This window comes from Xiphias gladius, chromosome 12, assembly GCF_016859285.1.
Source record: "Xiphias gladius isolate SHS-SW01 ecotype Sanya breed wild chromosome 12, ASM1685928v1, whole genome shotgun sequence".
Taxonomy (NCBI): domain Eukaryota; kingdom Metazoa; phylum Chordata; class Actinopteri; order Istiophoriformes; family Xiphiidae; genus Xiphias; species Xiphias gladius.
In genome coordinates, this window is record NC_053411.1 from 19,399,978 (window position 1) to 19,544,156 (window position 144,179).

General features: G+C 43.7%; 5 protein-coding genes and 1 long non-coding RNA gene across 12 annotated transcripts in view; 2 read left to right on the plus strand and 4 right to left on the minus strand.

Moving 5' to 3' along the window:
* ephb4b (eph receptor B4b) overlaps nt 1-21,100 on the plus strand; it is a 30,893-nt gene extending 9,793 nt beyond the window's left edge. The window contains exons 2-21 of one of the 2 annotated variants that reach the window (XM_040140691.1): nt 2,280-2,350; nt 2,473-2,615; nt 2,732-3,095; nt 3,480-3,642; nt 5,770-5,925; nt 6,922-7,070; nt 7,359-7,563; nt 8,835-8,962; nt 9,049-9,214; nt 9,544-9,640; nt 10,083-10,141; nt 10,233-10,346; nt 11,951-12,198; nt 12,297-12,443; nt 12,551-12,619; nt 13,255-13,304; nt 13,429-13,528; nt 14,055-14,248; nt 16,694-16,852; nt 17,119-21,100. In XM_040140691.1, coding sequence (XP_039996625.1) covers nt 2,280-2,350; nt 2,473-2,615; nt 2,732-3,095; nt 3,480-3,642; nt 5,770-5,925; nt 6,922-7,070; nt 7,359-7,563; nt 8,835-8,962; nt 9,049-9,214; nt 9,544-9,640; nt 10,083-10,141; nt 10,233-10,346; nt 11,951-12,198; nt 12,297-12,443; nt 12,551-12,619; nt 13,255-13,304; nt 13,429-13,528; nt 14,055-14,248; nt 16,694-16,852; nt 17,119-17,224 — 2,888 coding nt within the window. In that variant the 3' untranslated portion in view covers nt 17,225-21,100. The remainder of the gene's footprint in view (nt 1-2,279; nt 2,351-2,472; nt 2,616-2,731; nt 3,096-3,479; nt 3,643-5,769; nt 5,926-6,921; nt 7,071-7,358; nt 7,564-8,834; nt 8,963-9,048; nt 9,215-9,543; nt 9,641-10,082; nt 10,142-10,232; nt 10,347-11,950; nt 12,199-12,296; nt 12,444-12,550; nt 12,620-13,254; nt 13,305-13,428; nt 13,529-14,054; nt 14,249-16,693; nt 16,853-17,118) is intronic. The other variant, XM_040140692.1, reaches the window with a different exon arrangement.
* Nucleotides 21,101-40,381: 19,281 nt separating this feature from the next.
* On the minus strand, nt 40,382-77,696 carry mepceb (methylphosphate capping enzyme b). Of its 5 annotated transcripts, XR_005708480.1 has the most exons (10): nt 77,189-77,689; nt 74,857-75,266; nt 72,372-72,703; nt 71,372-71,669; nt 70,640-71,288; nt 68,578-68,790; nt 68,361-68,469; nt 67,448-67,538; nt 49,140-49,455; nt 40,382-40,770 (listed from the first exon to the last, which is right to left on the minus strand). XR_005708480.1 is itself a non-coding variant. In XM_040140739.1 (9 exons), the coding sequence occupies exons 2-8, from the start codon at nt 75,228-75,230 to the stop codon at nt 67,486-67,488; spliced, it is 2,028 nt and encodes a 675-aa protein (XP_039996673.1). In that variant the 5' UTR covers nt 75,231-75,266; nt 77,189-77,689; the 3' UTR covers nt 40,383-40,770; nt 67,448-67,485. The 5 variants fall into 5 exon arrangements, 4 of the variants coding, with proteins under 4 accessions (XP_039996673.1, XP_039996674.1, XP_039996675.1 ...); XM_040140739.1 differs by lacking the exon at nt 49,140-49,455 and having other exon boundaries at nt 40,383-40,770; XM_040140740.1 differs by lacking the exons at nt 40,382-40,770; nt 49,140-49,455 and adding an exon at nt 64,768-64,877.
* A 4,389-nt stretch (nt 77,697-82,085) lies between these two features.
* dlg4b (discs, large homolog 4b (Drosophila)) lies at nt 82,086-114,419 on the plus strand. The gene is given in 19 exon segments (XM_040140737.1): nt 82,086-82,096; nt 82,098-82,126; nt 85,818-85,937; nt 88,329-88,402; nt 94,008-94,133; nt 103,741-103,791; nt 105,021-105,145; nt 105,236-105,405; nt 106,547-106,683; nt 106,764-106,914; nt 107,712-107,980; nt 110,149-110,251; nt 110,352-110,448; nt 110,624-110,800; nt 110,887-110,924; nt 111,017-111,064; nt 112,136-112,237; nt 112,318-112,490; nt 114,306-114,419. Coding segments are annotated over 19 exon segments (2,115 nt in total).
* LOC120797319 lies at nt 107,790-120,395 on the minus strand. 2 transcript variants are annotated; one of them, XR_005708491.1, is made up of 6 exons: nt 119,100-120,395; nt 118,658-118,884; nt 110,332-110,507; nt 110,114-110,218; nt 109,622-109,806; nt 107,790-108,028 (listed from the first exon to the last, which is right to left on the minus strand). It is a non-coding gene; the product is annotated as an uncharacterized LOC120797319 (long non-coding RNA). The 2 variants fall into 2 exon arrangements; XR_005708490.1 differs by having other exon boundaries at nt 118,658-120,395.
* A 4,567-nt stretch (nt 120,396-124,962) lies between these two features.
* On the minus strand, nt 124,963-132,056 carry tfr2 (transferrin receptor 2). Its single transcript, XM_040141619.1, has 14 exons — nt 131,927-132,056; nt 131,433-131,573; nt 130,850-130,958; nt 130,518-130,760; nt 130,286-130,425; nt 130,040-130,215; nt 129,827-129,946; nt 128,977-129,059; nt 128,758-128,821; nt 128,056-128,123; nt 126,992-127,062; nt 126,809-126,893; nt 125,686-125,910; nt 124,963-125,401 (listed from the first exon to the last, which is right to left on the minus strand). Exons 1-14 carry the CDS (start codon nt 131,971-131,973, stop codon nt 125,027-125,029), a joined length of 1,947 nt encoding a protein of 648 aa, XP_039997553.1. The 5' UTR covers nt 131,974-132,056; the 3' UTR covers nt 124,963-125,026.
* Nucleotides 132,057-138,805: 6,749 nt separating this feature from the next.
* LOC120797412 (high mobility group protein B2-like) overlaps nt 138,806-144,179 on the minus strand; it is a 10,046-nt gene continuing 4,672 nt past the window's right edge. The window contains exons 3-5 of the mRNA XM_040141059.1: nt 143,381-143,532; nt 141,406-141,580; nt 138,806-140,744 (exon numbers count right to left, since the gene is read on the minus strand). Coding sequence (XP_039996993.1) covers nt 140,619-140,744; nt 141,406-141,580; nt 143,381-143,532 — 453 coding nt within the window. The 3' untranslated portion in view covers nt 138,806-140,618. The remainder of the gene's footprint in view (nt 140,745-141,405; nt 141,581-143,380; nt 143,533-144,179) is intronic.

A 144,179-nucleotide genomic window follows, 5' to 3' on the forward strand; every position in this document is an offset into this window, starting at 1 on the left:
TGTGAAATGCAAAGGACTATGTATTTAGGTTTGCATTTTTTTATTTGTTTTGCTTTTCTTATGCACGTGAAGAAACTTACCAGCCCAACAACATGAAGGCTACAAACATTCTATGATACAACTCTCTGTCCGTTCAAAACAATATGTAATTTTCACATCCCCAAATATAAGATGACCCCACTTTTGCAAACATAATTTCCACCCGAGAAATTTGAGTCTAAAAAGACACACACCTTCCCCCATGTCGCTAAAACCCCCAAGGTTTATATGAATAGTATGGGACAAAAACACGGAAATTCTACAATTAATTATAGAAATATTGCAGTGAATCAGTGGGCTCAACGTAGCAACTAACGTGAACTTCATCATCATCAATTAATCTGCTGATTACATCCTTTGGTTTGTCAATAAAATGTGAGAAAATAGTGAAAGATCCCCTCGTCCAAGATGATGCGTTCAGATTATTTGTTTTATTCAACGAAAAACACAGAATGCAAAATTATCCACTTTACAATCAGTCATGACAAAGAAAAGCGGCAAACCCCTCACATTTTAGAAGCAGCGAATGTTTGGAGGTTTGCTTGAAAAGTGGTTAAAACGATTGATTGATTATCAGAATAGTTGCAGATCCATTTGTCGAGACTGAGTAATCAATGAATTGACACATTTTGCAGCTGTGGCTCAGTGGAAGCCAAGGCCCTGCAGTAATATGAGTCTTTACTACTAGACCAGTCGATTAGGCTGGAACAGTGTGTTAAATAAGAAATAAAGCAGCACGTTAGTATCAGTAGGACGGGGATTATTCCTCAGCTCTTCATGACCCACCCAGACTTGGTTTTAGCTTGGCCCGACCAGCTCCTCTGTAAATCAGACATGGGGTCCTTGTTGGTGTCAAGCTCTGAGGGTCTGTGAGGCTTAAAGGGAGAAGAGTATGAGAAATGTCTGCATATCTCACTGTGTGAGTGTGTGTTAGCGTGTTCAGTATGTGTTCAGTGTGTGTCGAGGTTAAGCCTTTTTAGCCTCCCTCCTCCAGCACTGATTACAGGTCATTTTTCATGACTGATATTACAGATATGCAATACTAATTCATTTGTGTGTGTGTGTGTGTGTGTTTTCTATGTGTGTGCGTTTCTCTGTGTGTGTGTAGGTGGGTTAAGCCTGGTCTTCTTCACCTGTCCTCCCTTTCAGTAGAAAGACAGAAAGAGACTTTTGTATTGACTCTCTGTGGTTTTACTTTCCCTGTATGAAGTTCTGTGGTTTGTGTGTGTGTCTGTGTGTGTGTGTGTGTGTGTGTGTGTTTGTGTGTGTGTGTGTGTGTGTGTGTGTGTGTGTGTGCGCATGCAGAAAGTGATGTGTGTGTCTTTGACCTTCTGCTAGTTTTACTGAATTGTTGTGTGTCAACAGATACAAGTTTAAAGGAGCAGTCCAGCATTTTAGTAGAGCCTTGAGGACTTTAATAGAGAACCGTGCAGAGGTTCCCAAGATCATTCAGGATGTTCCAGAGCTCACTGAGGAGAACTCAGAGGGTTTATCAGAGCTTCAACTTGTCCTTCAGGATGGTCAACAGTTCTTAAGGAGGTTTCAAAGATTACTAAGACAGTTCCAACGGTTCTTGAGGAGTTTGTAGAGATTCTTGAGCGGGTTCCAGTGGTCCATGGGCTGGTTTTAGAGGTTCTTGGGAGGTTTCAAAGGTTCCAGTGATTCATGCATATGTTTTAAAGGTTCTTCAAGAGGTTCCACAGTTTCTTGAGGGGATTGAAGGGACCTTTAAAGAAGTTGTAACAGGCCTGTAGGAGGTTCCACAGGTTGTAGAGAACATGTGTGTGTGTGGGGGGGGGGTTGCAAAGGCCACTGGGAAATTTCAGAGGTCACCAAGAAGGTTGTAGAGCTTCTTGTGGAAGTCTCAGTGCTCTTTAGGGAGGTTTTAGAGGACCATGAAGAGCCTCCAAAGAACCTTCAGGAAATTCCTTTGGTCACTGAGGAGTTCTAGACAGTCTACAAGAGGTTCCAGTGGTCCTTGAGGAGGTTTCAGGTGTTCTTGTGGAGATTCTAGTTGTTCTGGAGGACGATGGAGAGGATCTTTAGGAGGATGGAGAGAACTTTTAGGATTTTGGATCCAGAACATGTTTAACCTAGCTCAGCACAAAGAGTGGAAGCGGGTGGAAAATGGCTTCAAACCACCAAAAGCCGTCATATTTATTCCTTTATTTGCTGCATCTTGTTAACTTAATGTTTTTCTCTGGACCCGCTCAGACTGACTCTACCTGTCTGTCTTTCAGAGGTGTTGATGAACACCAAGTTTGAAACATCCGACCTTCGGTGGACGCACCATCCTGCTGACGACCCACAGGTACACACAGCCACTGAAAGTGAACCTGTTAGCTTTCAGCTAAGAATTTACTATTGATTTCAATGAAGGATGCTAATCCATAACCACTCAGTTTCCCTCCCTGCCTGTCTTTCTGTCTGCAGTGGGAGGAAGTGAGCGGATTGGATGACGAGTCTAATAGTGTGCGGACCTATCAGATCTGCACACCAGACAGTCCATCCTCCTATTGGCTGAGGACACGCTGGATCCCCCGCAAGGCGGCGACCACCCTCTACGTCGAGATCCGGTTGGTCACCTTAATTCAGACTTACTGAGAAATGAGTATTATTATTGATTAAACTTGGATCAGACATAAATAATAAAAACATATTGATCCAATAATGACTTAACATGTTCCTTCAGGTTCACCATGATGGAGTGTTCTGGTCTGAACCAGCGTCACTGTAAAGAAACCTTCAACCTTTATTACTACCAGTCTGACAGTGACGAGGCCACGCCGACTCAGCCGGCCTGGATGGAGAACCCGTACACCAAAGTCGCCACGGTCGCAGCCGACCACCTACTGCGGCGCGGCGGTGAGCGGCGCTTCAACGTCAAACTGCTGCGCCTTGAGCCGCTGCAGGGGATGGGGCTTTACCTGGCCTTTCACAGCCAGGGCGCTTGTATGGCGCTGCTGTCTGTACGCGTCTTCTACAGGAAGTGCCCGCCCCTCCGCCGCGCCTTCGCCTCCTTCCCTGAAACCATCCCCCACTCTCTGGTGGAGCAGGTAACCATGCCATAACCACGGCAAAAGCAGGGTTCAGTAGCCAGCATGCCCCAAAAAACACTCAGAGAGAATGAGATGATTTATTTTGAAAAATAAAGCCAGTTTTTTCAAAGTAAAAGCAGCATCATTTAGAGTTCAAAAAATAAAAGCACATCAGTTGTGCTGTTATTTAGTCAAATAAAAGGTCTGCCATTTATTTTCCAAATTAAAAGCACTGTCATTTTGCTTACAAAAAGGGACCATCATTCGTTAACAAGAGAAAAGCTCAATCACTAAGTTTGAAAAATAAAAGTATTGTGATTGTTACTGACAATTCAAGAGCACAGTTTCTCTTATTTTCAGGCTTTGATTTTGAAACTCTTTTCAAACCTGTGTGTGTTACAGGCTCAGGGTGCGTGTGTGGAGAATGCCGTGACGCCGCCTGGAGAGCAGTCACGACCTCCCAGCATGCTTTGTGGCGAAGATGGGCAGTGGGTGGGGCAGCCGACGTCCAGCTGCGCTTGTCGCCCCGGATACGAGACGGGCGAGACCGACGTGCGGTGTCGGGGTGAGATAGTTTAGTTTACGAAATAAAAAGAATCTTCATTTAGTTCATTTAGATTTTTAGAATTAAAAGTTTTGTCACAAAGTTAAAGACATCATAATCTCAGCGGTGATTATAGAGACTTTATTGGTTATTGGACTCGTCCTAAAGGACAAGCCATTTGGACTTAACTTGAATTTGTGCGTTAGGACCTGAGATTTAACTTGACGTTGTCTTAAAGGACCTGAGACTTAACTTGAGACCTGCTTTGATAAGAGTTTTTTGAGACATGACTTGAACAACTCTGACCATCATTTATTTAACAAAGTAAAAGCACTGTCAGTGAGTCTACAAACCAAAAGCATCTTCAGTGTGAGAGGTGAAGTGTGTTTTTTCATTATCAGCACTTAAAATTCTTTCTTTTCAGAACACACCACACACACACACACACACACACACACACACACACACACACACACACACACACACACACACACACACACACACACACACACACACACACACACAGTCAGTGTAAACAGAGGGCAGTAGTTTACACAGAGAGAGGCTGCAGACGATTAGAGAGACAGAGAGAGAGACAGATGTGTTGACAGTCCGGGAAGAAGGGTGAACAACATAGTGGTTTTACAGAGAGAGAGTCGATGTAAAACTTTACAGAAGCAGGAAGAAAGAGAAGATTAATCCTCCTCTATTATAATTCTTGTTTTGTTTTCTGTTCTCACAAAATGTTCTTTTGTTACTTTGATGCTTTAAAAAATACACAGTCCTGTGCACTCAAAGTAAAGTGAGGATTCTTTCTAAGCTAAAGCCATGAAGAGTTTTTTATTTCTCAGTGAATTTCATCCAAAGTGCAGTAAAGAGAAGAGAGAGAAGAAAAAATGTGTTTTTTCTGATCCTGGAAGTTCAGCCTGAGTAATCGATTTTTGAGCTTTATATTCCTCACAGACAGGATTTTACATCTTTGGTAAGTTATCAGAGAGAGAACCATTTCATCTTTCATTACAACTGTCGGGAGATAAACAGTAGAAACACACTGCTCCCCGTAGAGACTAATCTACCAGGAATGTGCCCTTCCATGTGTTTGACTGGCCTGGCTCAGATGCGTGAGGCGGCAGCGTTTTTTTCACACTGGGCTGAACACTGCCTCACAGGTTCGCTGTGGATAAAAGCGCAGAGGCGACAGACGGTTTGGTTGTCGAAGCTTCCTGTTTTTCTCTGTGAGGTCTGAGGTCAGCTGACTGCAACCAGGATGCGTTGCAGTGGTGACACCGGCCGGGGGTCGCTTCTGCTTCTGGTTATCCCCGCGGACATACACTCACACAGCGGAGGGGGCTGAAGTAAAAGCCTGGCTGAGTGAAAAGTTCAAAGGTTAACTTCTGCTGCTTAAGCTGCCCGGGACAGCGTGTGTGTGTTTGCGCGCGCTCACACACACTTGCTTGTCAGGGCTTGGCAGTCATGACATCATGGCAGCACTTTCCACATCCTGTTGAAGCCAAGGTCGCTTCCTGTCTCTGATTGTCTCTGTGAGGCTGCACTCTTCCCTCTCTCTCTGTGATGTTCCTCATCCGGACTCCATCAAATGATTGTTCAGAAACAAAGAGACGTCTGCCGTTATTCTATATTTTCTCTTACTCTCAACAAAGCTCATGTGTCCATCTCGTCATACTTTCTGACTTCCCTCCTCTGTCCGTGGCTTTGATTGGTTCCAACTGAAGACATAAATCTTTAAAAACTAAAAACCAAAAATCTTTTATCAAACAAACAGAGGGAAACCGGTGACTTTGTTGGGGACTATTTTCAGTGGCGGATTAATCCGCATCTGGTGCCGTAGTGAGTATATGTGGCAGCGGGACGGCGTGTGTGTTTGAGTCTAAATAAACTAAAGTGTGATGAAGGAACATGTCACCCAGTGCGACAGTGTGACTCACTGATGTGTTTCAATAGTCTTTGGTAACAGTGGAGCTCTGAGGCTCAGAGGAACCAGGTACGTCAGAGACTCAGTGTTGGTCTGAGTCTGAGATCTGATGATGAGAAGAGAAATAAAACCAGATGTATCCTTTAAAATCCAGCTTTGTGATAAGATCAGTTTGAGATGCTAATGCTAATGCTAACCTGTTTCTTTTTCTTCAGCCTGTCCAACAGGTCAGTTTAAGGCGGGGTCAGGACCTGGCGGGTGTAGCCCTTGTCCAGCCAATAGCAACACACATGTCCCAGGCTCCGCCTACTGCCCGTGTTGCTCCGGTTACCATCGAGCTGACTCTGACTCTCCACACGCCGCCTGCACCCGTAAGGCTGACCTTTCTTTCTTTCTTTCTTTGGAGGTTTGAGATATTCTGACTTTTTGTTTGTCCCATACACGAGAATAAAACACTGGACCCTACATTTCCCATGATGCATGTGGATAGCCACGTCTTTAAACTCCACACCCTCCAGGCCTGATGACATCACTAAGACATCATCAGGCCACAGACAACATCATAGTCTAATTGTAAAATTGGGTCTCTTTAATGATCTGCACATATGTTGTAATATTTTCAAACTCTTAAATAGGTCCTGAAAAGTTACCACATTTACACACACACACACACACACACACACACACACACACACACCAACCACTCCACATGCCCCTTTAACTACATCGCCCCAGGCAACGACAATTAGGCCAAATTAATAGGCTCATTACCTCTGTGTGTGTGTCTGTGTGTGTGTGTGCGTGTGTGTTTGCGTGTGTGTGTGTGCTATAATTTTAGGGCCGCACAGGTAAGAAACGACTGCGCACGCACGCAAACACACACACGGGTTTTAGGTTTCAGTGATGTGTGTGTGTGTTTGTGTGTGTGTGTGGAAGCGGAAACTTCTTATCTATCAGGTCCTCCATCAGTCAGCTCCAAACAAAGAAAGCAAATAAAAGGTAAAGAAAGAAAGAAAGAAAGAAGGAAAGACTAAAAGAAAGAAAGAAAGAAAGAAGGAAAGAAAGAAAGAAGGAAAGACAGAAAGAAGGAAAGAAAGAAAGAAAGAAAGAAGGAAAAAGGAAGGAAGAAAGAAAAAAGGAAAGAAGGAAAGACAGAAAGAAAGACTAATTATAAAGGAATGAAAATTGCAGAGTTCATCAAATTAGATTTTTCAGAAAGTAGAGCAGTTACTTTTATATTCTTCCAGGCCGGCTCTGATTTCCCTGCAAGTCTAAACTCTGAGCCAAGACCTTGTCTTAGCCAGTGCTAAACGTCCCCTGGTCTTATTGGACTTTGGGTGAACTCTGACCTCTGACCCCTCCCCCAGGCCCCCCCTCAGCTCCCCGCTCCATCGTGAGTCAGATCAACGACACCACGGTGACTCTGGAGTGGAGCGAGCCGCTGGACCGAGGAGGACGAGGAGACCTGACCTACAGAGTCCTGTGCTCCAGCTGTGGGACCGTCACCACCACCAAGGTACGCCACCAAGACCAGAAACATCAAAACAAGGTAGATCACCTAGAACAACGACAAACGGACCAGAATCACCGCGACTATTTAGACCAGGTACAATAAGACCAGATAGTCCAGTTAGACCAAAAATACCAAGTCCAGTTAGTTCGTGAACTAGTATACCAGTTGGATTAGAGCCACGAAAACCGGTTAGACCAGTGAGAATAAGAGCAGGTAGTCCAGTCAGACCAGTATCAGAAGTCAGTCAAATCTCATCTCCCCTGACTCTGCCCCCTCCCGTCACCCCTTCAGGGATTGGTCGGTTCCTGCTCTCCGTGTGATGACAGCGTCCTGTACCGTCCGGCGCAGCGCGGTCTGACTCAGCGCCGAGTCGTCATCTGGGGTCTCCGCCCACACACCAAATACACCTTCACCATCCAATCACTGAACGGCATCTCTGCTCTCAGCCAATCGGAGCCAGCTTCTGAGAGAGTCAACGTCACCACCAGCAGAGACGGTACATAAACACATACACTACATTACCCAGAATGCCTTCCATACCAACTTGTGTCCGCTGACCTGAAATAACTCTACATTCATATAAATATGTTAAAAGAAGATAAATTCCTATTTCAAAGAGGATTTATTGATTGACTGATTGATCCCCTCAGTAATTGAGTGATTGTTTTGGTCTTTTATTCAGGTTTACGGAGTTTTTAATAGTTAATTAATGAAAATGTGAAAAGGCCTATTCAACTCAATATGACCATTAAATTCAGTGATGGTTGTAAATTAATTCAATTAACTAAATTCAACCATTTTTTCCAAATATTCTCAGAGTGGTAAAAACACAAAAGCAAATGTCTGTGTTTCTTTTTATCTTCCACTTCCAAATATTTATATGACACTTCCTGATATGGTTCCAGATTTATGGTGGGAATTTTCAAACTCTCTATTCAGCTCAATATATATTAATTTTTACGCATTATTTATATCACTATGAATGTGTCACCGTCAACTGTTGTCCCATGGTGGTTGCTGAACCAGACATTAGCATAACAACGCAACAGACGACATGTAAAACAGAGGTTGGTCAGGCAGAAACGCGGGTGAAAGAAATGATTTGTAGCTAAAAAATAAGAAATCCAGCACGTATGTGATTAACTATCTAATGAGTTTGTTAGTTACTACTAAAGGGCCTAATTTTCATCGGAAGAAATAACTGAAAGTTTAGGTCCCGCCCAGAGTCCTTAGCCCCTCCCGCGAGATGCTGATTGGACAAGAAGTTTCCACCAATCAGAAACTTGTAGTTCTAAATGTGTAGTTTTCATAAACTGATTTCATTCCCTCCATTAGGATCCTGATTAACTTCATCAACATCAAATCCACCACAGCTCAGAAAAACAGCGGCTTATCACACAATCCAAGTGAAAAATGCAAAAAATTATAATAATAAAATAAAAATAAAAAATAAAACGAACAACACAGCACAAACTGTAGCTCCAACAATAAGTCGATTTACAGGCAAGTAACAAACATTGCTATAAATACATACTATAAATATAAATATCTATATATCTAAATGTGATATAACATTACAAACATCATCTATATGTAAAAGAATAGGATGAAGAGGGAGACTGAGCTAATAGATGCTGTTTTAGGAGGAATTACACCAGCAGAGAGAGAGAGTCCCGCGAAACCACAATTCAGGATTTTCAGTGTGATTGATTGTGGTTTTGGTATTATAGATTTATTGACTGAGGATCGGTTGGTTTGTGTGTGTAGTTCCTCCTCCAGTGTCCAGTTTGAGGAGGGCAGCAGCCTCAGAGACCAGTCTGACTTTAGAGTGGAACGTTCCGGTTCTGCAGAACCAGTACCAAATCCTGGACTACCAGCTCCGCTACAGCCCGAAGGTACACACGCACACACTCGCACACAGTCGCACACACGGGACCAATCTGATGGACTGTGACGTAACTGCTGGTGTCATTATCATCAGGACGGCGAGGAGGCGGGTCAGTGGCAGTACGTGTCCACCAGGTCTTCTTCGGCGGTGCTGACGGGGCTTCAGCGCGCGGCGCAGTATCAGGTGCAGGTCCGCGCTCGCTCGCAGGCCGGCTACGGATCGTTCAGCGCCTTGAGCAGCTTCTACACGCAGCCCGAAGGTGCGGGTACAGACGTTGACGGGATGCTCTTGATTCTCTCTGCTGGTGTCCTGTTGGGTTTCTGGTTGTGTCAGCGCCGCCTGTGTCGTATTCGTTGTTGTAACAATCTTCACATGCCGCCCTTTCTCTTGGATTTCTGCTTTACCTGGTGAAATAACAGAAAAAGAAGAGAAAGAACGTTTCTAATGAAGATCGCTGCGCTGCTGTTGAGTTCCCGACCTGATTCCTGCACCAATAAAAAAGGAAAAAGAGAATATAAATAAAAATGGTTGAAAGATGAAAACCCCCCATAGATTATTGTTTATTGATCTGTTTGTTTGCTCCTGTAGGTGCGAGTAACTCTCAGCTGGTGGTGACGGGAGTTCTGGCCTCTATGGGGATACTGCTGCTCATCGCCGTGGTGATGGTCGCTGTGTACTGTTACCGGTGAGAGAGAGAGAGAGAGAGACAGAGTGTGTGTGTGTGTGTGTGTGTGTGTGTGTGTGTGTGTGTGTGTGTGTGTGTGTGTGTGTGTGTGTGTCTGTGTGTGTGTGTGTTCAGGATGCTCCCTCCCTGCCTACCTCAGCAGAACAATGGAACACTGACCTCAGGTTCACACACACACACACACACACACACACACACACACACACACACGCACACACAGAGCAGGGCGGGACACATCGACTATATTAAGACGGAGAAACACGACACTCTGAGAGAGATGGAGAGATAGGGAGAGATAACATTCCTGAGAGAGAGAGGGAGAAGAAAGTGTGTGCGTGTGTGTTTGTCTTCTGGGAAATGAAGAATCCCACAGCTGCTGAAAAACTGAAGACCTGTCTCCCTCTCCACCTGTCTCTCTGTTTTCTGCCTGTCTCTCCATCAGCAGGAGAAAGAAGGATTCAGAAATGAGCGATAAGAGCGGACACTACCCGATGGGACAGAGTGAGTAGCGCTTGATTCGTTTTTTAAGTCGTCTGTGTATCCAGCCGAATGATGACAGTGATGGTGATGGTGTGGTGTCCTCACTGTCTAGCGATGAAGGTGTACATCGACCCGTTTACCTACGAGGACCCCAACGAAGCGGTGAGGGAGTTCGCCAAAGAGATCGACGCCTCCTTTGTTAAGATAGAGGAAGTGATCGGAGCAGGTAACCCACCTGTCTTTCTGCTGTAAACACAGTTGGTTCAAACCCCCCCCCCTTCCCTCTGCAGTTAAAACTTTAGTGAAGCGCTACACCAGCATAGGGGTGTTAAAGAACCTCATAGGAACCCAACCTAATTTTTAAAAACCCCCTGATCATCCAATAGCCATTTTGGGACATTGTCAACCCTTTCAGTGAATCCAGGAATCTGGTAACATTTTAACTCAGTAACTTTTAGTAACTTTTTTTCGGAACGTTAGAAACTTTTTAGTGCCAAAGATACTTTGATTTTAGGACTCAAGGAACCTTTTGAAGAACTTTTTCCAGAATCCAGAAAGTCTAGTATTTTACTTTAGTAATTGGGGTAGCTTTTTTTTGGGGTTGGCCTTCTATGAATCTATGAGACGGAACTTTTGAGGTATCTGTGAATTCATTAAGTAACTTCTTCGGAACTTATGAGCAGCCCAGCAACCTTTTTTAGAAACTACACTATCACTGAAACTGAAATTAAGACACTGGCGCTCAAACCCTGGAGGAACAGAGCAAAAATGTTGTTGTTGTTTCTGTAGAGCCAAAACACACTGCTGGGTGTTACGAAGACTTACACAGACTTTTATTTTGTAATGTCTGCCAGAAGAGTTTGTGATCTTTGACCCCCAAAAAGAGAACGTTAAGTTTCCCATCATCAGGAGAACCTGGGTTCACGCTGTGAAAACATCAAATCTGATTTGTTCTCCAAGATGAATCCTGTTTTATTAAAAGTAAACATGTGTGTGTGTGTGTGTGTGTGTGTGTGTGTGTGTGTGTGTGTGTGTAGCCACTGTAACAGTAGTAGTCTCTGGTGATGACATTAGTGAGATGTAACTGGATAGCAGTTACTGCGGAAACAAGGGTGCAAGGTTTTCACCACCGGCTAGCAAACACACACACACACACACACACACTCTCACACACACACAGACCACATGTATGTGAGTGCTGTATGAGGTGTAGACGTGTTGGTATGTGCTAATGAGCCTTAAAGGAACATTACACCTCTTCAGTATTAAAACATTAATCCAGTTTATTGAGTAGATTCAGGACTGGGTCAGGGTTTGTGGTTCAGCTCTGCTGTGACTGGCTCCTTTGGTTTTTCGATGGAGACTGAGAGACCTCATTAACTGCTCTAGTACATGGAGTCCCTCAGGGTTAGATTCTTGGTTCTCTAATGTTCTCCCTTTAAAGAACTGAAAGACTCTCCTCCCCTTTAAGTTCCATGACTTTGACAGCTTCCATCTTCTTTTGATTAGATCTGCTCAGTCCAGTTCTCATTTTAAGGGGCTTTTAAAAACTCATCTTAACATATCAGAATTGATCTTCTTTTAGTTCAACTGGTATTTATTGTTTATGTAAAAGTTCCTCTTGTATAACACATTACAAAACCTTTGGCTACTTTTTACTTCTTAAAATAACTATAATAATGACAACAACAAATAATGTAATTTGATGGACAGTGCCATTAAAAAAAGACATCCTTACTGAACAGGTGCAACAGACAGTTTCATTATAATTACAATTTCCAAAATCTCATCGAAATAACCTTTGTGAAACCCACCGATGTACTTGTCCAGGTGAGTTTGGTGAGGTGTGTCGCGGTCGTCTGAGGATCCCAGGCAGGAAGGAGAACTACGTGGCAATCAAGACGCTGAAGGGCGGCTACACTGAGAAGCAGAGGCGGGACTTCCTGTCGGAGGCGTCCATCATGGGTCAGTTCCAACACCCCAACATCATCCACCTGGAAGGTGTCATCACCACTTCCTGTCCCGTCATGATCCTCACTGAGTTCATGGAGAACGGCGCGCTCGACAGCTTCTTGAGGGTGAGACGGGCAGAAATAACAGTTCGGTCTTTTCCTCTGCTGTACTCTGTTTAACCACATCTTTACCTGTCTGCCTGTCCACCTGTCTCTCTCTGCAGATGAATGACGGACAGTTCACCACCATCCAGCTGGTGGGGATGTTGCGTGGGATCGCAGCAGGGATGAAGTATCTGTCAGACATGAGCTTCGTCCACAGAGACCTGGCTGCCCGCAACATCCTGGTCAACTCAAACCTGGTCTGTAAGGTGAGACAGTCTGCCTACCTGTCTGCCGGACCACCTGTCTGTCCATAGGTGAGTTTGATAAATCCTCGTCAGTGGCTGTAACAGTTATAAATTTTCTTTGTTTTCAGGTGTCAGATTTTGGTCTCAGCAGGTTCCTGACTGAAAACTCTTCTGACCCAACGTACACCAGCTCTCTGGTAAGTCAGCTCCTAAAAAAGTAAACAAGGTTGCACCCAATCACATGTGAACCTCTTTGTTGACATGGAAATACTAAAAATAATTGTTAAACTGGATTTAAATGTTCTAAAAACAACCATCTCACAGATGCAGTCCAAAGCTGTATGAAAGAGGGTTAATCTGTATTATTATTATTTTTTTATTCATACCGATGACAACCGTGCAAGTGACTCAGTACTTTTCCTTTAATATTAAAAGTCTTACTGCCTTTTTGTGGAACTATAAACGTTAGTCAAAAACTATTCATTTTATTTTACTTTTTGGACAGAAAAGCCCTAAAGGAACATTACGCCTCTCCAGTATTGATAACATTAATCCAGTTTATTGAGGAGACTCAGAGACTGGGCTGGTGTGGTCGGTTCAGCTCTAGTTCAGGGTTCTGTAATTGGTCCTCTGTTGTTTTATGCAAATGCAGTCCATCTACCATTCTGTCATTCTCTCTTCAAATTACTCAGTCAACTTTGTCCACATTATAGAACATTTACCCCAATGTTTTCTAGCTCTGGCAGTCCAAACCATTCCATTATGCTTTTATTTTGAAAGAATTGCTACCAGCATCTTTCCATCAAGTAACTGACTCTACCTCATGTCTCAGGGAGGGAAGATTCCTATTCGATGGACGGCTCCTGAAGCCATCGCCTACAGGTGAGTATCGGTACTGCAGGTTGTACTTCTGCCACTGTAGCAGCTGCAGAATTGCAAAAGTATTCGTTTTTTGTCATGCTACAGTAATCAATTTGTGATTATTTAATTGACCGACTCATTGCAGGAAGTTCACGTCAGCCAGTGATGCATGGAGTTACGGCATCGTCATGTGGGAAGTGATGTCATACGGAGAACGACCATACTGGGACATGAGCAATCAGGACGTAAGGCGGAAAAAAAACACAACTTTCTGTTCAGCCCCTTATTCTACGACAGGTTGTGGCAGTTAAAAAAAAGCATTCATCCTGAAACGGCGTAACCATTACAAAATGCTGGACCGCAGCACATGTACCTGCTGTGGAAACCAAACAATTAAATTAGTGGTAATAACAAAACAAGCGGAAAACAAAAAAAATGATTGAGTTGTCTTTAGGAATTAAAACAAGTCATTTGATAACTTTAGAATTATTGGATCATTTTATTCACTAAACCTAAATAACTCAGTCAAAGCAGCTGAGTCTGATGAGAAACACGATGTGTGTGAATATATTATGTGGCCAAAATAAATAACTAATCAACATTTCTAGTTTTTAAAACTTCTGAAACTCCGATTTTTACATCGTAGTTATTTAAAACAGATGAACGAAGCGCATCGTCAGATCAAAAACAAATGCAGAAGTAAGAACCTCTCGGAAGAACCACAACCGTCGGTCTGCACCTGTCTCACTCTCCCGTCTCTCTCCGTGTCAGGTGATCAACGCCATCGAGCAGGACTACCGGCTGCCCCCGCCGCCGGAGTGTCCCGCCTCCCTGCACGCACTGATGCTGGATTGCTGGCAGAAGGAACGAGCCAACCGGCCGCGGTTCTGTGACGTGGTGGCGGCGCTCGATAGGCTGATCCGAAACCCCGCCTCCCTGAAGGTGACGCACCCGGATGGACCGAGGTGAGGCTTGGTAACGCACCTCAGTAAGGAGGGAGAGGAGGGTGGGGGTTTGATTGGCGGCTGTGGAATGCCATTCTTGCACCAGCTGGTGGCTTCGGGGGTCAAAGGTCAGAGTCTGCCATGGAGACACGGGCAGTGGGCGGGGCTTGTGGGCCGTGTGATTGACAGCTGTTTATACAGACAGAGTTGTTTACATGAGCAGGTGCAGAGCGGTTCACATTCCTGGATTAAAGCTCAGAATGAAGCAATATCCCGTCTGTCTGTCTGCTGTCTGTCTCTCCCAGCGTTTCTCCATCCACGTTTTCCTTTTCAGTTTGTGCTTAAAATGACCTGGAGTGAAGAAGAGCAGAAGTAAAAAAAATAATCCTGGAATCGGGTTAAAGAATGTCAATGTATAACTGAGCAAAGTTGTTTTTTCCGCCCACCTACAGTGTGACGGTCCACAGTTGGATGTGGATTTCACATTAGCAGCGTACAGCATCTCCTCTGAGGAAAGCAGCAGACCCTCATACATAAGTTAAACCTCTACCATGTTTTCTGGGATTGCCCCGTTATCAAAGACCATTGAAGTAGATACACAATGCCCCACGAGACTTTTTTAAATGTGAAATGACCCTTCAAAGTAAGACCACATATTTTGGGTATATACCTCAGAATGGTGGAAAAGAGATAAATATTTAACGAATGTACTGCCGGTAGCTGGTAAAAGGACTCTTACCAGGAAATGGTTATCACAGGAGGGTCCGACTTTAAATGCATGGCTAGGAATTACAACGGACATTAACAAAATGGAGAAGATAAGAGATTAAAGCATCTGTCAATCAGAAATTGGGACAACTTTGCTTCGCTCTGGGAAAAATGGGTGAACTATGTAATGCCCCAGAGGCCTGATTTTATTTTCACGAACCAGGGATTATGTTATAGAAGATGTGTCTTTCCCACTACGTTGTAGAGAAAAGATCACTGCCTATCTGCGCATAGTTTCTTCTCATTGTCTGTCTCTTTGCTAAGCACTATTTTGAGACTTATCGCAAACATGATGTATGATGTATACACACAGTATGTGAAAAAGATCCTATGGAATGTTTGTTTAATGCCGACGGTCGATAACAAATCAATTAAAAGAATAACTCGCATAAACTGCCAATGTCAATACAATAACATTAAGACTCATTCTGAAAAATAAAAGTCCCGTGGTATGTTTATCCCCTTGTAGACTTGACACGCTGACGGTGAACATGACTCGGTACATATAGGCTAAGACCAGACTTAAAATCATTAAGTCTGTGTTTTTGTGCACATTTCATTTTGCCAGCAAAAGAAATTGAGTGGAAACGCCTGACATACAAAAAACGTGTAACATCATCTGTGGACAAAACACACTGAGCGGATAAACGCCGACGTACGTGAAGCGTGAAGAGAGGAAACCATCAGACCCGTGAGGAGGCTGGAACCTTCCTCACATCAACACACGAACACATGAAACTAAAAAAACTGGCCCAAAACTTGACTCAGACAGCGTATCCCTCCTTTCTGCAGGTTAAGACCTACAGTTCTGGATGTGCGTCAAGGAAAATTTTGACATTTAGATAAATTCTCTGTCCGTCCCCTCTGTTTCCAGGCTTTATGCTAAGCTAAGCTACCAGCTGCTGGCTGCAGCTTCATATTTAACTACAGACACGAGAGTGGACTCGATCTGAGCATCAGACTCAGGGAGAAAGAAAATAAATGGATTTCCTAAATTTGTCAAACTTTTCCTTAAACAGTGTGACATTTTTAGATGGATTTTACGTCATGCGTGGTGTTAGCAGCTACTACTTTAATAGCTACGACAGTGAAATATCGCTATGTCGTCATTATGTGTCTGTCCACTGTCTTCACACGTGATGAAGATCAGTTCATTGGTGTCATGAGTCCTTAGGGGACTAATGAGGGAGGGGTGGAGTTTGAAAGATGTGGCCGTTTACCAGGCAGGGAAGCTTTACTGAAAGACACTATCTACTGCATTATGGGAAATGTAGGATTCAGCGTTGTTGGATTTTTGTTTTTTTTTGTTTGACCCATACAGGAGACTAAAAGTCAGGATACCTCAACCTCTGCTTCACAGATTTTGATCATTCCAACAATTTTGTGGAAGTGCAATATTAAGTCAAACAGTACTCCTTTAAATCTTAAATCTTCAGACACGATAAACAACAGAACATTAGTGGCGTACATTTCAGTGCATAAATGGATGGAAATGCACCATAAACTCACCGCCAGACTTACAGAAGTCTGGAAGTCTCCCAGGCAGTCAACATCTGTTTGTGTGATCAAGCTTTCACATATTTACAGTCTCGAGCTGCAGGTCTGAACCTGCTGCTGAGCTGATACTGGATGACTCCCTCCTCCTCTGTCTGGTTCAGTCACATTAATCCTGTTGATCTGTCTCCGTCTGTCTCTCAGCTCGTCCCAGCCTCTGTTGGACCAGCGTGTCCCCCCTCCTCTCTCGGCCTGTGGTTCAGTCTCCGAGTGGCTTCGAGCCATAAAGATGGAGCGATACGAGCAGAGCTTCCTGCAGGCCGGATTCACCAGCCTGGACATCGTCTCACAGCTCAACACTGAGTAAGATGCATATATACTCACCGATACTTGTATATTTGTAAAGCATGGTGCACATATGACTGTTTTTTAAACGTTTAGAATAAAATATAAATTGTTTGAGTCATTAAAGTGTGAATAAATTGGATTTCTCTTTAAATCCCCTTTGTAGAGTCAAATTAATCTAATTTCGACATAAACCCTTTCATAAATATTTAACGGTGAGGAGTTTTTTTTGGTGTTTTTCTGGCTCTAATCTCTTTCCATACCCTCTGTCTCTGTTTCCGTAGAGACCTGCTCAGAGTGGGCGTGACCCTCGCCGGCCACCAGAAGAAAATCCTCTCCTCCATCCAGACGCTCAGAGTACACAAAACCCCGTCCACCCTTCTCTACTGACCAGTCAAAGCCCCGCCCTGCCGTACTGTCCAATACCACAACACTCAGGATGTCGAGCCCCGCCAGCTCTTTTGTATGACCACTTAACTCCGATCCATCTTTCTGACCAATCAGAAAGCCCCTAGGACCACCAAGACTCGGCATCCTGATGGTTGGACCAATGACAGGTTGTTGTGAAATTTAAAAAGCACAAAGAATCAGAACACTAAACATTTAGCGAGAGTTAATGCTCTTTAAGCTTCATACTCTTTGACTCAGGTGCAAAAAGACTCCACCTACCTTGTTACTCTGACCAATCGGAACAAAAGAGAGTTGACCACCAGCAGCAGTAAGACTTCTAAAGTTAAGCGAGCACTTGGCTGGTCAACACTCAGGACATACGAAGCCCTGCCTTACCAAACCCGTCCGGCCGACCCAATGCTCAGGAAACCCAAAGGTCCTTTCTGAAACGACCAGTCAGGTCAAGGTTAACCTCGCCTCAAACCCTGGACTGCCAGCAGTCACCGGCTAATTAGCATACAACACAGAAAGGACATAGGAGGACATTTCTCATGCAGATTTAGTTAAACAGACGTTTCTTAGTGGACGCAGATTATTGCAGTTCTTGGTGTAACTGCTCGCTCTGGCCCTGCTGTTATCACTGTGCCCCACCCACTGCAATAAAGAACAGCTGGGATTGGTTCCCAGCCCTGTCCATCCCCACAGCAATAGCAGGATGGTGGTTGGCCAGCTGGATTGCCAAAGACTTGAGATTTGGGATCTTCCCGTGCTGCAACATTGACGCACCTATTAACTGCAAAAATGGAAATACAGAACCGGATGAATGCCTTCGATTTGTTTTCTCAATGTTCTACTGGTGTTCAAACAAAGAAAACCCTTTAATGGATGAGCTGATGGTCAAAAGTAAAGCTGCCACTACGACTGCCGAGGACAGAAAGACGTTTAGTAAGAACCGAAGGGGATTGAGTCGTGAACTGGGTTGTGTTGGAGTGAAATTTCAGCACTGTGGATCTCTCTAAATACTCCATTGGGAATATTCTGGGATTTTATCAGGCCATTTTTGAGGAATTTTAAAGAATGTTGTGGAATTTGGACAACACTGTGGAGGAATGTTTTTGAGTCCAAGGAATTCCCAACAGACTGGTCGGTAGTGTCCATCAGTTTGGGAATATTTACCTGAGGGACATCAGGACATTCTGAGGGGATTTCCGTTGTGTCACGTCAACATGTTCCGGTAAAGTTCTACAGAGTTTCTTACTCTCCATAACCTGTGAGAAATCTTCTGGGATTGCCTCAGAACACACTGGTGAACGTCCTGAGGAAATCTTCACGAATCTTCGAGAACAGTGCCCAAGCTCTCATGGAAATCCTTCAGGAACTGTTATAGAACGTCTCTAAGGTTTTTTTTTCGAGATTACTGTGATTCTTCAGGTGCTGAAATTCCCTAGAATACTGGGAGACTTTTAGGATGCCTTTCAGAAATATTAACATTACAATACAGGTCTCTTGAAAGGACGGCAAGTTTTTTATACTCCTGTTCGGCTCCTATAAATAGTTGTCCAGAGTATTGTGGATTTCAAACTTGTAAAAGTAATTAAATGTACTTTACTGAGGCTGGGTTCCCATACTGAGTGATCTACAACTATTTTCAAACCTTAAAGTGATACTACACCCAAAATCTTTGCTTTTAATATCAAACACGAATTGTTGCAGACTTGAAAGGTTTGCAGTTTGGTCTGGTTGGTGGTCAGCCGTTATTCGTTCATGTGAGATACAGTGGATTCCGATGTGAGTATCAGTTTGAAGCGTTTCAGTTTCAAGCCTCTGAAACAAAACCACCTCTGAGAAATATATCAGTCTCCAGGGACTTTAGCTGGTTTTTCAAGAAGTAAGGGGCTGGTTTATTGATGTCCCAGGTCCCTGAGTGTGGGAACCGTTGCAGGTTTGACTGCTACACCAGAAATATTAAAACTATTTGGATTGTAGAACTGTTGATGGTTTTGTATTTTAGCACTTTTTGTACCTGATATTTGATCATGATCATGTTTTTAAGCAGAGCAGGAGATCAGTGTTTTTTATACTAAACGTACGAGTCAGGAAATTCTGTCATTTTCATTTAGTATTGAAAGGAAAAACACAAAAATGTTCAGGACCAAAGATCACATCTGAAGTCAGTCAGTTGTTTTTTTTCCCCACAGGAACAAGAGTATCTGTCTTACTCACTACATAAATAGTTCAGTAATGCCCCAGTAACCATCCCGACCACTTCTGAAACACCAGGAAAAAACACTGAACACGTCCCAAACATTTGGCAGCTCAAAACCCTCATTTTTGCTCAGTTTCAGCGCTTCCGCAGTGTTGTATCTGTTCAGTCTCGTCTGTCCGGCAGCCAAACATTCATTAGTGTGATAAGAGAAGCCATGAGATGAGCTGGAAAAGCTTCTAATGACATTGCACAGAGTTGGCAAAGGGTCTTCTGTCTTCATTTTAACTAAGGAAAGAAAAGCGGACCACTGCTGATGCTTTTCCGTTACAACAGGTCTAATCAAAGCGGTGTTTCAATTGTTCAGATTTTTAATTCGATTGATCTTTCTCCGAGGGGGTACACGGCCGTCGGTGAGCACAACACCAGACCCGTTTGAATCACTGAGCAAGTCAGAGATGCAGGTGATGATTCAGGGTTCTGGAAACAGGCTGCTCTTGCACCGTCCTGGCTAAAAATCCAGGTAATGAAAACCATCAGCCCGTTGTTAGATGCTGATGAAGAACTCAGCCTATTATTTTCAGCTGTCTTCCAGGTTTCTGTTACCACAATAACTCGGCTTTGGCCGCAGGACCAAAGAGCCGAGCGGATAAATCGGGGCAACATCTGGAAATCAGGTTAAGCTGAACCTGGTTAAATCAGCAAGATTTTCCTACTTTGATTCGGTCTGCAGACTAACTAAAAACTGACTGACTTCAGGACTCCTCACTGTCACCCATTGGTCCACTGACTTGTCATTTAAACCACTAACTAGCCGATGACAGCGCTACGGGGAGTGTTTCCACGACAACTCCCAACTTTTTTATAGTGTACGGTTGCATGATGAGGGTTTGCGTCAGTGGCCTTCACATTGAAGGCCGCTGCAGTGATGTCATGGTTGTTGATTCTGTTGATTGGCTGATTCAGGAGCTGAAGGTTCCTACTGGAAATCATGTGACCAAGCCTTAATAGTGCATCCAGACTGAGGTCAGCTGCGGCCCTTTCACTTTCAATGGGCGCAGAGTAACGTAAACATTATATCTTGGAAAAGATATGTCATCAAGTCCGTCCTCCGCTGTAGATTGACCCTGAACGGAGCTGAGGAGGACCTGGTCTGGATTCTGGTTTCATATTGTGGTGGGAAACACAGCAGCTGAACCTGGATCAGCAGCAGCTCTCTGTCTTTTATAAAAAATGAAAATAAATTACTATTATTATTATTATTACTATTGTTATATAGGAGATTGTCCACTGGCCGTGGGTAGTGTCTGTCAGCCAATCACAATAAAGATGAATCGTCCTGCTAATGAAATGTCCTGCTGTCAGTTTGTTTGTGTAACAGGAAGAGCTGATTTTAAGTGTTTCGAACCAAGTCCATCCCCGCTTGGTCACATTAAACCCAGGATCGGTTCAGATCCAGCAGAAGCTACTGTACAATGATTAGGCAGCCTAGTCCACGTGGGCTTGGACTGGAAACGGCTTTACTGGCGGCAAAATGAGCCTTACTGGAAGTATTTTAGTTCAAGTCTCTTTTTCTTGTAGTTCAGTTGACTCACTATGTTTCACATTACAAGTAAGGAACACATTTACAAAGTATTTAGTGCTAATTCAGTAAACTTACAATTTTAAGGCAGTGGCCACTGAATTTTATGTTCAAACAACCTCGTGGTTTTTTTTGCTTGTTTTTTTTTTTTTTTTACACTGCATTAATATTTCAACGGTGTAAATTGGTTTGGTTAATTTGTCCTGAACGGGCACAACTGAACCATGAACCAATGAAATGTGAGCAGGATTCGGATTTACGGGAGGACAGAAAGTAACTTTGGTGATTTGTTACTAACTTGACAAAGATTAGATCAACTGATGGGCCCATCAACAGGCTTGAAGGTTTGTGTCTTGATGGACAGAAAACTCTTAAAGACAAATTGGAACCAGACACGCACACGGGCACACGCACGCACACACACACACACACACACACACACACACACACACACACACACACACACATTGCGCTGCATTCAACTTAACTAGGAAGGTAAGATCGCTCTCTGGGGGTTATGAAGCTCAGTGTCCTGACTGTGGTTGCAAGACCCTTGAAGTTAAGTCTCACAGTCCAACTCGAGTCCACAGCTCTGGTAAGAGGTCTCAGGTTTGACCCCCTCAGTGGTCTTGACGGCGTCTACGTTAACACCACATTTCATTGTTATGGCTGCGTGTGTTCCTGGTTCTCTCTCTGTCCCTTTTCCTCTCCTGTCTTCTCTGTAGCTCTGCCCAGGAGCTACCTGATCAGTCATCAGTGAGGTGAACCTGGCCTGGGAGCAAAGCGCTTAAAGGTCCTTGCCAGCATCGGAGGGGAGAGGCCTCTCAGCCTGGGACTTTATTTTGTGTTGTTGTTGTGTTTTGATTTTGTGTCTTTTGTAGTCTTGATTTGGTGTCTTGGTTGTTTTGTGTACTTGTGTTAATAAATTCCACGGATTTGGTCGCTTTAAAGGTGTTTTCTGTGGTGGATTTGCGTCAGTGGTGGAGTGTTGTACGCCCCCTAGGGCCGCCCAGGGGTGAGGCACACCATTCATTCATTCACCTATTAAGACCACATGTAAACAGGGACAAACAGCTGTGTCGCAGAACAGGCCTCATGAAGTCATCCAATAAAATCTAAACTGGAGCGTGAGGATTTAATGAAGGTTGATTATTTTCGTGGCCGGTGGATTTTACTTTGTGGTCTTTCCCAAAGTAGAAGCTTATTATTGGAGCAGCTGGTAACAGCTCTACCCATGAAAGACGCTGAGTTGTCTGTAAAAAACTAGATTATAACCCTTGTTTCAGTGGCATTTGATGACCATATTTCCAACATGATCCAGTTTGTTAAGAACTCTGCGTTTTACTGTTTTTACTGGCAAAAGTGGTTAAAAAGCGAACTCCTTTAGAGACCTCACAGTGCCACTACACAGGTGCGCTCGGTTGCTTCCGCCTTCAACAAGGATTAGCCTGTCGGAGATTTGAAAAAAAATTTCAAAATTCAAAAGGTCGTTATAGTGAGCTCAGGTTTGCTTGGTGAACGGCCCCAAACAGTCACTGTGCCAATGGATCTGGGGGTTTACTGACCCAGTTTGTGCTTTTTGTGGATTCTTATGACATTCAAGTCAGAGATAAACATCTTTGAAAAACACTCAAACACACTTCATGCTGCTCTGAAAATATGTCCAGAATCTTTAAAGACTCTACAGCCTGGATGAAAAAAATATTCTTTCTGCTGCAGCATGAAAAAACAGTTTGGTAAATCTTTATTTTAGAGGTGTGGTCTCTGGAATGAAGAAATGTTGCTGAGAGTGTAACAGCTCGGTCTGGAGAGTGAGTTTTATTTTTGATCATCATCAGTGTGAAATGCAAAACTAAGGAATTTCCACCGCAGCTGTAACAGGTGAACAAGCAGTTCAACCGACCTGCGGCACCAACATCGGTGAGATGAATATTCACTGATCTGTAACGTACGGCAGCTCAGAGTCATGAAGAATCCACGTGAAGAGGTTTTGTTCCCACAACTCTGAAGGATACAACGAGCTATTTTTCACTTCCCTGCTACATCTTCTCCATTTCCCTCAGAATTAGCACCAAACTTTGGCGGCATTTTTTGGAAATGTGCCTGTAATTTACAGCCAAAAACCAGCTCAGTTTTGGGAAATTATCAGGAAAGATTCCAGGAAATTCGTTGGAAAATACAGGACCTGTAAAATTAAGTGTTACCAACATTTTTACAATCTTTTTCCAAAGCTGTGACTTGCTGGAAAAGACGTGTATGTCCCTGCTGTTTTTCATTGACCAAAGAAACAAGTGTTATTTTTGTATTGGAAAACACAGGATAATAGAAAGCAAGGACACAGGTGTGTAGTTGTTTAGCTCTGTGACTGTTAATACATGAGAGGCCAAATTCACCTGACTATACAGAGAAAACTCACCGGAGAGTTTTCTCCCTCTACTACAACCTGCAATATCGGAGCGAAGCAGTGACGACAGTGTGTCCGTTACCTTGCACGCGAAGACTCGTCGTCTCCACGTGACGTTCACCAGATTCGTTTACACTCGCAGGAACAAACAGTTCGGCCTCCGACCCGCAGGTACCGCACAGACCACCACGACTCCTTCTGCGTGTGGGACGATAGAGGGATGAGTGTGTGAAAGACAGACAGAGGACCCGATGGAGGGGAGCTGAGAGACGTAAGTAGTTGCCACGGTGACGGCGGCCTGTCCTCGGTGTAATGATCGGGTAGTTTTGGTGTCGTCGACCGCGGTAAACTTTATCTGAAGCTCAGGTGGGTTGAGAGATCGAACGGGAGTGAAGATTGGTGTCTCGCAGCTGGTCACGTTGGACATATCTCGCTCGATTGGCTAATGGGGGACGGCCACTGAAGCTTTCTGAACATTAAAACAAGAGAATACACACTGTAGTTTCTGTCAGGCAGGTGTTTCACTTCAGCAACAACAAACACACAGTGACTGCCACATGTTTAAGGTCAAAGGTCAGGGGTAGCGTGAGCAGGCGCATGTGTGTGTGTGTTTGTGTGATTGACAGTCAGTGTAACCTGAGTCTGTACAAACATTTGGTTGAAGAGAGAGAGAGAGAGAGAGAGACAGATTCTAACCACAGCAGCCAAGTTGACGCTTTCGTTTCGTCAGTTTAAAGCTTCAGAGAGTCATTTATTTATCCGAGCCCGGAGTGAAATGATTCTCCAGCGAGAACCAGCGGGACCACCTTCTTTAACATGGAAGTAAGTCAGCGGTGTGGTCGACGCGAGAGGCCCCGTGGAACCTGACGTGCATATATTCATTTTCAAAAAAGAGAGATCCGACTTGAAAAGACTCGGGGAGGATTAGACCCGATCCGAAATTTTGATTTCTAAATTTCTTTTCTGCTCCTTCTATGTAACAACACTTATCGGAAACTAATTGACCTAAATTCTACAAATGAAACCAGCAGTTTATTTATTTTGACTTTACCTTTGTGCGGGGACCTGAGAAAGAGCAAGCTGTCCACCTTGGACGGCTTTCCGAGAACCCGGAAATCTGTGATTTTTAGGATGCTATAAAACCTCACACGGTAATTACGGTCTCACTGTGCAGACTTTATGCTAAATCCTTTATAAACGCTTTATTTCTGATCACCGTGATAACCACTACGGACGGATGTGTTTACTTGCTGATTTAATTATTTGGACCTTTGTGACAGTGGATGTGTGGAAGGGTCCCGCATGGACCGGTACTTGGTCCCGGCCCAGTTGGTGAGAATCACAGCTGTAGTTGACACACGTCTTGTCTCGCCACTATGAGTTTGTTGCCCTTTAATGTCCCCCTGACTCCTCCTCAAGATTTCCTGTGAAGATGTCTCCTGAAAGTTCTGCTGATTCCAGTGTTACGTGTTTGAGGTCTTTGTGTTCTGGTCTGGCTGAGCTGTCACTCTGAGAAGGAGAGAAGAGTTTTAACTCAGAATGTGCACTACGTTGTTGACTGATCACAGTCCCGCACGAGTATCCGGGCTGCAAGGCTGCCTCTGGTCATTGCATCGTCCCCCGGAGATCTTCCCTCTGCACCTCCTCACCCAGCTCCTGAAACCTCCTCCTCAGTGAAACCCTGCAGTCTGCCGCCGCTTCTTGTCTCCCTCAGCTCGTTTGAGCGAAATGACTTCCAGACGTTCTGCTGCGACGGCACCGTTTGTGGGACGTGAATGACTCTTTATTTTATAAATACCAGCTGCTGAATCTGATGTGATGCTTTGCGGCGTCCACCACAGGAGTTTACAGTCCTGTACGAGTTTTACAGTGCAGATACTCTGTGCGTGTGTTTTTGTGTGTGCGTGTGTGTGTATGTGTGTGTGTGTGTGTGTGTGATGTATAGGAAGGAACATGTCGACATGTTATTTCACTTTAATGAGCACATTGTTGGCAGAGAGAGGCAGAGAAATGAAAAAACAGAAGGTTTGTGTTTCATCTGTGAATGCTGGGGAGTGTGTGTGTCTATGTCTGCCTGTGTGTGTGTGTGTGTGTGTGTGTGTGTGTGTGTGTGTGTGTGTTATCCAGAGATTTTGGCTGCCCTTCTGCTCTGTCTCTCTCTCTCTCCAAGACGATCAATACTGACAGCTCTGAAGGGCCTGAATACATGTGTGCTTAGTGTGTGTTGAACAGTCATGCATGTGATTTTTTCCAGTTTAAGATTTTTCCAATTTTTGACAAACCTCCTGACCTCCAACATACCAAAGCACCCTGGAAACTTTTCAAGGACCTCTGGAACCACCCTTAGGACCACTGGGACCCCCTTAAGGAGACTTGGAAAACTCCCCAATATCCCTTGAAATTTCCTGAAGCCTCATAGAACCTCCTTATAGACATCTGGCATCCTGCACACATCTGGCAGCTCCTACATGATGCCTGGTTCCTCCTTTACAGCCTCTGAAAGTCCTGGAATCTGACCAAGGGGTCTTGAACCTCTCGAAGAACTGAAAGTCCTGGAGTTTCAGCAATTCTTCATAAAACCTCCCTTAGAACCTTCCAACGACCCTCCATAGCCCCAGAAAGCGCACCAATGACTATTATAAACTTCCTTGAGAACCTCTGAAACTCTTGGAACCTCAACCACGACAGTTAGAGCTGCCCCAAGAATCTTAAAAGCTCATAAACAAACTCCTGGAATGGCACCCGTTACTCTTAGGACCCTCTAAGGAACCTCAGCAACAACTCTTAGAACCTCCTGAAGAACCTCTAAAAACTTCTGGAACCTCAACAACAAGCCTTTCAACCCCCTCCAGAACCGACCAGTGATTTTTAGAAACTCCCAGGAAACTGTGAAACTCCTGGAACCTTGCAACATCTCCTAGAACCTCCTTAAAAACCTCTGAAACTCAGTAAACTCACCAATGACGCAGAATCTACCTGAGGACATATGAGAAAATCCTGAAACCTCCCCAATGACTCATAGATCCTCCCGAAGAACTTCAAAAATGCCTGGAACTTACCAACAGCTCTCATAACCTTATGAAGAACCTACAAAACCAGTGTTTCTTAGAACTTCCTTAAGAACCTGTGAATGTCCTATAATTTCTTCAAAAACTCTTAGAACCTCATCCTCAGATACCTCCAAAGCTCACGGAACTTCACCATGACTTGTAGAATCTCATTAAGAACCTGTGAAAATCCTTGAGTTTCATCTTAGACTGTTTAGGCTTCCCAAAGAACTTCTGGAACATCTAGAACTTCAACACTGATACTTAGAAGCTTTTCCAAGAACATCTCAGACTTCTGAAAACAACTCCTGGAACCAAATCATGACCTACTGGAACTCTCTCTAGGACTCCTGGTTTTCTTGGAACACAGTTTGGGAATCAGTTAACCTTCCGCAGGTATCAAGAACCTTTTGTACCATCCAATCCAGACTGTCTCACATTTTCTGTCACATGGAAAAGTAAAGCATCAATATACAGTAATAGTAGCTACTACTACTGCTGCTACTACTACTGCTACTGCTACTGCTACTACTACTGCTACTGCTACTGCTACTACTACTGCTACTGCTACTACTACTGCTACTGCTACTACTACTACTACTACTACTGCTACTGCTACTACTGCTAGTACTACTACTGCTACTACTACTACGACTACTGCTGCTATTGCTGCTGCTACTACTACTGCTACTGCTACTACTGCTAATGCTACTACTACTGCTGCTGCTACTACTACTGCTACTAGTATTAGTACTACTACTATTATTAATAATAATAATATAAACAGCTTACAAAGTAAGAGGAAATGAAAATTGTTTCAGTCTAGACGAGTGATATTGTGTGTGTGTGTGTGTGTGTGTGTGGGCTTCTTTATATTCATGGGGTCCGAACTGGGAGCCAACTAGTGGGGTTTGACGGCTTTGTTGGGACCAAAATGTTGGACCCCACAAGCGGAAATGGCTGTTTGAGGGTCCAGACCTGGTTTTAGGGTTTACGTCAGTATTGACAGGTCCCCATGAATATAGTAAGACAAGGATGTGTGTGCTAGTGTGTGTGTGTGTGTACTAATTGAGCTTTTAGCTTAATTAGTAGAATAATATTGAGACAGGCTGAGTGACTAATGGGCCCTTCACACACACACACACACACACACACACACACACACACACACACACACACACACTGACGTTATCTGATCTGCTGTGAGTTCAGCTCTCAACGCTTTTATTTGTTCTCTACAATGAGCCCCTCCCCAGCGGCCATGTTGGAGGTCTACTGTGTCCCAGTTTCACTGTACAGAAACACCACACACACACACACACAGTAACAGACGCTGTCACACACACACACACACACACACACACACACACACACACACACAGTGCCACAAACTGACCTCATGTTGTCAGTTGACAGTGAATTGATGACACAAGCTGTCAATCATTCAGACCCAAGAAACTTCCTTAAGGCCCCGTGCAGCCTCCTGATAACCCTTTAGCATCTGAAGGAAACTGTAGTGGACCCTGGTAACCTTTGACCTGTGTCAAGGGCCCCCTGCTTCTCTCTGTGGGGGTAAGAACCAACAGGATTAAGATGAGTTTGCTCCCTAAATTTCCTTATTCATTGCAATGTGTTCCTATTTCTTAACTGATTCCTTTTTCCCATTTGAACAATGAGATATCAACATTTATATGGAATAAAAAACAGCCAAGGATAAATAAAAATATACTGCAGAGGCCTCGTACAATGGGACGTATGGCAGTTCCAAATTTCTTCTGCTATTACTGGCCAGCTAATATTACAGCATCATTGTATTGGATGAGGAGTCATGTCACTAGTCCCACGTGGATGGTAATGGAGGGGACATCCATTGGAACTACTTCACTGGTAGCTTTACTGTATTCTAAATTACCATTTAAACAGCCCTTTTCAACCTTCACCTCTAATCCAGTTGTTATCCATTCAGTTAAAATCTGGAACCAGTTTAGACGCTCCTTTAATCTTACGGACGCTTCCTTGTCACTGCTGAGAAGAATTCACGTTTGCCCCGTCAGTCACGGACGAAGCTTTTGAAGTTTGGTCAAGAAATGGAGTAGGCGCATTACTTGATCTCTACATTGAAAACATGTTCGCCTCTTTGGAGCAGTTATCACAGACATTTAATATTCACAAGACACATCCCTCCAGGTGTTTACAGTTCAGTGGGTTTGTAGTATCTAAGTCAGACTGGTTCCCATTATGTGCTCCTGTATCTCTGCCGGACTGATTTTTTTAAACGTAAAACTGACACAGAAGAAATTATTAGCAGAATTTATACGTTGCTTAACACACATAACCTGACCAGTTTGGACTCTCTTAAAAATAAATGGGAAACAGACCTGGACAAAATAATCCCAGAGGCAATCTCCCAAAATACTCCTCAATATGCCTTAGGAAAACTGTAGTTCAGTTTAAAATCGTAAACCGTCTTCATCGGTCCAGAGATAGATTATCTAAAATTAAGACAGACTTTGACACTAGACGTGATCGATGCAAACAAGCTCCTTCCACATTGCTACACATGTTCTGATCATTTCCCAAGATCAATAGATTTTTGAGACCTTCTCTAGAATAAGTGGAAGGATTCTCTCCCTCCAACATATGTCCACCCAGTAAAAATCAGATATACCGTTAGAGGGTCCACCAGATACTGCATGGCAACCATTTACACCCAGCAGGAACCTGATATAACTGCCCTATGTATTGTGCTGTCTCAAGGACCATGAGATCCTCCTCAAGAACCAAAGGAACTTCTAGAACGTCCTGGAGTAGCCCTCAAAAAAACCTCCTCAATAATCTCTACAACCCCCTTGAACCCCCCCTGTGAGCTCCTTAAGCACCCTTTGTACTGTTTCAAGGACTCCAGGTGCCCTTTCAAGACCCAAGAAACTGACACTATGAAGCCTCCAAAAACAATTAGCATCTGAAGGGAACTCGTAAAGGAATCTTAGAAATATATAAAGGACCTTGAAATCCTCCCCAAAGACCCATTAAACTTTCTCAAGGGCCACTGGAGCCTCCTCGAGAACCCTTGAAATCCTAACTTGGACCACAACAACCCCTGGAACCCTGGGCCCCTCCAAGGGCACAGGAAAGTTCCTCAAGGAACTCAAGAATCCTTTTCAAAACCCAACAATAATGGAACACTAGAACCACCTGGAGTATCCACGGAACATGAGCGACCTCTACAACCTTCTCAGAATTGTTTTTTTCAAGGACCCTGGACCCTCCTGAAACACAAGAACTGTTTCAATGACACACACACACACACACACACACACACACACACACACACACACACACACAGATGTGTGTTTCAAAAGAGGAGACAGGCAGCCTGTCGCCATGGTAATGATCATACCTGTCAATCAACAGGTGATCTGTCAGCTGATAGGCTGATGGGCTGACACCTCACTTCCCCCCACCTCGACCTGGTAATGACCTCTTTCTCTCACTCACACACACACACACACACAGCATACAGTGTGTGAGTCACTGCTCATTAAATTACAACCATTACAAAACTGAAAAGATGATCCTGTTATTCTGTGTGTGTGCGCGTGTGTGTATCTGTGTGTCTGTGTGTGTGTGTGTGTGTGTGCGCATGCATCAGGTACAGTATCTCATGTTCAGTTTCGCTGTGTTGAAGTGTCTCATTGGTCAGATTTTTCTTCGCCTTCTTCTAGTGATTGGCTCAGACCCCGAATGCATCGTTGATATTAGATGGTGCGTTCGCTGTCAACTTCTTCAGAACTTCCCTCTCATCATCCTCATCCGCCTCTCCTTTTCTCTCTCTGCATATTTCCCCCGTGTCTTCAGAAACTGTGTGTAACTTTATCCACAGAGCAAACACACGCAGCCTCTGTCAGGTGTGTATCAGGTGTCTATAACGACGGAGCAGTGCAGCACAGTTTGTGTGAGACAGATGTTTGTGTGTTTGTTGGGTTTTTTTTAGAATTATATCCTGAAGAGGGAAGACGGCGAATAAGAGGAGGGGAATGTCTACTCCAGCCCTGTGAAGCCGGAAGCCGTGAACCTGAATGAGAGGGTGCATCCAGCCTCCGATAGCTTCTGCAGTGCTTGAGATGCTCTGCCCACGTCCTGGTGGGATGGTTGTACCTGGGGCTCCAGGTCCTACTAGAAAAGAAGAGGTTCGTTTGACGGGGGGGTATCGTTTAATATGGAGATAACCCCTCTCATTTTCAGTTTCAGGTTTTTGGTGACGTGTTGAATGAATGTGCCCTTTATTGTGCATCTTCTTTTCTGTTTCATTCCTTCCTTCTACTAAATTAAAGACACGGTAATGTCCCACTGGTGGTTGACATGAATCTAATCCAGTGTTAAAATTTGTGTCACAAAGACAGGTTTGAATCCAGGATTCATTTTTCTGGATTAAGGTTCAGTCCTTAAAGATCTGCATGATGGTCAGTGGTGGAAGAAACCAAACTAAAAACCAAAACCTTTACTTAAGTGAAAGTAGCAACCCGACAAAATTAAAATAGAAATTTTAATACGAAACAATTATCTTTGAAATGTACTTATAGTATCAAAAGTACAAGTATGCATTAGGCAGAAGGAATTATTATATGTATTATACTTTTGGGTTATTATCACAAAATCATTGAAGCTGGGAGTGGAGCTGCTTTTTACACACGGCTGAGTAGTTTAATCTATAACAGTGCTTCATGTCACACGACCTACGTTGTTGTGTGTTGCTTGGGTTTCATGTCACACACCTGTGGTTGGCAGAGTAGTGACGTGCCGAAGGATGACGGAGGGCGGTAAGAAAGCCACACTGTCCTCCCACCGAAATGTTCGGCGCCTTACCGATCTCTCCGAGACGCTTAATGTTCATGAGTCCGAGTCAAGTCTGGAGTCTGGTTTTGTGGGACTCAAGTGCCCACGTCCGAGATATACCCTTTTTTTTCTCTTTCTTCGGTCACAGAAAAAGACGGTTACAGTAACCTACAGGTGATTGTGTATTTATTCTGAAATGAAACATTTAGGCGACAGTATCTCATCACAGAATGTTGGTGTATGTGCTACTGTTGTATGACTTTATTGAGCTCATGCAGAACATCTGGAACACATCTACATACATGATCCACATTCATAACAGCAGCTGCTTCTGTCTCTCTGTGTGTCTCTGGTTTCTAGAAAGGAAACACACAGTAGGTTTGGACGCGTATTTGATCTCTTCTTGTCTCAGTCATGTTACAGTTTTTACTGTAACACAGTTTTTACTACACTAAACATACTATAATGCTGGATATCGTCCATTATATTCATCTATACACACACGTTAGCGTAGTGCGGCAGCTTGAGTCACACCATTTAAAGTTGATTTTTCTCTGGGGTTTTACAGTGTGTTTCCTCTGGGTTTCAGCTTTCAAAACCTCCTGACTTCCTCAGGTTTGAGCCCATATATCAAACTTTTAAAGCAGCCGCATAGCGTCACACCCAGACCCTTTCAGCCTGTACTCAGGGCGCTGGTCTCAGACCAGGACCTGTACTTATCAAACTTTTAAGTCACAAGTCACAGTGATAGAAGAAGAACTCGGATCATTTACTCAGGTAAAAGTACCAACACTATAGTGTAGAAATACTCTGTTACATTTTAGAGTCCTGCAGTGAGAATGCTACTTTGGCAAAGGTATTGCAGTAGTAGGTTAAGCTATAACACTGCCTCATCTTTAAACTATAAATATAAATGTGGTGCAGTATGACGTACAGTGTGTCCCTCTGCAATGTACTGGATCAGGAGTCGAAAGTAGCAGGACATGGAAATACTCAAGTAAAGCACAAGTACCTTAAACATACATTGAAGTACAGGACTTGAGTAAATGTACTTAGTTACTTTCCACCACGGCAGACGCTCCAAAGAACCACTAATAAAACAACTTTATCAAACAACCCAAAGGTTCTAACCTACATCTGCCGTAATTTTCTTTATAAAGTTTGCTTTTTGTGTGAAATCCGTAATATTTCCATCAACATGTGATGTTAACAACAGTCTGATGTATTTTTAATGATAAGATTATGGTGAAATAATTATGGTTGACATGGAAACGGAAAAAAAAAGCAGCTGCAGCAGGAGAGAAATTCTGCTGCTGGTCGACATCAAACATCAGAGGAAACAGAGCGTTAATAAGCGAAGACAATGGAAAAAGAGGGAAAGTTATCGTAAACAGAAAAAAGTGCAAAAAAGGTGGCGTGGCTTCCTGTCAAATGGTCAAATCGAATGTAAAACTACCCTCTGAGTTATTATTGATCATCCCCAATGACGTTTTGTACAGACGTTCTGAAGTGTGTTTCTGTGCTGCAGTCATCTCAGATCTGCTCTGAACTGACTTCACACTCCTCTGCAGCTCTCTGACATGTAGGAGCATTTTAATGTCCTATGAAAGGTTTTTAAAGTGAAGAGTTTTAGTTTTATCTTTTTTGCGGTTTGATAAATCAGTCCAAACACTCAGCCCCTTTCCAGAGCTCACAGACATACGCAGGCTTCAGCTCAGCCACTCAAACTCCTGTTCTTGCTGCTTTTCCTACTTTCTTTAGTATCATCCTGCAAACAAAAAAGCCTTGATCCCCAAACATGCAGTTACCAGCGTGTCTCCATGGAGCCTAACGCTGGTCCGCCACTTTGGTCCACAGTGAAATATATCTCAGCAACTATTGATGAAATTTGGTTCAGATTAGGGCTGAAAATAATGATTATTAGTTTTGTCAGTCGGTCAATTAAACGTCAGAAAATAGTGAAGAAATGCCAAGGTGACGTCTTCATATGTCTTGTTTTGTCCAACCGACAGATTGAAACCCGTAATGTTCAGTTTGCTGTGATATAAAACAACGGGAAGCTGAACATCACATCTGAGAAGCGGGAATCTGAGAAAATTGTGGCATTTTTTCACTACATTTGCTTGAGAAATGACTGCAGCCACAAAATAGTTGCAGATTATTTTTCAGTCGATCGACTAATCAATTAATCGTTTCAGGTCAACTTCGGACGTTCATGGTCCCCTCAGGATGAACTGTAATAACCCTGGCGACCCTCTGACTTTTCCTCCAGCGCCACCATCAGGTCGACATTCGAATTGATCCAGTACTTTGGTTTATGACGAGCTGCTAGCAGGGCTGGAGGGGTCCATAGTGTCACTGCCGGCTTCATCCTCCATCCAGATGTTCGGAAAGTTTCAGAAACCTTCTCCCCTCACGCCTCCCCAGCGTCGGATTTGGGGGGGGGGGTCCTGCGTCTGACCATTTCTGTTACTATCTAACTTACAATCTGACATCACAGCCACCTCTGGCACTGATTGGTCGGCTGTTTGTCTCAGCTGTTGTCATTCTTCACACAACCTATTCCTATCACTTTTCATGTGAACGTCTCCCGGAGAGACCGTCTGAAAGTCTCCATATTTAAACGTCAGCCCGCCACTCTGAGCCGCAGAGACCGATGATGCTGAACGCTGTGTTTGTGTTCAACACGGACGGTTATGAGCGATTCGCTCCAAATCTCTCTGGAAATGTTAGATGAACATGAATCAGTCAAATGATCAGATGTGAATCAATGAACTAAAAGTCAGAGTAACTGGTTGAAAGCAGCTGAATGAAGTGGATGAAGAATTCACATTTTAACTAATGCTAACTGGCTAATTGGACAACTTTATTTTTCGTATTCTCCATAATGAGCCAGCGTGAAATGAGAACTTCTGGGTCCTGCTCCAGAAGAAAGAAAACCTCATTCAAAACCCCGCTGAGATTTCTGGCATCAATCACAACTGAACAGAGTCTTCCTCAACAGGACGTCGTGTGACTCGCTTCGTGTCTTTGGATGAAGATGGTGGGTTTTTGTAAAACTATCCGGTATCATCGTTTATTCAGTGTTTATGTGTTCGGAACAACGTTTCCCATCAGCCCCAGACGCAGCAGCGGGACCGACGTCGCAGGTCACAGCTAGGACGAGCGACTTCCGAAGAGAGCGCTGGGGAGCTTTATGGACCGAAGCACATCACGGTGAGGGAAGTACCCATGCCGCCTTTCTTGTGGTTTTATTTCATGGGAGCTGTAGTTTTTAGGATCTTAAAAATAAATCACTGGTTACTTTTTGTTAGAATCGGGAACGTCTCAGCTTCTAGAGGCCGGTGCTGCAGTGGCTGGAAGGAGGACCGCTGAAGAAATGCTTAGTGAGAGATTGTGCCGAGTTACAGAACATCATGACTGCGAACTGTCGACCACCCCCTAGTGTCTGAACGCAGGGCTGCCCCACCCACTGTCAATAAAAGGTGAATGTAAAGAGACTGAACTGTTTCTACTGATTTTGTGCTGATGGCGTCAGCTACCCAGGTCCAACCCGCGCTCTCTGAATCCAGACTCCCCAGTCACGGGGACAGACATCAGTGAGACTGGGACTCACTCCGTCATCGTATTGTTCAGTAGCTTATCGAGGAACGTTTCCTCCCCTCAGGGTGAACTGGAACAAACGTGTAGCGCCATCATCGGGTCAACCCTGTCATTTGTCCAACTTTCCTGTTTAGCATTTAGCTCAGAGTTCAGCCTCACAGAGCTGTGACTCGCTTCATTTCCTCAGTGCAGGTCGATTTACAACTGGATGATACTGATTTTCTTTTCCTGAATCGTCCTTCATTTGAATAGAAACGTCGACCTTCCCTGATGTTTGTGTTGGAAGCGCTCCTTCAGCACAAAACCCACCTGTGTAAAATCTTCTGCAGGTGTTCAATCTCCCCTTACTCCTGTCATTTTCCCGTCTGGGCTGATTGAGAGTGAGGCTGGGGTTCGGTGCCTTGCTGCGGGGCACCGTGGCAGGAATTCAACCTTTAACTCACTCTGCTGCATCACCTCCACTCAAACCGATGTGACTGTGCTCAGTTCAAATGTTTGGATTTTTTTCATCAGAACAAGAGGAAAGAAGGTCAAAGGTCGGGGCTGATTTTGGCTCATCTGATCGGCCGGCTGAGACGGGAAACAGGGTGTGTGTGTGTGTGTGTGTGTGTGTGTTCTTGGCAGGCCATTCAGGAGCACACACACCTCAGGGAAATTCCAAAACTAACACACACGCACGCGCACACACACACACGCACACACACACACACACACACACACACATTTGTCCTTCTGTACTTTTGAGGACCGTCATTGACATAATACATTCCTAGCCCCTAACCCCTGACCCAAACCGGATCCTAACAGGGTCATTAAAACTAGTCTGAACCTTCAAACAGCCCCTGGAAATAGTGAGGACCGGCAATGTCCTCACAGTGTGGAAACGTCCTCATTACAATGGTTTAAAACTGATATTGGTTCTATCACGTGTTTGTTGGTGTGCGTGTGCGTGTGTGTGACTAATGACCATGTTGTAGATTTGAAGAACATCTGTTGAACATATGTAAAAGTTTAAAGACAGAGAAACACTGGAAATCACTTTAGCGTCTCTCTCGCTCTCTCTGAGCCGTCAGTCACAGTCTGACTCCTCCCCTCACCTGAAGGGGGCGGGGCTAGAAGCACAGTCGCACCTCTGTGCAGGTACTGCTCCCGGGAGCTGTTGGTCACCTGCAGCTGGCTCCAGGAACCTGCGTGGACGCTGGTCTGAGGTCTGCGTGAGGTGGTGCATCAGTCTCTCATTAATAACAGTCCATGTGGGGGAAAGGTCGTAAGCCTGGTTTTTGCGCGTACACATCGTTCACACACTGCAAAAAGCAAAATCTCAGTAACACGACAAACCTTAAATCAAGGTGCTAGATTTTTGTTTTTTATCGGACAAGATATTTCATTTTTTATGTTGGAGCATTTCACTTGTTGTCTTCTGTCTTATTATAACTTGCTACTGAGATTTCTTTGCTTGTTCTGAGTAACTTAATGTTTGAAACCAGAATTACAAAGCTGCTGCCAAAACTCAGCTCTCAAAAACAAGAAAAAAATGTTACTTCAAATACGAAAAATGATCTGTTTTGTTTTTAAAAATCTCAGCAGGTGAAATTTTCCCGTTCTGCTGGCAGACAGTTTTGTTCGTTTTATGCGATATTTTCCCCATTTTAACGCGTTTTTCCTTGGTTTTGCCACATCTGGGCCCTGGGGTGCAGGAAGAAATGTCGAAATATCTTTTTCACGTTGTTCAGGTTTGCTTACCAATCTCACTGATTGGTTTAAAATTTAATTTAAAAAACGGTTCATGAGCAATTATTTCCTCCTCATTGATGTTTAGATCCTGAATCTGAAGGACTTTGTAAAGTCTGTTTCAGTGTGAGCTCTATGGATCAATCATCAATGATGTAATAGTAATGACTCAGGAATCTGTTCTGCTGCTGTTGGAGAACCTCGCTCGGTGAGGCTGCGCTTTTTCTTCTTCGTCTTCTTCTTTGACGGGAGTCGATACAGCTCCACGGTGACGGAGATCTGTGAAACACAACCGGGCGTAAACCTGTGTACACACAGCCTGGACTCATGTCAATCATTGTTTATGGTGTCTACAAAGTCCACCAACATTTCTCAGGACAAAGACAGACATGACTGTTACTTTGCATGAGTGTCATTAAGAAATAACATTAACCCGAACAAACACACCAATGCTAATGCTCTTCCTTCGAATAAAAACAAGTAGGGTTCCTGTCTACACAAATGCAACAAACCGCACAACATGCTGTGCAGTAAGATTATGTTTTAGGGCTGGTTCATAGTTATTAGACTTATCACAAATATCAGTGGGATTTTGAATGAGGTTTTCTTGGAGTTTGGGTTTCACCTTCAGTCGGAAAACACACTTCAGGGAAAGGCGCACAGACAAACTGTCAGACGAAACTGAGGGAGAAACAACGGAGAAGCTCACTGCAACAAAACCCCCGACAACAACCTTTATTTAGACAGGAAACAAAGACTGTGTGTGTGGTTTCCTGACTCTCTCTTCCTCTGAACCACAGACAGACAGACAGACAGGAGGTGAGACACAGACTGTCTCTCTCTCCGTTTATTCTGACAGGAAACAAGCCGATGAAAGTCAACCAGAGTAAACACACTGGCTCCGCCGGGCTACAGGGCTGTCTCACTTTTCTAAAAACAGAAACATATGTCACCAGAATGATGTTAAAGATGCTGGAATCACATAGAAATTCTGCTGGAGGTGTCTACGGCTGTGACTATAGGCTACTCACAGTTACCAATAATCAGCTGAACCCCTGTTTGATCACAAGTTCAACGTGTCAGCTTGAAGGTGCTGACATGTCAGTGATGTGTTCATCACTTGGTTCTGCTGAAAGCTATTGGACTAGTGGATCCGTTAGTCCTGGCTCGAATCTCGAAGCTTCTCTGCTCTCTGTTGCTTTGGTGGCGTCAGGCTCAGCGCTCCTCTCCGGTTTTCTTCATCACTCGACCATCTACAGCTCTGGAAAACACAATCAACAGAGATCAGACCGATCTGACAATGTTAAGGGGAGTGATTAAAAAATCCCGATTCTTCCCCTTTAACCGGATCCAGACCTGAATGTAACGGGTTCTTCCCTGGCCCGGGCTCCGTCCCTCCACCAAGTTCGGTGCAAATCAGTTTGGTAGTTTTTGCGTAATCCTGCTGCCAACAGACGCGGGTGAAAACAGAAGGTCCCTGGTGGAGGTAACCACGAAGATGTGAGCTCGAACCCTGAACTCCAGATTTAATGTGTTCATTGATTTTGTTTGTTGTGGATTATAGTCCAGACTGCTCAGCTGATTAACGAGCACTTTTTGTTTTGAGCTTGTGGGTTTAGAAACTCAGAGAATGCAACTTAACTTTTGCAAAAAAGCACTTTTTTCTCTTTCCAAACAATGTTTGGTCACTAATAAACAACGTGCCGTATTTCCAGATGACTTACAAATATTTGGATATGATTTTTACCCGATTTATGAATTAAATTGGATAAAATCATATGTAAATTGTCCCGGCTGGAATTCAATCCTCTGTCTCCATGTCGCTGGTCAGTGACCCTCACCACTGGACCAGCTTTATCACTTATTAAAACAAGTAATAATATTAATAATAATGATTCACCTCCATCAGTTGGACGGTATCTTTACATTTTTGTGTCTGTCATTTTGATGAAGTAAAGGACCTGAGTGCCATCGCTGGGTTTGGTTTGCACATGGGATTGGTTGACTGGACAGATATAGAATAACTGTGGACTGATCCTTTAAGACCCAGTTCCCTTGTGTCTGCTGAGTAATTTTGACGTTATTGAACCTCCATATGTGTTTTCCATCCAGCAGGGTCGTCTAATTGATCCACTCTGGAAAGTATTCCTGACGAGCTTTCTGTCCGGAGGTGGAAAATCTCCCTCCGTCCGTCCTGGTGGTCTCAGCCGGCTCCACGGACGAGATGGTGAGGAGGGGAGGAGGCCCCAAAGGACTGTGGGTTGAGTCTGGATCAGAGACCAGCCTGCTGACAGTCGAGCGTGTGTGTGTGTGCGTGTGTGTCGGATGTTTACAGTGTTCATATATTTCCATGTTCAGATTACCACAAACATACATAATTGGCAGCAACACAAACGTACGCACATGTGGAGGTGATTTATACACTCTCCACCTCTGCCTCGGTGTCGTCTCATTGGTAGCGGCCTGAAAGGTGAGACCCCGATACCCTCGTGTGACCTTTGACCTCTCCCTTCAGTGGCGGTAGGAGGCTCCGCTTCCTCTTCCTGTGCGCTCCTCCCAGTCGCCACATTCCAGCTGTTGTCCAGAGAGGAAGTGATGTTGTTTTACTGTCTGTTTTACTGACCCTGCTGCTGTTCCAGGCGGTGGTTTCCTACGTTTCCCATGATGCCTTTCAGCATGGAGACATTCAGTCTGTGCTGCCTGTCGACCACATCACGAAGTGGAACCCGTGACAAAAAGATCTGCTCACTTTCTCGTATGATGCAAGATTTTTTTCTTATAACAGGATGTATGACATTATCGTTTTATAAGGACTTATTACAATCATTTTCTCGTTGTAACCAGGGGTGGAAGTGAAAGCGTTTAATGTCTTTACGGTAACAAAGTCGTTGTTTTGTGTTCTTGGTGTTTTTGGAGTACTTTTAAAAATCAGTAACTTATTGTTTGCTTAAGTATTTTTGGTCTCAAGTATTGTACTTCACTACATTTCAAGTCGCAGTGGTGGCAGAGTAAAAACAAAAGTCTCATGAGAAATTCATGATAAACCTTCATCAATCTGCAGAGAAATACTTAGAATATACAAACTGCATAATGTGGAAAAAATTAAACAAGGTTTAGAGACTTTAACAGGTTTAACCAGGCCCGCTAGCTCACCTCACCCGGACTTAGCTGCTGTCTGTCGCAATCAGTCGAACGCAGCGATTGACCTTTGATGTCACACACACACTTTTGTCATGTACATCCGGTTGTCCAAGCTGGGGTTCGTTCCCAGTCCCTGGTCGGTGTCCTTCAGCACAAACTGATTTAGTAACTAAAAAGATTCGGTTTTAAATCCCGTCTGAACTTTAACAGCTGTTACGGATGCGATTGGTCAGTAGGCGGAGCTTTTATACGCCTTGATCTGTTATCTCGAACGTAACCTGACCCAGGTGAGAAGTGAACCATCGTCCAAACCCTGAAAACCCAGGGTTAAGCCTAAAGTTACCTCACTTAACCACAGATCCTGCTTCGTAGTCCAGGTCTCTGGTCTCATCAGGTCTTCGTTTCCTCCAAAGTTTTTGCCATGGTCATCGCTGCAAATTCCAGGTTTTAGTTTGTTGTTGTACAGCTCTCGTCACAAAGCACACACACATTTCTTGTTCCCGTTGAACAGAAAGTCGAGAGCTCATCTGTTTATCACACAGGTTTTTAATGTGTGAGGCGTCTCTTGCACAAATATTCATTTTTCTTTATTAAAGTCTAAAACCAAGAAACATAAAAAGGCTCGTCTCTGAAACCACTTATAACCTGACATTAGTGCCCATCAACACTCCTGTCTTCCTGTCTTTCATTCATTCTTTCTCTTCCTCCCTCGTTCCCTCACCTCCTCTCTCAACCTCACTTATCTGTTTATCAGTGACGGATGGATGGAGAGATGAGGCTCTCCTCCCACACGCAGACAGACAGATGTGTTGCACCATGTTCAGGCGGAGGAAGGGGACAGTTTGGACTGTAGATCAGCATCACACAGACGGGACACACACATGGACACGCACACAGAAGCAGAACAGACGGACGGGATGTGTAAGATGGCTGCTGTCTACACATGTCACATCGACCTCCATTTCATGTCTCGCTTTTCCTCCTCTGATCCTCCGACATCTGGGACGAGTTAGAGAAGGAATGAAGGAATGAGGAGAGAGAGGGAGAGAGGGGTTTAGTCAAAGTTGAAGGTCTGATGCTGAGACAGACAGCTCAGTGTGTGTTTTTATTATAGAAACCAGATTGGCAGCATGTTGAGAAGCTGACCCTGCCTCTCTCTCACACACACACACACACACACACACACACCTGGAACAGTTCCAGATGTTTTTGCTGTTCGAGTCGATCGGAGGAGACTGACAAGTTCTTACATTCAGTCACACTGAAGCATCCAGGAATTAGCCTGATCCAGGCAGCAGGCGAACCGAGCAACTTTATATTTGTAGATATTATTGTAAATTTCGAGTTTTCATGTGTTTTTTTGTTATTTTTGTTTTTGTTTGTTTCATCGCTCAGTCAGAGCAGAGGGTGATGCAGCGACATTGCTCTCCATGTCCAACGGGTGGTGCTGTTAGCTCGGTGACGTAGTGCCGACTTGCAGCTCTGCTGTGACGGAGAAGCTAACCGCTAACATGCTAGCGTTTGTCCGATTCAGTCACTTTATTTATCTCTGGGGGGGCGGGAGGGGGGACTAGTTTGGTCTTACATGCGTGGTTGTGGTGGTTTTGTGTCTCTTTGTGTTCATTTCATTGAATTTCCAGTGACTTTAAATGGACGCTGGATCTACTCTAACATGTAGTACTTCCCAGACATCTTTTCCCTTTGTATGAGATTAATGTTTTGGTTGCACCTTATTTTATGGTGCAGTAATGAGACGTAACAAACCGTAATTTGAATCAAATTGGACAAACACTAGAAGTTGTATGTTCCTTGAACTCAAAAATCACGGTGAAGGGATTTGGATTGGAAACTTGTTGAAGGTTTGTTTTATATTTGTGCCATAGACTCCATTTTAATGCAGGCTTGAGAATGGTCTTGATTGTCTCTTTGTGCTGGCGATTCAAAAGTTACAGAACCTTTGAATGAAGTCCAGCGTGCGAGACGCTGGCTCCTGGTAAACCGGACTTAAGTTGTAATAGCTTGAAAAGAACACTGCCATTCCAGCCAGGAAGTTGGGACGTGGAGGCACGACCACCTGACCCTCTGTGCTCAGCATCCAAAGGGCTGCTGTGAGCACATCTCCTCAACATAAGCGAACATCTGGTTTATATCTAAATGTTTTTTCTGTTGCCGTCCACGTAAACATATCCACACGGCAAACTGTTGAACTAAAATAGATCCCTCACGTGGTCTCGGTCTTTGCAAGGCTTTACGACAGATTTTTTTTTTTAAAAGACAGTCTGGGAGAGTCGGGAAGTGGCCGTTTTCTCTCAAAGTCAGCTGCTGCTAAAGAGAAAGAAAAACTACAGTCAAAATTGACAGGTTCATTGCCCTAAGTTGATCGTACCAACACAACTTCCAAAAGTGGAGTGTGCCATAAGCAAGACGATCAAACTTCACCAGGGTACAAGCAGGTACGCCACTGGATCACTGTGATGGAAAAAAACCTGTTATACTCTCGAGGGCTCACTGTTTGCAATGATGCATTTCTGGGCTAAGAAAGCAAAAGAGAGAGAAAATAGAAAAAATTAGTTAAGGTTGTGTGTCTAAAACGACAACAACACAAAAACAATAAGCACAGCTTTAACTAACCAGGTTTGGCTGAGCCACAACCTGAAGACAAGTGTTTCAGTACCCAAACCCCAACTGCTCTGCGGCGCTCAGCAAACAGACTTTTCACGAGTAACTCACTTCCTCTGATAAGTTCAGCGTCATGCTTCACAAAGCAGGACTCTGATTTGATGGAACCACGTCGTAAAAATGGCGTCGACGTGGTGACTGGGATGTCACGTTACTCATCTCACTTTAGTTTATTTAACTTAGCTCACAGAGGAGCTGTTAAATATCAGCTGAAAAGAAAGGTCTTTCATTAGGAGTCAAAGTCATACGTTATGATCGATACGGTATCTGTTAAATTGAGCAATACGGTAACGTAGTCTGGAAGGTAGGAAGGCCAGTGGCAGTGGTCTTTTGTTTTCAGGGTAACGGGCCACCGGACCAATGGACAGTCCCCCCGTCCTGCAGGCAGCAGGGCTGATGCATGTAGCTAGCTTTAGCTTCAGTTACACTGGCTGTATTTAGCTAAAGTTTGCTAAAACAAAAAACAGAGCGGACTGAGCTGGTCTGTGTAGGTACAAAACACGACTTGGCTAAAATGATGAGAAATTACAGTCACTCACACAAATGAAACAACACTGTCCTCAGCAAAGAGGACGATGACTTCGTGGCCTTACGCCAACGCTCACTGAGGTGGTCTGAGGTGTCCGCTTCATGCCTCACGTTACAACGTAGACATTAGATTACGTCTACTGTGCTCAGTTACCGTAGTGACATTTTGAATGGGTCAGCTAACGAGATCTAGTCGCATTGGAACCTTATATCTACATTGTCTCAATAACCTGTATCATACATAGGTTACGTTAACTAACAAGTTGAATCACGTTTTAGTTTTGTGTACCGGTACTTGCCAATTATGGGCGAGTGGGACGAGTCTATTGTACTAGGATCTCCTATTTGGCTTCTAATTAGAGTATAATTCGGTAAAATGGTTTTTCAAGTGTATTATATTTCAGATCTAATAAGGAATTATATGTGGTTTTAGTGTATGGTGTCTAATTAGGGTATGACTGTGTTTTTCTACTGTTTGTTAAAAAAAGGCATTACTTCTGATTTTCGTCTAATTTGATATGAAGTACGGCTCGTTACTTGTCATTAGTGCAGCGTAAAATGACGTGCGACCGATGTTCTTGAACGTGTAAATAAATGTGATGGACTAAAGCGATAAGTTTTGAGACAATAATTTATCTTGCCTCACCGGGACTCGGAGGTCGGCGCCGTCCACCGTCCAGTGGTGTCAGTCTTCTGCCTGCTGAGGTTCGCCACACTGCAAACAGCTATAACCACACCCACCGCCGATGTCACAGTGTACTGCCCACACCCAGGGTACGTCTCTGCATCACTGCAGCAACGTGGAAACTTCAACTCATTTTTACTAGTCTTAGAAAAAATCTATGAATATTTTGAAGTAGTTAAATAAAATTCTGCTTGTCGGTTTTTTATTCTGTTCAATTCTAATCTACTCTCCACAGCTGTTCTCACTCACTCAACATTATTTTTAATCGTCCATGAAACGACCTGAGTGTGTGTGAGTGAGTGCGTGTGTGTGTATGTGTGGTTAGTTAGGCTAATATTATTTTAAACTGTTGACCGAGACTGCTGAGAGCACACACACACACACACACACACACACAGATGTTTGAACGGAGGGGTAGAGGTGTGGAGGTGTGGGGGCTCTGCAAACTGTGTGGGTCAGGGTGGTTAAAACAAGCGCTCCTCAGGTAGGGTTTTATTGGCTCGGACTGTGCCTTGGAAAAGTAAGACGGCATCCGCGATTTGGATCTGTTAGACTGAAGAAGACAGCGTTTCCACCTCCATCAGACAAATGGGCAACATGATGAAGAACAGGTTAAACTGTCAATAGGCACAAAACTGGTTCCGTCACGTCATCGTACGTACAGTCCACGACGGGACATAATAACCAACATATACAATATTAACGATTTAATGTTCAAATGCTTTGTTGTTAAAATATAAGAGAGAGATACAACATCGAACGATGAGACCATCTAGTACACTAGTCTAAACCAGGGACAGGTCTGGGGCTCTCAGCAGGATTTCTTTACAAGAACAGGTTCAAATCAAAATCCTCATGAAGACCACGAGGACACAAAGGTCAAAGAGAATACTGGGGATCCAAAGTAAATGATCAGTCCAGATCCAGGACCACCAGGTTTCTGTCCCCCTTCACTTAAGTTGAAATGACTTTAAGGAGGAGTCTCTCAGTCCTCCAACAGCAGCTGAGGTTCACTTCATATACTGACAACAAGGACTTCCTGTTAGACACACACACACACACACACACACACACACACACACACACACACACACACACACACACACACACACAGGATGTGGTGCAATTAACAATAATTGTTGGTGTCATTATCTGAAGTTTCAACCAAACGATGCCGAAAATATCTGACTGACACTGTGTGTGTGTGTGTGTGTGTGTGTGTGTGAGTGTGTGAGAGTGTGTGTCTGACAGATGACAATGAGCTTCTTTTATTGATACACATGGACACACACACTCTCTCTGATATATGAGTCGAGCCACATCCTGCTTTTGCTGCAACAAGCATGTAGACAACCAGACACACGCCTCTAGGAGTGTGTGTGTGTGTGTGTGTGTGAGAGAGAGTTTCATTCTATCTGAATGGATGTTCAGTCTCACTGACATCATCATCACATTCCTCGTACGCACGTGCGTCTATGTGTGTGTGTGTGTGTGTGTGTGTGTGTGTGTGTCTTCCTGTTTCCTTTCCTGGTCGTCGTGTGTGTGTTTTAAGATTATGATGTGTGAGCTTATTTATTTATTGAATAGTGGAGATACTGAGAGGTTTGGGGTTTTTTTTGGGGGGGGGGTCGACTCCCAGCCAGATCATAGCTGCATATTGATCAGTGTGTTGACACAGGAAACACAGCCCCCCCCCCCCCCCCTCGTGTGGATGGGTGTATTAGCAGCCACAGTCAGGACACCACGCGAAGCGAGTCAAGTAAAAACCCCACAGGATGGCTACGGCTACTACGAACCCAGTTCACCTCCACCGGTCTCAGTTCCCCAGCCCTCAGGCCGCCTCACTCGCTCAGCAGCAGTTGGTGATGAACTGACCCTTGGTTTGACTCCGAACCGTCACAGCAGCCACTCAGTCCTGTCCACAGACTGATGAAACGCAGGACGGAGTGAGGCTCTCCAGAGACTGACCGCTGACTGTGAGTGTGTGTGTGTGTGTGTGTGTGTGTGTGTCCTCAGGGCAGAACCTCTTAGTGTCAAACCGACACAGATAAGATCGACAAATGACTCTTCTTCACACACAAAGCAGGCCAACAGTTCAGACTGAGACCAGGTCCCAGACTCAAAAACCAGGACGCTGAAACTGTTCAATCCAAAAGCACTTATTGGTCAATTCAATGTGAAACAAACAAAAAAAAAAACTCAAAACAATTGTAACTTTATTTTACAGGTTCTGTATTTTCCAGCTAATTTCCAGGAAACTTTCCTCATAATTTCCAGGTTTTTAGCGGCAATTTAAAGCTAAAAACCAGCTCCTTCTTAGGAAATTATGAGGAAAGTTTCCAGGGAATTAGCTGGAAAATACAGAACCTGTAAAATAAAGTGTCACCAAAACATTCAACCAATCAGAAAAAATTAAAAGAAATGGAGGAAGAGGAGAAGCAGACATCAGGTGACCAGTCAGGTGAGTCTCTGTGACTAAGACTCTCATCTGACATCTCAACACAACGAAGGTAATTTGTGTTTTCACAGTGTGTGTGTGTGTGTGTGTGTGTGTGTGTGTGTGTTCTCACCTTTGACCCAGAGATCAAACTAAAGGTAACCAGAGGTCACTGTGGACCAGCAGCTGAGGAGAAGGAATCTGTCTTGGAAAGGAAGTAGGTTTGTTTTCAGAGGGGGTGGGACAATGACGTAAGACGGTTTTTATAACTTATAAAAAAATATAGTTTTTGTTTTTCCATGATAATGTTAGTGTAACAGCAACATAAATCTTCAAAATATAGTAAAGGTATGAAGAAGTAAAATTGCTCATTATGCAGAATCGTGTGTATTTCTGATTTGTATAATATTTCTGTATTTCTGATAATATAGTATAATATAAATACTTGAACTCGTGGTGGTAAAGGTGGAGCTGATCTGACGACTTAATGAACTTCCGGGTCTTTTAATCTGAAATTATACATCATCCTTTGTTTGTTGTGTATATTTTGTGTTAATAATCTGAACGTGTAGAGTGACTACCTCCGTCACATGAATGTAGAGAAAAAGGTCCAGTGTCTCCTCATAACATATCATACAGCGCCTAACAGTATATTCAAGTCGATCGGAAACCATCGATTGACTTATTGATTAGCTGATTGACAACCATTTTGATAATCGATTCAGTTTTTTTCTTGCAAAATAAATCTTGCTAAACGTTTCATGGTTCCAGCTTCTCAGATGATTAAAATGGGTTTGATAATCAGGAGGACGTACGAAGATCAGGACTGGCCCACCAGAGACCAGGGTCACATTCAGAGTCCCGTCGGTGGTTCAGGTTCGGGAAAGATGGTGGTTCTGGTTCAGTGTGAATAAACAGGTTGTTTCTGAAGTCACTGTGAACTTTTTCTGTATTGAACCAGACCAGGATCTTTCCTGAGCCTGAACCAGGTGCTGTGAGAGTCTGAACAGAAGCATAAAACCAGTCTAACGATGCTGGAGTCTCTGCAGGTGGATGTCGAGCTGCAGGGTCAGATATTCTGGTGGGAAACAAACACGTTGCGACTGACATGATGCTGTTGCAGTTTAATTGTGTAGAAACATAACTCCTACCAGACAGGACGGTTCAGTGTGTACAGAGAGAAGCCTGTGATGTTTCAGTACAGAGGCCGTTATGAAAAGTATCTGTGGACGCAAGTCTCAGACACACACACACACACACACACACACACACACACAGCCTGCTTCACATCTGTTGGAAAAGATCCCGACATGCCTGATAAATGTGTGTGTGTGTGCGTGTGTCTAATTCAATTATGCTGCTGTGAATTTCAGGCTTCATCAACACACACACACACACACACACACACACACACACACACACACTCGCAGCAAAAGCAGATGCTGGTGTGAAGAATCAGTTAGTGTTGAACATGTTTCCGTCTGTTTCAACTTCACACAACCTGAGAGAGAAGGAGGGAAGGAAACAAGGAAGGAGGGAAGGACAGAAGGATGGAAATTTAAATGGACGGAGGGAATAAAGGAAGAGTGAAGGACATAAACAAATGAATGCAGCGTTCTGTAGCAGAATCTAACGTTGATTGACAGAGAACAGTGTTGGACTGCAGGTTAGTGATGGGACACTGCCCTCTGCTGGATGGAGACCACATTACAACCTGCTCAACACAGGCCGACTGACAGATGGCTTGTAGTGAGACAACCAACCAACCAGAGACTCAACCAACCAACCACAGACAAACAACCAGAGAAAACCAACCAACCAGAGACATAAATCCAACCGTAGACAACCAACCAACCAGAGACAACCAACCAACCAGAGACTCAACCAACCAACCAGAGACAAACAACCAGAGAAAACCAACCAACCAGAGACATAAATCAGACAACAACCAGAGACAACCAACCAACCAGAGACATAAATCCAACCAGAGACAACCCACCAACCAGAGACATAACTCCAACCAGAGACAACCCACCAACCAGAGACAACCAACCAACCACAGACAACCCACCAACCAGAGACATAACCAACCAGAGACATAAATCCAACCAGAGACAACCAACCAACCACAGACATAAATCCAACCAGAGACAACCCACCAACCAGAGACAACTATCCAACCAGAGACAACCAACCAACTGGAGACAACCAACCAACCACAGACATAAATCCAACCAGAGACAACCCACCAACCAGAGACATAAATCCAACCAGAGACAACCAACCAACCGGAGACAACCAACCAACCAGAGACAACCAACCAACCAGAGACAACTAACCAACCAGAGACAACCAACCAACCACAGACATAAATCCAACCAGAGACAACCAACCAACCAACCAGAGACAACCAACCAACCAGAGACAACCAACCAACCACAGACATAAATCCAACCAGAGACAACCAACCAACCACAGACATAAATCCAACCAGAGACAACCAACCAACCACAGACATAAATCCAACCAGAGACAACCCACCAACCAGAGACAACCAGCTAACCAGAGACAACCCACCAACCACAGACATAAATCCAACCAGAGACAACCCACCAACCAGAGACATAAATCCAACCAGAGACAACCAACCAACCACAGACATAAATCCAACCAGAGACAACCCACCAACCAGAGACAACTATCCAACCAGAGACAACCAACCAACTGGAGACAACCAACCAACCACAGACATAAATCCAACCAGAGACAACCCACCAACCAGAGACATAAATCCAACCAGAGACAACCAACCAACCAGAGACATAAATCCAACCAGAGACAACCAACCAACCAGAGACAACCAACCAACCAGAGACAACTAACCAACCAGCGACATAAATCCAACCAGAGACAACCAACCAACCACAGACATTAATCCAACCAGAGACAACCAACCAACCAGAGACAACTAACCAACCAGCGACATAAATCCAACCAGAGACAACCAACCAACCAGAGACAAACACAAAGACTTCTGACCTTTGACCTTGAATAGCAATGTTTTCTCTCTCAGGATGTCTCCCTCCCTGTTGTAGACTCTGCAGGTGTAGGTGTACTTGTCTCCATCTGTGGGGTATTTCAGGGTTAGACTGAGGTCTCCAGTTTTCAGCAGGTCTTCCTTCATCTTTGTTTGGTGTTCGGTGTGAACCTCTTCCTGTATCAGAACTGTTCTGATACACGTGGAGCTTCCTGTTACTGTCCATCCGATCCACTTTGATGTCTTCAGGCACATGAGCTGTGGTTTTGAAGGGCAGCTGGACAGAAGCCACCCCTGAATCCACCTCCACCTGTTGGACTGAGAGGACAACAAACCACAACATGAGCAGCAGCGCTCGGCACGTTTTCTTTGACTGTATGAAGTGAAATCTTTGTAGTGAGAAAAAGGTCAAACACTGACGCTTAAATTTAATCAAACTTAACTGTGTAATTGGAAATGAAACATGTATAACATATTTAAAGAGTAAATGAATTATGAATATCGAAAGTTATCTTTTTGTTTTTTTTATTGTTCACGGCCTGAGAAGTGGACGGTGGTGCTGAAGGCAACTGACTGTTAAACAGTCATGTACAGTGAACTCAAAGCAGACAAGCTGCTGCTGCTACTGGTCAGAAACCTGCAGCTTCACCAGGTCGTATGACACATGTGGGTATGAAAAGACAAGTTCGGTGTCACGTGAGTAAAATAAATACTGCAATACACTCACAGCATGATGAATTCACGCTGACCTGATGATATGTTGAATCTGCATTTAGAAACAACACAGTTCATGCTGATTTCTCCCTGAGCTACCGTACAACAGCACAGGTGTCGTAACCAGTAAGCACCTGGCAAGGCGACTCTCTTCTACAGCTAAGGTTTGTCCAGAAAATCGCTAGATTTGTCGCTAGGTGCTTTTGTGAGGAAAAATGGCTAAAGGGTCTGAAAAGTCGGTAAATCTCGAGACAAAGGCGCTAAGTTGGCAACAACGTCCCCTGATGAAGCAACAGAAACTGTCTGAACCATTTCATCTTGAAAGAGCAACAACCAATGGGGAAACTCCAACACTCGGTGCGTCAGTCAGTCATAGGGCTGGCCCTGCTGCTGCGGTCCAGCCAAAAATAAGAGTCTCTGGAGAGTTTGAGCTCTCTAACAATGCATGCCGGGAAGCCTGCCAACATTTTTTGTTTGTTTAAAACCTCCACATAATGAGCCGAGTCCCAGCAGTCGATTCATTCAACTCATCATTTCAAGTCAGAACAGCTCATGTTTGAGTCTGAAATAAAAACTAGACATTTTAAGTTGACTTAACTTGAAACTACATATTTACATTAAGTTAACGAGTTGATTCAACCGATTTCCTGAGGTTTTACAGTGTAGGACACCTGTGACCCAGAATCTGTTTGTGTCTTTAGTTTGTGTGAATGTGCTGGTTTGATTCCTGCCTATAAGGTTAAACGGTTTTACTTCTCTGCTGCTTTGTGACAGCCTCCCTATGGAAACGCTTGTGTCAGTTATTGAATTACTGTATGTTTTAGTCCATGTTTTGCGTCTCAGTGTGTCACTGTTCGCACAGTGACTTCCATCAAAGGCTCTCACCAAGGTATTTCAGTGTTCAGCTCAGGAAGGAAAACACGTTTCAGCTCTGCAGCTTCAACACAGCTAGGGCCGTCCACATACTTCTGGCCACGTAGTGTGTCTCAAGAGGCGATGGGAAGTATGCGTGTGTGTGTGTGTGTGTGTGTGTGTGTGCGTTTGTGTGTCCAGAGTGACCACATGACTGACTAACACACTCTCAGCCTGAACATATGAAGCCTGTCATTTGTCCACAAACCTAAACATTAACATTTTTCTGTCGCCGGGCAGAACTTTGACTCCTAAAATATTCTGTTTTTTTTATTGGAAGGAGGGAGGAGGCGAGGTGGGCGTGGCCTCTGATCTGTAAGGTGAGTGTGAGAGAGAGAGGTGAAGAAGGTTTTTGTTTTCTGGACATTTCTCTTTTCTTGTAGTCCTGACTTCAGATCAGTCCGGCGTCTTTGTGTTTTTCACACCTTGTTCTGGATTAAATTTTTCCTTTTCTGGCTCCTCCCACCAGGTGAGAACTAATCAGGTCATCAGAAACAGGTTTTTATTAACTAAGCATTGGAGAGGCTGACCAACATGCTAACTGTTCCCATAGACATACAGTCATTGTGCTAAGCTAGGCTAACCTCTGTGCTCGGCATCAAACTGAACCGAGGCTGAAATCATTTTTTTCATTTTCACCGATAAAACTACTTTTTAATTTCACTGTCAGCACTGAAACTGATTTATAACTGATTAGAAACAGAAAGGGTTTTCATGGATGACACCGAAGCTGGTTCAGAGTTTCTGGACTGTGATGAACAGTGTTGATAAATGAATAAAATGATTAATTTCCTGTTAATCGATTCTGAGTCTGAGCTACTGAATGTTTTCACTTATTCATTTTAAAAACCCAATATTCACCTCGATTTACTCTGAAAAAACTGTGCTGGACATTTATCACTGTTTTCTGATATTTTCCTGTAAAGGCTTAATTGATTGATCACAAAATAAACAATCGACTTATCAATAATAAAAATAATGGTTAGTGGCAGCCCTAAGTTTTAGTATTTACTGCTTTATGTCACTGATGTTCTCAGCAGAAAATCGCTTTAAATACAGGGACTTCTTTTAATGCTCAACTTCAAGCCTCCATATTTAGCATTTATAAGCGGAATGCTAAACATTTAATAAGTTAAGTCATGTGTGACACGCTGGGATATTTTAGGCTGGAACTCACTGTTTGCAGCTTTAATATTGTAGTTTATAAGCAGATGAAGACATACAGCATGAATAAATCAGTTATTACGTCTTTATATACCGATTATACAGCTAAATGTGAGGGGTTAAAACGACGAGCCCTAAAATATGTTTATATGATATATGTGCTTCATCTCGAAGGAAAACACACCTGGAGACAGACACCTGTGGAAGATGCTGACCTCTGTGCTCCTGCTCTGCTGTTTGCTGCTGGAGGTGGTTTCTTCGGCGCCGGTGAGAAACATGAGCATCGTGTTTTTGGTGGCTGTCAGAGTTGCTTCTCCAACAGCCTGAGTTCACCTGTTCATCCCCAGGTCATTATTTCTCAGGTTCATCCACCACTGTTCTGACTCCTCTGCCTAATGAAATGCCGCCGACTCAGGCTGGCTGATTAGAGCTGTGAGAAGACGTCACAGTTTACAATCTGAACGGGACGCCTGAAGACTAAGTCAATCAAAAACCCCCCCAGTTCACCAGCTTCCAAGCCCGCCCCTGAACGGCACCACACCTTTTAGTAATGCTCCCTGTGTGTTTCTTTCCCTCCAAAACACCAAGACCACGATATGAACGCTGAAGAAAGTGCCGCTGAGCTGCCGAGTGAAAGAGGCAGGAGAAATGTCTGAGTGTGTTCACGGACATGGACACGTGTATTTTAAACCCTCTGCGGTTTCTGGCAGGCAGATAAACAGTGTTTCACATTCAACACACGGATTTAGAAACGGACCGGAAACACACACACTGAGCTGTTTTTAGAGCGCTGGGCTGATCCAGTCTGACCACATTTACTTTGACTGTGTTTCTACATGTTTGACTCTGACGAACATTGATGCTCAACTGATGTCACACTCTCCATGAATCTCCACAGACAGATCACACACAGCTCCTGCTTCCCCTCTGCTGTAAACTCATCAGCTTTAACATGAACCAAGTTATTTAGCTTTCCTACTGTGTCTTTAACATACATCCCAGTAAAACCAGTCTGATCTGGTGTTCTCTAAGTGGGACATCCCAATGTTTACTCTGATCCATTATTTAGGTATGTTTTTGTTTATTGTCTTTTAGATGATTGTCTTTTTCACTGTGTACTGTTGGCCTACAGCTGCTGTATCATGCTTTTTACTAATATTAAGATTCTCCTCTTTTTTATTTTGTCCCTCCTTGTAAGTGATCTCGGTGACTTTGCCATGTCAGTCTCATATTCTCAAATTCTGTTTTTAGGATGCGACCCGTTCAATCAATCAGTAAACAAAGGTCGTGCGTCAACGCTGCATTCTCATCATGTCGGCAGAATGCGAAGAACAAGAGAAACACTTGTTATTTTGACTATTCCACGGTGGTTAATGAGCCCTGGTGCTGACTCTGTAGTCACAGCGGATACACAGAATAATGAGCTTCTGTTGTAGTGAAACCAGATCCACACAAACGAGCTGGACGGATTCTATCAGTGTTAGAGTTGGATTTTAATTCTGGTGCAGGTGCAGCCGTTCTCCTCACCAGGTGGGAGACGTCATTTCTGTCAGATTCACCGGATGAGTCAGTGATAGTGGTGCAGGGAGAAAACAACAATAATTAAGTTCAAGAAAGGCTCAGTTATCTCCTCCTTTTAACTAACACACACCAAAGAATTACGCCGCAAACCCGCTCAGCACGACCCCGGGTCTCCATCACAGTGAACCAAACAATGTTCATATGCACAGAACATTCTGATATTCTGTCATGGCACAGGTTCTCACAGTAAAACTGAACCCTGCAAATCAGCCTCCTCTCTCGTTCTGCAGCTGAGTCCAGACAGTGGTTCTTGGTCGGCCTCTTCGTCCGACAGTGATGAAGGTCTTCAGGTAACACAAACACGACGACTACCAAATAAAAACACCACAAAAAATCAGCTCCACAAACATCTTCACTGCGTTTCCAGCCGCCGGCTGTGCATCCGGTGGTGGGAGTGGCCTCACCACGAACCCCGCCCATCGCGCCCGCAGCCCCGCCCGGTGTGGTCGTTAAGGTCGAGGACACAAAAACAAACATCTCGCTGAGCTTCGCCATCTTCATCATCGCTGAGAAGGAGGAGGAGGGGAGCGGGACTGACCAACGAGAAAGGTAAAGATCGGTCCCTTGCCGCCTCGCCTTCGTTTTTTTTCTCCTTGTTCATCTATTTCTTTTTTTTCAGCTCTGATGACAACAGCAAGAGGGATGACGTCAGCGATGATGTCAGCAGTGAAGAAACTACAAGGTCGGGCATCAAGTTAACGGCCTCGATTCTCCCCGCTAAGCTAGAAACCAGCAGCCAACCAATGACTGAAGAGTACACAGATCACATGATCATCACCAGAGACAAACACCTTTCATCAGAAGAAATGATGGGTGATCAGCCGATGTTTTCCGTTTCTGGTGCGGAAACAGATGAGTTTAGCAACACCTCATCCAGGGGGGACACCTGGAACCAAAAACCGACTCTTTCTGATGACTTTGATTGTTTTATCAACAGCTCCACTGGGTCTCATGTGCACCAAAAACTTATGGTTTCTGATGAGTCTGATGGTTTTAACAACAGCACAGAAAGCAGGGAGATCTACAGTCAGCCAGCTGTAACTATTGTAGATTGCCTTGCTGACAAAAACAACGCACGGTCTGATGATTTTACTAACACTGCAAACAGCGAGGAGACAGCTGCTCCAGGATCACCAGTTAACGATGACTTTTATGACTTTAACAACAGCACAAAAGGCAGGGAGATGAATGATCAGCCAGTTAGAACCATTTTTGATTTCTTTCATGACATAATTACCAGGTCTGGTGAGCCAGCGTTGTCTCTTTCTGATGACTTTAGCAACTCATTGTACTTGGAGGTCACTCAGCTGGACCCAAACCTCCAGGGTATCACTTTACGTCCAGATAACCAGAGGTCCAACAACACCCAACAGGGGGTGTTAGGTTTTGACACAGTGGACAAGCTTGTTCTGGATCAAGTATCACACGAGGTCACGAGTTCTAGCTCAGAGAAAATGAGCTCATTAATCCAGGATCGAGTCGGTTCTAGCAGAGGAAGCGTTATCAAGGATTTGAGTTTGGGTTCTAGACCTCAGGAGGTGTTTCCCTCCATTCAAGCTCTTGGTTCAACTTCCTTCACTGGCAGTCAGATGGATTTTCTTTCCAACCCTGATGAGAGTGATGAGAGTTCAGAATTGGTTAGCACTGATCCCAAAAATGAGAGAGGTGTTAGTTTAGATTCTGACAGCAATGAGAGCCTGGAGTCCACCATCTCCAGTTTCCAGCAAGACACTGGCTCTAAACATTCCACACAGAAAGTTATTGATTATACAACAAGCTTGATCGCTGACTTGATTAGTCCTGATCCAGACAGCAAAGACACTCAAGACATTTTTGCTGAGTCCATCCAAGAAAACAATGGTGCAAAGTTAAACCCAGTCAGTCCAGAACAGGATGTAGCACCTGTGATGCTGAGCGTATCGATGGATACTGTGTCCATGGGGGGTTCCAGGTCTGGCTCTCAGGTGAATATTACTTTAAACTCCGACAGCTCTGAGGAGAGTCAGGAATCTGTTGGTACACAGGAGGTTGAGGGTTCAACGGCTTTTGAATTGAGTCCTGTCTCTAGAGTCGGTAGTCCAGAGGTCAGCTCCAGCAGTGAGGAGGTCCTGTTGAGACTCGAATCCTCATCCTCTCCTCTTCTGCTTTCCTCACCTGTCCCTTCCCTTCAAACACCAACTGAGTCTGGAAGTTTTAGGTCAGAATCAGATAAGTCTGATTCGTCAGAATCTGAATCTGACACTCCAGGAGCTGATTCAGGGAATGATGCTCAGAGCACAGAACTTCATCCTAATCCCGTTCCAACCTCTGATTCTAATCTGAGTCCAGAGTCTACCTTTAATCCTAGTCTCAGTATGAACCTCAACTCCAGATCCAGCTCCAAGATCAGTCGCAAAGATTCTGAAGAATCACCAGCTATCAAGGTCCCTACAGATTCTGATGCTGATGCTAGCAAAGAGGCTAACCCCACTGTAGACTACAGCACTAACACTACTACCATAGCTGCAAACCCTGAAGCCAGCGTGGATGCTCGGTCTGATGGCGGTGTAAGAGATGCTGAGGTAGATTCAAGCACAGAAGCTATCACAGATTCTGTTGTTAGCTTTAAACCGACAGCCACCACTGAGAACAGCTCAAACCCTCCTGACTCCGGCGCTAGCACTGATGATATTGCTAGTATAGTAAAGGAACGAGCAGGTGCAGGCGCTAGCACTGAACCTAATCCAGATGCTAACAGCCCAGGTCCAAACCAAATTACCATCAGTGAAGAAACCGTGGCCTCTCCTCTTCCTCTTCCTCCTCCTCCAGGCAGGAAGAGGCCTTTTCGCTTTGGCTTCCTCGGCCCCATCAGTCATTCCTATAGTAACCAACCCGTTGCCAAGGAAACAGTGTCAAAGGAAAGAGTTGCCTCACCTCAAACCATCGCCAGGGAAACGTTGGCAATACGACATCGTCAGCTCCAGACACCACAACAGTATCGTCACAATCAAAACCTTTACTTGAATCCATTCCAGGACTTCTTTAACAGCCGTGAACAGGCGGACAGTCGTCACACTAGCGGGAAGCAGACAAGCGTTAGTGTAGCAGCAGCAGCTAATCCAGCTCAGAGCAGCAGCGAAGAAACAAACTAGTGAGGATGGTTTGTTTCCCCATCAGCTGAGCTCGGTCTGAAGGAGGTTGGATCAGGATTTAGCCACCAAGAAACAAAACATACACAAATGAAATGTCCCAAATTCTTCTGTTTTTTCCATCATTAATGATCTTTATCAAACTTTATTAAGTGTAACTAGACTGTACATCCTATGCGAAGGCAACTGGGCTTGCCTGAAGTTCTTGAAGCCGTTTCGCCTTTCATCCGAAAGGCTCCTCCAGTTCAGAACTGATGTCTTCAAGAATTTGAAGCGAGTCCGGTTACCGTTGCATAGCACTTACAGAATACCACGACCTGGATGACTGAGAATCTCCAAGGACATAATTAGACTGACGGTAAAGAGCTCAGTGCACTGCTGGAGCGGTGAGCAGGAACGTCTTTACTTTGTGTTTGCTAGCACCGGAACGCAGCAGCAGATCAGGTTCATGATTCTGTCTGGTTCATGGCTGCAACTTTCTTTTAAAACATTTTATTTCTTTTTCCAGTGTTTTATTTTTATAGCGATCTCTTCTTTTTCTAAGAGTTGCAGGCTGAGAGAAACAACCTCGTTTTTAAAAAGTGCAGTTAACCCTCTGGTAAGCCCCACCAGCCTGTTCATGCACAGCACGTTTGCCGTTTACAGTGATAATGGTGCAGATTTACCATCAAAATTCATAGTTATTTTTTAACAATGGATCATTGATCAAAGACCAACGTAGCTTATCATTTCTATTCATTTAGTGTCAGTAACAGGAAGGGATTAGCAGGTTTTATCAGCGGTAGCTATCTAGCTAATTAATGTTTACACTAGTTCTGTGGGTTGGTTTAAAATTCTATCTAGAACTGTGTTGTTTTAAAAGAAGAATCCTGCAAAATGGTCTTAAATAAGATCTTGATGGGTACACACGTGATATCATGCTAACAGGACGAGGCTAAAGCTAACAGGTAAAAAGTCACCAGCTGATGAAACATGTGGTCGACAGAAATAAAGGGGCAGCACTGTTCTTGTATTGCAGTGTAGAGCTAGTTGTCCTAGTGTTAAGTCTAAATTTCTCCTGTAAATAAACCCTATATATGAGTATATGAATCCAATAAAGATCAGAACCGAGCCGGTAACCTTGCTAACTCTGATAGCATCCAGGACCAGCTCCCACACAGTGGATGTTTCAAGCTAATGTTTCAAGCTAATGCTAATGCTAATGCTAACTCTTGGCCTTGGAAGTAACGTCGGGTTTTTACATGAGCAGATGAACAAAGTTTAAAACTTTCCTTACTCTCCAGCTGTGTTTATGGTTTTAGTATCTGTGACTACAGAGCCACGATTATGGCTTTAACAGGTGAAGAAACACCTGCTGTCAGCGGTTAAAGATGCTGAGCTGTGATTGGACAGTCACTGTTCAGGGACGGGGATGTACTTAAATCCCACATGGTTTCTCTTCGCTTTAGCTTTATTATTAGTTATAATACTGCCCGTAGAATGTTCATTACATCCATTTTTTCTCTTCTCTGCTGCTGAGAGAGTGACTGTACGCTCTGTTTTCTGTCAGCTTCATGCTGCTATGTCACACATTTCTATGTAATGTTCAATAATTATTACAACTTTCAATTCTGTTGATGCTCAGTCAACTTTTTGTTGAGCTGCCCAGTATAAATCATGTTACATCAAGAGTTTGGTTATTAAAAAAAAAAAGAAATCAGTGAATAAACAGCCGTTCTGCCTATTCAAAAGTATCGTAATTGAATTGAAGTATAATATGTTGTAAAGAACGATCAGTTTTAGCTCCTCTGGTTCATTGTTGTGTTGTCTCTTTGATTCAGATATCACTTTTTTAAAATGCAGATTTTTACTATGGAGTTCTGTGTGTGTGCCGTGTTGGTTATGTGACAGTAAATCGGTCCCCCGGCTGGTTGTGAAATGTGTTTACTGTCAGCTGGATGGGTTGTTGTGTTGTCTGCTGGTTCACCACAGCTCCATCAATCTGACTCTGATAAACACATCTGGAACACACTACGCGGAGAAAAGTATGTGGACACCACTAAGATACAGTATGTGACAGCTGAACATGTGATTCTCAAACCTTGGTGATTCATGAGCTGCTATAACACCAGTATCAGTAGAAATCAGGGGTGGAAAGTACTGTAATCAAGCACGTGAGGTACTTGTACTTTACTGGAGTATTTTTACTGTGTTTCCATTTAATGATGCTTTATACTTTTACTGCACTAGATTTATCAGACAACTTTAGTTACTCATTACTTTACAGATCAAGATTTTACCTACAAAACACATGAACAGTTTATAAAGTATGATGCACTCAGACTGGCCAAAAGGAAAATGTAAAAATGAATGTATAATATATATGTTTAAAAAACAATACAATAATAAAAAATAAATAAAACGATAAAAATAGAAAATGATGTAATTAGAAATTTTTTAAAAATTAAAAAACAATAACATTAATAATGTGTGTAAACATAACTGTCTTTAAACTAGGAGCCTGATTGAAGAATGTTTTAGTGCTGATTAAGTGATTTATTTTGTACTGTCTTCCTACAGGTTTTTCACAGTTTTGTCAATATTGTACTATATATTTTCTTTGTATTCCACAGCACGGAACCACTCAGTCAATAAAATGTGGTCACCACTTTATTCTAACCTCCACCAATTAGCATTCATGAGTTGTCTATGAGCACCTCAGTGGTTTATAACCCATTACAATGCAGTTGTAAGCAAATGTATCAACATCATGACCCCTAATTTTTGTGTAGCCGTGAAATGGTTTTTCACATGGTTGTTGATACTTTAATAAACACTTCATTTGTCGTTATATCTGTCTACAACTACATTAGTGTCTAATAAACCATTATTACAGGTTTATAAACTACTTGTAAAGTGTCGGCACCTCTTCAGCAGCTAACAAAACCAGCCCTGTCTTCAGCTTCGATACGCAGGGTGCATTATTCTGCTGATTTAAGCGAGTTGAAAAAAAGTTACTTTATGGTGTTAGAATGAAGTGTTAACAAAATCGGAATCGGAGAAATCCACCTCGAGCAGCTGCAACATTAAAGTGCCGTTTACACATGAATGCGTCAGAAATACAAATCCAGACAGCGGACAGCTGAGTACATTTGGCTGATCGTAGGACTTTGACTTGTACCAGAGCATTTTCATTCTCTCACACTGATACTTTGGCAGAAAGAGGCCGTCACATTGTTTTTTAAGAGTGTGTACACACACACACACACACGCACACACACACACCGTCAGTATAAATCAGGTTGTTTTTCTTGATGGCGGGTTGTCAGTAGGAGGGGGGCAGGGACAGAGGAGGACACGATGACAGCTCACTTCCTGCCGAGCGGACAATAAAAGACCCGAATCACAACGAGACCCGATCAGAACCTGTAGGACCCCCAGACCTGGACTCACCGGGACCATCAGGACTGACCTGTTTCTCCCAGTTTGGACCGATTCAGCTGAGTATTTTTCCAGGATGTTGATGTTTCTGGTGATCTTCAGTCTGCTGGACCAGAACCAGGCTGCTCCCGTAAGAATGGTCTTTATTGATCCCCAAATCAGTTTATTAGTTAGAGCTGTGACTGATCAATGACTCTGAGGTGTGTGGTGTATGTACAGGCACCAGGTGAACATGGCAGCAGCCTCCAGCTAAGTCTTCAACAACAACTGGACCAGTCAACGGTGAGTCTTCATCTGCATCACTGACTTTATCGTACTTCAGACTTTTTAAAATTATGTTTTGGGCAGTCTTGTCTTTATTTGACGGCGGGATTGAGCACGGACAGGTAATGTGTAGAAAGACAGTAGGACAGGAAACGGCCCGGAGCGCAGTTGCTCGCAGCATTTAGGCCTATGTTTTTTTTGCGTCGGGACGGACGGGGGACTTGTGACGGACCGCTACGACCTGCGAGGTGAGGCTCATGCAGTAGGTGGGCTCTGGCTGTGCTAGCTTGTCTACTGTACTGTAGAAGAATGTAAACTGTGAGGAAGAAAGACAAAACTGCCATCAGAACAAAGTAAAGACACGGTGTGAACATAATCGATATCAAAATGAGCTCCCTCAAAAGATCACTTTTTATCAGTCATCAATATTCAAAGGAGCTTAATCACATTATAAAACTTCCAAAAGAAACCACGTCGTATTTTTTATATCAGTTTTTTTTCATTCTTTAATGTGAAGGTCTGTCACCTCCACAAACACCTCCCTCAGCTCTGTTCACAGTGTGGGGTCAAATGTCAGATGCACAGAAAGATCAGTGCTCCTAAAATCCGTACCTGTTAATTCCTGCTGAAATGTGTCACATTACCTTCACCTTGCAGGTCGTAGTGGTGCGTTAAGAGTCTCCCTAAGACGGACTGGTTTTGGAGTCAAAGTTCACCAAAGTTAAATTGACACCGTTTGTGTGATAGCAGCAGCCTTCGCTGACTGCTAACACTAACCTCACCCTAACCTTACCCTAACCTCACCCTAACCTTACGCTAACCTCACGCTAACCTCACACTAACCTTACCCTAACCTCACCCTAACCTTACGCTAACCTCACGCTAACCTTACCCTAACCTCACCCTAACCTCACGCTAACCTCACCCTAACCTTACACTAACCTCACCCTAACCTTACGCTAACCTTACTCTAACCTCACCCTAACCTCACCCTAACCTTACGCTAACCTCACACTAACCTTACCCTAACCTCACGCTAACCTTACCCTAACCTTACGCTAATCTCACCCTAACCTTACGCTAACCTTACTCTAACCTCACACTAACCTTACCCTAACCTCACACTAACCTCACCCTAACCTCACTCTAACCTCACCCTAACCTCACCCTAACCTCACGCTAACCTCACCCTAACCTCACACTAACCTCACCCTAACCTCACACTAACCTTACTCTAACCTCACCCTAACCTTACAGTAATGTTTCCCTAATCTCACTCAAACGTTACCCTAACCTTATTCTAATCTCACTCTAACCTCACGCTAACCTTACACTAAACTCACCCTAACCTTACTCTAACCTCACCCTAACCTTACTCTAACCTCACACTAACCTCACCCTAACATCACACTAAACTTAAGCCAAGTTTTAACTCTAAAACATAATGATTTACTTTATGGGGATTTGTTAATGTCCCCAGAAGGAAGTCGAGTCCCCACAATGTGAGTAGAACCAGATTTATGTCCCCACAACATGAGTAATGCAATAACACATACACACACACAAATATTGTGATGTACTAAGAACAAACACTGCGTTTGTGTGTCTGCAGCCTTTCGCCATCATTGATGTCACTCAGCGGAAAACATCCTCCTCCTCTTCCTCCTCTTCATCATCTGTCTCCTCCGAGTCGAGCCAGAGTTCAGAGGTCAGAGGTCACTCAAACACACTATTTTAACCAGGATATCAGAACAGCCCTGTCTCTCTTTGGCTTTAGCCACAACATCTGGTCACTTGAGTTCAGTGTGCAGAACTTCTACTGACTTTTCTCTCAGTTTTAGATTCTCTCTTTGCAAACTGTAAGCACACAAACATCCCATCTAAGGTCTTTTACATTTCATCGGTGGAGCACTTCTTGTTTAATTCTGCCCTGATGAGAAGAAGCTCAGTGAATCTGCTGAGAGTTGAACCTATTACGTGTAAACTTTAGTGACCGGATTTGTAGAGCGAAGCTTCCCCTCAGTTTGATCACAGCAGCAACACACTTGAAATCTGAGGCTGCTCATTGGTCTGACATGCGAGATAATAACACGATGACGTCACAGCACCATGTGACGAATCACCTGCGTGCTGGAATGATAGTTTGTAAAGAAACTGATTTTTACAGGGTCCTCAACAGATGAGAGAACGACATTACCTGGAGAACACGGTAACACACACACACACACACACACACACACACACACTTAAATTACAGCTGTGCAGGAATTAAATTATAAAACATGAAGAAAACTGAAGTGTACCCCACTGTAAACAAGTTAGATGTTAAAGCAGTGGAAGCATCAGCTAAAGTTGAAGTGCCTGAGATATTTGAGGTGATTGTAGTTTTTGTGGATTATCTGATGTAATAGCGGTGGTTTAATAGAGTTGTGAAGTGGGAGCAGTTACTTCAGTTCCCGCTCATTGTTCCCACAGACGATTTCAGTGACTCTCAACTCAACATGAAACTCTCCTGCTTCAATCATCACAACAAAAAAATAACTGTTAGAAAATACCTGATTCTTTTAAAAACACAAGCGGCGATAAGACTGTGGACATAAAAACTGAAGGAGAGAAGTCAACTACGACTCCCAAGGTGCATTACACTGACAAACATCCAATCACAAAGTGTAAAATTCTGTCAGGTGACCCTCTTAACGACAGGCGGAATCTAAAACAACGCTGTTGCGAAAACTGACTTTACAATTTTGCAACTTAAATCAGTTAATTTTTAGAACGTGTTTTGTTTACAAGCAGCTGAGGCTCATGGGTACTGTAGTATTTTTAGCCAGAAACAAAGTGTGTGAGTAATTCAAACTGGTGTCAGAACAGAAATTTGTGTTATGGTTCCAGTAACATTCAGACAGACTGAGGAGCAACCAGCAGCTCCTCACACTCTACGGCTGTTTGCTCCAGTCAGTGACTTACAAAAGGTTCTGTGATTATCGGTATACTGGTTGTCTGTCATATGTCATATCCTGTGTATGATGTCATATCCTGCAGGCTGTGGAGCAGATGGACTCGTCCCAGGAGGTGAGCTGTCAATCAAACCGGACCAATCTGATCATTCTGATGATTTCAGTGTCAGTCACAGTACTGAGAGTGTTAACTGTATATGACTCTCTCAATGTGTGTGTGTGTGTGTGTGTGTGTGTGTGTGTCAGAGCTCGGACATCCTCCAGTCTCCCAGTAACAGCAGCACCGGTCTGTGGCTCAATGAACTGGTTTTACCGGGAGAGAGAGCGGGCGAGCGAGACAGAGAGACAGATGTCGGAGACGACAGCGTGGGGAGCAGAGAGAGCCGACACAGGGTGACATCATTGTGACACGTGACACCACAACACGTCACATGACATCACAACACGTCATTTCAAACTCAGTTATTAACATTTGAGAAACAGCAAAATAGACTGTGGACATTCAGGACTACATTTCCCATAGCGCTTCAGGTTCAGTACTGACATCAGCACACATCAGTACACAAGAAAAGAAACACACACACCACAAAGCAGAAAACAAGACATTAACTTCTATTGGAAAAGGTAGGTACCTGCTTCTGATTGGACGGACGCACTGTCCGTCTTTTTAACAGGAAGGACGGGCTGCTTTCACATGTAAACATGAGCACTACTGGCAATTCAACGTTTGCCGTTGTCGGAGATTATTCTGCTGCCACCGTAGGTCACAGGTGAAGGCATTCAGGGGCAGCTAGATTTATCAGGATTATATCCTCCCACTCTCCAGTCAGAAGCGCTCTCAGGGATTTTCTCTGTCCTCAGTTACAGGTTAAAGGACAGAATTTGTTAAATGCAAGGATTACAGGTGTACTGTCGACAGCGCACAAGACTATCAAGTTCTAGTCAAATACATTAAAATTCCTGTAAGAGCCGGCGCGGCTTCACGTGACGGCAGCAACCCCCAGCTGTTTGGCAGATGGTTCAGTCCGTTTCTGCCGTTAAGACGCCAGGAGACGCCTCTCTCTCGTTTTTACTCGTCATGAATAAATGTCATTGAAACCCGTCACACTCGTGCAGTCTCAACTGGACTAACCGAACACTTCTGGTGCTGACAGACTTTAAACAGACCCTGAAGAAACTCACCAGCCAAGAAGCAAACCACTTGAGTCAGGACCAGTCAGGCCGGAAAATCAGGGGAGCCACTGTTCAACATAGGCTAATAGGATAAATAGAGAAAATAAATATCCATCACATCAGCAAAACAATGTCAAACTTTCTGTCCCCCCCCCCCAACCCCCAGTCTCTGTTGTTGACCCTTCATCACCTCCTGAGTCAACACCGAACCAGAGAAAGCAGTGTGCCGACGGAAGTGGGCGGGGCCATCCCTACGGTGGGTGGAGCTGTCGGAGAAGAGGGCGGGGCCATCGGAGCACAGCTCGGCGCTGGCTTTGCCCGACTGTTGGACGACAGCGTGGAGCAGGAAGACGGGCTGACCTTTGATGTGCCAGACCGCGCCCACCACCACGGTTACCATGGAGACGAGGTGGGGCTAGAGCTGGGTCTGTAACAGAAGCCACGCCCCTTGTGCTGTTGAGAACTATCAATTATTAATCAATTATCTGATTTATAACAACTGAACTTGTTATTTCATCATATAGAAATGTGTTAATCATCTACCAGACTGTGGGAAGAACTGATTATCGTTATTATTGTAGTAGTTGTTATTATCATCAGTAGGTGTGTTTGCATCGAAAGCTTCAATGAGTTTTCACCTTAAGGACCAACAGAAAAATGCCTCTAAAATCTCCCAACTGTAAATTACAAAGACTCATTCACAGTTTCACCTCAGGATCGCGAAACATGACTCCGATAGAGCCGCCAAGCTGCTTGTTGTTACATTTGTAACAAAGAAAAGATTTTTTTAGATTTATATAGCACTCCTCAAAACAAACGTTACAAAGAGCTTTACAACGAAACAACAACTCACTGTCTTTGAGAGGCAGAAGATCTCTGCTCGCCAGATTCCCACCATCGTAACGAACAGAGCAGTACAGGCCACGGACATGAGGGACTATGTGTAAAAATGGCTGCGATTCCTTAACAGTTCATGCAAGATTTTTGTTAAACCCCTTGATTTAAAGCTGAAAGTCTCCACTTCGGTCACATCTTGATGGCTTCGTTTCAAATTCGCTCTGATGGAGTCCGGAGGCAAAATTACGAAAACTGTGTCACTGTCCAAAAACTTATAATTCTGTGGACACTAAAGGCTTTATACTCAGTCAACAACAGCGCCACCATGTGGTCATTTATAAAGCACTTTGGATTTGCTGGCAACTCATTTTGTCTCCAGTTTGTTTCGGTGGGGTTACTCAGGTCCAGACAAACTTCTTCAAACAAACAGCGCCACCATGTGGTCAGTTATACAGCGTATTAACGGAGCTAGAGCTAATTAAGGGGAGACAGAGTTTCCATGGTAACAAAAAGACTGAAGAGGACGTCGGGATGCAAACACACCTGAAGTTTCAGTTATCACATGAAAATTATGTATGAGATGTTTTCGAAACGCACATGTAGTAGGACGCAGCCGCTAATCCTGCCGTCAGGAAAAAGGTTTGATACGCTGTTAGACGATCAAACAGGAACTTGTGTTTGCTGACGTCTTAGAGCTCGTTTCATCCACTGATCCACTGCTTGATTTTCATTGGAATTTTATTTCCCAACGTGTGCAAAAAAAAAAAAAAAAAAACAATGGTCATAATCAAAACTGATTAGCAGAGTTTACAATAAACAAAAAAAGAACATAAATTCAGAGAAAAATGAAAAATGAAAAAAATAACAGATGTGCTGCTGATCAGTCTTTAGAGAAAACAATAAATCAGTGAGCTGTAATGTTTTACTGTGCATTCACATTTATGCTTCGTATGTGTGTGTCAAGTGTTTATTCTGTGTGAATAAAATTAAAAGTTGAGTTTCACAACTTACTGTCATTTTGATTGTATTCAATACAAGGAAATAGTTTCGTTAACACGCATCTTAACCCGTTTTAGCTTGAGCAAACCACTACATTAATTTAAGACAATACAGACACACACTGACTTGTAAATTTAATTATGTTTGAAAATCTATGTAACCTCTTTTAGATTTACTCAGTAACAACTATCCAAACACAGACTAGTCTTTCACTTCTCTATTCATTATTTTCAACTTGATAAATGGAGAAAAAGCAGAGAAAGAGCTTCACTGTTTTAAGCAGAGGCGTTTTTATTAAATTTAAAAAAGGTTTAATTTATTGCTCAAATACCAAATTTCTTTGGACTTTCTAGTGATTACTGGGTATAGTAGTAGTTTAATTGTTACCAAAGTTAATAATGAATCAAGAAAATTCCTTGTAACGTTTTAACTGTTTAAAAATCTACAGTAGAGCTGAAGCAATTCGTTAACTGACAAATTATTCTGCAACTATTTTGATGATCAGTTATTTTAAATTTTTTTTTTTTTTTTTTTTTTTAAAACCAAAAGAATAAGATTTTGGAAACTGAGAATCAGAAACTGAGATGGACGTTTTTAAAAAAAAAAAAAATTTGACATTTATAGACTGAAAAGAAGTAGTAAATAACCGTTAGTTGCAGCTTTAATCTACAAACACAAAGAGAAGGATCAGTAAAGCAGCAGCAGATTAATCTCTTTATTTTGCTCCCCGTCCAAAAAAAAAAAAAAAAAAACAAAACAAACCAAAAAAAAAAAAAAACCTGAAGCAGTGAAACAATGAACCGTTATTTTGAAAAGACGGACCTGTACAGACGTGTCACTTCCTCTCCTCTTCCTCTCTTTAGAATTCAATCAGTACCCAGGACCAGAGGTCACACACTTTGCTTTGGCTTGGTGAGCCTGTGTCGACCAATCACATCAACAGAAACCCTGCTGTCCAATCACATTCTTTTCTGTGATTTAATGTCTTCATTCAGTCGTTAAACAGGCTCGACTGTTCAGCCAATCGCCAGCGACCTTATGGCCAAGAATATAGGGAACGACAGGTGAGCATGTGTTGTCCTGCTTCCACCAATCAGCTCCCTCCTCGCCATCAGTTTAAGGCTGTTGCCATGGAAATGAGAGGATGACGGGCTGCACTACCTTCAGAGAAAGACGTGTCACATCCTGTCCTGGTGACCTCACTTCCTCTGGGCGGGGCCTTTGTGGAAAAGGTAGATCGGCCGCTGGTTAACTGGAAACACACAAACACTTTATTCAGAAATCCTCCTGACTGATGACCACAACTCCCATCATGCACAGCTGGAGGCTATACATGTGACATAAACTGCTTCCATATGGTTCTCATTCAAGCGATCATCGTTAAGATTTTCATGAACTCAAACGTCATTTTAGACACAACTTATGGTCGACAGTTTTTCAGCCATTAAATGTATTTATATTCTGTTATAACTTCCGTTTACAGTAGATTTTATTGTCCACAAACATAAGGGATTCACAAAAACGATGCGCGTACGTACAAATATATTAGAATATTGTCAATAAACAAACTGAGAACCGACATGAGGTTTGTTTGTCTGCACTGTAAACAGTAGTTCTTCTTCTGCTGTGTTTCTGACAAAATTTCTGCACTGTTTGCTGCCCCCCAGTGCTCAACACGTGTCATTTCCATCTGAACTTTGGGAGCTGTTTTATTAAAGCACACCTGCTGTTACTACCTGTAACCACACTGCCCTCCAAAGGCAAAACACAGTAACTACATATTTGGTCGAAACTGAGTTATAACCTGTAAATCTAATAACTACATGACGGCCCTAAAATCCAAAATGCAGTATCTGCACTTTGTCTGTGTAGTAGTGCTGCATTTTGGCTTTGTGTATCTCCCACACAGTTCTTTCTATAATGATGTAAACCTACCCAAATTACAGCGATGAGTTGGCACTTTAACATAGTTTCCATTATTTTATTTTATGTTGAATGTGCTGAAGCTCCAAGTCTGAAGAACAAAAAAGTGTGTCCAAAAACTTCCGGTCTTGACAGTATATAGTACGTTTACCTGTGTCTTTGAGGAGTCTGTATGAGGTGAAGCCCACGCTGTCGGTCAGGTAGGAAGTGAAATGTTCAGGTCTCAGCCTAATACTCCTGTAGTTCCGATACGTCGTTTCCTACAAAACAGATATATTCACAGCAACGATCCTTTAAATCAGGTCACAAAACACAGCGTGAACTGAACCTGGAGCTTTTCTGTGCTTATGTGAGTGTAAGTGTGCTACCGAGGCCCTCTTGCTGTGGCTGTAGCTGCTCCATGGCTGTGGCTCCAGGATGAATAATCCGCCCGGCAACAGGCTCTGATAGGCCCGTTTGAACAGTCTGACCACGCCCACGTCACCCGACTGCAGCTGCACCCATTTGGTGACGCCCATGCACATGATGACGTCATACTGACCCCGCCCTGGCCACGGCTCACACTCTGACACGTAGTCGCCCTGTAGGAGGAGTCATAGCGCTGAGGTCAGAGGTGTCAGGTGACCTCACAGGCCTATTCTGGTTAATCACAACTCGCGGTCCACAGTGTGTTCGTGACTTAAATTTGCTCATAAAAAACCTGAGCTGAAATGACTGAAATGATAAAAAGCGTTTCCTGTTGTAAACACTGTCGTGTCGTGCTGTAGCTGTCGTACGGTTACTTTTACCACAGGCTGCTGATTTTAAGTAGTTTTTTTCTGAATGACATGATGTGATTTTTAAAGTACAATGACAAATCTAGCACTTTTACTTCCTCAGCTACGGCTGCAGCTAACGTTTATTACATCGTCGATTAATCTGCAGATCATTTTTTGATTATTCAATACTCATTTTGTATATAAAAATAAAAACAAATAAAACAGTGACAAAGGCATGTTATAATTTCCCACATCCCAACCTGACGTCTTCACGTGTCTTATTCTGTCCACCTAACAGTCCAGAACCTAAAGATAAACTGTTTTGGGAACATTCTAGGCCAGAAAACAGCAAACAAACGAAGGATTATTCTATGATCAGAACAAGTGCTCATTAATCGTCTGTTGTAGATGCCTACAATGACTGGTCACTCATTTTAAAGCCATCTGCATGTGTTTGTTCTGTCAGAAACAGTAGAGATCATTAAATAATCTGAAACGTCACAACACTAAAATAAAAACAAGTGGACCCTGTTCCAGAAAGCGGGTTTAGTGAAAACTCTGACTTTGTTAAGCCTGAGTTGAGGAAAACTCTGGGTTTTCAGTTAACTCTGAGTGGGGTTACCATGGTAACTCACTCTGTAAATCTAACCTGCTGTCTGGCAGCTTTTCTCCACCAGACCCTGAGTTTCAGTCAACATGGAGACAACTGTCAGGCTGTCAATCAGTGCCCTGCACTGACACATTTACCGTTCATTAATCTCTGCCCAAAAAAAAAAAAAATTAAAAAAAAAATCTGAAGCTTTAGACACACGGGACTCTGATCGATGAAGAATCATTTCTCATGCTGTGATTGGTCGATCTGATGGGACATCCCTATCATGGATATTGATCATATTGGAGATTATGTGATATTTCTTAGTGAAGATGAAAAGACAAACATTTAAAAACTGGACTAAATGTGTCTGAACTGGTTTTAATATTTCATTTACTGTGTTTAAAAATTTTCCTACGTGTTGAAATAAAGTCATTAAACGCTGCAGACGTCTGATAATTTACACTCAGTTTGAACCTCGACGCTTTTTCAACTGAAAATGATCCAAATCACGAGGCTGTTCCTGGGTCAGACCCAGAGGTCACAATCATAGATCCATAAACTTATGTCTCATCTGTTTGATCCACATTTTCATCTTCAGCTGCCGGCGGCACTTTGCTCCCCTCAGGCTGAATAAACATAGTTAAAACATTTCATATGACACTATCTTCCACTGAGGAAATGAAAGTCTGCTGAAGAACGTGGTCTAGTGGACGACACTGAACAAAGAGTAATAGTGTAAATAATTACTGACTCTTTTTCTCAGCTCAGACTCTGTCACTATTGTTGTTTGTAAAGAGAAATGTGCATTAATGTCACAGGTGAATTTTTCTGGCTCCACTGGATTCAAACGGAGGCTCTGCTCTTTAGTTACCCGTTGCCATGGTGAATCGCAGTAGCGGAGCTCCGTTGATAAAGCCCCCCCCCCCATTGACCAGGCGCTTAACTTAGAGTAAAAATACCAAAGGTTGATTGGACTGAGTCTGATCAGCTGAAAACCCTGAGAGGTCAGGTTGAGTCAGAGTTTGTTAAACCTGATTTCTGGAACAGGCCTCTTGACTGTGTCTGACTGAGACTCACCTGGATGAAGGTGATGTTGTTGGGGAACCTTGTCGAGGAGGAGGAGGAGGAGGAGGAGGGAGGGGGGAGGAGGAGAGGAGGAGCAGAGAGAGGACCCCGACTCACCCTGAACGACAGGGGGAAAGAGAGGAGGGACAGAGCCTGCTGGAACTCCTCCATCACCACCTCCTCCTCCTCCTTCTCTTTCTGCTCAATCACCTCCTCTTCATTCTTCTTGTCCCCATCCTCCCTCTCTCCTCCCCCTTTCCTTGTAGGAGAGGAGGAGGAGGGGACCGTTGTTCCTCTCCTCCTCCTCTCCTCCACCACTAGATCATGTGACAGGAAGTGCCTGACGTTGTGTTTGGCAGCGTGGACCAATCTTTCGTCCAGCTCCACTCCCATGATGTGGGCGGGGTCAAACCTTCGGGCGACGCTCAGTGTCATGTGACCAGCGGCGCAGCCCACGTCCAGCACCATCTTGTCTCTGAACCAATTGGCTTCCAGGAGGCAGAGCCGTGGGTCCTCCTCCGCCCCAACCCGCCCCTCCCACCCATTGCCATAGAAACCGTGGTAGCCATAGTAACGGCTGTGGTTGCCGTACTGGTAGCGGCGTTTGTCCTTCTTCTTCCTCTCTGGTGGCTGAGCGGAGCCGGGATGAGGTCCTCCACACCTACAGGGGGCAGCACAGAGGTCATGTGACTGGGGCGTCCACTCCGATTACTATGTTTGAATTGATTCAGGTGTAACACTCACCTGCCAGCTTTAGCCCCTCCCACTAGCGGTGTCTGGAATTTGGTTGTCTGAGGCACGGTTGCCACGGTGACAGCGTTTGCAGCTCCTTCTGCCGACCTTGTCGAGGCGGTGCGTCGCCGTCTCCGTTGGCGTCCTTCACCCTGGCTTCCAGGTTTGTGGGCTTGGCTCGGCGGAGGGTGGGTGTGTCTCCTGGGGAGTATGGGGGGCGGGGCCACGTCATCTCTACAGGTGATGGCAGTGTTGAGTTCACAGGGAAGAGGAGATGCAGAAACACTGCCCTCCGTGGTCAACCGAGGAACTGCAATCATCATATACAGTAACTGTTAACATGTTATTGACAGGTTATTATTGTGTTACTAACAGAAACACTGCCCCCCCCCCACGGTCAACAAAGGACCTGGAGAACGAGCTTAACATCATAATAACTTACTAACATGTTTTTCACAGGTTAATTAACAACAGCATTGTCCAATTCTCGCAGTTAGTTCAAATTTATCAGTTATTAACTGTTATTAACACATTCACAAACAATGGTCAATAGAGGTACTGCAGTCACAAAATCATTTTAATGACCTTTTTCTGTATTAACACATTAAGGCTCAATTAAGAGGTAAACTGTGTTCTGGTAGGTCTTTTCCTCATTTGTTTGCGATCAAATCCACAAGTGGAAACATGGATACTTGTCACAATTATTGATGATAACTTATGTAATTTATCAATCAATAGTTCAAGTTTACGGTATTTATATTGAGGATAGCCACAACACCCAGTGACATACAACCAAACACAAACAAATACAAATACAAACTGACTCTGGACCCAGACCACAAATCAGACGGGAGTAAACAAGAACTAATTGATGAATTGGGTCTGATCAGTGAGATCACAGGTGATCAGACTGAACTTTATCAATCATATCTCAGCACAACATTTTTCTAAAGTTATATTTTCCTGCAGCGTCCTCTAGATGTCATCAAAGATCCAGATGTTCCAGTCTCACCTGTCAGTCCAGCTGTGGAGGGAAACAGTCGAGCTGGTATCACCTCCCTTCCTCCCCCTCCTCCGACTCCTCCGACTCCTCCGACTCCGCCGCCGCCGCCGCCTCCACCTCCGCTGCTTCCGCCGCCTCCGCTGCCACCTCCATGGTGTCTGTTTCTGTGTCTCCTCCTTGGCTTCAGGGGGGACAGTAGGACGCCCCCTCCCCCCTTCCCACCCCCCCCACCTCCCTTCAGGTTCAGGGGATCAGTGATGTCACGGGGAACCAGGATCTCTACAGGGTCTCCGCCCCGTGACGGCAGGGGCGAGCACTTTGGTGTCTCCTGATTGGTTGCTCTGAGAAGGAGAGGGGAGGAGTTCAATGTTCAGATGTAAATTAAAAGTTACGCCAATAAGAAATGTGTGGGTCAGTGCCATAACCCAACCAAGCCAAGAGGCTGTTTTGATCCAGTAACACAACAGTAGAATAAAAATAACAGCAGGTCAAAACAACCCATCGGTACTGGGTCGGTTAACCCAGTACTAGTAAGTATAATATCCGTCCCAGTCTGTTTTTCTAATAGATTATAATTATAATTTGAGTAATTTCTGAAAAACTATCAATGGACATCAGACCTGAAACAACCATCTTTATGAAGTTTAAAATGCTGAGTTTTTGTTTTAATTGTCAGAAATCTGTAAATTCAGTTCTCTGGCTGTTACCGAGCTCATAGTTAAAGGTAAAGGCTAAAAAATAGAACTGAATTAATAAAAAAAAACTCAACATTATAAACATCATAAAGTAGACTCAATGGCACAACTTTCAGCTGTACTCTATTTGTGATATTGAGCTATATAAATCAGACTCCCCTCTGTTCAAAATCCCATTCCATGTCAAATAATTTGTCATTTACTATCTTTTTTTACCGCACATTTTTAATAACGTCTCATCACGTTACAACAACAAAGAAACACATATATTAACGGACTAGTAAACATATTCACACATATCGAAGCAAAAGAAAAACATCGGAATAGCTGGATTCAGGTTTCTGCAGGTTCACCAAGTTAAATTTAAAACTGTTTGACCTTTTTTATTCCACATAGAACGAAATCTAATAGGAGATTCACCATCATACTGACTGAAGTATGAAATTGTGGTGGAAAACCAGTGGGACAATATGGACTGCAAATATTTAATACTGACATCACATTGTTGGCAGTTCTTCCCGACAGTATATAACAATCATTTCTGATAATATAATCATTTAACTACATCTGACCTTGACACAGAGAAGCGGGGGAAAGTGAAAGAGGCTTGTAGTTTGTGTGTATACGGACTTCCGACAGCCAACAACCACATATACATTCATAATTAATGCTAGTGTCTACAGCAGGTAAGAAAAAATATTCAAGACCTTTATTAATGAAATTTAAGACTTTTTAAAATCTTCTAAGGTCTTTTATTGAAGCCACTGAATTCAGTGCTCTTTAAGCCTTTACAAGACCTCCAGACAGCCTGTGATTAAAAACCCACTTTTCCAAGCCAGAAAAAAGGAATTTTCCCATTTCGTTACTTTTCCAGGTTTTATAGAAAATGTGTATCATCTGGTTTTAAGAGGTTACTGGACTGTTACGGGCTGGTTGCTGAAGTGTACGCTGTCCTCAAGGACTGCAAGTAATGATTATCTTCCTATCGATTTATCCGTAAATTCCATTCTTTATTAACTGATCAATTAATCTATAAAATATCAGAAAACTGAGAAAAATCCCTAAAAAGTCCTAGAGCTCAAAATGTCATTCACAGGTATTCAGTTTACTCTCATGTAATACAAGAAAAAGCAGCAAATTCGCATGTTTAAGAAGCTGGAACAATCAAATGTTCGATATGAAAACATTCATTTTCACGATTAATCGATTTCTTGATTCATCATCGCAGCACTACAGTCCCTGAAAATGAGTAACAATATCAGGTCAAAACCTAGTATCTGTTTTTATCTGTCTGCTTCTCTCCTACTCTCTGTGCTCACATATACAGTGTTTTAATGCGGCTGAATTCCCAATAAAGCTGTTCTCATCTACATGTTCTTCTGCTTCTGTTGTCAGAAAACGGAACAAGGATGAAACAGTGACTGAAACGTGGCCCGTTGAGACGACATGTTAACCACTTGTCACTGCCGAGCTGCTGCTCTGCTGCTGAAATCCTGGTTTTAAAACCGAACAGACACATGAGTTAAAGACAACGGCTGTGCTGCGATTTCAGGTGTATTTACCTGTAAAATGATCAGTCAGAGAAAAAGTTAGAAACTCATTCAGGTCTGTGTTAGCTGCCATGTGGTCAGTTGAATGAGTCGTATAGAAAAGTCTGCCTGGGGAGGGAAAGCCCGACCTCACGCTCGCGGGGCAAAACTGGCGACTCTCTTCTACAGAGAGTAGCTAAGATTTGTCCAAAAAGTCGCTGGATTTTTCGCTAAGTGCTTTTGCGAAGAAAAGTCGCTAAAAGGTCTCACCTGTTGACTTCTTCGTCCAATAGCGAGTTGAGGTTCAGAGGGTCGAAAATGTTCCCGCCCAACAAAAAGTGACTTGGTAGCACAGGCTCTGATTGGCTGTCACTGTTGGCACGGCGACGGCGCTTTGCCAGTCCCTTGAAGCCAACGCCCACGGAGTAACGCCTCTTTCCGATTCGCTGGGCGGGGGGAGGCGGGCCAGTGAGGGGGGGCTGGCTGTTGCCAGGTGGCTGGAGGCCATTTTTTGGGCAGAGTTGGCGGGTCTTAGCCAGTTGCGGCTGCTCTGATAGGGTGACGGTAGCAGGGTAGGTGGGGCTGACTTTGATGGGCACCTCGTGAGGGAGGACTGTCTCTTTGTCCAATGACATCCTGATCATCTTCCACCTGTGGACAGGTCAGCCAATCACATTGATCTAGAGAGAGACAGACAGAGGAGGGGTTAGTCTGACTGACAGGAGGCAGAGCCATCAGATTCACCAGCTCATTAAACAACAGAGAGACGACAGACTCGCTTCAATAATTACATTTAGAGCTGAAATGATCAATCAATTAACCATTAGTCGATCAGAAAATAATCACCAACTATTTATATAATTGATTAATTGTAACAGTCTCAGTCACTCTGTAACAGTTGAACAATTGTGGAATGAGTTGTTTTTTTTACTGGGTCATTTTGTGTTAAATTTGAAAAGGTCAGGCTGCAGGTGAAGAGAAAGAGAAAAGGAAAAAAAGGAAAAATAAATGAAAGTAATGTCCAGTATTGCAGTCTTTTTCTCTTCATCTTAATCAGTGATGTTAAATCGTGACTCCAGTGATGAAATAAACCCAAGTCAGACACATTTTAAGTTTTAAATCAAGTTCTTCAGTGGAAACACCGATTCTCCAGCGACACAGTGATTAAATTAAGCTACACTTACCAATTTATTACTAGGTACATCTAGATAAAACTGTGTTCTTAATATTTTGTCAACCTTAATTCATATAAATGGGATGGACAAGTTGCACCTCAAGACTCATTATTTCTGCACATATGTAGACTCAGTGACCACTTTATCAGATAGACCTTTACAGTCCAACAAAGCATCCATCTTTATAAAGTCTATAAGGCTCAGTTTGTGGTGACGTTGGCAGAAATGTGTACAACACCATCACTGACTCTGAGCTCAGGGGAACTGAACTGACACAAACTGAACATTATAGGATCAAGACAGTTGATTTTATGGCAGAATTGTTGTACTGTATTAGACCGTACAGGTGCACACAGTAAAGAGGAAACCGAGTTAGGGCTGCAACTAATGATTATTTACATGATCAATTAATCTGCCGAGTATTTTCTCCATTATTCGACCAGTTTCTTGGGCTATAAAGTCTCAGAAAATGGCAAAACATGTCCATCACAGTCTCCCCGAGTCCAAGGTAACATCTACGAGGTTCTGTTTTGTCCCAACAACAGTCCACAACCCAAAGAGATTCAGTTTGCAATGATGTAAAACAGGGAAAAACTAAAAATCCTCATTCTGGAGAATCATAGAAAGGGAACATTTTTGGCATTTTTGTTTGACAAATTATGCAAGGGATTAAACGATGATTAAAATAGTTGCAGATGAATTTCCTGTTGATTGACTAATCGATGAATCCACTAATTCTTGTTTCAATCCAGTCAGAAGATCCGACCGTCGGTCCAGAACAGTTTTGTGTAGGTTAAGTCACAAAACAGATGGAGAGCAGTCTCGTCACGTTTTGCTAAAAATCACATGCACTGTCCAGGTCTAGTTTATATCCAGATAAAACATTTTCACTGTTCCATCCAGCTCTTTTTACAGCAGCTGCACAGCTGTTTGACTAACAATCTGCTACAAATAAGTTTATAATATAATATGAACGTATCATACATAATAACATAATGATAACCAACGTAGAACTCTGAATGAACTCTGCCCTGAGTGTACATTTGCACGCTGCACAAAACATGTATAGAGGACATACCTAAGGGATCAGTAGAAGAAACATATTTCTGCTAAACCAAATGTCTGTTTGCCATACTCTCCTTTAACCTTTAACCTTGTTTCTTGTGAGTCAGTGGATAACTTAAAGCTCCTGATAAAACAAGTGACTGAACTGTTCATCTGACAGATGGGACCAGTGGTGAGGGGTCACAGGTGAATGTCACCGTGTTCAAAGGGACCAGTGTTTGACAGGGACCTGATTTCCTCATTTTCAAGGTAGCAAGAGAAGAAGCCAAACAAAAACGTGTTTACAGAGCTGTACCAACTCACAAACTTATCATTGTCACCTATATATCGGCATCAATCAATGTGAAGTCAATCTTACTCACCCTCCTGCAGGATTCTGCACCAGTCCACTTGTTGTCGTCCTCAAACCCCCCACCTTTGTTTCCAATATTATCACACACTCTCACTCAAAGTGTGTGACAGAAATAGATCTGTTTGTGTGTGTGTCGTGGATAAGCCCTCCCCCCATATCCTAAAAACCCGTCCTAGCCCCGCCCCTGCCGCCGACTCCACCAATCCCGGAGCGCCGTCATGAATAATTAAAACCAACCGTAAGAAACGACCAGGTAAACAGTTAGCTTCTCAAGCTAGCCACCTCCGGCTAACTTGCAGGAAGCAGTTAGCATGGAGCTAACACACACACTAACACACCCCCTAAAGAAAAACAACTACCAAAACATCCCCGAAAACCCCCTCCGTGCGTGAAAACAAGCCCCCACCGAGCCTTCTGTGCATGTGAGTGCGTGTGTTAGTGTGCGTGTGCAAGTTGATGAGTCCTTACTTCAACTAATTCAAACGCGTTTAATTATGGCTAGCTGCTAACTGTTAGCTATTCAACCCAAGCCCGCGCTTTTATACGCCAGCCACGGAACCACGTGAGCGACTATAGAGTGGGCCAGTCGCGTGCCGAGCTAAGCTCCGGCCTCTCCCGCTTTGCGACCAATCAGACCCGAAAGGTCGTCTGATTGGTCGCTGCTCGGGGAGGCGGGAGAATAGCCCGAACAGCGAGGCGGCCTGAGCGGTGCCTGACTGGAAATACGAACACAGCTGAGAAATAATCGATTTAACGGATAAATAAGAATAAATAAATAAATAAATAAAGGCTTATCGGGAATTATTTAGCAGCTGCGGATACTATCACACGCAAGTCTTAACCCCAGACGTTTGAATTTTAGCCTCTTTGAGCTCCGCATAGAGCGGGTACTCACTCACCCGTCCGCCCATTAGCTTTTTGACTTTTTTGGCCTGGTTTCGGTTTTGGAGGTAAAACAAACTTCCTGGCTGCTGTACATCTGCTCCAACAAGACCTACCAACCTAATTCTTTATTGTATTAAAGGATCAATTTAAGAATAAGTAACTATCTGATTTTATAGTCCACCAACACTAATAGACCTTTTTACGAGTTTAAGGGAAAAGTAGATTATTTATTTTCCAGAGTGAACCGTTATTAGTATGTTGATTTAAGATGGCATAAACTCAAAGTTTGTGTTTTACATCAACTTATTGTATAACTTGTTGACCCGGTTTGATGACTTGTCATTTATACAAACCAAACTTTACACCTAACGTTTCCCCGCCACGCTCCAACAACCACATACAAGTCATGGGAGTATTGAGAGGTACTGTACACTTAAACATGTTTTTTGAGCTGTAAACATGTAAATTGGTTACAGTGGCAATCCTGAAGATTTTCATTGCAGAAATGTTTCTTACGTTAGTCTCTGTCGCTGAATGAGGTAACACAACGGTGACTGAGCCTATGGCCACCGATGAAAGTAGTGTAATATGAATATATTTGCAGTTTTATGAACTGAGTGTCTGTGGAGACATTCCTGGAAAGAAAATGCTGTATTAAGTTACTGCTAATGCAACCCGAACATTTCCTGCTGCTGCGGCTTCACATTAAAAGCATTTACCTGGAGAAACACAAGTTGACTTTAGTTATGAAAGAGTCACAGGAAATGTCATTTGTGCGTCAGCGTTAATGTTTTCGCCACCCAAGGTGGGCAAAGACCTGCCCATGCCCTGCCTCTTCTGCTACCTCAGGTGTCTCAGGTGAGCTCAGCACTTACCGCTATGCGTCTACAAAACAAGACAACGGTCATCTTGGGCATTTCTGGACAGCGGATCAGTTTGAAATATTGGCTGGCTTTTTTCCTGCGGGCGGAGATAAGAACTCGACGTGGAGGTATAAAGTCTGTGGGTTAGCTGCGGGCCACAACCTGAACCCTGTCTGTCAGCCTGTATTCATCCACGTCCAGTCAAACTGTCCGACTAAAAGTTGCTGAACCAGCTGTGATCAGCTCCTGTTTGCAGTGTAGCCATGGACGTACAGACAACCTTCACTGGATCACTGTGATACTGAAGCCAAAACAGGAGGATTCTGAATGAAATTCTGCAGCCTCTTTTTCCTCTGGTTTCTAAGATTCAGCATCATCATCGATAAAGCACCAGTAGAGACCTTCATCAGACTGTTGGACTTTACTGATGTTAAATTCTCCATCAGGTCCAGATCCAATGCCGTCACTATTCCTGAGGAAAGGAGCCTCGATTCTGTTGTTTATTTTTAGTTCCCACAGTGCAGAATGACATCACTTCCTGTCATCACAGGAAGTACAGGCATCTCCAGAATAACCCGATCACCTGAACAACAGAGACACAGACAGAACCATATGCAGACAGAGTTACATCAACAGACCTGAGCCATATACAAGTAAACTGTTGCAGCACACTGGATGAAACCAGTTACACTGATGTTGATGGTGACCTGGTCGCTCCTCTGTCCAGAACTGGTCAGACAGACACATGGAAAGACAGACAGACAGGCGGATGGACAGCAGCAGCAGCAGCAGCAGAGACACACCTGCAACAGGAGGACAGAGGTCAGTCAAGGTCAGGGGTTACTAAAGGTCAGAGGTCTTATTCTCCTCCCAAGTGGCCTGTGTCAGACGCGACTCTGTCAGACGCGACTCGGTTTCTGGTCTGGGAGTGATCCACGAAGCCTTTTAGTTCTAAAAGCAGCTCCTCGGTCTGAGAGGAGTTTGAGGTCCAGAGGATCCTGGGTTGTGCTGCAGTCAGTGTGCCTCGTCACATCAGTGTCTGTAAAAACCCGATGATAATGAAAATCTCAAACCAAATTTCCATGGATTCATTTTGAGAGCAGAGACGACAGGTTACACTGGAGGGAAGCAGTTTTCAGTGCTACGTGAAGAACTTCCACATCGAAGTCTGATGATTTGTTTTGTCAGATCTTTACATTTCCTTTTTCTTTAAAAAACATTTCCTCACTGAAAGTTGCTCGCAGGAGTTTTGTGCGAGGCTTGGAACTTCATCACCGGTTAGGAAGACTCCTAGTGGTGAAGTAAATCCCTTGTGAATACGGCCCTGGAGGGGCCTAAAGGTCAGAGGTCAACCCTCAGTTTGATTGTTGGCCATAATCAGATGACAGTAAAGGAGAGGCGAGACACAGCAGAGCTGTTGGGTTCGGACCCGACGGAGAAGATTTTCAGTCACATTGAAGTCAAAGGTTCTCTAGAAAAAAAAAAAAAAAACACGTCATAGAAATATTATTTTCTACATTTATATGAATTTACGTCATGCAGCAAATAATATGATCACAGATGATTAGTACAATAGGAGTTAGTTTGTTATCCTGCTTTCCCACCACCAAAAACATGACACACACATTTCTTTGATTAGTTATGATCCTCTATAAAAGCATTTCAACCTACCGTTTCCAGTGGAAACAACGATGATGATCCAACCACAGACTGTTTAGGAGAATTATCTGTAAACACAAACAGCTGAAAGGCCTTTTTTTTGAGCAGCAAATGAAGAGGAGTGGGAGAACTGCAGGCAACAGACTGTCTGAATACTTCTTCTCAGCCCCAACAACCTCCAGCAAGAGGACCGGGCAGGTTGGATGTTGCCTGGGAGGCGAAGCTGTGAGGGCCCAGCGAAACAGTTTGACTAAATGGAAACAGACACTGAATAAAAAAAACGCTTCTAGCCCACAGCTAAGTCACCAACTCCATGTCAACATAAGGATCATGGGAACTGTAGTTTCACACTGTGGTGGAAAGAGTGAGGGACAGGAAATCCTTCATTTCTTCTCACCCGTGTCGTGTTTACTCACCATCTGCAGCCCCGGGTCTAACTCCTGTCCGGCGTCGTCTTGTTGACGTTATTGAGCTCATATCCTGTACTTGATCGTTCTGGACTCTGAGGCGGTTTCATAGCGTTTTAGTGACGGGCGGCCACCTTGACCTCCCAGAGATCTCTGACTATGCTGGTTCCGCTGAGAGTCGGGAAACAAATGGTGGAGATGGTGATGAGATGTGGAGGAAAGAGTTTTACTTTCAGCCTTTTCTGTGAAAATCTCAAGCAGAGGATAATACACACACGGCAGTAAAATTAGAGTCGACTCCAGATTTACCAACAGGAACAGGAGCAGCAGTTAAAAATAAAAAACAGGCCCCTCAGATGATAGGTGACCATTTCCACCTTTTGCACTTTGAGCTTTTCCCCACAGGGAGGCGCTATAGACATTTAACTAACATGTATGCAATGCTGTCTTCCTGCTGTTTGTCTCCATCAATAATCCTTTATTGGTTTAATATTGACTATAACAATTCTTAATAACCTGATACACTTTAAGTGGAGTTTTGAACTTATGGTTTTATTTTTATATAAGTTTTGATAATATGTGTTAAATATGTTCTAACATCTATTATTTTACTCACTTAAATATATCTTCTGATTTTTTTCACCTTTTCTGTCTATTTTGATAATCATTTCCTTGTAATTGTCTTATTTATTATTTAACCCCCCCCTTAATCTTCCTTTCATTTTTTACTCAGACACATATTTGAAATTTGACTTATAGATGAAATAATCAGTGTGTGATTGTTGACTGATCAGAAGTAGAAACATTCCTGTTCTTTACTTTAACAGAGCTGTCAATCAAATGGAGGCCGAGGGCATCGTCCAATCATGGGGTCTGATATATATATATATATATATATATATATATACACATATATATATATATATATATATATATATATATATATATATATATATATATATATATATATATATATACACACATATATATATATATATATATATATGATCTGTGTGGACCGAGGGGAGTGGTGGGATTAAGACTGCATTACCCAGCATGCCCTGTGTGTTTGTAAAATCCCTAAAGAGGATTAATGTGGATCAGACAGAGACGACATGCCACTGAAAAGAGAAGGTGAGACGTTTTTATAAACATGATATCACCACTTCTCAGAGTGTGTTTGTTTGTGCACAAAGTGTGTGTTTCTTACTGTGAATGTGTATATATATATATATATATATATATATGCGTGTATTTCTTGTGTGTGTTTGTGTGTCCACTCTTTATTTTGTCCTTCACATTCTCAGCCTCTTCTTCCTCTTTAGTTCCCTTCATTTCCTCTCTCGTTGTCAGTAAAATTTTTCTCCTGCCTTTTCTCTGAGTCGCCACCTTCTGACCTTTGACCTCTGACTGTCATAACTGCTGTTACAGTGGGATCACCGAATTTGCCTTCTTTTTATTGGTTTTACCCCAGTGTCGTGTGTTGCTCTGGCTCCGTCATGTGACCTGTGCTCTCCTGTAGTACTGATCACTAATACTGCTGCTACCACTGGTTACGTATTAATACTGCTGTTACTGACGCTGACAATACTCTGGACCTCAGAGCAGCAGTGGAAATAACCTCAGTTATCAGCTTTTTAAGTGACTATTGAAGTTGATCCAACACATTAACCTTCAGTCTCGTGCTTTTGAATAAAGTGAGAAAGGTTGTGCTAACTGGTCTTTTTTATTTGAAGAATGAAGAAAAAAGTATTTCACTGCATGTTTACTTTATTCTTTATATCCTATATGAGATAAACTGTTTCTGTTAACACAGTGTAGATACATATATTATGATATTTTAATAATCCCTTTGAGGACCGTGCGGTGGCTTTTTGGACTGAACTCACCGAAGGAAGTTGTTTAGAGACACGGAGTTTATTCACATATGTGAATTTTCCAGCATAAATTGCATTAAGGTTAAAAATCCTTATTTTTTCTGATTTTTAAAAACGGGTACGTGATGGAAGTTTTCTTTGTGTCTTTGTAACAGCAGAGGAGTCAGATGTTTATCTGACCCAAATGAAAACGAACTGTAACTTCCTGCACCCTTATAATGAGAATAACAATATCAATAAAGTTTATTTATTGAGCACTTGTTATGACCGAGTCTTACAGTCACTCCAACTCTGAGTTGACAGAAGTAAAATTTGGATAAATTCAAAGCCAAAACTTGAGGGATTCAGTTAAATCGTTGAATTCAAAATTTTATTGAAGTTTGTTGCCTTGAAATTTTGATAATGTTCTGAACTTTTTACTTAGAGAGTGCGGAAAAACCAAATTATTATTTAAAGCAGAGAATTTTTATAGGTCTTAAAACATGTCTGCAGGAAATCTGTGAGATCTTTGTGTGCACCAAGAGAATAAAATCTGTTTAGTAAACCAGGAGACATTGTAAATGAGCTGATTGTCTTCTCATGTGAGATCCGTCTGTCATTTCTTTTTCTTGAGTTGAGGATAAAAAAAGGGTTAAAAAAAAACAAAACAGCACTATATTCCCGTATTTTCAGTTTTCATCCGAGCCAAATGTGGGCAGCAATCATCCAGAAAGGTCATATACTGTACAAACCATGGAAGCCCATTTCCCTCAACCAGAGAAAGAAAGAACAGATGAAACGTTGGAAATGATGAACTAGAAACACTAGAATTAAATCAGAAGGATGAGATCACTCATTATTCAGTGGATCAGCTGATCCACTCAGAAATTCAACTGAGTTTACACACAGTACAGCCTCTAAAAATTTGTGAGACGAGACAAGTGAGACTTCGCTGTTTTCATGTTGTCATGTTGCAGCCTGATGCTAAAATTGTTTAAATTTATTTTCCCCCATCAATCTACAGTCAATAGCCCATTTTTTTCTAAATTTATTGAAAAGGAAAAACTGAAATACCACATTGACATAAGTATTCAGACACTTTACTATGACACTTGACATTTAGCTCAGCTGCCTCCCGTTTCTCTCGATCATCTCTGAGATGTTTTACACCTTGATTGGAGTCCACCTGTGCTTAATTCAACTGACTGGACATGATTTGGAAAGGCACACACCTGTTTATTGAAAGTCTTAAAGCTGACAATGCATATTAGAGCAAAAACCAAGCCCTGAGGTTGAAGGACCTGCCTGCAGAGCTCAGAGACAGGATTGTGTCAAGGCACAGATCTGCTGCATTGAAGGTTCCCAGGAAAACAGTGGCCTCCATAGTTCTGCATTGGAAGAAGTGTGGAAAAACCAGGACTCTTCCTAGAGATGGCCACCCAGCCAAACTGAGCAGATCAAGACTCTGCAGCTCCAAGGGCAGAAATACCCTCAGAAAGTGACAGGAAGAGAGAGGAGAGAGACGAGGAAGGACAAAACTACGTGAGAGAGAAGAAGACAAGTTAGTAACACGCATTGATGCCATATGAGTGCGTACAGATGGAGAGGAAGAGGAGGAGAGAAGAACCTGGTGCATCATGGGAAATCACCAGGCAGTCTAGGCCTATAGAAGCATAACTAGGGGATGGTTCAAGACCAGCCTGAGCTGGACCTAACTGTAAGCTTTATCAAGAAGGAAGGTTTGAAGCCGACTCTTAAACCCGGAGAGGGTGTCTGCCTCCTGGACCCAAATGGGAAGATGGTTCCACAGAGGAGGATCCTGATAACTGAAAGCTCTGCCCCCCGTTCTACTCCTGGAGACTCTAGGAACCACAAGGAAGCCTGAGTTCTGGGAGCACAGGGTTCTACTGGGGTAATAGTTGCTATGAGCTCTTTCAGATGTGATGGTTCCTGACCATTAAGGGCTTTGTAGGTGAGGAGGAGGATTTTAAATTCTGTTCTGGATTTTACAGGGAGCCAATGCAGAGAAGCTAACACAGGAGAAAGAGATATCAGAGATATCCTTAATGAAAACGTGGTCCAGAGTGCTCAGGACCTAAGACTGGGCCAAAAGTTCACCTTAAGCACACAGCCAAGACAATGCAGGAGGGGGTTATTGACAACCCTTTGAATCTCCTTGATTGACCCAGCCAGAGCCCTGACTTGAACCCAATCAAACATCTCTGGAGAGACCTAAACATGGCTGTCCCCATCCAACCTGACAGAGCTTGAGAGGATCTGGAGAGAAGAACGGCAGAAAATCCCCAAATCCAGGTTTGCAGAGCTTGTCCCATCAAACCCCAGAAGACTTGAGGCTGTAATCGCTGCCAAAGGTGCTTCAACTAACTACTGAGTAAAGTGTCTGAATGCTTATGTCAATGTGATATTTCAGTTTTTCCTTTTTAATTCCTTTGCAAAAGTTTCTAAAATTCTGTTTTCTCTTTGTCATCACGGGGTATTGACTGTAGATTAATGAGGGGAAAATGAATTTAAACAATTTTAGCATAAAGCTGCAACATAACAATGATATAATAAAGTGAAGGGTCTGAACGGTTCCTGAAGGAACTGTGACTCTGTACTGAATGAAATGGTGCTGACAACAAAAACGGTCCAGCACAGACAAAATACAAAGAAGCTCAGAGAGATATTGTTAATGACTGTTAGCTTGTTAGCGGTTAGCTCTGAGAGTAGCCTTCAGGTTTCTAGAACCAAACATTTCATGAAGAGGTAACGTTCTCATGTCATTACTTAGTTCTCCCTCTGTGGACCAGCTGACAGACACCAACACATTACTAGAGCACAGACATGAAGGAATCCATGATACCGATTCAGTGTCTGACTCTAAAGTCCAGTGGAGTCCAGTAGGGTCCAGTAGGGTCCTGTAGGGTCCAGTATAGTCCAGTAAAGCCTGTGTTGGTTGCTCCCCTCAGATACAGAGCGCGCTCTGCAGGTGATGGAGGCCTGTCAGGCCGGAGCTGCTGAAGGGGTCAAAGGTCGCGCAGAGAAACTGCTCAACATCTTCCAGAGTGACTTGTTCCAGGCTCTGCTGGGTAACACGCATGTTCACATGTTACGTACATACACGTTAACCACACGTTAAACACACACGTTAAACACGAACGTTGTGTTTTCAGGCCACTGAATATGAGCACACAGACTGACAGGACCTCGTGTCTGACTAACAGTATTAACAGTTCGCTAACAGTAGCTAACATTTAACCAAACATTAGCTGATGGATGAATCAGTTCCTGGTGTTTTTAATCAGCAGCATAGCAGCAGCTAACACCAGCTGCTTGACTAACAATACTTGATACCAGCTGAAATAGTAAAGGATGACCGATTTACCTCATGTTAGCTCAAGAAACAGCAGTAATCTTTAGCTAACAGTAACTGCAAACTACACTCTTGCCTGACACAGATTTAAAAACATTGTCTTCACCCCAACATTACTGCTGTGGCATCTCACTTTTACACCACACAATAATATGATGTGTGAAAAGGAGTTTAACACATACACATGTCATCAAAATGTCACAAATAACACAGCAGAGTGAAACACTTGATTCTACTGTAAAATGTAAAAACAGCACGTTAACAGTCCACGTGAAATCCTCGTACTATCAAATCCATACAATACATATCATGTAAAACCAACAATAAAATCACTCCAAATCAGACCATCAACGGGGAAAAAAAGTAGTTATTACTTTATCTTTTTTCAATTTTACTGATAACTTATTCCAATTTCTTGCACCACAGATTCTTTATAAGCACTTTCTGCCAGGAAATCTGACCAGGAGATCCTGCAGAACCTGCTATATGTTGAAAATATAGTCATCAAATGTAAAGATAAAGGTTATAACCTCAAAACACTTGTAACTATCAAGCTTAACACGATCAGACCTGTTTGAAAAGATGCTGCTACATTAATTAACTTTTGAAAAAATGAAAGCAACATTAGGACGTTTGTTGTTACAATTTATTATGTTCTTATGAAAAAAGTTTGTTTTAACGAGATACATTGGTTTGTGAAATAATGAGGAAGATTTGTGATATAACATCATAAAGTCATTTGTTGTTATAACAAGAAAAGTTACTTGTAAAGTAGAGTAAATTGGTATCTAGTCATAATGAGAACATTTGTCATAATAACATGAAAAGTGTATATGTTGATTTAATGTGAAGAGGATGTTTTAGAAAAAGTTTCTCATTACAAGGATAAACTGAGTAAATAGTTCTTGTCATGGTGGCAGCAACACACTGCCATGTCTATGTGATCATGTGTAAGTGAAAAAAAACGAGTTTCTCTCTAAGTACACTATGGAAGTAAATGTTACGTTACTTACGATATATGCACATGTACATTCATATATATAGTAAATATATATACGTGTGTGTGTGTGTGTGTGTGTGTGTGTGTGTGTGTGTGTATGTATATATATATATATATATATATATATATATATATATATATATATATATATATATTATACATACATATGTGTGTGTGCATATTCCAGAAATGAAACATTACAATAGAACAACAAAACTATAACTATTATACTGTATGTCTATCCTCAAAATCCTCTTTATAAGCGAATGTCATCAATTTAAGAAAAGACATAAAGTATCACTGCTTTAGTATTGAACTGTATACTTAAGTATAATTTGGAAGTACTTTACTCAAGTATTTAATTTCATTCCTTTACTTCAGTAAAAGTACTAATACCACACTGAAGACTCCAGTGTTACTCAAGTATAATCAGGAAAATGTACTCAAAGTATGAAAAGTAAAAGTATTCATAATACAGAAAAATGGCCCCAGTGACTGCTATATTATTATGTATCATATTATATATAATGTGTAAGCAGCATTTCATGTTGTGGTTGGTGGAAGTGGTGGATCAATATGCTGACCGGTTTCTTGGTTAATCAACTGGTTGTTTGGTTTGTAAAAATTCAGAAAACAATGAGAAATGCCTGTCATCACCATTACCCAGAGCCCAAACCAAACACACATTTCTCAGTCCAAACCTCCAAATGATTAAAAGTCAATTAAAATTATTAAAATAATGACACAGAAAAGCAGCAAACCCTCACACTCGAACCTGGAGCCATGAAATCTTTTTACATGAAAAAAATGATCACAATAGTTGATTAATTTTCTCTCAGTTGTTTCAGCTCTGAGTGTAGAAGTTGCCGAGCAGTTTAATCTAAAATAAAGCATCATTTCACAAGCTCCTCATATGTTTTGTGTGTAAAATCTTAATTTGTAAAGTCACTAGTAACTAAAGCTGAAAAATAACAATACTTCCTTCTGATGTGGAGTAGAAGTAGAAAGTACAAGTACATCAAAACTATACTTAAACGGACCTAATGTGTGTGTGTGTGTGTGTGTGTGTGTGTGTGTGTGTGTGTGTGTGTGTGTGTGTGTGTGCAGACATCCAGGAGTTCTACGAGCTGACGGTGTGTGAGAACCAGACGACAACAAGTCGACCACACACACCTGGGCAGGTACGAACACACACTCTTTCTCTCTCTCTGTCTCTCTAATCCACATGGCGACACCCATCACTGTTACTTAGCAACAGCTGCAGCAGCATTACCAGGGCAACAGCTGCATAACACCATGGCAACAGGAGCCCAACCCCCGCCTCCTCCTCCTCTCGCTCTCTCTGTCTTTCTCATTCTCTCAATGTGTCTCTACCTCTCTCTGTCTTTTTGTCATCAACCAGCCAGTGACTCAAGGAGGTGTACACCCCCCTCCCCCCTCCAAAAAAAACACCAGTCTTCTTCTTCATCTGTCTCGCTCTCCTCCTGCACTGCTCGCTCGCCCCCCACTCTCTCTCTCTCTCTCTCTCTCTCTCTCTCGCTCAGTGCTGACAGACGGAGGGATAGAGGAGACGAGAGAGCGGGCGAGCGAGGGAGGATAGACAGATAGACGAACGAGGAGGGGGGGGGAGGGCGACAGAGAGAGAGAGAGAGAGAGAGAGAGAGAGAGGGAGAGAGAGAGAGAGGTATCGAGCATGAGTGTGTGAGTGTGTGTGGAAATGTGTGTGTGTGCGTGTGTGTGAGTGTGTGTGTGTGTGTGTGTGTGTGTGTGTGGATATGGACTGCCTCTGCATTGTCACCACCAAGGTAAGAGCAGACTGCCCGCATGCATCCGCTAAATAACACACACACACACACACACACACACACACACACGGTTTATGAGGACCCACATGTGTGTCCTCATAAACCATGTGTGCGTGTGTCCTCACAGACCATCAAAGCCAGTGTTTTCATGTGTGTGTGCTTGCTGCATCCGTCATGTTTTCATTCACCACCCTGTGTCTCTCTCTTTTCAAGTGTGTGTGTGTGTGTGTGTTTGTGTGTGTGTGTGTGTGTGTGTGTGTGTGTGTGTGGTTACATTAGCATGTAGCCCAGACTAGCTTCAGCTTGTTGCTAGCTGTTAGCAGAGCCGTAGCCAGCAGGATATTGAGTTCAGCACATGTGGAAACAGCATGTCACATGTCAAGAGGCACATGTAGTTTACACACCCTTCACATTACAAAGGGACTTAAAATGTCACTCTTTATCCAAGTTTAAGCTGATATGAAATTCCCAGTTTAAATTACAGTCTATGTGCAACAGGTTTACTAATAAAATGCACTGTCACTCTGATCTAATGCATTTGTCGCTGTCCTCACAGTAAACTAGCCGTTCTCGTCAGTGTTCGTTAAAGTGAAACGGAGGAAACTAGCGGGTCCTGCTGAACAGATAAACATGACACCAAACCATCGGGGTAGTAATGTATTCAACGCCGCAGATGAAAAATTTGTGGATGAAGTTCAGAGTGTTTGACGACTTTTTAAAATGAAACTATCTTAAATTGAAATTAGCGTGTGACTCAATTAAGCATCGGATGCATCGTGAATGACTGTGAGTTGTTCTGCACAGTTTGGATCGGGCTGCGTGGGCTGCATTCAAATTTATTAGAAAGATTTGCATGTTCTCAAAACTTTAGTCTCTTTAAAAAAGTGAAATGGGATTTTCCATAAATCCCCCAAAGTCCCAAAGGGGTGATATTATTTTTATCTTATGCACTCTAGTTATTATCTTTATCATAAGATATGGATTTTGAGCGAACAACTTCTGTAAACAGGATCCATATTATATGCAAAAAGATCTTCACAGAAGTAATTATTTTGTTTGCACAGTTTAGGGATCTTCGCACAAGTTTTATCTTTTTTGCGCCAGGTATTATCCTATCGGCGTAAGATACAACATTCACAAGATATAATAAAAATAGAATCTTCCAGGGCTTTAGGACTTTTTATCCAATGTCACATGTGAAACAGCATTTCACCAATAAATTCACTGGCACAACTGGTTTGTTCAGGGCTCAAACTACTTCTGGTCGAACGGTCCGGGACAGCAACTGTGCACAGCTTCCCGATGTCTTGGCCAGATAATCACTGGTGTTCAGCCTCTGTTTGGCCCTATTATGTGCTGGTGTTTCGGCCCTGGTTTGGTGTGATGTTTACCGGTGATTTATCGCCAGTACGCTCGTTTCATTCTGGTGTTTTAGCTCTGGTTTGGTCGTAAGTTTCCTGGAGTTTTAGTCCAGGCTTGGTCAGGTATTTTTTCTTTTTTTATCCCTAGTTTCTTCCAGAATTTACTGGTGTAATATTCATCTATCTATCTATTTTCTACACGCACTCTGAGAGAGATGGATGTGTTGGATCAGAAATAGCTTCTTCTATCTTTAGCTACATCAGTACTGCTAATGGACACACACACACACACACTCTCAGAAATCTTGTTGTGTATTCAGACCAAGACTCCACTCCCTCCTGATTGGACACCAATCTGTTTGAATGGACAAATGAAAAGACACCGGTCCAGTCACATCATAACCAGACCCAGTTGCGACCAGTTTAGACCAGATGTATAGTGGTTTTAGACCCGTGATGACCATGATCTTAGATCAGATGTTTGTCTGTGGTAGTCTAGATTTAGTCCAGTAGACCGGTGTTGACCCTTCTTACTGCTCATTTCATCACAATTTTCAACTGCTGTAGACCAATTTTAACCAAAAACTAATTTTAACTTGACATCAATTTAGACTGGTTGAGTTTAAAGACATGTTACTGTTTCTGACTAGTGAGTTCTACTTATGTAAGTGTTGGGCAAGTTGGACTGCTTTAGTCGACACTTTGACCAGCTTTAAAACCAGATTTAAACTTGTTTTATTCTATTTATTAAATGAGATTCTGGCCTGGTGGTTTAAGCCTGTAAATTCTGGTATAAACAAGTAATACTGATGTATTTTCACAGCTCGTTTAGTTTAGTTTCGGTTAGTGTTGACCAATTAAAACTTTGTGTCACAGCAGTGTAGATTAAATTTAGACTGATACTACTCCAGTCTAGACTAAGTGAGACGACCTCTCCCCAGGTTTAGACCTGTATTTTCTTTTACACTAGTTTCGGGCTTGTTTTGTCAAGCTAGCTCAGAGCTATCTTGGACTAAATCAGTGCAGAAAATTCCAGTTTTGACCAGTTAATATCAGTCAACACTACTTTCACGGAACATTGTATTTTAGTTTCATGCCACTACGTACCAATGTTAACTAGTTTAGATTTGTGTAACATACAGGTTTTACTATGACTGACACCAGTTTTAAGACACATTACTTACTTGTACACCAGTAAAAACTTCTTTTGTCAATTTTCTTTTTAGACCACTGTAAACCAAGTTAAACTGGTTAATCCCATATTTACACCAGTACTATTTAACGTTACCCAAGTCCTGACCAATGACCAACCAGTTTGTGGCAGTAATGCACCCATTAAGCTGGTTGCCAACCGCCGTTAGAAAGCAAAGAAGAAGACCAACTCGTTTTAGGCCAGTTTGGTCCAGTTTAGAAACGTTAATGTCAGTGTGGGTTGTTTTGTTTATTTTGTTTGTGTGTTTGCTTGTGTCAGTTGTGACAATTTAATTTAATTAACACCAGTTTTAGAGTTGTGTAACTTTTTTTTACACTGCAGACCAACATAGATTGGTGTAAACTGGTTTGAGACCAGCATTATCCGGTTGATTTATTCCACTATTTACTGGTCTTTTAGCTCTGGTTTGGTCTGATATTTACTGGTGTAAATGCAGACCTTAACATAATTAATTCATAAAATTAATTATAAGGACATTTTCTAATAAATCCTCAGAAAATGTCCTTATAGTTGTTCATTATTATAGTATAGTTTGCTATAAACAGTATATTAATTTTCTATACACTGTTTATAAATGCTAAATATTGGGTTAAATGACTTAAATTGCTTTTGCCCTGTTTTTGTTTGGTGTTGCCCCAGCGTTAGACCACTTCTGTCCAGTTCTGACCGACCATCGTAAATAAATAATAGAGTAATAAAAAGCTGAACTCCTCTGTGACCGTACGTCCTGTTTCAGTGGTTCGAGGCTGAATTCAAACTGGAACAAAAACAAAGATCTCACTTCAACAATCTACGCTAAATAACAAGAAAACTACATATAATGTGGTTATTGTTGTATTTGACAGTAAATACAGCTGACGTGTTGCTGGCCTGAGTAGAGTACTGTCTGCAGCGCTGTCACTCACACGCGTGTAAACACAGACTGTAATTATCAGCCAGGCAGATCTCCAGCAACACGTCAACACACTTTACTCTGCCGAGGTATTTATAGATGCTTTTACTGCAACTCTGATTCTACTGAAATGAGCTGGTTAACGCTTCACTGTCTGACACTGGTCTGTCAGGGTCTACGTCAGCTTCATGTTGTCAGGGGTCAGAGGTCGGGGCTTCCGATCATCCTCCTTTATCTGTGTGTCGAAGTATTGATAAGTGTGTGTGTGGGTGTGTGACGTGTGACTACAGACACCAGTGGTCCTGCTTCAGTCACTGTAACTGGTTTGTGTTGGTTGTCAACTGGTTTACACCCGACTGATGTACAGACTTTTTCCTTCCCCACGTTGCTCTGTCCATCTCATCTTTCTCTCTGTCTGTGTGGACTGACAAGTCAACAGGCCAACAGGTTAGGAAACACAGAGGCAGACACAGACAGGTGTGACGACAGGTGAAGAGACAGGTCAGAGGTGGTGACCTCCAGTTAACCTCTCTGGACCGAAGGTCAGAGGTCAAATTTAACTCCTTGCTTCTGTCTGTTTAAATGTCTGTCTCTGTCTTTATGAATCGAGGCTGGCTCCTCCTCTTACCAGTGATGTCAGTCGCCGGGCAACGGAGGCTCTCGGGGCCTTCTTGTTACTATGGCAACCACATCACCACCTCTGCCTCTCATTCTCTACTTCCTTTCTTTCTTCTTGTCTTCTTTCCCTTTTCCTTCCCTTCTTTTTCAATTTTTTCTTCCTTCGCTCTGTCCCTCTCCCTGTCCTCCACCCTCATCCATCACTCCTTCGCTCCTTCACTCCCTCCATTAAACTCTCTCTGGTCTGGAGGAGGTTTGGAATAGAAATTAGTCTTTAGGTCACCTTGATGTGTGTGTGTGTGTGTGTGTGTGTGTGTGTGTGCGTGCGCTCGTGCGTACCTGCGATGATGTCGTGGTTTAATAACAAATCTGATCAGTCTAACCTGAGTTTTTACCTGACTCTGACAATATGACAAAGATAAAAAAGTGTGGTGCTTTTTAAAATCCCGTTCATTTAACATTAATGACGTAATTAACACATTTTTAATGGGCTGTTGAGGGGATGGTTGATGGATAAATGAATGGTCAATGATATATTAAAGCACAGTGCTGTTAAGGTGCCATTCAGTTTAACAGCAATGAGGAGGTTCAAAAGGTTTGGGGTGTTGTTGGTGGGGATCTAAGGGTCTTTAACCTCCCCCATGGGTCAGTGAGAAGGGTTCAGGGTCCTTGGGGAGGTTCCAGAGGTTCTTGTGGATTCCTGCAGCCATGACAGCAGCAGATTAATGCCCATGGTTTTTTCAAAAGCAGGTGTCCACTGACTTTTGGCCACCTAGTGTATGTAGTATGTAGTCAGTGAATATATAGGGTATTTGAATACCTCGATTATTTTTGAAAGATATTGAGTTATGTCCAGTGCTAACAGCTAAAGCTAACATCATCTGTGTCTCTTTGCAGAAGTATCGCTACCAAGACGATGAGACTCCGCCTGTCGACCCCAGCCCCGGTCACATGACCCACGGACGCAGCACCGAGCTGAGCCACGCGCACCTGGACGGATACACACACCCTGCCGCACTCACCGTACGCACACACACACACACACTCCAAACATACACAGACACTGAGGTCATCGCTGTGGGACCTCTGCGCTACATTTCCCAGAATTCAGATTCAGTCAGTCAAACAGTGAGAGTGGGACTGAATGAGGTTTGCTAGGAGGTCTGTCCCAAAGGTCCTTGAGAACATTCAAGGGGTCACTGAGTAGGATCTACTTGTCCATGAGACAATTCAGGGGGTCCTGGAGGAGGTCTGAGAGATCGTTGAGAAGGTCCCAGAGGTCCTTGAAGAGGTTTGCAGGGTCACCGAGAAGGTTCCAGAGTTTTTGCAGGCAGTTCTAGGGGTCCTTGATAAGATTTTATAGGCTTGTGGGGTGGTTCTATGGGTCCTTGGGGAGTTTTGATAGGTCCTTGATGAGGTTCTAACAATCCTTGAGGAAGTCGTAGGGGACCTTGAGGGGCTCCTGCAACAACCATGTAATGAGGAGGCTTTAAGATTCTTGCAGAACTTTGAAAGGTTCCAGATCCTGAACTAAAACCAGAGTGCTGTGTGTGTATGATAAAGTTTAGACGCAGGCCTCTATTCCACCAACAGGAGGCAGCAACACACAGCCTGCAGCTCTGGCCTGTGTGTGTGTGTGTGTGTGTGTGTGTGTGTGCGTGTGCGTGTGCGTGAGCGTGTGTGTGTCTGTTTGACGAGCATCCATCTGCCCCTCTGCCCTACAGACAGACAGGGAGATAATTAAACAGAAGCAGTGGCCACTATAACAGAAATACCTGAACAGTCTGATGTAGGTCAGTAAAACATTCTTACAAGAAATATCTTATTTTAAAAATATATTATTATGTCTCATTATTTAAATGTCAGTATGATCTGCACGTTTCTCTCGGGTTTCTCGTCTCTCATCAGTAGAATCGGTTTGTGCTGTGTCTCTCCACCAGAGGAGGCTGTTTACTATAAACTGAGCTGGACATTTATAGGGATCTATACAGCGAAAATTTGTTCAAACTAAACTGAGGAACCTCAGCTAAAAAAGGTCTGTTTTCCAGGTGGACGACTGAAATGTCCTTGAGAAGGTTCTACGGGCCCTTGAAGAAGACTCAAAGGCCTTTAATAGGATGTACGGGTCCCAGAGGAGGTTCTAGGGTCCATGGGAATGTTCTAACGTTCCCTGAAGAGGACTGAAAGGTCCCGATGAGTACCTAGTGATCTCTGAGAAGGTCCTTCAGAGGCTCTAGAGGTGCTTGAGGAGGTTCTAGGGGACCCTGAGCTGACCCGGGCTGTAGGGGCCCATTCAGACTGGAAACAGGTGACGCATCATTATGCCTCAGGTCTGATTTTCCAATGTCAAAAGTGTCCACGGTGGGCAGATCTCAGATCAGATTTCTGTGTCAGTGATCTCAGCAGCAGCAGGTCTGAGGTCAGCTGTCCCGCTGTTATTAATATTCACAGAGAGAGAGAGGAGCTGCTGAGATCAGTGCTACAGCCAGAGGGAGTGCTTCACTGTTAATTACTGACACACACACTCGCGCACACACACGCTGACACACTTACACACAGACTCACTCACACACTCACTCACACACACACGATCACTCACTCACACAAAAACACACACACACACACACGATCACTCACTCACACAAAAACACACACACACACACACACACGATCACTCACTCACTCACACAAACACACACACACACACACACACACACACACACACACACGATCACTCACTCACACAAACACACACACACACACACACACACACACACACACACACACACACACACACACACACTCACTCACATTCACACAAACGCACACAGAGGCGTGGGCTGCCCGTGCCCTCTCTGAATGTGATGCATCCCTCTGGTTTTTCTTTTCTTTTTGCCCGACCGTTACCATGGCAACGGCCAGAATTCTAGGGAGGGGGAGCACAGAAATGGGGGGTGTTGCCATGGTAACAGTATTAGCCGGAATGTTTGTGTGTGCGTGTGTGTGTTTACTGAAATCGTTCTTTCTGTCAGAATTCTCTCTCTGTGTCGTTTTCATCTCTCTCCAACGATTTTCTCTTCCTCTCTCTATCTTTCTCGCCCCCCCCCCCTCTCTCTCGGCCGGCAGCCAAGTGACATCACATAGGGGAGGGGATTCCTTCGGAGAGAGAGAGGGGGTGGTGGAGAGACATACAGAGAGGGAGAGAGAGAGAGAGAGGGGGTGGTGGAGAGACATACAGAGAGGGAGAGAGAGAGAGAGAGGGGGTGGTGGAGAGACATACAGAGAGGGAGGGGGTGGTGGAGAGACATACAGAGAGGGAGAGAGAGAGAGAGAGGGGGTGGTGGAGAGACATACAGAGAGGGGGGGTGATGTGCACTGGGGCGTTAGGAGGGTAGAGCAAAGAGAGAGCGAGCGAGCGGAGGAGGAAGGAGGGATGACAGAGAGGGCGAGTGATAAACAGCCTCTCTCTCTCTCTCTTTTATTTTATTCTGGAGGATTTGTGGGTCCCGCTTCTTTCTCTTCTTTTCCTCCCCCTCCCTGGATGAACGGGGGGTGACGGGTGATGTGCCGGGCTGTCAGTCATGTCCGAGGCTCTCCGGTCCGTTGAGCGTCGTTTCCTGACGGGCTGAGAACGACCCCTCTGCCACGCTCTGCCTCTTGTCCTGTGTTTGCCCGTTAATTATTCATCCCCGGTCTTTATGTAACAGCCGTCCTCCTGAAGAGACAGAGGAGTGATGTTTGTGTCGGTGTGGTACGCCAAGAAGATGGGAAGAAGATTCATCAACAACGTGAGGAGAGCAAAGAGGCACAGACAGAGGATGATGGTAGGAACCGTTCCACTTAGTCCAGCGGCCCGTAACGGTAAATCACGGTCTTAATAGATCTCATCAGCATGTGATTGGCTCTACGGGGGAAGGGGCTCAGTTGGACCAATCGTGTTGTAAGAAGGTGAAAGTTTCAGTGACACCCCCCCCCCATCAGGGGGCGGGACTAGTGTTAAACACAGGGCATCGGGAACTTGGTCACTTCCAGGATTTCCTGGGAAAAATGCCAGGGAGCACCTGAGATTGCCAGCGTCCTTGAGGCATATGTACTGAAACGAAGATGTCGTCTGCAAACCTCATATTCCTGTGCTGCTGTTTTTACTGTGGCTGCATCAGTTATTTTGACCATCAGTCACTTTGGTTCAGACGTTCATGTTCCCATCAGGATGAACTGTAGTAACGGTGGTGATGCTCTGGCTTTTCATCTAGCGCCACCATCAGGTCAACATGTTACAATTTGTTTATGAGCAGATACATTCCTGTCATCCTCAGCTGGACTTTTTGTTTAGTGCTAATTAGCTAATGTTTGCGTGCTAAGATGGTGAACATGGCACACATTACACCTGCTAACCATCCGCATGTTAGCATCGTCATTGTTAGCATGTCGATGTTAGCATTTAGCTTAAAATACAGATGTGGCACTGCTGGTTGAGCAAAGAAAGTTTAATCACTTTTTAGTTGCTACAAGTGAGTATTTCAGGGAAACAAGTGAAACATGCGGATGTGAGCGTGTTCCTGATTAACAAAAAAATATAGACGAGTTTTCTTCATTTGTTAATAAAATCCAGGCAGCGTTGCGTTTGATACAAAACATTTATAGAGCTGGACTGGGCGGGTACGACTGGTTCCCAACAACAAGTTAGGCTGTATTTTGGTGAAAATTGCTTCATTAAAAACGCAGTACTCCAGAAATAACACAGAAAACACTGATGTGTTGAAGAATCAAATACATATAAGGCAATATATACATCGGACAATACCTTAAAGGAGTCAAAGTCAAAAAGATATGGCTCCTCAAAGGTGCACAGTTTTCAGTATTTAAAGTATTCCAACAACAACAACAAAAAATACACATAATTGGCCCCCCTGGTCAAAATTTCTGTTACTCTGAATAGTTAAGTGAGTAGAAGATGACCTGATCTACAAAAGGAATAAAGTTAAAGATGAAACATTTCTTCAATATTTTAAGACAGATTACTTTTTTATTTCCATATTTTACAGTTTCAAAATAACAAAAAAGGAAAAGGGCCCGAAACAAAAGTTCAGGCTCCCTGCATGGTCAGTACATGGTAACACCCCCTTCAGCAGGTATCACAGCTTTTAAAGCTTCTTGTAGCAGCTGAGAGTCTTTCAGTTCTTGTCTGGGGGATTTTTTTTTCCCATTCTACTGCTCTTTTGACGTCTATCCACAGATTTTCCATGATGTTTAGGTTGGGGGACCGTGAGGGCCATGGCAGAACCTTCTGCTGGTCCCTCTTGAGCTGTGTTTAGGATCATTATCCTGTTATAGAAGCCATCTTCTTTTCATCTTCAGCAACAGTGTGATGTTTTCTCCCAGTATTTGCTGGTATTTAATTGAATCCATTCTTCCCTCTACCAGTGAAATGTTACCCGTGACACTGGCTGCAACACAAGCCCAAAACACGATCGATCCTCCCCTGTCCTTAACAGTTGGAGAGGTGTTCTTGTCATGAGATTCTGCCCCCGTTTTTCTCCAAACATACCACTGCTCACTGTGAAAAAAGTTCCATTTTAGCTTCATCAGTCCACAGGACTTGTTACAAAAAGCATGAGCCTTCTTGAGATGTTCCTTCGCAAACGTCTGATGCTAAATTTTGTGGTGAGGACGCAGGAAAGGTTTTTTTTCTGATGACTCTTCCATGAAGGTCATATGAGTGCAGGTGTCGCTGCCCAGTAGAACAGTGCACCACCATGCCAGATTGTGTTAAATCTTCCTGAAGGTCTTTTGCAGTCAAACGGGGGTTTTGATTTGCTGTTTAGAAATCCCCAGTTCTCTCTGATAATTTTTGTGGTCTTCCAAATCTCAACTTGACCTCCGCTGTTCCTGTTAACTGCCATTTCTTAATTAAATTACAAACTGAGGAAATAGTTTCCTGAAAACACTCTGCTATCTTCTTATAACCCTCTCCTGCTTCATGGGCATCTTTATTTTAATTATCAAAGTGCTAGGCAGCTGCTTAGAGGAGCCAATGGCTGCTGATTGTTGGGACAAGGTTTGAGGAGTCAGAGTGTTTATAAAGCTTTGACATTAGCATCACCTGGCCTTTGCTAAACGATGACTGTGAACAGGCCACAGTCCTAACAAGCTAATTAAGGTCTGAGACCTTGGTAAATTTTTTAATGCAACTGCAAGATAGTCATCCAATGAAAAAATGCCACACCTTAAAAAGAGTAAAAGTGGACATCAACAGCATCAGGTCATTAGGACAAGATATTTCTGGGAGTCCATTTCCAGGAATATGCTGAAGACGTCTTAGTAAATGAATGAATGAATAAATGATCAACCTTTATGACTCAAGCATAGATTAGTAATATGATGGAGATCAACAGGGTTTGGTGGCTCAACACACAATGGCCGACAACTAATGACCAGCAAAACTGATGCATTACAGCTAAGGTGAAACTTTTTACCTGATTCGATAAATTCATATCTCTGCCTTGGGATTGTGAATGTAGCATTAATTATGACTTGGGTGTTGATATGAACTTAAAAGTCAGAGACCCACAATTGTTTTTTTTCGTGAATTTAGTGAGTGACTAGACCACTGGTTTCAACTTTAGACTTTAATATTTGCCTTCAGTGACCTACCAGACGGTTAGCTTCCTGCGTAGCTTCAAGGTGGGCTTAAATGTTCTCCCACAGATTAGTGAGATGTTTTGTAACTTGGGTTTTCCCTCACTGATTCTCTGCTAACCACAGCTAACAGTGTAAGAAATAATAAACCAAATGTTAGGTAATCACTGCTTCTATTCAGATCAAACTGCACCGTTAAACGAGTACAATAAGGGCCCTGTAAATGTTACTGTTTGACTCCGATGAAGATACATGTTTTTTTAAGCCTTTAGCCTCGACACCTCATGAAGAACAGTTAACTTGGTGGTTCGGTTTTGTCGTGGACTCAAAACCTCACGGACCAAGGCTGTATCCTTACTCCAGACCCAGTCACTCAACCTCACAGCACTTTGAGAAACGTGGAGAGCTGTTTCTGACCTTTCTGAACAGCAGAACAACACCCTGTCATTTCACTCCCTGTGTGGTTGAGAGACATAGACTCAGAGTGGCAGAAATAGAGAGAGCGAGAGAGAGCTGTCATGGGAAATGAGGAATAGGTTTAATTAATTCACTGCGAACTGTAACACACACACCGCCGTCAGTCTACCTCTCTCGCCCCCCCCTCTCTGTTATATAACTCGATTGAAGCTCTCTCTCTCCTCCAGATTCTCCAGAGACAAACAGAATGAAGTGAACTGTGTGTTTTAGTGTTGACAGCTGCTCAGCCCTTGAGGGACTGAAACAGAGTTCACTGTGTTACAGACAGACAGAATTCACCTCATTACAAACCGATTGCGTTGAGTTCCATTTGCTGGCTGTCAGTGGTGGAGGAAGGATTCGGATCCTGTCCGTTGTGTAGCTGACGCGCTCAGGTGTAGGGAGGTGAGCTCAGCTGCAGCAGACGTCTTGATAACTGCAGGTATAAACTCTGTCCAGTATAAACTTGGACAGAGGCAGGGGCACTTTGACGCCGACGCAGCTCAGACTTTCTTCCTTTAGCTGACGTTTCGGCACAAACGCGACTTCTTCAGAGCTTAAAGACCAAACCAGACCACATCGTATGTATATGAAGCTTCTGGGGCATCCGGATGTGCACGTCGGTCGGTGTAAAAAGGACAATTACGATGAATAAAATCTCACAGAACCATATATTCACTATGTAGCAGCTCATGTGTCCTTTAATCCGTCATATGTAGCGAACAGCGGGATTTCAGGGAAACTTCCCAAAGACAAACCAGAACAAGCCATGAAAACATTTACATACTGATGGACAACTATTCATTTGTTCATAAAAAGCAGAACCAATATGGTTGTAGTTTTAAAGTACAAGTATACAAGAAATATACAAAAGTAGATAAATAGATAAATGCAGATTCAAATTCAGGTACTATCAGAGCGACACTGAGAAAAGAAAATATGAATGAGAAGAGGAATTTGCAAAACATCAAAGAGAAGGCGGTTTCCTAGCCCTGATCATATAAAAGTAAAAAGACAAATAACGGGGTTACTGAAGTAGCACATAACAAAAAAAAGTGCCAACTATTAAAGGTGCAATATGCTTAAGTCCATATAAGGCCTGATTATTTACTTAACCTCTTCCCGCAGCGCCCCCTGATGTGTGGACGCCGGCGTCTACAGGTTGTTTACATGTGAGACAACTTTCTCGACCACAAATTGTATCGTAAAAACAAAAGGTCTCAAAATTATTAACAAGGTACGAATATGAAAAATTAAAAGTTTTTAAGTCCTACTGCTTTTAATAATTAATAACAGTTCCTTGCTATAAATAAGTATTTTTTGCTTCTACATTTAATGGTACAAGGGTCTCCTTCAATTTAAGTTATTAACCAGTGGCTCTGTGATGTTTACATGAGAAGTTATTAAGCTTTTAATAAAGGTTTGTAAAATCGTGCAGAAATAGGCCCAAAAGACCTGCTGCAAAAAAAGGGGTTAAGTAAGAGTACCAATACAACAATGTCAAAATCCACCATTACAAGAAAAACCCCTGAAATATTAACAGTTAAATTCACTGAAAGTATCACAGTAAAAGTACTTCCTGTAGTCCCAGTATCACAGTAAAAGTACTTCCTGTTGTTCCAGTATCACAGTAAAGGTACTTCCTGTAGTTCCAGGATCAAAGTAAAAGTACTTCATGTAGTTCTAGTATCACAGTAAAGGTACTTCCTATAGTTCCAGTATCACAGTAAAAGTACTTCCTGTAGTCCCAGTATTACAGTAAAAGTACTTCCTGTTGTTCCAGTATCACAGTAAAAGTACTTCATGTAGTTCCAGTATCACAGTAAAAGTACTTCATGTAGTTCCAGTATCACAGTAAAAGTACTTCCCGTAGTTTCAGTATCACACTAAAAGTACTTCATATTATTAAAGTATCACAGTAAAAGTACTTCCTGTAGTTCCAGCATCAAAGTAAAAGTACTTCCTGTAGTTCCAGTATCACAATGAAAGTACTTCCTGTAGTTCCAGTTTCACAGTGAAAGTACTTCATGTAGTTCCAGTGTCACAGTAAAAGTACTTCATGTAGTTCCAGTATCACAGTAAAAGTACCTCATTGTGCAGGGACCTGTCTCCTGTGACTGGTCTCTGATTCTCTCTGACGTGACCAGATCATTGATCCTGAGTCACGGAGGCTTCGGCAGCGTTTTACTGGTGGAGCTGCCTTTAGCTACGTCACAGACAGGGAGAGAGTTCAGTCCACTGGTTCCCAACCCGGGGGTCGAGCCCCTCCAGAGGGTCACCAGTAGAGACGAAGGGTCATTTAAGTCACAGCTCCACCTTCTGGCAGCAGAACAAAGTGTGGTTTCGGTGGTATAATATGATTCTGGATTAATTAATGACATAAAAAAGTCCTTGGCTTCTCCATTATTTGTCCATTATTTTCTTTTATAGTTGAAACTCAGTTTAATAATCCCAGAGGATTATCTTCTAAAGCACAGATGTGAAAGTCTGACTTTAGAGGAAAAACTGAGATTAACCTCCTCGGCGCCATCAGCTGCAGGATATTGTTATAAACCAAACCTGGTAAAAAAATAATCACAGTTGAAATGATGAGTGGTCCTCCGGGGAAAATGTCTGTAGATCTTTGCAGCAAGTGGGAGATAGCGTCGATGTCAGAAATTCACTGCGTCTCCGACTCGTAATTCTGAGTCGGAGACGAACGTGAACGATTTGCGCACTTGGCTGCTTGTGATTTCGGTTTAAATGATGAAATGAGCGTGGCGTTGGTGCACTAGAGCCAGCCATACATTACGGCCACATTTACATACTGTGTGTGATTGTAGAGTTTGTGTAATTGTGACGTAAATAGACCTTTTACAACACCGGAAAAGATGAGAACCTTGGATTTAGGTGAGTGGGAGCAGCTTCGGCAGTGTGGCTTGTCTGTTGCTGGTGTGTGTTGCTACACTTTGGTTTACATTTGGATCCTGGATCTGAAAAGTAAAATGAAAGCAACAACCAATATCAGTGTGTGAAAAGATGAAATCGTGTCAGCAGGTGAAGCCGACTGTTTCCTGTGTCCCTCTAGTGTTTGTATTAAAAACATCCTCTGCAAATGAATTATTGATCAACTCTGCAGCCCTAATCTCTGAGATGAGTTCTTCAACATTCACTTGAATGCTACGAATCTTTAACGGTGGTTCCGTGAAGATCACGACGGAACCTTTTTGACATTTGACATGAGTCTCTGGAGACAGACACAGTCATTTATGGTCAATCAAACCTTTTTTTCTTTATATCTTTACTTGAAACCAACAAATGCAACTCGTCGTCTCTGCAGGAAGTGATGTAATAACCATGTTTGGAGCTCTGTGACTGTGTGGATGAGATGATATGAGAGAGAGGTGGTCGCTATAGCTACAGTTGCCAAGGTAACCGGCTCCCTGAGGGCTCAACAGCTGCTACCATGGAGTTGCCATGGCGACGAGCAGTCAGCAGAGAGAGGGACGCTGGATGTGATTTAACCCTTTATGTTTCTCTGTGTGTGTTTCTACAGATGAACGGATCAGAAGGAGAGCTGGAGTACGAAGAGATCACACTGGAGAGGGTGAGGACACACTGTAACAAACACACACAGAAAACACACTCGCACTGTGAGCTCCGGAAATGGCTCTCCTCTGCTCTGTTTTAGAAACTGTCACTCTGTGTTTTAAAGCTGCCTTCAGCCCCCAAAAATAAAGCCCACCCGGCTGACATCAGCGGGTTATTCTTAACTCAGCGCCTGCGTATTTTAGGAAACAGTTTAGAGATCAAACCGACCGAACCTGAACTTTAATCAGCGACGCTTCAGATCTGCTCTGACCCTCCACAGAAACAACAGAGAACAACTGTCGGTGTAGAAATGTATAATTACATGAGTCACTTCCGCCGGAGCGGGACTGAAGCATCAATACTCATCAGAACGAGCAGCATCATCATTATGAAGATAGAATTCTTGTCCAGCTACTTGTGTTTAGACCAGTGACTCTCAGCCTTTTTGGCCTGTGGACCACGACTACTTGTGACCTTTCGTGATAACAGTTGTTCAGAGTCAGACATTTGAAGGATTTTTAGAAGCCTGAGGTGAAAGTTTGCTGTATTTCATAAGAACAATAGAAAGCTTAGAGAAAACCCAGGAAAGATAATTAAAATTGAATGTAACAGAAACATTACTCTTTTTTTTCTTTCTTATGCTTTTAATCATCTGGGGAACCCTCAGAGTTTTTTGGGAGAGCCCTTGGGGAGGGTCCCAACCCCTCTGCTGCTTTGTAGAACCTTGATATATGATTCCATTAACGTCAGAACTGGGGGACTCTGTTAGCAAGGTTCTCCAGTGGTTCTACAGAGTTTACAACCTGTAGAAAAGTAAATGTTTTTTGTAAAGATTCTTCACTGACTCTACCCACTGCGGAACCTATTTTGAAGAACCCTTTTCATGAGGTTTAGTGTCTGATTTTTCTTCATAGTACCTTATGTAATCCTATTTTAATATCTACTGACGTTACAGACCATAAAAGCTTCATGGACCTTTAAAGAACCCATGGATTTTAGTACCTTTTTCAGCTTTGAAGAACCCTGGTAGAAACAATCAACTATGATTCTACTGAGATCAGCTATTAGCAAGGTTCTCCAATCCATTATGAAACACACTGTGGAACCTTTTTTGAAGAACCCTTTTCACAAGGCTTGATGTTTGATTCCTTGAGGATCAGACATGCTGTAGGACCTTTTTGTTGCCTTAAATATCCTGCTGGAAAGGTTCTCTACTCACAGACCCTGTACCCTGCGTGTGTTTAGGGTAACTCTGGTCTGGGCTTCAGTATCGCAGGAGGAACTGATAATCCTCACATCGGAGACGACCCCTCAATCTTTATTACAAAGATCATCCCTGGAGGAGCCGCCGCCCAGGATGGACGCCTCAGGTAAACACACACACACACACACACAACTTATTTATCAATTCATTACATGAGTTTCACTGTAATACAGGACCCCTCTCTCTCCGTCTCCAGGGTGAACGACAGCATTGTATTCGTTAACGACGTGGACGTGCGTGAGGTCACTCACTCCATCGCCGTGGAGGCGCTGAAGGAGGCGGGGCCTGTTGTCAGGCTGTATGTCCTGCGGCGACGCCCACCGAGCGAACGCATCACGCAGATCAAGCTGATGAAAGGACCGAAAGGTAGGAAAGGAGACGGGGAGGAGATGAGGGAAGAGGAGAGCAGAGGAGAGCAGAGGAAGAAAGAGGAGGTGTACAGTTGTTATGTAACAGTATACTACCGCTGCTCTGTCTCCCTCTGGTGGACGTCTTATGTGTCTCTTTCTCACATATTTTATGTTTTGTCTTGGTTGAAGTAGAATTAGAAAAATCACAAATAACATCTTTACTTTCTTATTACTCAATGTTTCATTCATTAATTTCATTATTAAATTACTAATGCTAACATCAGTAATACTAATTGGTAATAGTATAATACTAATAATATTGTTCAATATTATTAGAAAGGTTCTCCGTGGATTTTTACGTATTTCAGAACCTTTACCCTACTTTGAGGAATCCTGTTCATAAGGATCAACTGTTATTTTGGAGACATCAGAACTTGTATGATGTTTTGAAGAACCCTGTCAGGAAGGTTCCCCAATGATCAAACATGCTGCAAAGCCTTTCTGGTGCCTTGAGGAATCCCATCAGAAAGGTTCTTTACTGATTCTGCAGTCCTTAGAATCTTTTAGAGAGCCTGTTAGAAAGGTTCTCCAAATTGTTTCTGCATAATCATTATGGTGCTTAAAATAATCCATTCGAAAGGTTCTCCAAGGTTCTCTTCTTTGCAAGCACCCTGACAGAGACTTTGTGCTTTAAAGAACTCCTCAGATAGATTCTTCAGTGATTCTAGAGACCTTAGAACCTTAGTGACATTTTGAAGAACCCTGTTAGAAAGGATCCCCAGTGTTTCTACATTCTGTAGAACGTTTATTGAACCTTTACTAATATTCTGGCTAATTATTCCACCGTCTTTAGAAGACATTTTTTCATTTGAAAGTTGTTGCGGTTCTATACTTCACTCTGCCCAGAGAAGCACTTGAAGCCTATTTGTTGCACCATAGACTTCTCTTTTCGCTGGTTCCGTTTCACACTGGGCTCAGGATCTTTTTCTCTGGTTTCTATGGCAACCCAGTTGGCGATCACCCGGTCTGCGGTCAGTTGAGCTTTTTTACAGGATTTTTAACTTAGATTCAGTGTGTTCCAGTTCGAACTCTACTTGAGGTGATTTATGACAGTTTAAAGGTTTTAAACTGAGCGGTCCTGACCCTGTCTGGTCCAGGTCTGGGCTTCAGTATAGCAGGCGGTGTGGGGAACCAACATGTCCCTGGAGACAACAGCATTTACGTCACCAAGATCATCGAGGGCGGGGCGGCACACCGCGATGGACGGCTACAGATCGGGGACAAAATACTGGCTGTACGCGAACTCACATTATACATACTTTTATACACGTAATTCACAGGGTTCTAGTCTAACCTGAGCTCTGACCCCGACAGGTGAACCACATGTCTCTGGAGGACGTCCTGCATGAAGACGCTGTGTCGGCCCTGAAGAACACAGGGGAGGTGGTCTACCTGAAGGTAGCAACACCCACCTCGCAGTACATCCACCCTGCTGATCGATACAGCCCCCCTGACCTGACCAGCTGTACGTACACCTGTGATCTCTCATGCCTGTTGTGTGTAACACCTGTAACATCTGCTGTAGAGAGCTCAGGCCTAAATCCTGGCCTGACTGTGGACATCCCTGGTCTCCAGAGGATGATCCCTGACGATTTTGGGTAGTCTCCGATTTTTTCTGGTGCCACCCACAGGACAAACTGTACATTTTCAGGCTTGGCTACAGATGAGGTTCTTAAGGAGGGTTCTCAGAGAAAATCTTCCAATCCACAGAACATGTTAAAGAACCCTGTTATTAATAATAATTCTAAATACCTCAGAACCTTTGTGTTTTGAAGAACCTCTGATAGATTATTCAGGCCTCAGAATATTAGTGGTGTTAGCTAATTTCGTAGAGTAATGAAGAGTAATTAGAAAATCTTTTAAATAAGGTTCCTCAAAGAATTGTAGAGTTTTTTGTAGAACCTTTCTAATGGGTTCTTATAAGCGAACATAAAGGTTTTGTAGACTTACAGCCAGTTCCTGGTCTGACCAGGCCTTAATGTCGGTCAGATTGTGGTGAAGTTGACTTCTTTGGGATTTTGGCCGATCTCTGACTTTCTCAATAGCGCCGCCCTTCGAACAAACTTTGACTTTTGGTTCCACTGGTGGTGAGGTTCTTAGGGAGCTTTTTATTTGGGCTGGTGTGAAAGCTGACATTCGAAAATGATGAGGACCAAACAACTGAGCCAGGACCAGCTGAAAAGGAGGGCACCACGCTAGCTGCACATCAGTTACACGTCATGTTAGTATCACACGTTGCTTATTGTTCCGTCGTCTCTGCAGCCTACATGGAGCCTGACTACATGTGTGATTACCCACAAGCCCTCCCTCCTCCGTCACCACGACGATACTCACCTATCCCCCGTGGCATGATGGGAGAGGACGACTACTCCCGGGAGCCTCGCAGAGTCTGTGTGCAGCGTGGGTCTACCGGTCTGGGCTTCAACATCGTCGGCGGAGAGGACGGAGAGGGAATCTTCATCTCCTTCATCCTCGCAGGAGGACCAGCAGACCTGAGCGGAGAGCTCCGGAAGGGAGACCAGATCCTCAGTGTGAGTACAGGAGACCGGATCCTCAGTGTGAGTGCAGGACATCGGATCCTCAGGGTGCAGAAATTAATCGGAGAGCAGCGAGATTTTAGCTTTAAACTGTTCGTTTTCCTTCCACTTAAAAACTTGCAGGAAAGATGGCAGTGCTTTGTTCAGCCCTCAGTACTGCCTGCGGGTCTTAAAATGGCTTAGAATAGTTAACGATCTGTTTTTATTCAAAATATAGAAAATACTTCGAATAAAAGAAGTTCTCGATATCCAATGAAATATTATAACATCAGGAAATGTCAGGTAAAAGACAAAATAGGAATTCATTTTGTCATTTGTTGCAACAATGAAGATCAGATTCAGTTACTTTAAACCTTCACCTGCTCTGTTTTAAGATGCAGTGATGTCACACTGTACCAAAGTAAGATCTGACATCACTGCTGCAGCAGAAACCCTAACCAGCAGGTGGCAGCAAAAACAAAAGAAGAAGATCAGGCTGAGTTTAATTCAACTTTAAACCCCAGACTGAAGTCTGTGTGCAGCCTGACACCTGGTGGTGACACACAGGGACTGACCTGGTATTGGCTGGTCTCATAACTAACACCAGACACCAATCATGGACGGACTACCATGACTATGGGCCCTGGGCAGGCTCTTCCACTGACAGTGCACAGCAAGGTAACCTGCTCACTCCACCTACTATGTTGATTATTCTGGTATATGACAGAAACCCCATTTTTGTTCTGTTTGGTTCTATGCAGAACATCAGACACAATTTGTCCTTATGTGTCAGAACAGAAAGCCATGTGAATAATGTCATTAAAACTTCACCCTACTGATGTGAAAGAAAACATAAATCAGTTACAGACGTGACCTCACAACTCAGGAATTGAAAAGTTCTTCGGACCCTCTGTAAAGAGGCGTCACTAGTAATTAATTCAGCTCCGGGATGAGTTCATGTTCAGTGTAGACGCGCAGCACCAGGTTGAGCTGCTGGAAGTTTCAGATACAGTCTTAATGTACTTGTCAGGAAATGATGACTCTAATCCAGCTGTTACTTTCCAAGTAATTAGCACTAATGTTAAGTGGGTGATTTTATCGTCTACTATTTTATTGTACCTATATTACATTTTTACTTATATATAAACAGACATCTTTCACAAATTTGAACACAATTGAAAAAGTTCAGTGCCTGCTTTTTAGCACTAGATGTCGGATTCTGTGACAGATTTTAGTTTGGATAATCCAATATTTTATCCAGTATCTGTTGATGATACTCTCGTCCAGCACCTCTAGTTCACATATGGTTCTTCTGCTAATGCTGACACACTGAATATCCTGGATCTCACTTTCATTTACAACAATGGGATCTTCATGTTTTTAAAGACGACCATGGAAATACAAAATCCCTTGGATCAAGAGTTTTTACAGTGCCAGCAATTTAAATCAGGAACTGTGTCCTATTAAAAGGTTCATGGCATGGAGCGGTTTTCCTGATAGGATAACAGATAAGATCTTGAAGAAACTATGAGTGAAACCTAGATGGACCCAAAATATGGATCCATCTGCCCTTCACTGGAAAAAGCTGGAGAACAAATCCTAAAAGGAAAAACCCGACCAAGGAGTTAAAGTTCATAAGAATATGAAAATTCTTACTTTACATCCACCGAGGATCTGACACCTGAAGTGTTCAGAAGTGCTGTTGTATCACTTCAGCTGTCTGGATGTAACGCTGATTATTTCCAGATTAGGTGAACATTCAAAAGGATCCAGTAGCGTGACATGAAGCGTCCCGATATGCCGGTGCCAAGCTGGAGGCCGCTCACGTGGAAGGCAGTCAGCTGTGGACAATGTAAATAACAGTGAAATACTGGTCAGACACACACAGCAGCACCGTTCCCAGAAGGTTTTACTGTCAGCAGATGTAAACCGTCCACGAACAGGGTTTAAAAGCCTCAGCAGGGCTCCAGTTGTTCGCATCACGTTTTCAGCACCGTTTGTTAATTTGTGTTGTTGCTGTTGAATCTCAAACAGTGTGGGCCTGTGACATCATCGGCCTAACTGATGCACCTGAGCAGTCGGCAGGCTCACCTGGTCTCACCTCTGCCTGCTCCGGATGATGTTTTAAAGTTACTCTCATATACTCACATATTCTGTCTGTTTCTCCGTGTGTGTGTGTCCAGGTGAACGGCGTGGACCTCAGGTATGCGACACATGAACAGGCAGCAGCAGCTCTGAAGAACGCCGGACAGACTGTTACCATAGTAGCACAGTACAGACCTGAGGGTGAGCACTCGCACTAAAACACATACACAGTCATGTGGTGTTCCGTGGTCATGGTGATCTTTTCAGGATGTCACTGTTACCATGGTGATATTGTGTGCAGAGTACAGTCGTTTTGAAGCGAAGATCCACGACCTGAGGGAGCAGATGATGAACAGCTCGTCCGGGAGTTTGAGAGCCAACCGCAGCTTCTACGTCAGGTAAACCGGGTCACTGCGCCGGTAGCAGTCCAGCTCAAAGAGTCCACATCAGTAAGTCCCTGTAAATAAGTCCAGAGACGTTAGTGGACATAAAGAAGCTCAGGTGTGAATTCCCCCCTCACCTGATGCCCCTGTTTGCATCAGTGTTAATGTGGCGTATTGTGACTGGTTGCAGGGCGTTGTTTGACTATGATAAGCAGTGGGACTGTGGCGTCCTATCACAAGCTCTGGACTTCAACTTTGGGGAGGTTCTTCATGTGACGGACAGCGCTGATGACGAGTGGTGGCAGGCCAGACGGGTGAACCAGCAGGGGGAGCTGGAGGAGCTGGGATACATCCCGTCCAAACACAGGTGAATATATATTAAGGTATGTTTGGGTCACTACTGCTGTAGCTTAAATACACTCCTGGTATCTAAACAAACTGTGTGTGTTTCAGAGTGGAGAGGAAGGAGTGGTCGCGGATGAAGAGTAAAGGTGACGCTTCTGTTCTACGCACAGACAGAGTGATGGAGTGAAAGCGGTTTTCTGTCTTCCGTATGTGACTGTATGTGTCTTCCTTCTTGCAGGCAGAGAAGGTTTCGTTCACAGCTACGAGCTCATCACTCAGATTGAAGGTCAGTGTCACCTTTGACCTTTGAAATCAGCGGAAACTGGCTCCATTTTCAACTTTCGTTGATTTATAATAGTTTTAAAGAAGTGACACAATCTTTATGTTTTACATGACAGTCCATTAGGACTAAAATGCAGCGTTGTTCAGTTCAGCACACTCAGGGTTCTTGCTGCTACAGGTTTAGTGTGGGGCTGCCACACTAAATCTAATCACTGGATTACCGAACGGGCCAACGGGGCACAGGCACAAGGTCCCGATCAGTCTGGGGCCCCTTAAACCCGAGCCTCTGTTTGAAGTGACTGTTACAGGGAAACACAGAACAACCACAAAAAGACTCAAAATGACCACAGCCGCAAAACAAATACAACAAAACACTGAATACAAAATGACACAAAACTAAAAATGACGGGCCCACGTCGTTTGGCATTGCCTTCAGTTTGGGGTCTTGCTCCTATGTAGGGTGGGTAGGGAGCCTTCTACACGTCTGCGCCCAGGGTCCCGTTGTCTCATAATCCAGCCCTGGATTGCGAGTCTGTCTCTTCGTTCAAGTAAACGCAAATAGCCATAAAAAAAGTTAAAAAATGCCAACACCACCCTCAACCCTCACCACCTGCAGCTTTATATCATTCCTGTTGTTGAAATTATTCGCTGAAATGCAACATTCTACCGGCAAACTTTCACTCTGAAGCAGCTGCACTGAACGTGTCAGCGCAGGGGACTGACCTGGTGTTCAGGCCGTTGAGTAAATTAAACTCAAGGACCTGGACACCAGTGACGAGCTTTCGGTCCTGGGCCAAAACCATAATGCTGCTTGTTTAACACCAGAAGGTCAGTCGGCTTGAGGCCCACAGGGCACCCGCCCAGTCCCATATCGGTAGTGGGTAGCACAAACCAAATCCGTCACTATGGCAACCCACTGCAGGACAAAATGTCCGAAAAAGACTTTCCCTGACGTGCTTTAGTCTCTTTTTTATGTTTTAGTGCATTAGCTAATTCGCTCTGCGTCCTCCAGGGGATGTTTTCTTTGTTAATAACGAGCAGGTGTAAATAAAGTTTCCTCTCTCTCCGTCCTCAGTGGACTACGCTCGTCCTGTCATCATCCTGGGGCCGACCAAAGACCGAGTCAATGACGACCTGCTGTCCGAGTTCCCAGACAAGTTCGGCTCCTGTGTCCCTCGTAAGTGTCCAGCTCCAGACAAAAACAGGAAAACACCACGTAGACAACAGGAAGTCACTGATGTGACTCTCTCTCTGTAGATACGACTCGCCCTCGGAGGGACTACGAGGTCGACGGGCGGGACTACCACTTTGTGTCGTCGCGGGAACAGATGGAGCGGGACATCCAATCACATCGCTTCATTGAGGCGGGACAGTATAACAACCACCTGTACGGGACGTCGGTGCAGAGCGTCCGACAGGTGGCCGAGCAGGTAGGACAGGCTGGTTTCCATGGTGATGTTCAGGGTTTCTATGTTGTTATGGTTACTATGGCGATCGCATAATGGTTTTCTGAATTATGTTTGTGGAGGGTGGTGGTTACCATGGTTACCAAAGGGCTATTTTTAGGTTGTTATGGTCACTGTGAGGCTTCTGGGATGTTTGGGATTGTTGTCATGGTGATATATTCTAAAATATTCTGGATGTCATGGTGACATGGTTTTCTATGACATTATAATTTCCAGAGTGATTAGGTCTTATCAACGTGAAGTGACAGTGTTTCTGGGATACTATGGTTTCCACAGAGATTCGTTAAAACGTTACGATTATCACATTATGATTTTAAAGTAGCTAGATCATCCAGTTACCATGGTGATGATACTATGGTTTCCACAGAGATTCGTTAAAACGTTACGATTATCACATTATGATTTTAAAGTAGAGGGTGACGGTTGCCAACTGGTCTACTAGATCATCCAGTTACCATGGTGATGTTCAGGGTTTCTATGTTGTTATGGTTACTATGGCGATCGCATAATGGTTTTCTGAATTATGTCTGTGGAGGGTGGTGGTTACCATGGTTACCAAAGGGCTATTTTTAGGTTGTTATGGTCACTGTGAGGCTTCTGGGATGTTTGGGATTGTTGTCATGGTGATATATTCTAAAATATTCTGGATGTCATGGTGACATGGTTTTCTATGACATTATAATTTCCAGAGTGATTAGGTCTTATCAACGTGAAGTGACAGTGTTTCTGGGATACTATGGTTTCCACAGAGATTCGTTAAAACGTTACGATTATCACATTATGATTTTAAAGTAGAGGGTGACGGTTGCCAACTGGTCTACTAGATCATCCAGTTACCATGGTGATGTTCAGGGTTTCTATGTTGTTATGGTTACTATGGCGATCGCATAATGGTTTTCTGAATTATGTCTGTGGAGGGTGGTGGTTACCATGGTTACCAAAGGGCTATTTTTAGGTTGTTATGGTCACTGTGAGGCTTCTGGGATGTTTGGGATTGTTGTCATGGTGATATATTCTAAAATATTCTGGATGTCATGGTGACATGGTTTTCTATGACATTATAATTTCCAGAGTGATTAGGTCTTATCAACGTGAAGTGACAGTGTTTCTGGGATACTATGGTTTCCACAGAGATTCGTTAAAACGTTACGATTATCACATTATGATTTTAAAGTAGAGGGTGACGGTTGCCAACTGGTCTACTAGATCATCCAGTTACCATGGTGATGTTCAGGGTTTCTATGTTGTTATGGTTACTATGGCGATCGCATAATGGTTTTCTGAATTATGTCTGTGGAGGGTGGTGGTTACCATGGTTACCAAAGGGCTATTTTTAGGTTGTTATGGTCACTGTGAGGCTTCTGGGATGTTTGGGATTGTTGTCATGGTGATATATTCTAAAATATTCTGGATGTCATGGTGACATGGTTTTCTATGACATTATAATTTCCAGAGTGATTAGGTCTTATCAACGTGAAGTGACAGTGTTTCTGGGATACTATGGTTTCCACAGAGATTCGTTAAAACGTTACGATTATCACATTATGATTTTAAAGTAGAGGGTGACGGTTGCCAACTGGTCTACTAGATCATCCAGTTACCATGGTGATGTTCCGAGTGTGTTGTGGTGGCAACGCTGTGAAGTTTCAGGATACTGCGGTCGCCGGGATGATGTGTCTGGGAGATTCTGGTTACTGTGGTGATGTTTTGAGGAATTAGCAGGTTTTAAGAGATTCAGTGATCAGTGTGTGAGTCCCAGTTTCTGTGTGTGTCCACCAGGGGAAGCACTGCATCCTGGACGTGTCGGCCAACGCGGTGAGGAGGCTTCAGGCGGCTCAGCTCCATCCCATCGCCATCTTCATCCGACCGCGATCCCTGGAGAACATCCTGTAAGTCAGTGAGGGCACGAAATAAGACTCTGTCACCGCTGTTTCAATGGGACATTAAACCCAACAACTGAGCCAAGATATTTGATTTTTTTGGGCTATTAAGAATGAGAACAAAATGTGTGTGTGTGTGTGCGTGTGTGTGTGTGTGGGCGTGCATTTGTGTGTAGTGTACATAAAGGCTTGTGTGACTGTAAATAAAACGATGGGGCTCAAACACACAGTCTATTCAGGGCTTAAAGTTTCAAACGACCACTGGACTACAACACCCACAATCCTCTTCATATGGACTACAAAACCCTCAGTCCTCCTCTGCAACAACCATATGCTGGACTTCATCTCCGACAGTCCCCTACTGTCTGAGCCACAACACCCTAAACACGCCTCTGCTTGGAACACAATACACACAATCCCTTTTTGCCTGGACTACAACACCCACAATCCTCCTCTCCTCATTTGGACTACAAGGCCTACAATCCCTCCTGCTTGGACTAGAACGCCCTTAACCCCCTTCTACTTGGACTATGGGGCTCACATTCCCCCTTTGTCTAGACTACAACAGCTACAATCCCCTTCAATTTGGACTACAACACCCTAAATCCTCCTCATCTGTACTACAACATTCAAAACCCTCCTTCTGCTGGACTACAACAACTTAAACCCCCACTTATCTGGACTTCAATGTCCACAGTTCCTCTCCAATTGGACCGCAACATCCACGATCCTTCTCATTTGGACTATTACGCGCAGTCGCCCTCTGTCGGGATTACTACAAGACCCTCAACCCCTCTTTGCCTGGACTTCAACATTTGGACTATAAAACCCTTCTGTGAGACTACAACACCCACAATCCCCTTCAGTTTGGCATACAACATTTTAAATCCTCCTTCTGGAGTTCTTCTGGACTACAATTTAACCCCCCCTTATCTGGACCTTAATCCCTAAATCCCACAATCACTCTCTGCTTGGACTACAAGACCCACAATCCTCCTCATTTGGACTACAACACACAGTCCCCTTCTGTCTGGCTTATTAAAAGACCCACAATCCCCCTTCACGTGGACTACAACATTTTAAACCCCCCTCATCTAGACTACAACACCCTTCTGATGGACGACTCTGTTGCAGAGGACAGTTCAGACAGTTTTTGTCAGTCACTGTCTCTGGTTGCTTTACAACAACAAGGACGTAAAACTGAAACTGAAACACTTCCATTTTTAAGCAAAAGGTCGTGGACTACATTACCCACAGTTCCCAGCTGCAGTGCAAGATTATGCCACCTACAAAGATCTACAGCACAGAAGGACTACATTACCCACAAGTCCCGGATAAAGGTCTAGGCTGCCAAGATTCTGGACTACGGTACCCATGATTCCCTGCTGATGAACAGGACCAGAGGCAGCTGGGACGGGGGAGGGGGCACATGCTGGGGTTGGAGCTAAAGCTTCAAGATCACAAAACAACCCTGGACATGGTGGGGGTGGGGCATGGTCACCAGTGGCCACGCCCCCTCCCGTGTGCCTAACACAGTACTCTATTACCCACAGTGCTTTGGGAGATTCATGGAGGAGGGAAACGTCCTCCTCCTATGACCATGGCAACTGGGACTGATGGTGATCCAACATGCTCCCCAACTGGTTTCTGATGGTTCCAGTGGGATTTTTTAGACTGAAAATCAGGGTCATGTGAATAATTATAATAATTATTATAATAAAAATAATCATAATTATTGATGATGTAATATCATCTCACACACATACACACAGCGGGGTTACCTGAGGTCGTCTTTTCTTTCTGAGCACTGACTTAAACACTTTATAAAACCTGCAGTATATCCGAATATTTATTAGCTTGTGACACACACACACACACACACACACACACACACACACACACACACACCAGTACAGAGGAGGCTGTTGGTTTGATGACTGACTTGTTGTATAATGAAATAAATTAGTTATAAATGAATTCAACTATTGAAATATTGAAATAAATTCCTTATAAAAGCTGACCTGAGATCTGTGTGATGGAGGATGACGGGATGCGCTTCACTTCTGGCTCAGGTTTAATACTGATGACGTGGACGTAGACTTGAATACATCAGGTCTGTACGACTGAGCGTGAACTTGCCAGCTCTGTATATTCATGTCTCAACATTGAATTCATCCAAAGAAATCCGCTGAAACTTTTCATATCTCAGGCGCAGGTAGCGGCCAGATCTGTGTGCTGATATATAAATAATTCAGTTTCACTGGAACCACTGAAAACCTCAGAACCCGTTGTCTTAAATAAATACAACATCCACAACGCAAATAATCAAGCAAACTAAGCCCGGATGTTCCCATGTTCGAGTATAAATGTGTTTTCAGGTAACGAGAGTTTTCTGAATTCCTCCCATAACAATCATAAGACCAGGGACACTACCAACCTGCGCTCCGTTAAAGAAGGCAGCCTCGCCCTCAGCTCTCTGTACGGGTCGTTGGAACGACCGGCGAACGCTGAAGGCGTCGCTCTGCTGTCCAGACTGACAGTCAGTCGTCACCCAGACAACGTGAAGTCTCCGTCTGTCTCCCTGCCCCTCGGCGAGTCAGACTCACAGCAGTTAATTACCTCGATGCCGATGGTCACCAACCCGGCGAATAACCCACGGACATGAGGTCAGAGCAGCACAACAGACAAACTGTTTGACACAACATTTAACGCCTGACGACGCGAGGGCTTCATGTAGTGTAGAACTGCACAATCTATGCACAAATAAATACCTTTGAACGTAATTTAGACGGATACAAACCTTTTACAGATTAACGGAACTAAATTAGAAACCATTTCACAGCACAGCAGGTTGTGTAAAACCTTTCAGACATTGACCTGAAGGGAAACAAACGGTGATGCACTGCATGTGCTTGTGTTTGCTCTCACTTCCTCAAAACCTCGAGGCACCTGGCCCTTACGCAGGCGGCGAGCGACTGCGCTTTTCCCGCTCAAGGCGCTTTACACTACGGGTCACATTCACCCGTTCACACACACTCATACAGCGCGTTGTAAACAAACACGCACGCGCTCACACACTGACGATACATCGGGGACAATTTTCTGGGTTCAGGAAGTTCACACTTCGGCATGCGGACCGGAGGAGCCCACAGCCGGGCCCTGTCTGTGACAGCGTTTAATGCGATCCTACCGACCAGGCTGTGTGATAGACCTCTCCACCCGGGAGTTGAAACGCCCCTGAGTCAGCGAAGCGGGTGGTCAGCCACCAACCAGTTCTCCAGGTCTCTGCTTATTAACGCTGGGGCCTCGCGGGGACGTCTGGTCTCCACTGTTTCACTCACTCTACATGAATGACTATCTCGTTGGAGCCGTTTAGTTCACTGACGAAAGCACAGCAGACCTCATTTCTAACAATATTAGAACAGCTCAGAGAGATTAGCGCTGACCTCTAGTGACCTCTGTCCACCTGTTGCAGGTGTGTCGGGGCTGCTGGGGTCTCACACCGTTAGACCAGTGTCCCCTCGCTATGTCGGCGCTGGAGAATGGTCCGGCTGCGAAAGCTCATGTTTTTATTATTGGGTCGAAGAAAACAGAAGGCGCGGTTTGATGCTGCTACTTAAAGGAGGTGCCTTAGGGTGGAGGGGCGACCGACTGAGTGACAGTCGTCATCCACACAACGTGCAGACTCCATCCGTCTCTCTGCTCCGTGGCGAGTCAAAAACAGAGCTTCCACATTCCTTCGTCGTTACAGGTAAGAGTCCCGCATCGAGAGGCCAAATGTCAGCCAAAGTACTCGCCGCAGCAAAACGACCCTATGAGTGCACCATTACATCACTAGTTTAGTTTCACTGATGCAGTCATGTGTGAAGCTCCACTCAGACCAGACTTGTTTCTCTGGTCAGTGATTTGAACCCCCCCTCTGGAGCTCATCCTGTCGGAATGGGGCTTAACATTTTACTCTTGCAGTTATGGTCACGGTGGAGACATTTTGTTAATGTTGCGTCGCTGAATCTCTAAAAACAATTCCAAGCGTGTGAGCTAATCGTGTCAAGATCTTAATTTGAGAAGTAACTAGTAACCGCAGCTGTCAGAGCACATTTGCCTCTGAGGTGTGGTGTAGAGTAGAAGTAGAAAGCAGTGACAAATGATCATACCAAGGTAGGAAAGTACAGGTGTCTCAAAGTACGTTGTACTTAGGAATAAAAATACTTAGTTACATTCCACCACTGTTTATTCATTCAGTAAACTTACAACATGGTTCCAGAATAACCCTGTGGCTCTGTTTGTGTGTCCTGTCCTTCTGTTGTTCAGACCATGTGGTCCTGGAGATCCCTGCTCTGCCCGTGATGCCAGGAAATGATGTGACTTCACAGTTCAGGTCCCGTCACGCGACGTACAGGGTGGGTTCTAGATCCCCCCCCCGGAATTCACCGGCAGTGATGTCCAAGAGTCTCACGAAGGTGTCTACAGCTGCTATGCTGTGGAGTTCGATAGCAGGTGAGGACGCCTTCGACTTCTGCTCACCAAAATGCTTGTTTCTGTTAAAATGCTGTGGTTATACGGTCCAGGTAGAGACAACGACAGACTCCCAGGTGTGCGTCTGGTTATGCTAACGGACTCATACGTGTTGTGAAATAGAAATTTGTCCCGATTCTGTAACAAGACTAGATCTTCCTGTTTATCTTTAACTCACCTTTCGGTTTCGCCACCTGTCCACAGCTCCTCCTACTGATCCTCCTCCTGCAACCTGTTCTCCGTCTACACCTCCCCTCCTCCCTCTGTGTCTGTACTCAGACTCCTCTGCCATCTAGTGGTCATCTGTCCGTACTGCATCTGCAGCGTCCCGATGGTGTCGAGCTGCTGCAGCAGGAAGACAGGTAGCTAACACACGCACAAACTTCAATAACGAAATTTTATACCTCCGCCTGAACTTCTTCGCTCCGCCCACAGGAACTAGACCGGCCGTCTCCGTGGAGATGACCCAGCGTGTTGAAGAGTGTCATGACGTCACTGCCGATGTCACCACTGAGCATGACCTCTGAGCTGACAGAGCTTCACGGTAAAGACTCTGTTACACTGACTGACGGAAAACGGGATTTCAAAATATAAGAGGGTGAATGTGAGAGTGCAGTTCGAATAAAGCTTTGTTTGAATGTGTCTTTGAGAAAATAAGAGACTGCTGCTCTGAGTTTGGAGTTCATTTCAAAGTAAAAGCCAAAATGTTATCGTAAGAAGTCAACCACCGTGTTTCCCTGCTGTGTTTTCACATATTACTGGCGACGGAAACATGACCTCAACTCAGTTTAGTTGTTGATCAGATCGATGAACGACCGTGTGGTTTCCAGGTGTTGCTTAGCAAACCTCTGCAGCCCGCTCCTCATCGCTGCTGCAGGCTACAGGCTGCAAGCTACATTAGACGCTACTAGTGTAACGCACCCCAATCTAGCACCCAACTCTCAGAGGAACAGGTGCATTGTGGGCAATGTAGGCGCCAGGTTTCGACAAGAAAGCAGAATGCGTTGAGTAAAAAAGCCGGTATCTCTGGATTTGCTGCATCTTTTTTTTTAAACTGTCCATTGTCCATTGTGAGTCTGACAATATCATCGGAGTGTAAGTATAAATGAGTGGAGTAGCAGATGGTCGATAGTGCTGCTGATCCCACTGACAACCAACTCCCCTGGAGTGGCTGAAAACTTTAAACTCCCCGATCAGCCCATGAAATCTCAAACATCTGTGAAACTCCTCATTAACCCCTGGAATCCCCTCGATCAACCAGCGGAACCTCGTCAATAACCTCGGAAACTTTATCAGTGCCTGAAACTTTCAAAACTCCTAAGTCTGCAACGCGTCAGACTACGAGGCTCTGTGGCCGAGACCTGGAACTTCAACAACCCAGAAGGCTTCTGATGCAAACTCCACAACCTCTTCAAGAAACCGCTACCTTTCGGATGAGTCGGCTTTTCGTGGCCTGTGCTCAGGATTCATTGTTGTGTCGTGGTCCAGCTTCACTCCACGTCAGCGTGCACCTATTAAACTGCAGTGACCCGTGGTGGTTTGTGTGTAAAACGCAGCCCAGGCGGGTGGGTGGTGACTAGGCTGCACCCTGAACATGTATTGTCCAACCGCACTGACAACAGCGTGTGTTTTCGCTCTGTGATGTCACGTCGCTTCCTGCCGGTCCCGTGATGTGATTGGTCCTGAGACTGCTTCCCTCCGTTACTTCAGTTACCAGAGTGTTACTGCAAGTTGAGGGACCAGAACGGCAGGACTGTGAGTACAAAAACTTTAAGAACTTTGTCAGAAAGTTGAGTTATTCTGCTACTTCCACCAGCGTTACTACTCAACTACTCCTACTGGTTCTGGAGTAGTTTCTGGTTGAGTTTCTCACCTGTACACGAACCACCACCATCTTATCATCTTATAGTGGCAGTAGTACTTATTGCAGTTGTGGCCCCTTTTCTCAAAAGGCAAAACTCAGTAAGTATCCATATGAATCTATCAATCAGTCCGTTTTATGGCTAGGTGTTAGCACGCTGTAGCCAGTTTGTGGGCGGTTTTAGTACGTTGTGATCAGTTACTGGAACATTTTAGCCATTTTGGCCCATTTTCAGACAGGTGCAGTTAGACTGCCAGTTCTCTGATCCTTTTAGGGTGGTGTGGTCTGTTTTCAGAAAGATTTGACAAGTTGTGGATTGTTCTCAGAAAGTTTCCTGAACATTCAGGATGTATTAGTGAGACGAGATGATCAGTTTCAGTCGTGGTTCTTTCGTCTGGTTCTCAGATCGGAAGAAGAGCTGCCAGATCAGAGAGCTCAGAGGGAGATGACGAGTTTAGCGAAAATATACATTTAAAAATATTATAATGTTTTTATTACAGACTTTATACCAGATTAGTGCTTCCAAATCTTAATTTCTTTAGCCTTAAAAAGAAGCAACCCCTTTTCACAGGTTGTGTATTTTTGTGATATTTGAGGACTCAAAGCAAAGACAGATTTTCACCTCCTGACATTGTTATTTTGAAGACGTTTTACAGAGATGCAGAGATAAAACTCTCCAGTATTTCACAAGAAAGAGCAACGAAAAACATCTGTAAAAAGAATCCCATTTTATCAAGCAGATGTTTTATAATCTTTGGTTGATGTCTCCCTCACTCCGATATTCCTTCAGGTTTTCCTGTGCCTGCAGCAATCAAGCTTTATGAGCAGTAGAGAGAAGCAGTGTGACTTCTTTTGCCCTGAGATTTCCCTCTCAGGCAGTGCGCAGGCTGGAGAATCTACTTTGGAGGCAGGTTGTGGATGCGGGGCTTAAAACCGACCCAGTTTGAGTCAATATAGCACAGATGCATGCAGGGTTATTTTGCCTCAACCACAACACTTGCACGAGTCAAAACAAGCCCGTGTCCTCTGTGGTTTTCTACCCATGGGAACCCTTCATCACTCGGTACAGTTGGCCCAGCACTGTGTCGGTGCCATACGGATCCAGATTCAATCAAATTTGATGCAGGGATTTTTAGTCTGAGCGGAGGAATATTTTCACTTTCTCTACGTTTTCAGTCAAAAAATAATCAGCTCCATCGGGGAGCTTCTGTTTTCACCTGTGTCTGTTGGTCTGTTTGTTTATCTGTCAGCAGGATCACTGTAAAACTACCGAACTGATCTGCACCAAACTCGGTGGAGGGATGGGGCCCGGTCCTGGGAAGAACACATTACATTCTGGTCTGGATTCTGGGTTAAATGGGCAGACCCAGTGTTGGACTTGGCTGAGGTATGAGCTCTGCTGTTTAAAGTAGAGCTCATACTCCTCCTCCCCTAAAGACACCAGAGCTGACAGTCAGAGCCGTTTGCAGTGAAAACACGAATATAAAACAGTTTGTTGATTTTAAAAGTTCACTGTCAAACACCTTTTATTCATTGTCAAGTATCAGGTCTCCACTGAGGGAACCAGAAGTGGTTATGAGATTCATGCAGCTCCATTTCTGCTATATAGCCATTAGAAGACGAGGAGGAGGAGAGACAGGAGGAGGGAGGAGACGAGGAGGAGGATGGAGGAGACGAGGAGGAGGAGAGACAGGAGGAGGTAGGAGACGAGGAGGAGGACAGACAGGAGGAGGGAGGAGACGAGGAGGAGGACAGACAGGAGGAGGGAGGAGACGAGGAGGAGGAGAGACAGGAGGAGGAGAGACAGGAGGAGGTGAGACAGGAGGAGGTGAGACAAGAGGAGGAGGGAGAATAGGAGGAGGGAGGAGACGAGAAGGAGGAGAGACAGGAGGAGGGAGGAGACGAGGAGGAGGTGAGACAGGAAGAGGAGAGACAGGAGGAGGGAGGAGACTAGGAGGAGGAGAGACAGGAGGAGGTGAGACAGGAGGAGGAAGGAGAATAGGAGGAGGAAAGACAGGAGGGGGTGAGACAGGAGGAGGAAAGACAGGAGGAGGGAGGAGACGAGGAGGAGGAGAGACAGGAGGAGGTGAGACAAGAGGAGGGAGGAGACAGGAGGAGGAGACAGGAGGAGGAGACAGGAGGAGAGAGGAGACAGGAGGAGGAGGTGAGACAAGAGGAGGGAGGAGACAGGAGGAGGAGAGACAGGAGGAGAGAGGAGACAGGAGGAGGAGAGACAGGAGGAGGGAGGAGACAGGAGGAGGAGAGACAGGAGGAGGAGAGACAGGAGGAGGGAGGAGACAGGAGGAGGTGAGACAAGAGGAGGGAGGAGACAGGAGGAGGAGAGACAGGAGGAGAGAGGAGACAGGAGGAGGAGAAACAGGAGCTGGGAGGAGACTTTAGAGAATTTAGTTTGATCCCTAAAAGAAGCTCGTTCAGACCATTCAGCTCCTTCCTTCTTAAGGAGAAGTGCAGCTCCAGGTCCACAATCAAGCCTTTCAACCACATCTCACAGTCTTCATCAGCAGATAGTTTACTCAGAAGCTACTGAAAAAGCAAGTAAGTGGACATTTAGTACTGTTTTCAAGGCTAAGAGCACAATTTTTACACTCAGTGTCGTCGCTGCCTGTCTGGGCCGGGACATTTGAATTTCCTGGTTTAATAGAGATGAAATCAATAAAGAAAGATAAATAAACCCATCAGGACGCTGAGTGTGACTGCAGCCTGACACGCATCAGCGTCAACACACAGCTGCTGAAGATAACACCCTCCACACTAACAGCTGGGAGCTCGTTAAGGAGCCTTAACGAGGTTTAAGGAGGTTTAACGAGGCTTCGTCTCCCGTGCTGTTCGACGCTGTTACAGCTGCTGATTCGCTCACTGAACTTCCCGTTTGACTGACGCACAAGATCAACACATCAAAGACAGAAAAACATGTTCATACTTCCCTTTTGTTTTCTTTTTTACAAATACCCATTTTAAAGACAGCAAAATGAAAAATGTCACCTACTCTTGCTCCACTTTTTTTTATCATGACCAGCATCATATTTAAACACCTTTCTGTAAAGCCTTTGTCACTGCTTAGTGTTTGAATCACATCTTTACCTGTACTTTCAGCCATCACTTCTATTCTACACCTCCCTTTGTTCTACATGGATACATATTTTTATTTTCTGTTTTTATCTCGTAAATATATATATTATATTTATACATTGGAGACCACTTTCCCATTCCAGTGAATGCACTTTATATATATACATACTTTTATATATATATATATATATATATATATATATATATATATATATATATAATATATATATACTTTTACATATTAATTTCACTATGTATATGTAACATCAGCTAGAACTATTAGTCAGAGAGGAACAGCAAAGGGGAGTTATTAAATGAGCTGTCTTGTACATTCTTTATGAAATAAATGTATTTATTAATGTAGCTATTCAACTAACATTTTAGTTAGTTGACACCTGCTGTCTGAAATATGCCAGCCTGTTTCCCTGAGAGAGGGTGTCAGTGTCAGTATGTATAAATGTGTCTCAGTGTGTGTTCGTGTGTGTGCGTCAGTGTGTCTGTGTGTGTGTATTGTCAGTGTGTGTATGTGTGTGTGTTGTGTATGCTCCACACGTCTCCGTTCAGAGCGTTAGCAGCTCCCTGTAGCGTCCAGGTGAACAGGGCCAACTGTCGTCTAAACCGTCTCTCCTCGAAGCTCCCGGGGTCAGAGGTCAGCAGGGCCAGGTGCTCAGTGAGCGCGCTCAGAGAGTGATCCCCACGGCCGTGAATCACATGACGAAACGGCGTCTCCACCGCAGACACGTATTGAGACAGAAAGTAATACTCCACCTGGAGGGCATACGGAGAAAACGAGTTTTATTAATCTGTAGGTCTGCGGTACATCACAAATCCCCCTTCTTCTTTTCATCATAACTGAGTCTGATCTGAACCCACAGACACGAAACACGTTGATATGATTCAGTGTGACGTCCACTTCCTGAGGACATCATGTTCTCTGATGTCCCGCCAGAATAAAGCTCCAGAAATCCACTTAGAAACCAGAGGAAAAAGAGGCTGCAGAACTTCATTCAGAATCTTCCTGTTTTTAAGTTTCCCTCAGTATCACAGTGATCCGGTGACAGTTGTCTGTACATCCATGGCTACACTGCAAACAGGAGCTGATCAAAGCAGATTCAGCAGCTTTTAATGGGACATATTGACTGAATGGAAACAGGCTAAAATAAATTGTCCCCCCAGCTAACTCTGTGAAACATAGTTCCAAAACTTAGAGCAGGATTATCTGCCATACCGATGTAAGACAAAGAAAAAAAACCATTTAAAATAACAACACATTGCAGTATTTGTACCTTCATGATGCGAGTGTTGATGAAGCGAAGTGGTATTTGAGGCATTTGTACCTTCATGATGCGGGTGTTGATGAAGCGAAGTGGTATTTGAGGCATTTGTACCTTCATGATACGGGTGTTGTAGAACCGCGCAGTCGTGGGGTCATGCAGGTCGCTGTAGTCGATGGCTCTCTGCAGTGTCTCTGCAGCTCGACTGTAATCTCCTCTGGCGCTGAAAACCCACTGAGGAGACAAACCTCTGGCCTGAGGACAGAAACCGACAGTAAGACACGTGAGCTACAGATTTAGTGTCACTAGTGTCATCGACAGATCTCCCGTCAAGCACTTGATGGATGTGAAACTGTCCTGGATGAATCCTCAGTGGGGTCCAAAGATGAAAATGGAAAGCATGTAAACCAGTCTAAACCGGTAGGAAGCTTGAAGTATTTTACCAGTTCCTTTATTATAAAGTGCTCCCAGCATCTGTAGTGGGACCTGACAGGAACCTGCTGGCAGTTTGCGCACACACAGTGATACAGGTAAGTTACCTGCAGCTCAGCAGAGTGTCTGTTGAGCTGAGCGCTGAACTGCAGCACCGTCTGGGCGTAGGAAGTGATGCGTAGCGGGAGGATGTGGTCGTGGGCCAATCGCAGAACCATCTCACCTACCAGCTCCCCTAAACTCCGCCCCGTGTGCCCCAGACGACCCCCCAGCACTTCCTGTAGACGGGACACACTGTCCAAAGGTGTGTTGATGAACGGGTACGCGCGCTCCTGAACACGTGTACCCACACGTGTACACACACACACACACACACACACACACACACACACACACACACACACACACACACACACACACACACACACACGCGCACACACACACACACACACGCAGATCTGATGACATCAACTTGTACCAAGTACACTTGTACACATCACATGACATCAAATAAAAGGACATAATGAGACCCTGCAGACTGCAGAACAATAATAAAAAACATAGTAAAGAAAACATGAGATTATAAAATACAACGTCACATGATGTGATGTGTCATATCTATGACATCATAACCAACAATCCAACGACTTAGTAAAACACCTTGGTTACATGATGCAACATACAACAACCTCACATGAAACAAGTCATCATAACCTGATGTAGCATTATTTCATGATTTCATGTAAATGTAACGAGATGACATGAGAAGACATAACGACTGATAACACGTAACAAGGTGATGTAACATGACATTAATATGACCTGTTGTTAAATTACATAAAGAAATGTGACATAAAGTGATACAACATAACATGACACGAAAAGTGACCAGACAAAAACATGACATCCGAGAGTAAATCACATTTCATGACACAATTTAAAGTAACATGAAATCCCTCGAAATAAAGTAACTTGACAACTTAACCTGAAATAAAGTAACACGTCCGGACAAAAAATAACACATGATATAAAATAACATGGTACCATATGTCGGTACATGAAATAAAGTGAGATGACACGGTGCACTGTGGCATCATAAAATCACAGACGGGATACATCATGACATGACTGAGATGACACAGTACACCACGAGAGACATGTTATAACAGATATGACGCAGCAGCAGTGCAGTATGTGGACGTGCTGTTAGTCAAAGTATAAAAAGTTTACCTCAGTGAATCTGAGCTCCATGGCTGGAACTCCTGCAAACGCTGTGAAACTGTACGCTCCGCTGTTCAGATACAACGGCTTCATACTGAGGACGCAACAATGGGAGTTTTTAATTTAGGTTTACGGCATTATTTAGTTCTGTATTTTATTTTGATGAGTTGTGTGTTTGGTGTGTTTTCTCACATCCTCCAGCTGCCTCCCTCTCGCTCAGCCTGGCTGTAGATGGTCTGACCTGCATGTTTGGGATGCTCCACCTGAAACAGGCAGAATCCCAAACATGTAGGTAAGAACCTTGACATAACTATAGATGCTCGGAAATGACGAACATTGATACAGACAGAAATCACTTAATGTTTGCCCGGCCAGTGAAACATTGGAGCATAGAGAACAAAGATGGATTTAATCTTAACAGAACTGCCCTCTGAAGCTGCAGTGAAGTTTATTCTTAGGGGCTAAATGGGCAAAGATTTCTTGTTAAATAACCTTTGTTTTGCTAAGTGACCAGCATCAATTGAGTATAGATACTGATGGAGTACACAGAGTAATAAAATTGGAGATATAGGTAGGAGTCAATCCATTTAAAATCCTTGTGGGTCAGAAAGAGGATTTTGTATTAGTAGCCAATGCAAAGACACCAGGACAGGTTTCACGTGTTCACACTTCTTAGGTCTTTTAAGGAGTCTCGCGGCTGAGTTTTGGATCAAATGAAGACCTCTTGTTGCTTTCAAGGGTTTGCCAGAGAAAAGTGCTTTACACTGATCCATTCAGTTATCAAAGCACGCGCAAGGATTTCTGAGTCTGTATCGGATAAATTGGAACGTAGCTTGGCTGTTAAGTAAATGAAAAAAGGCAGATTTTGTGACATTCTCGATATGCAGACCACACAGTAAAAAAAAGGATCCGAAGCTATTGGCACATTCTTCACCGACTGTCTCTGAGAAATTGTGCTGCCATTAAGATTTATTGAAACTATTAGGCTGGACCAACAAGCAACCTGGAAGATAGATTTGTGACAGTTTGTAGTAAATTTTGAAGATGTGTGCACGTGGCAGCAGGTAAACACAGAACTACAGTGTTCTAAGTACTCATCCCTACACACTCAGGTAAGGAGAACCAGGTGAGCGCCGCACCCTGGGAAAAAATATGAGGGTGTCATGGTCGACAGTGTCAATGGCCGCTCTCAAATCTAGTGACAGCAAAACAGACGTGAACGTATGGAAATATTCACCCCTCATTAACACGTTCACCTGTCTGATGGCAGCATCCAGCAGGTCGACCAGCAGAGGACTGGTGTAGGTCAACAGGACATCATCACCTGGTTAACACACAAAAAGACAGACAGACATCTGGTTAACAGACAGACAGACAGACAACTGGTTAACACACAGACAGACACCTGGTTAACACACAGACAGACAGACTGGTTAACACACAGACACACAGACAGACACCTTGTTAACAGAAAGACAGAAAGACAGACAGACACCTGGTTAACCCACAGAAAGACAGACAGACAGACAACTGGTTAACACACAGACAGACACCTGGTTAACACACAGACACACAGACAGACACCTTGTTAACAGAAAGACAGAAAGACACCTGGTTAACAGACAGAAAGACAGACAGACACCTGGTTAACCCACAGAAAGACAGACAGACACCTGGTTAATAGAGAGACAGACAGACACCTGGTTAACACACAGACACACAGACAGACACCTTGTTAACAGAAAGACAGAAAGACACCTGGTTAACAGACAGAAAGACAGACAGACACCTGGTTAATAGAAAGACAGACAGACACCTGGTTAATAGAGAGACAGACAGACACCTGGTTAACAGACAGTAAAAAAGACAGACAGACAGTTGTTTATCTCATCTCTTTCAGCGTGTGATAGGCTTGCAGAATAAAGATCTCTTGTGATTGGCTGAGAGCTCTGTGTTACCCATGATGGCTTGGTCCAAGCTGAAGTAGGCTACAGCTTTCAGGTGGAGCATTGACAGGTAACCCTGGCAAACAGAGGTCAAAGGTTGTTAATTTACTGTGGCAACCACAGATCAGAGGTCAGTGTAAGAAGTTTGAATGATAATATATTGTAAAAACTTGTTAAAACTTTCTTTTTCTGTGGTGTGTAACGTGTTTCCTGCTCTCTGGTTTGACGAACCTCCAGCCATTCAGTCGCTCCAACATTCCCAAAATCTCCAGCGTCCCAGCTGACGAACAGTAAACTCCGTCTGGGACTGAAACCTAAACAAAGATGACCTCATTCAGAGTAAACTGAAAAACTAATACATGGTTCACTGCCATTGAAACCTGCTGGATTCCCTCAGGCACCAAATAGGTGGAGGGTGTTTTTCTGTCACATCAGACAGAACTGAGGAACTGAGCTGAGATATTCACCGCTTCACCAGTGACGGAGAACTTTTTCACACCAAGCGTCCATGAACCAGAGAAGCTACAAACAGTATCTTCAGTAACACGTGTTTTTGAAGTGAAATCCCACTGTGAGATTCTCTCCCATCCCCCCGCTAACTAGTTCACTAGTTCGGTTATTTATGAGATAGTGTAACTAGTTAGTACTTACTGCAGTGTGCACTGTTATTATCTCACATAGTAACACTAGTAAAAATATTACTACGTCTGTAAATGCTGCAAACATGTAGTAAACCACAGTAACCACCAAACAACTCTATACAAACCATCAAGGAGCAACACTGAATGTCCTAGAAATCACTTGGTAACCACCCACTGTCATCCTAGCAATGAAACACCTCATCAGCAGCCTAGTGACACCCAAGCAGCCACACAGACCACATTACCAACCACCTATCAGCACTGTAGCAACAGCCACAACAGCAACCCAGCAACACTCAAGCCAAACCATAGCAACCACATAATAACCACCTAGCAATGCATTGGAAATAACCCTGGGTGCCAACTAGTAACTCTCTAACCACAGCCCAGTCTAAGTGAATGCTACTTAGTAAGCACACCTGTCTCCAGGTGAGTCTTACCATTCTTCACCATGGCAGAGAAAGTTCGAGCCAGCTCCAGAAGGATCGCCGTTCCAACCCCGGACTTCACGGCTCCCGGACCCAACGAGTCCCTCTGAGCTCCCAGTATGATGTACTGGTCTGACAGAGAGATACAACACTGTACCGTTATTACAGAAAGACAGTACCTTCACCTGAACAGATAATAAATGTCTCTCTCCGTTCAGCATCTACCTGGCTCGACCCTGCCCTCCAGGGAGGAGAAGATGTTGTTGAGCAGGACAGGTGTCATCACATTGTGGACCGACATCTTCACCCTGCGTCCAGAGCTGAAGTCTGGACCGACCACGCAGCGTACGTACGGCAGCCGCCCCCGCCATGATGGAGGACAGGACGGACCTGACAGCTGGCTGAGACGCAGAGAAACACAGTGAGTTCACATTAACACCTGAGCAGGTAACCCGAGGGGGCGGGGCTCACCTGAGCAGCTTGGCGGCTACAGTGGCGCTGACTGGCAGGGCTGGGATAAGTGGCAGGCCGGAGGACTGGATGGGCGGGAACTGAGTGTGATTAAAGGAAGGAAAGCCGGGGGTGAAAGGGTCACCTGAACCCAGGTGCACCTGTGATTTGACAGCACAGAGGGAGATGTTGATTGGTCAGGAGCAATGCGATTTAAAACGTGCATTTGTTAATGTGTGAGAGTGTCTGTTACATGTTCGGACACGGCAGTGTATGTGTTCAGTCCGAGGCGGCGGGGGTCCTGAGGCAGGTCGGCGGGATCGGGGTAGATCAAAGCTCCGCCCGCCCCGTTCCTCTCAGCTAAACGAACCTTCTCTGCAAAACTGACCCCGCCCCCGACACGCATCACCACCACACAGCCCATCACAGACACGCCCGCAGTCTTCAGCCAATTAAAATCCTCTGGACGGCCGTAGTTGGCATAGACCACACCCCCCTGCAGGGAAAGCGACAGGTCCAGGTAACTGGGGCTATGGTTACCATGGTGATTAACACATCCCGTCTCTCTTTCTGTCTCTGACTCACCAAGGTACTTCCTGCGGCGCTGTATGGACAGTAATCAGATGGGTTCAGAGGAATCTGTTCTGAGATCAGTCCTGCAGAGTCCACCAGCCACAGAGAGCTCCTCTGAGACCTGCAAACGAACACCATGTCAGACAGCCTGTTGTGCCCTCTTGTGGTCAAACTGAAACATTGTCCTAAATGCATCATTTTCACATCTGATATAATGATGTGATGCAGTTTTTATTCCATATTCACTTATGGTCTCACATTTGTTGGTTTAATCTTTGCTAAGTCTGGAGCTTTTTGTCCTTACTTTGATGGTTACTTCTATTCTTGATTTGATTTTGATTTACGAGCTTAATCGCCATGTTACAATATGATAGTGTATATCTGTATGTAATAGTATATACGGGTGTTATTAGGCATGTAAAGAACAGCTTCTATCTGCGTAGTAGTAGATAATATATCATCATCTGTACAATAGTCAGAAATAAAGTGGCCAGAGTATGAGGTACTTCTCGCCTCCACCTACCATCTCCACCTGCAGAATCCTGGAGTAGAAGACAGCGTTTTCACTAATGTGAAGGCTGGGGTCAGATCCTACCTGTGGGGGAACTGCAGCGTGGCGTACAGAGACTCGGTCCAGGTGTGATCCATCTGCAGCTGTCTAAAGCGATGGAGGATCTCTGAGGCCAGAGACGTTCCCTCTGCAGAACCCGGAGGGTGATTCGTTCGGCTGACGCGACTGATGACGGGAACCGAGTTACAACGGAGAAAAACGACCGGGGGTCACAAACAACTCGGTCTTTGTGGGGTGCGTCACGAAACATTTCGGATCTGGATCAGGACTATGTATGTTTAGTGTAACAGATCCCTGATGGACAGAGCCAAGCTGGACTTGTTTAAATATCATTTTACTGAAGTGGGTCTCCAAGAAAATGTTTGAAAAAACATCAGAAAAAAACAGAATTATGGTCAAAGCCTGTTTTATATATAGCAATTCCCAGAAACAACGTGACCCTGCAAACCTGCTGGTAACTAATCACCCCTGGATAAATCAGCTGTAATCGGTGTACCAGGTGTCCCGGTCTCTCCCACCTGACTGTGCTGTGGATATCTTCATCCTGTAGCAGTCTCCTCATCATCGCCCTAAGGTCACCCAGGTAAAGCCCCGCCCCTCCTTCTGCAGGCGGCTTAGCCCCGCCCCCCTGCCGCTCATCCTCCTCCACTTGCCCCCCCACCTGGGAGCAGTGGTACCGCCCACTGAACAGAGCGTAGGCCAGTAGGAATGCTGAGAGAGACAGGCCACACCCACATTAATCACACGATCCAACGGATTAATAAAACTTGGTCTGGTCTGTGTGTGTGTGTGTTTACCGGTAGTGAAGATGACGACTCCACACACACACAACACGCCAGCTCTCCAGTAACCACGGCGATACCTCAACGCCAACGCTGATATCACTGCTAGGCCCCGCCTCCAACTCCTCCTCAGCCTCTGATGTCACAAACCTCATCTCCACCCTCTGAGCTCCTCCCACCTCCTCATCCTCGGACATGTCCACTGAGCGGTGGAGAGACACCGAGAACGACTGGAGAAAGAGGGAGAGAGGGAGGGAGGGAGGGAGCAACCATGGCAACTGGTCAGAGGGGGAGGAGCTTGTGTCTCACCTGTCTCAGACGAGTCCTGATGGCGTCCATGATGATCTACAGAGGAAAAGCGACAGTTAACATACGATCGTGTTAATTTCCATTCGATGACGTTTCCAGAAAAGGATGTGATGTCTCGTGTCCGATGACAGATAATCAATCATATTGATCAGAGTGATTGTAAATGATCAGTAATTCACAGGTATTTCCAGCTTTTAGTTCATCGATCTGATAACATCTTCTGTTTTAAAGGAAAAGGTTTTTGCTTTATTTTACAGACAGGTAAATGTGTGATCACCTGACGTCTCGTGTTACGTTTGTGCCTTTGGACTTTTCAGACTCGCAGTCTCTGACGGATACATGTTGTGTTTAGGTTCCGGGGGAAAACTTAGACTTCAGGCTTTTCAGTCTCTCTCTGTGGTACTTCACAGTACTGCGCTTGTCTCCTGATCCTCACAGACACACTGATCGGCTGCCACCGTGTTGACAGTTTAACACTCAGTGTCGTTTGTCTTTGTTTTGTTGTAGCTAATTAGCTGAGGACATGACTACGTTTTTACGACGACATCCTGAAAACTGACCCAGCTACAGTTGCAGGTGTTGGACTTCTTCCTCTGCTAGGACAACAGTCCCACCAGGAATAAAGACGGATCACATCCAACCATGTATGCCGTGCTGGGACATCCAGGTGGACCATCCTCTGCAGTGAGGACGAGCTGAACCAACAGGTCCATCAAAAGGTGCACGACAAGCAGGACCATCTCCAGGTAAAGTGAGAAGTGAAGACGGACCAAATGTGAACCCACAGCTGAATCGTCCCACTGAAGCTCACTCCCTCAGCCTGCTGTGATTGGTTCCTCGGAGGGTTCAGAGGTCAGCGTGTCCTGTCTGATCTGGTTAACTTTATTAACAGCTAAGTAAACACACACACACACACACACAGACAAACTGCTGGAGAACTGAAGCCTTTAAAACCACCTTTAACTCGCATTAAAGAGTCATAACAGCTGAACTGAGGCTGAGCTCTAAACGTTGCTGGTCTGACATTAATGAGGGAAGTTTGACTGTTTGATTTAAAGTGAATTTACACAGCTGGAACCAGAACTGAGGATCGACACCTTAAAAAGTAATGACTTTTAATAGCTGTTCTTAAAGAGCATCTCCAACATGATGACATTACAGAAAGTGAAAGACACAGTTTTAGATCATGTTAGAGTCTGAAGGAGAAACAGAAACAGTCTGAACTTAGTCTTTTTAAGAACAAAGAGCTGGTCACCAGAGAATGATCGGAAGTCAATGTAACGCCACAAAAACAAGTCAGCGTGTGTCAGTGATCCACTAACCTCTTTTATTCCTCCTCTCTGTCGGTGTCCGTCCGTCTGCTTCTTGCGAATCAGTAGAAATGTGTGTGTGGGTGTGTGTCACCCAGTGACCTGCTGTCAGAGTCACAGCTCCGCCTCCTTGATCCTCCGAACCGACGTTCAAAAAACAGAGATCACGGTGAGAGTGTTTCTTCTCCCAGCGTCTCACCTGATCTCTCAGACCTTGAGTGGACAATCACTGTAGTCAGCGAAGTTTCAGCCTCTAAATGTGAAGCGAGGCTGTTTTCAACGATGAACAAGCAGTCCAGACAGTGGAGACGTTGCTCATTGGCTGAATCAGGGTGAGGTCTTCACCATCACCGTCCCTGAAGTTTAGAAACTCAGCCATTCTCACACAGTGCAGTGTAGATACAGCGCTGCTATCCGACGCACTTCACATTCACACTCGCGCGCACACGCACACACACCGATGGCAGCCGGCGACCATGCAGGGTGCTGGTCTGACCACTGGGTCCGTAGGTCATGTTGTCGATGGAACCACCGACCCTGTGATGAGCGGACGACCCACGCTGCCTGCCGAACTGTCCTCAGAGACCTGATGCTTGCTGTGCTCGTTTCGCTCGGTTTTCACTTGAGGCTGATTAAACACCACTGATATGCCTAAACATGGAGTATCACTTTATTTATACAGCCCATTGTCAGAAGTCAGGAATTTGCCTCATGGGGTTTTACAGTCTGTGCAGCGGACGACACACTCCGTCCCTGGAGCCTGATTTTCTTCAGTTTCAAATACATGGGCCAGACGTGACCATACAACAAACCGGGGGGGGTCCAGCCGTTCCTGACTTCAGGTCAGTGCTATTCAGGCAGTCAAACATTAACAAGCTCAGGTCAACAACTAGGCAGCAGGAAAAAACAGCTGGAACATCAGGCACAACGCCACAGAAACAATCTGGCAGTGGGAAGGGGACAACCCCTGGTGTAGAATCTAGGGTTAATGGGGGACAGGTGTGCCGGCATGGTCAGGTGATGGCTGAGGCAGGAACACGTGGACAGATGGGGATCGACTGGTTAGTGCTCATCGTAAATAGCTTGATGTCATGAAAATCTTGTAACTTTAAGGGGTTTTAGGGAGTTTTTCTTTGACCAGACTGAGGCTCTGAGGTCAAAAGGGGTCGTATCCTGGACAGAATGTCAAGTCCCTCAAGACAAATTTGTGATTGTATGTATAAATAAAAGTTAATTGACTTAACTTGCACCTCAGGAAAATTTCGTCTGCACCTGCACGAGAAAAGAGCTCTTACACATGAACATGCTGATAAATGAAGCGGATCAATACGTGTGCTGATCAATAAAGTGCCTCGGCGATTCGGTCAGCGATGAATGATCAGGAGCTCAGTGGGAGTAAAACTTGACCAGTACTGTACTGGATGTGCTCGTTTCCACTCCAGTCACTGAGCACACGGACCGTTACAAGCTGCTCACGTCGACGTGAACCAACAGTTGTTTGGTAAGTGACCACAACACGTCTACCAACAGCATCACAGAAATACTGAACTTAAGACTCCTTAGAATAAAAACTTCAAATTTTCTATTCAGAAGCCCAATATCAGCACACTCCCACCTCCATGTTTCATGGTCGGCACTGTGGTGGTCCTCAACCAGTCCAGGCCAAACATGCTGGACCCCATCTGATCTAAAATGAATTATTTTGGCCGACCACTGCGCCTTCTGTTAACGGTGTCATGGCTCTTCCTGCACCTCCTCACCACCACGTGTTTCATGTCCAGTAGCCTACTGAAGCTCCTGTCGCCCTCCATCTTCCTGAAGTCTCACAGGCAGGTTTCTTATTGTTCAGGCAGTTCCGCAACATGTGGAGATGTGTTGCATTCGACACAACCCAGGCTAGGACTGAGGAAGCTGTGGTGTTCACGGGTTCTTTTAAAACCAGCTTTCCGCTACATCGTGTTCTTGTAAAAGCTGAGACAGGTTTTACTGGGCGACTCTGAGCGTGTTATCGGAGCCGCTGAGTCAGAACGTCCGTGTTACTGAGCAGAATAAAGGGCCAATATTTTTCACACAGTGCTGAAGTCCAAGTGAAGCGCGGATCAGTCTGAAACATTTTTTTACTTTATCTAAAACTGGAAGAAGCTGATACATGATGCTGTCGCACAGAGTGGATACATGCTCTACAGTTCCCCGCCAGGCTATATTTGACATGACTGAGTAATATCAGCAAAAACAAATAGGTTCATAGTGTTGAGAGTTTCCCCCCGAGTGGGACCTCTGTCAGAGTTCGAAGATTTCAGTCAGAAGTGACTGTCACAATAAAAGTCTCCAAAAAAACAAAAACATGTTTGAGTCCAGATCAGAGAGCTGATCAACATTTGACGCAAGGCGGCGACTCAACTGACATCGCTGATCAATACAGATCAATAGTGAGACTGAAGACTGTGTCAGAGTCAGTAGGATTCAGAATGAAGTTGACAGGTGTCCCTCTTTCGTCATCCATCGTCCATCAGCTTCTTCACGTCCATTTTCTCTCTGATCCAAAGTCAGATCGTATCAACAACCAAAGATTGATCTGTAGACACACTGTAGACTCTTCAGCCTGCAACTGCTGTCTTAGTCGAGTGAGTCTGAACCCGGCAGGAGAAGGGTCAGTTACGATTCTCAACATACAAAATTACGTTTAATGGTAAAATGATACAAACGGCAACAAGCAAAAGAATCAGGAAAACATCACACATCACTGAGAAGACCGACAACAACCGCAACAGTTCTCACGGGAAACCCAGAACAACACAGAGCTGAGCCTATAGTAGGTTCCGACTTGGAGTTTAAAATGTGTTCCCTCTGAACTCACTTCTGCTTTTCATTTCTTCATCTGGTTATTTCCTCCACACTTTCACATTCTCAACGTCTGCATCCATATGCTGACTAACAGGACACGCAACCAGTGCAGAGTATAAAGTACAGTAATACTGCACTTTGTACTGCAATACGGCAAATACAATAATAGTACTGTTTTTATGTGGAATCAAACATGCTGGGCGCAACAGTCATCTTCTTTGTTACTATTATACAATTGTCTGCCAGCGTCTATCATTCCAGTAATGCTCACGGGTGTACCGCTTCTGTGCTGATCAACGAGGCAGGTCCACCCCTTGGTGTGTTGGTGCTGGTCCTGCCCATCTCTTCCTTACCACGACCAATAGGCTTATTTCGACACTACGCTTAATATTGGTTCCGTTTATTAGTGTCACTCGAGGTAGCTTTTTCAGAAGAGGCCCTGCTTTTCTGATGTTTATGAAAGAATATTAAAGAATGGCTCACTGCATCCAATTCAACCATTGAGCAAACTATAACATAATGTAACACATTTTCAACACATGATCTCTTGTCACAGTTCAGTCTATTTTGTTAGTCCCCAATAGCTTTGACTTTGTATGTCTTTTGTATTTCTGTGTTTACTTTTATGAGACGCTTATTTAGGTCAAAAACTTGGTGAACACTGCTGGTGTTTTACTTTTCAGCCGAAAAACATCTTAATTGTCTATCTGCGTCATTTCCATTCAGTCATCGGTTCGAGCCAATAGTGTTTTGATAGATACAATGAAAGCAGCTCCTATTTACTCTCAAAGCATTCGGGCTACTAAATTGTTTGACTACATTAAGAAATTCACACTATAATATGGATTGTATAATGAATTAATTGCTGAATTCCTATTAGTTTCTGCATATATCGACAGCATTTCCATCCAATGTATCGCATAACATTAATGATGGATACAACGGTATGAAAAAGTTTGGGCCCCCCTGGTCAAAATGTCTGTTACTGTGAATAGTTTAGTGAGTAGAAGAATAACTGATCTCCAAAAGGAATAAAGTTAAAGATGAAACATTCTGATTCAACACTTTAACCAAGATTAGTGTTTTATTTTTTATTTCCTCAAAATTAGAGTGAAAAAAAGCAAAGGAGCGCCATACAAAAGTTTTGGCACGCCGAGAGATTTGGCTCTCAACTTTTACCAAGGTTTCAGACCTTAATGCGCTTGTTAGGACTTTGGCTTGTTCACAGTCATCGTTAGGAAAGGCCAAGTGATGCTAATTTCAATTCCTCCTCAAATCTTGTCCCAACAATCAGGAGCCATGGGCTCCTCTAAGCAGCTGCCTAGCACTTTGATAATTAAAATAAAAATGGCCATAATTCAAGTTTGACACAAAGTCCAGTAATGGCTGGGTGGATAGGAAGCATGTGATCTGTCTCTGATAGACATCACTGACATTCATGTATTGTTAAATAAAATGTGCCAGTTCCCCACAACTGATAAAACAGTCCATCCTTCATTGACACATAAAGTCCAGCTGCTTCAGAGTCAAATTTTTTTATTTTTTTAAACACATGGAATTTCATTGACATACAGAGCAACTATCCCTTGTCAGCAGGGGAATGTGAAAACCCAAATATCAAAGCGAAGAGGCTTCGGAAACACACTTTTAGGTCGGCGGGGTCTTAAGAGTAAACTCCAAAGTTAGGAGGGTCAGACGCCGCAAGATGAGGACCTAAAGGAGGACAGTCTCATTCAGAGGAACAAACCAGAGACACTTTGTTTTTTCCCTCAGTTGGTTGTTTTATTATAAAAGTTGAAGTTTCTACTCTGACAGTGAACAAGAAACAGAAAAAACTGCAATAAACCTCCAGTAAGAAAATAAAAAACAACATGATGATGATGAGCAGGAAGAGGGGTTGGGGGTTTCCATGGTAACATACAGGGGTGATGGTGGGTATGAGGAGGGGGGAGGGTGCAGGAGTAACCATGGTAACAGTGGTGGTGGGGGGAGAGGGGGGGTTTACTCTCCTATCCTCTGGTGTCGGACAGTTTAACATCTGATGACCTCTAACACACACACACACACACACACACACACACACACACACACACACACACACACACAAACACACGTGTACACACACACACACACACACACACATGTTACGGAAAGGTAACACACCCACACACACAGACACACACTCACACTCACTCTCTGGTCCTTTGTGTGTGTGTTTCAGAGCGACCGGTCTCTCTCTCTGCCTGTCTGCCTGAATACAGGTGAACATCGTCATCAGTCACATGATCAAACAAACACACCGACGAGGTTTTAACATGTTAAAACATTAACATCATCAGGTGCAGACTGAGGGCGCTCTCCATCTGTTTAATAACCCAACCCCATCTGGTCATGTGACCTCGTTACAGTGTCTAATAAACAGACTGCATGTGCTGACAGTGTGCAGGAGATCTCACGGTTTCAACCTGGGCTTTATATCCAGGTGACATTTATAAAGTAGTAATTAGACTGATGTCCTTCCTCCAGACAGCCGCTGGCTTCTCTTCCTGTCCATCAGCTCCACTGTACACCTGTTTTCAATACACGAACCAACACTTAACACGCAAACCGACTGAACTCATTAATCAGTCACTGTCTGCTCATTAAGAGAGCTACTGATTAGCTCTCTACACTGAAGCTCTTTACAGACTGAAAACTACACGATCATCTTTAAAAAGCAACAGAAAGTGTGTGACAGGTCTGAGCCACTGACCTTATAACCTGTGATAATTTGAGCCTAAATTTGTCCTGAACTGAATCAAACAGTTCAAACCAGCAACACACTGAACTTACTCCTTAAATGAAAACAGTCCCTATAAGTGTCATAAAGGCTCAGAAAACTAACTACATAGTCACTGACCACCAATCTTACTACGAATGAACTGCGATAAGTGGTTTGAACTTGTGATGTTTCCGAGTAACATCATAGTGAAGGATGTGGAGGAAACACATGGCTGTCCTGACCTCGGACTCAGTGTCTGAATCAAGTTAGTATTACCTTATTAATCGTAATAACTAATATTGGAGGTAACTAAATCTGAGGAAGAAGTTATCTTTAATATCTGTGTTGTGGCTGTTTGTGTCGTATCAAACTGTTTAAATCAGTCTGTGCTGATACGACCCAACAACAACACAGCCCGACGCTGAACACTGAGGTCCTGATGTTGTCTGTGAAGGGTTAGCTATCTGCAAAGTTTCATAGTGAACTGAACTGAAGCCAGTAGCTGCCTGGAAGGAAGAAAACACACAGGGAAACATTTGAACACTAACAACCTTTTACTAAACTGTCTCCAGATATTTGACTTTAAATCTCCTGAAGGGGAAAATGTTAAACTACCAAGCGATAACACTGTTTGTAACCGAACGTGCCCCCTAGATCTGATGGAGAAACACTGCTGTTCGATTTCCCGTTCGTTAGAAAACAAAGAGCTTCCTGTCGCTTTGTCAATGACACAAACTGAAGTTAATATCTGACTGTTAAACTCGTCATCAGTGAACCAACCTGCTGACCAAATTGCTCCCCGTTACCATCGCGACAGATTGGCTGGCAGATGGACTCCCTGATGTAAAGTTGAGTTTACCTTCATCTTCACCTGTCCCTCCTCTTCTTCTTCTCTCCCTACAATCAGCTGCAGCAGTAAATTTCAGAGGAGGCTGCTGTCGTTCAGCAGGAGCTTTGTCTTTTCACATCAAAAGTCTGACATTTACTTTGTTTTAAACTCTGTCTGTTTCTAATCTCTAAACACCTGCTGTGAAGCTCCACCCTCTGTCTCCTCTGGTCCAATCAGCTGTCACAGACCCTCCCCTTCACTGTGTTTAAAAACAGTCTGACCTCTGAAACACACACACCTACCTGTCTCTCTTTCTCTCTAACACATTCTCTCTCGCTCGCTCTCTCTCTCTCATCCAGCTGCCGCTCCTCGTCTCTACTCGTCATCGTCCTCCTCCTCGTCTTCGTCCTCCCCCTCGTCGTCTTCCTCTTCCTCTCCTCCCTGAGCTGAGGAGCCGGGGTTCCTGGCATACGTGCCGCCGCCGCGGTACGCCACCATATCCTGACAGATAGAAGGACACAGTTTATTATACAGCTTCCTCTGCAGCTGATTAGAGTTTTAAGACATCGGAGTGTCTGAGGTGTCCACAGCGTGACGGCACAGTAAAACCGCAGCAGTTTTTAGTGTCATCAATGTTGTTTGGCTTTTTCTACACTGATTATCTCCATATATTTAATATAAGCACTGGATATCAGACTTATTAAAGACCTGCTCGTCCAGCACATAAACCAAAAATAATTTTCTACCATCCAGGTTGTCTCCTGTGTTGTGTGACTCACTGCTCATTAGTGTTTCTCCTGCCCACCCAGTCCGTAGACTTCACACTGGAACGTCACACACTTTAAAATCCAAGGTTTTGCGACAAGTTTTACAACTGATCACACAAACAGTAATACCTGAGCGTGTTTGCATCTGGAGGTGTCCTGCTGATATGCTAATAACGTCATATCGTGTCAGTTTATAGTGTCAATAAAGTCGCATTACAAAAAACATTTTGTCTAAGCTATAGAATGAGCAGGTAATTAGGTTTAATAATCCAAATTCAGCTCTCTCTCTTAAAAGTGAATTGAGGTCCAGACTGTGTTAAACCTACCTACAGCTGAGTGACTGTGAATGCACCTGTCCACTGTTTTTCATCTGTCTGTGTTTGACTGTGTCTCACCCGGTCGTATTTCTCTCGTAGTTTCTGGGCCTTCTCTTCGTACGGCTGTTTTTCGGACTGGGACAGTTTACTCCACATCTCTCCCAGTTTCTTGGCACAGTCGCCTATAGACAGACCAGGATACTGCTGCTTCACACTGGGACGGTACTCACTGCAGAACACAAAGAACGCAGACCTGCAGGGAGACAAGCGGAGACAGTCAGTCAATACGGAGCGGATTGATAACTGGTTAATGTTTCTGTAGCTGCTCAGGCTGGTTTCACTCTGGTGTCAACATGAGTTCCATTTTTAACCACGAGACTGTGACATTTTAATAAATACTGCAGCACATCAGGTAAATGCTGTGAATATAACTGAGATGAATGAAATAATTAGTTGAAATCCAGTGAACCCTCATCCTTGTCTGAGAGCATATAACTTTACATTTCTGTCTGTGTATATCCCGTCATCACTGCCACAACTGTTTATTTTGTAACAGCCGAGCGAAAAACAAAACAGTGAAATAAAATAATTTATCCACAGACCCAGACGACAGACTGATTTTAAACAGGTTTACAGTTTGAAGTGAGATCACACTGGAAAAGTGACTAGAGTTTACTCAAAGTGGACAGTATTCAGGCTAAATACAGCTGATTTCTGAGTCAGGATTTCACCAAGTTAAACTTAAGACTTTTTAATATTGAACAATATCAACGAAAACCAGCAGGTGCGATTACCAAGTGCATGAATTTATTGACATTTGTATCACAACTTTTGTCAGTTCTTCCTAGCTGTACACAACATTAATTTCTAATAATGTCAGTAAACATGACATTGACAGGCAGCAGAAAACAGATGGATAAATGGATTAGCTAATAAAACAAATAATTTCCATAAGTTCCACATATCTAACATGAGGTCAGAGGAACAATAGTACTGGAGATTTTCACCTAGTTTTTGTGAAAAATCACATACAGAAACATTTTAAAACTAATGTTAGAGCCTACAGCAGGTTAGAAAAATCTTTCAAGACCTTTGTAAAATAAATGTAAGGCATTTTAATACCTTTAAAGGCCTTTTTTTGTGGAAAGTAAAATCAATGATTTTTAAGTCTTTTAAAGACCTGCAGGAGAATGGAGGAGCCGCTCACAGCTAGAAAACAAGAAACAAAGTAAGTAGTAAATCTTAGACATTTTGCTTGGTGTTTGTGAGATTTACTTTATATATTCAGTTTGATGTTGCACATATTCTATCACTTCTTGTTAGTACAAAGCTGTTATGTTGATATTTTGGTCCTGTAACTAAAACATTAAAACATATTATAATATTAGTATTTAGCACTCATTGTACAGAATTAGTATATAGTTTGGATTTGGGACACAGCATTAGACTAACTAACTTTTGCACAGTAGACTCCCAGAAGTTCCCTTTCTGTAGAGATCAGGACATTAGTCCAAAGGGTTCAAGAACAGGAACCATTTTATTTCGGATATTTCATTTTCAGGATTATACACAAAAAGGGAAGTGCGGCATATTCACAAACAGCACAGTGACCAACACAGCAGCGCAGTGTCGAATCCAAAGACAAAATGTTAAAATCCAATCAGAGCGTTACTTAAGTGGTCAAATCAGACGTTAACTCTGGACCCACATCTGAGTTTTAGCACAGTAAAAAACATGACCTGAGATAACATGTAAACCAGCTGCAGCTTCATCCTACACTCTGTGCTGCCCTCTGATGGCAGTTTGTTGATCTCTATCAGAAAATCTCATTACCCAAACTACAGCAGTCAAGTTTAACAGACTGTGATACTGGTTCAGGATCAGAAGGTTTACAGTCTGTTGAGACAACATAACCACTGAGGTATGTCAGGTATTCAGACTGAAAACCGCTCTGTGTGACAGAACCTGTGAGGTACAGGAGAAAAGATAAAATACAAGCAGGAATGTGAAGCTGTGTCAGTGTTCTTGAGTGTCTGGCGGGTTTGAGACTTACGGGGGTCTTTTGGGTGCATTGGGGTCTTTCCTCTTGCGGCCCCTCTTTCCGAAGCCCTTGGGTGGGACGTAGTCTCTCATCTCCCTGTTGTAACGCACCTTGTCGGCCTTGGCCATGTCCTCGAAACACTTCTTATCACTGGGAGACAAAGCCTGAAATCCCAACACAGAGACAACTGTCATGATACAGACAGCATATGACCTCTGACCTTCACTGACTCCATCTCTGACTGATCTGTCAGACTGAGTGACTGTTTCAGCAGCTGGTGGGAGTCCACTCTGAGAAACAACAAGAAACTACAAGTGAACCTGTTAAACCAGCAGAAACTTCAATCAACTACACAGATGAGACATTGACATTGCAGTAAACCAGTTTTCTATCCCTCTCTTCATGTTGTTTTATCAATGTAAGTTAATTACAATAAAACCAAAGCATTAAAAACATTAAAATATGGTCTAACATTAAACTACCACATAATTCATCCAGAAGAACGATCAGTGCCGTGGTACCTGACGGGTGGGAACGCCAGTCTGTTCTCACTGGCTCAACCAAACCCTTTACTTTGAAATGTAATTAACTGCAGGAGCAGTGTTTTATTTTGAAGTAGCAGTGCTGTAACATGCAACTTCACAGTACAAGTAGCCTAATAGTGCCGGTGCTGTTGGTCATGTGACCCTCACCTTGTACACCTTTTAAGCTAAACTGAGTCTAAGACTGAGACGAGCCCACAGCATTCGCTACAAACTCAACAGCAGTCTGATACTGAATATATTACACTGTTTTACTGACAGTGAACAGA

Excerpts from the sequence above, each read along its gene's own strand:
- tfr2 (XM_040141619.1), bottom strand. The coding sequence starts at position 131,973 with ATGATGAGGAGACTGCTACAGGATGAAGATATCCACAGCACAGTCAG. Across the intron at positions 130,761-130,849 it reads GCGCCGCAGGAAGTACCTTG|GGGGGTGTGGTCTATGCCAA; the intron begins GTGAGTCAGAGA and ends CTTTCCCTGCAG. Across the intron at positions 130,216-130,285 it reads GTAGCCGCCAAGCTGCTCAG|CCAGCTGTCAGGTCCGTCCT; the intron begins GTGAGCCCCGCC and ends TCTGCGTCTCAG.
- mepceb (XM_040140739.1), bottom strand. The coding sequence starts at position 75,230 with ATGATCAGGATGTCATTGGACAAAGAGACAGTCCTCCCTCACGAGGTG. Across the intron at positions 71,670-72,371 it reads CTCCACAGCTGGACTGACAG|TTCCTCGGTTGACCACGGAG; the intron begins GTGAGACTGGAA and ends TGATGATTGCAG. Across the intron at positions 68,791-70,639 it reads ACAACATCACCTTCATCCAG|GGCGACTACGTGTCAGAGTG; the intron begins GTGAGTCTCAGT and ends CTCCTCCTACAG.